We start from the raw sequence: 106,699 nt of genomic DNA, 5'->3' as shown, positions 1-106,699 counted from the left end.
GTTTCTATTTTTACTCTTTTCTATATACATACATATGTATACCTTAGCATATATAAATATAACCCTATAATTTTCCCTATTGAGTTGAAATTGCCCATTTACTTGTTAGCCTCCCCAACTACATACATTCCCTGAGTATGGACGATGGCCCCTTCACCACAGTGCCCAGATAGTATTTGATACAAAGCACTACTGTCATAATCTGTAAATTGCTAGATAAACAGTTGCTCACACCATCTAAATACTTTTATATCTTGATTTTTTTTTCCTATTAAAACATAAACATGTTCTATAGAGTTAAGACTTTTGAGCTGAGTTGAATGAAACAGAAAAAACTAAGAACCAGCTTGTGGGGATTCCCCGGTGGTCCAGTAGTTAAGCATCCTTCTTGCTAATGCAGGGGATGTGGGTTGGATTTCTGATAAGGGAACTAAGATTATGCATGCCAACTCAGCCCAAGTGCCACAACTACTGAGCCTGTGTACTCTAGAGCCCATGCTCTGCAACAAGAGAAGCCCAAGAAAAGTCAGGAAAGGAAATAAGAAGATGACGTCCCCCCAAAGTAAGCAGGTTTTCAGTTCAGTTCAGTTCAGTTGCTCAGTTGTGTCCGACTCCCTGCGACCCCATGAATCGCAGCACGCCAGGCCTCCCTGTCCATCACCAACTCCCGGAGTTCACTCAGACTCACGTCCATCGAGTCAGTCATGCCATCCAGCCATCTCATCCTCTGTCGTCCCCTTCTCCTCCTGCCCCCAATCCCTCCCAGCATCAGAGTCTTTTCCAATGACTCAACTCTTCCCATGAGGTGGCCAAAGCACTGGAGTTTCAGCTTTAGCATCATTCCTTCCAAAGAACACCCAGGACTGATCTCCTTTAGGATGGACTGGTTGGATCTCCTTGCAGTCCAAGGGACTCTCAAGAGTCTTCTCCAGCACCACAGTTCAAAAGCATCAATTCTTCGGTGCTCAGCTTTCTTCACAGTCCAACTCTAGATAATAAAACCTAGTGTGAATAAGTGCAAATCATCCTACATGCCTGAAAAATAACCTATGATTTTGATACAGCAAAAACATCAATCCTTTCTATATTCATTTGGAGTTTTTTCTTTGTTTCCTTTTTTTTTGGTTATGCTGCTTGCAAGATCTTAGTTCCCTGAGCAGGGATTGAATGCAGGTAGTGAAAGTACTAAGTCCCAAGTGCTACACAATCAGAGAATCCCCTTCATTTGAGGTTTTAAAAGTGATTTCAATCCAATCAAAATGCCCAGTAAAACTTCTTGGAAACTGGGCAAAATTATTTTAGAGATCATCTGGGAGAATAAAAAAATCAAAGTAAGAAACTCGACAAATTAAAAAGAGTAAAGAGGAGAATTTTCACTGCCAAACATTAGCAATTATAAGGATATGGTAATTATGTGGTGTAGAGCATAGCTGGGCCTTTTTTTTTTTTTTTTTTAAATTTGGCTGTGCCAAATTAAAACAGTTGTGGTATGCAGTGGTATACCTAGTTGTGGTATGCAGCGATCTTCAGTGCAGTGCACGGGCTTCTCCTACTTGTGGGCTCAGTAGTTGTGGCAGTCTGGCTTAGCCGCCCACGGCATGTGGGATCTTAGTTCCTCCACCAGGGTTTGAACCAGCATCCCCTGCATTGGAAGGCAGATTCTTAACCACTGGACCACCAAGGAAGTCACTAGCCAGACAGTAAAAAGGAACAAGATGTACTAGCAGCCTTCACATGTATAATTTAAACCATGATAAATCAATTGGGGGGAGGTAATTAATTAATTAATGGTGTAAGATTATTGTTTAGTTATTTAGGAAAAAAATCCATTTAGATATCTGTTGCAAACCCCACACAGAATAAACCCCAGATAAACAGTGCCATTGAAGAAATGGACTTCCCTATAGCTCAGAGGGAAAAGAATCTGCCTGCAATGCAGGAGACCCTGTTTCAATCCCTGGGTCAGGAAGATCCCTGGAGAAGGAAATGGCAATCCACTCCAGTATTCTTGCCTGGAGAATCCCATGGACAGAGGAGCCTGGTAGGCTACAGTCCATGGGATCATAAAGAGTCAGACACGACTAAGTGACTAACACACATATTGAAGAAAATGAAACCGATAAATTGGTTTCTGGGTGAGATAGTGTGAAGAAATCACCAAATAAAAGCACAATCGATTTGACAATATTGAAACATAATAATAATAAAGATATTTATGATAAGATGTAAATATCAATAGCTGTTGGCTGCCAGGACCAACCCAAGCCCAGACTCAGAAATAGGAGGGCAGCTGGTGGATCTGTCAAATTAATATCGAAACATGAAGGCATTCCAGGAAAAATGGATAATAAGATCCTGTGTGTGTTTGGAGTAGGGATGGAGGGTGGTAGAAGGCAGCCCAGAGTGACAGGAACCATGAACTGTGGATAGGAGGTAAAGTAGGACAGAGTTTTCAAATCTGCAACTCTTTCCCTCAGCATTACCTGGGCCAGTCCATTGAGATCCCCTATCTATGGGTACAGGCAGATAGGGCTTCCCTGCTGGCTCAGTGTTAAAAGAATCCACCTGCAAATCAGTAGATATGGAGTTTGATTCCTGGCTCAGAAAGATCTTATGGAGAAGGAAATGACAACCCACTCCAGTATTCTTGCCTGGGAAATCCTATGGACAGAGGAACCTGGCCGAGCTACAGTCCATGGGGCTGCAAGAGTCAGACACAACTTAGTGACTTAGCAACAGGCAGACTAGCTGGATCCTAGCCACTCCAGTACTCTTGCCTGGCAAATCCCATGGACGGAGGAGCCTGGTAGGCTGCAGTCCATGGGGTCGCTAGGAGTCGGATGGGGGAGCTGCTGCTGCTGCTAAGTCATGTCAGTCGTGTCCGACTCTGTGCGATCCCAGAGACGGCAGCCCACCAGGCTCCCCCGTCCCTGGGATTCTCCAGGCAAGAACACTGGAGTGGGTCGCCATTTCTTTCTCCAATGCATGAAAGTGAAAAATGAAAGTGAAGTTGCTCCGTCGTATCTGACTCTTAGCGACCCCATGGACTGCAACCTACCAGGCTCCTCCATCCATGGGATTTGCCAAGCAAGAGTACTGGAGTGGGGTGCCATTGCCTTCTCCAGCAGCAGCAGCATTTAATTCACCACCTCAAAATCTGAATAACAAAATGATTCTAAGTGAGGAAAAGAACTCATCAAAAGGCAGTTGTACTGCCCTGGATAATTTTAACGTCCCTCCTGCACATCTCATACCCTCCTCCAAATACTGCCTGCTTCACCGGGAGGGGCCTGTGCTGGCAACCAGAATGCTTGCCCTTTCTCACAAGTCACGCACCAAAGTAGCAAATGTCCCTAGGGGAATATGAGTTCAAGGGGGCAAAGTCTAGGGAAGAAACCACTATAAGAATAAATTATTTTCTTTTAATTTAGGTAAAACAGGGCCTCCCTGGTGGCTCAGTGGTAAAGAATCTGCCTGTCAAAGCAGGAGACGCAAGTTCAATCCCTGATCTAGGAAGACCCCACATGCTGTGGAGCACCTAAGCCCGTGTGCCACGATTGTTGAGCCTGTGCTCTGGAGCCTGTGCTCTGCAACAAGAAGCAGCACAATGAGAAGCCCACACACTGCAACCAGGGAGTAGCACCCCCTTACTGAAACTAGAGAAAAGCCTGTGCAGCAATGAAGACCTAGCACAGCCAAAAATAAATAAATCAATACAAAAACATAGATAAAGTAAATTGAGGAACTTTCCTGGTAGACCAGTGGTTAAGACTTTCCTTTCCAATACGGGTGGAACGGACGGGTGTGGGTTGGATCCCTGGTTGGGGAGCCAAGATCCCACATGCCTCCCGGCCAAAAAAATAAACCATAAAACAGAAGCAATATTGTAACAAATTCAATAAAGACTTAAAACATAAATAAGATAAAACAAATTGAACAGCCTATAAGAGACAACCCATTCCAGTATTATTGTCTGGAGAATCCCATGGACAGAGGAGCCTGGTGGGCTACAGTCCACGGGATCACAAAGAGCCGACATGACTGAAGCAACTTAGCACGCACATAAGAGACAAGGCAGACTGGTGGGCCAAGAAGCTAAAATCAACATATTAAATATTCTAAAAAAGATAAAGCAGACTCATGAAAGTATGAGGAAAAGCAAGAAGTCATCAAGGATGTTTTGCTTTGAGTAATGTCAGACTAGCTTATTTCAGACCAATCTTCCCACCAATAACAAGTAGAAAAGCTGGTCAAAATATAAAATATTAATAGGTGTTTGAAGGTGTCAGAGAGCTACCAAAGGGGCAAGGTATCAATTAGCTTTTGCAGTTAGCTATTATTATAGAACAAAATCACCCCAAAACTTAGTTGTTTAAAACAATAATAATTTTATTATGGCTCACAAGTCCATGGGGTAATTGGACATCTGGACAGTTCTGCTGATCCAGGTCAGGCTCAGCGGACATGTCAGGAGGTGACTTGGCTGGTGTCTGGTTGATTTAAGGTGGACTCAGGTGAGACAGTCTCTTTCTATTCCACGTGGTCTTGCATATCCCAGCAAAGTAGCTTTGGTTTGTTCTCATGGCAATTCTTGCAGCAGGGGTCTGAGGCTGAACTGAAGCATGCCAGCCTCTTAAGGAGGCTTAGTTCCAGAAATGGCACAATATTGTTTCTGTCATCTTCTGTTGGCCAAAGCAGACAATAGTTCAGTTCAGTTCAGTTCAGTCGCTCAATCGTGTCCAACTCTTTGCGACCCCATGAACTGCAGCACTCCAGGCCTCCCGGTCCATCACCAACTCCCGGAGTTCACCCAGACTTACGTCCATCGAGTTAGTGATGCCATCCAGCCATCTCATCCTCTGCCGTCCCCTTCTCCTCCTGCCCTCAATCCCTCCCAGCATCACAGTCTTTTCCAATGACTCAACTCTTCCCATGAGGTGGCCAAAGCACTGGAGTTTCAGCTTTAGCATCATTCCTTCCAAAGAAATCCCAGGGCTGATCTCCTTCAGAATGGACTGGTTGGATCTCCTTGCAGTCCAAGGGACTCTCAAGAGTCTTCTCCAAGCATCTTCTTCAAAAGCATCAATTCTTTGGCACTCAGCCTTCTTCACAGTCCAACTCTCACATCCATACATGACCACAGGAAAAACTATAGCCTTGACTAGATGGACCTTTGTTGGCAAAGTAATGTCTCTGCTTTTGAATATGCTATCTAGGTTGGTCATAACTTTCCTTCCAAGGAGTAAGCGTCTTTTAATTTCATGGCTGCAGTCACCATCTGCAGTGATTTTCAAGCCCCCAAAAATAAAGTCTGACACTGTTTCCACTGCTTCCCCATCTATTTCCCAGGAAATGATGGGACCGGATACCATGATCTTCGTTTTCTGAATGTTGAGCTTTACGCCAACTTTTTCACTCTCCTCTTTCACTTTCATCAAGAGGCTTTTGAGTTCCTCTTCACTTTCTGCCATAAGGGTGGTGTCATCTGCATATCTGAGGTTATTTATATTTCTCCCAGCAATCTTGATTCCAGCTTCTGCTTCTTCCAGTCCAGCATTTCTCATGATGTACTCTGCATATAAGTTAAATAAGCAGGGTGACAATATACAGGCTTGACATACTCCTTTTCCTATTTGGAACCAGTCTGTTGTTCCATGTCCAGTTCTAACTGTTGCTTCCTGACTTGCATACACATTTCTCAAGAGGCAGGTCAGGTGCTCTGATATTCCCATCTCTTTAAGAATTTCCCACAGTTTATTGTGATCCACACAGTCAAAGGCTTGGACATAGTCAATAAAGCAGAAATAGATGTTTTTCTGGAACTCTCTTGCTTTTTCGATGATCCAGCAGATGTTGGCAATTTGATCTCTGGTTCCTCTGCCTTTTCTAAAACCAGCTTGAACATCAGGAAGTTCACGGTTCACATATTGCTGAAGCCTGGCTTGGAGAATTTTGAGCATTACTTTACTAGCATGTGAGATGAGTGCAATTGTGCGGTAGTTTGAGCATTCTTTGGCATTGCCTTTCTTTGGGATTGGAATGAAAACTGACCTTTTCCAGTCCTGTGCCACTGCTGAGTTTTCCAAATGTGCTGGCATATTGAGTGTAGCACTTTCACAGCATCATCTTTCAGGATTTGAAAGAGCTCAACTGGAATTCCATCACCTCCACTAGCTTTGTTTGTAGTGATGCTTTCTAAGGCCCACTTGACTTCACATTCCAGGATGTCTGGCTCTAGGTCAGCGATCACACCATCGTGATTATCTGGGTCGTGAAGATCTTTTTTGTACAGTTCTTCTGTGTATTCTTGCCATCTCTTCTTAATATCTTCTGCTTCTATTAGGTCCATACCATTTCTGTCCTTTATCGAGCCCATCTTTGCATGAAATGTTCCCTTGGTATCTCCAATTTTCTTGAAGAGATCTCTAGTCTTTCCCATTCTGTTGTTTTCCTCTATTTCTTTGCATTGATCTCTGAAGAACGCTTTCTTATCTCTTCTTGCTATTCTTTGGAGACATTCAGATGCCTGAAAGTCTGCACCTCTTGATGAAAGGAGTTGCAAAATCACATTGCGAAAGTTGTAGATAGGGACTTCCTTAGTGCTCCAGTGGTTAAGAATCCGCCTCGAAGGGCAGGGGACCAGAGTTTGATCCCCTGGTCAGAGAACTAAGATCCCACATGCCTCGAAGCTACTGAACCCGCCTGCTCTGGAGCCCCTGTGCCACCACTAGAGAGTCCGTGCACCGAGACCAAAGATGCCACGTGAAGCAACGAAGATCCCATATGCCACAACTAAATACCCGGTGCAGCCAAATAAATAAACGAAAAGTTGTAGATGAAGAACTAGAGTCATTTCTTCTAATCGATCTGCCACAGAGGTCAAGATCCCAGAGTGAAGAGAAGCCCAAAGAAGTGAACCCAACATTTGGTGCTGTTTGTCTAACAAAGGCTTTTGCAATCCAAGAGAAACTGTGGAGCGGGAGGGAAGCTCATTCCTGCTCTTGAAAGTCGAGGACCTGGGGGACAAGAATTGAAGTTCAAGGCCATCAAGGAGAAAGCAGCCTGAAAACCTGCCCAGGCATTAACCTGGGGCATCTGATGGATTGCATTCTGGGAATAAGGGTCAACATGAAATACCACAACCTTCACAAAGACAACAGTATAACTGGGGGTTCCCTGGTGGCCCAGTGGTTAGGATTCCGGGCTTTCACGGCTATGGCCAAGGTTCAGTCCTGGTCACGGAAGCTGATATCCTGCAAGCCACCTGCCATGGCCAAATTAAAAATTAAATTATTAATTTAATAAAAATAAATTAAAAATTAAAGTCCTGTCAAATCAGCTCAAATCCTGGTTGGACTAAGACAGTGTTTTTTAAAGTATTACCTTTGGACACTTCAAGGTCTTTTGGGGTAGGGAGGTCAAAACTATCTTTATAATAATAATGAGATGTAATTTGCCCTTTTTTACCATATTAATATCTGCATTGATGGTACAAAAGCAATGGAAAATTAAGCTGCTGCCCCCTTGGCATGAATCAGGCAGTGACATCAAACCACACTAGTAATCATTGTTTTCTCACCACTGCACAAAGTTAAAAAAAAGAAAAGAGACAAAAGTCAGTTTCACTTCAGACTGTCCTTGATGAAGCAGGGAAACTCATTAATTTTATTAATTTTGAACTCCTGAATACACATCTTTTTAATGTTTTGTGTGATGAAACGTGAAGTATGCCTAAAACACTTCTGCTGGCTCTGGAAGTACCATGGTTGTCCAAGGATGCATTTCCTTGGTGCATTTCTTTGCAGTTGTTTGAGATGTGAGCTGAATTAGCCTCTTATTTAAAGAAACATGCTTTTTACCTGAAAGAACAAGCGAGAGAGGAGCTATGGCTATCTAGACTTCAGGCATTTGGCAGACATTTTCTCAAAAATGAACAAAGTAACCCTGTCACTGAGAGAGTCAATTCTTAGGCAGGTTGATAAGAAGTCCTGGGGTCCCTGAGAAGAGGGGAGTCTGGGGTTCTCAAGGAGGAGGAAAGGACAAACTCTTTTTTTTTTCCCTCTACATTCCTTAGTCTTAGTCACAAAAAACACTTTTTTTCTTTAAGCCCAGAACTGATTACACAACAAAAAACTCAGTTTAAACTGTACTAGAGTATTATTGCTGTATTATATAACAGCAATGTATTCTGCTTGAGGACAGTTTCTCCTTCCTGAAAAGCTTCTGACTAAGCCTGATATTTTCCACTGTTTCCGCTGTTGAAAACAGCGGAAACAGTGTCAAACTTTATTTTTTTGGGCTCCAAAATCACTGCAGATGGTGATTGCAGCCATGAAATTAAAAGATGCTTACTCCTTGGAAGGAAAGTTATGACCAACCTAGATAGCATATTCAAAAGCAGAGACATTACTTTGCCAACAAAGGTCCGTCTAGTCAAGGCTATGGTTTTTCCTGTGGTCATGTATGGATGTGAGAGTTGGACTGTGAAGAAAGCTGAGCACCAAAGAATTGATGCTTTTGAACTGTGGTGTTGGAGAAGACTCTTGAGAGTCCCTTGGACTGCAAGGAGATCCAACCAGTCCATTCTGAAGGAGATCAGCCCTGGGATTTCTTTGGAAGGAATGATGCTAAAGTTGAAACTCCGTTACTTTGGCCACTTCATGCGAAGAGTTGACTCATTGGAAAAGACTGTGATGCTGGGAGGGATTGGGGGCAGGAGGAGAAGGGGACGACAGAAGATGAGATGGCTAGATGGCATCACCGACTCGATGGACGTGAGTTTGGGTGAACTCCTGGAGTTGGTGATGGACAGGGAGGCCTGGCATGCTGTGATTCATGGGGTCGCAAAGAGTTGGACACAACTGAGCGACTGAACTGAACTGAACTGAATCCTGATATTTTAGAATGTACATTATGGGAGTGGGTCTGATAGGATCTTTCTATTTTTAAATTCTAATTCTGTTATCCTAAAATGTAAATCGTGGGAGTGGGTCTAGTAAAATTTTTACAACCTTGAGACATTCTTTTGATTTATTGTAATAACTAATTTAAAAAATGTATAATTCCCTTGCTAAAGACTAGCAGGGGAGCAACCTCTGTTCCCCTTCTGATGTCTATGTCAGAAGCTTTCTCCCTTTTTATACTTTAATAAAACTTTGCTACACAAAAGCTCTTGAGTGATCAAGCCTGGTCCTTAGTCCCAAAGCTAAATCTTCTCCAGGAGATCACGAATCTGACGTTGTTCACTGTAAGCTATCATCACTTCAAGGAAAACAACTGATTGTGTTTGTGGCCAACAATAAAGTTTGAGCTTGACAACTTCCCACCATCTTAGCATGTTTCTGATAAGGTCGGTGGTGTAGTATCAGAATCATTTTTTGGTATGAAAAAAAGTGTCATGAAATGCGCTAACATTTGAAGATCTGTGTAATTCAGTGAACCAACACTTTCCAAATTACCAATGCATGATATTTAAAAAAAAAATCATGCAGGGGTAAAAAAAAGTCCCTTCAAAGTGCAAAATAGGTCAGTAGGTTTTTAACTGGATAAGGTATGAAAAGTTCCTGAGTTGGTTTCTGATTCCACATTGCAACTAATCTTTAAGAAACTCCCACTTGTCTAATTTAGTGTAGACCAAAAAAAAGAATATTCACAACTGTCTGAAAAGGCTATTATTAAACAACTTCTCCTTTTCCAACTGCATATCTGTATGAGGCTGAAGGTTCTTCCTATATTTCAACCAAAATAGCAGGAGTGGCAGCTGAATGCTGAAGCGGGTGTGAGGATGCAGTGGTCTTGTTTCAAACCACACATCAAAGAGATTCACAAACATGGTGCAATACAACCCTGCTGTTCTCAAAATTCTTTCTTCCTTTTTTTTTTTAGTTTCCCAACTACGAGTTGAACCTCGGGTCCTCAGCAGTGAAAGCACAATTTTCTAACCACTGGTTCACCAGGGAATTCCCTCACAATTCTGAAAATATAATTGTTTTTCATAAGAACATGTTATTTACATTGACCTGTGGTAGTAGGTTTACTAGTGTTATTTTAACATTTATTTAAATTTATATAACATTTATTGTTTAATAATATTTACGTATTATTGACTGTGCTGGGTCGTCACTGGGGCTCATGGGCTTTCTCTGGTTGTGGCTAGCGGGGCCAGCTCTCCAGTTGCGGTGCCTGGTGCCTAGGCTTCTCACTGTGGCGGCTTATCTTGTGGGGGAGCCCTGGCTCTAGAGCACACCGACTTCAGCATTTGTGGTGCCCGGGCTTAGTTGCCCTGCAACATGTGGGATCCTCCTGGACCAGGAATGGAACCCGTGTCCCCTGCAAGGCGGGTTCCTAATCTCCGGACCACCAGGAAAGCCCTACTGTTATTTAAAATGTATTCATAAGTAAATAGTCATTAAATTGTCTCTGTTTTAATCTTGTAATATGACAAATACAGAAAGAGATAATCCACATACATAACAGCTTTTTGGAGTCCCTTGATGGGTTTTTACTTTTTATTTGGGGAGCAACTCCCCCTCCTACTCCCTGTGTCCTTGCTAGTACTTTCTCTGACAGCAGTTTAGAAAATGCCTGAACGGAGCACTGGGCACACCTGGACCTCCAGCCCTGCTCTGTGGGACACTGGGGGTGGGTTTCCAATCACTGGGCTCAGCGCTAAATCTTGGCAGGAGCGGGGCAGCTGGCGTGGGTTGGGGCGGCTGCAGAAGGGCAGCCTGGCTGTCCTCTAGTAGAACTCCTGTCTGTGCAGTGCATGGCACTGTCCAACCCCCAGCACTTTGCCCTAGCTCTCTCTGCAGAAGGTAAGGATATCCTGGTATGGCGAGTGCTTTTTTTTTCTGTTCCAGATTTAACTTATTTTAAAATCTCTTTTATTTATTTATTTTTAGTTGAAGGATACTTACAATATTGTGTTGGTTTCTGCTATACATCAACGTGGATCAGCCATAGGTGTACATATGTCTCCTACCTTTTGAGCCTCCCTCGCACCTCCCACCCCACCCCACCCCTCTAGGTTGTCACAGAGCCCAGGTTCCAGTTTCCCGAGTCATACAGCAAATTCCCACTGGCTATCTATTTTACATATGTTACTGTAAAGTCTTTCGACTAAGATCAAGAGTAGTATCTGTTCTTATCAGTTTTTTGGATCATTTCTAAGAAGGCAAAGGAGCAAGCCATTTCCTCAGTTAACCTTAGTTTTGTGGCTGTGATATTTCTTGGCCTCACCACATTTGGGTTGCTACTATATTTAGAGACAATTTATTTTAGCTTTGACAGCTGAACTTATCATTATTTTCATAGGAATTTTATTGGCTCGAAAGGATAATTTGTGTTATTTTCTACTTGTCTTTGGCATGTAGAAAGAAATAAAAACCTGATGTTTACATCACATATTTTTACTCAGTCTGTCTCACATGTGAGAGTGAAATACATGCTTAAAAAAATAGAAAAAGAAAAGAAGGTAAAATGGTCCTGAGATCACTGCATTACGATCTTCCCCTACCCTTAAAATTATCTGTTTTCAAGTGACATGATTTTATATAAAGAAAACTCTAAAGACTCCACCAAAAAACCCAAAAAACCTCAAATCTGTTATCTCAATGAATTCTGTAAAGTTGCAGGATACGAAATTAATACTCAAAGCCAGTTTCTATACACTAACAATAATTATCTGGAAAGAGGTTTTATTTTCTTCAAAAAGCTTTATTGTTTCCATTTGGTGGGCTCCAGTGTGGTTAAACGGAGAAGGCAATGGCACCCCACTCCAGTACTCTTGCCTGGGAAATCCCATGGACAGAGGCGCCTGGTGGGCTGCAGTCTATGGGGTCGCTAAGAGTCGGACATGACTGAGTGACTTCCCTTTCACTTTTCACTTTCATGCATTGGAGAAGGAAATGGCAACCCACTCCAGTGTTCTTGCCTGGAGAATCCCAGGGACGAGGGAGCCTGGTGAGCTGCCGTCTATGGGGTCGCACAGGGTCGCACAGAGTCGGACACGACTGAAGCAACTTAGCAGCAGCAGCAGCAGCAGTGTGGTTAAAAACCTGTCTGGAGGTTGCAGGGAGAGGTTCAGGCAGAAGCCCTTATACCAGGGAGATGCAGAGGGGCCCCTCAAAGGCTACTGAGCTTTGGGGGGCTACTCATAGGACCTTTGGAAAGGATTCTCTGCCCATCTCAGCCCGGGGGCTGTCAGCCAGCCTTACTGAGATTAGTCATGTGGTCACCGTCTTCCTGATGACTTTCACCTCTTTCTCTGTTACAGACCAGAGTTCGTGAACTCTTTAATCAGTAGAAATTGATAAAAGGCCAGGAAAAAAATTCAGCAAGGCTTTACTGGGACTACAGCAGGAGGGAGTGAGAACAAGTAACCAGTACCCTTGCTCACTCCCTGCGGTGGGGTCCGGGTTGGGGTGGGGGGGGCGGAGGCGGGCAGGAGGTATAAGCTGATCCCTTAAATGGGGGAGGGGAGGGCTTCCCTGGTGGCTCAGTGGTAAAGAATCCACCTGTCGGTGAAGGAGACACGGGTTCGATCCCTGGTCTGGGACGATCCCACATGCTGCTGAGCAACTAGGCTCATGCACCACAACTATTGAGCCCACGTGCTGCAGCTACTGAAACCCGAGTGCCCTAGATCTGGTACTCCAAAACAAGAGAAGCCACTGCAGTGAGAACCTGCACACCACAACTAGAGAAAATTCTGAGAAGCGATGAAGATCCAACACAGCCAAAAATAAATAAATAAATAAAATTAAAAGAAAAAATCTGAAACCAAGATCCAATGCATTTGCCATTTGGCCATTAAAAAAAAATATGGGGGAGGGGAGGGATGGGTCCCCTGGGTAAAGGTGGAGGGGTGGCTTGGGTGATCTGCCCAACCCCTTGGTTATGCTATGTGCAGGGCCTGACATCTCAGAAGTGGCAGTTGGGTTTTGATCTTTTCGTGTCTTGTTCCTGATTTGCCCAGCTGTGCATGTATGGAGTTGCTTTTAGCCCCTTATAGTTTCCTTGTTTTCTGTTGCTGCAGAGATATATTCAGTTGTCCGGGTGCAAGCACTGCACTCAAGGGTCCCAGTCCTGAGTCCCAGCCTGTCTCACCTCTAGGAAGCTGTCGTCCAGGTATGTGTGGGCAGAACCCAGGGCACGCAAATGCAGAAGAGCCTGGTTCAGGGTCTTCTCCAGGGCCATGGTGGTTTCCATAGCCTCCAGGTCCCGCCTCACCCCTACTGGGCCAGCTTCTCTGAGTCCTGGAAGAGGGTGGAGCAGGTGAACTGGTTTTGGTCTTCTAAAGATGCTTGGAGCCCTCACAGTTCTTGACCAACTGGCAGAAAGAAGCAGCCCACACCCTCCAGAGCCACGTTGTTGCAGTTGAAGTAGAAGCCCAGAGAGGTAAGTGTAGAAGGCCAGAGACTCCCAGACGCTGGTCGACTGTATAGTGGGCTGCAGTTTCCATGTTAGTGGAATAAGTCTGACAAATCTGGGAGCTCATGGTTGATGACAGTAAGGAGCCACCACACAAAACCCTGTTGGCTGGTCCTAGAGGTAGGGGGTGGCCGAGAAGATAGTCCTGGAGGTGGTGACTGGAGAGTAGGTTACAGGATGGTCAGAGGCTGGAAGGAAAGCCACTGCTCTGTTCTGACCAACTACTGTGAAGCAGAGGCAGATCTGCCTGACTGCTGGATGGGCTCCAAAAAAGAAATTAAGGACCTCCCCTAGTGGCTTAGAGGGTAAAGAATCAAACTCATGTCTCCTGCATTGGCAGGTGGATTCTTTACTACTGAGCCATCAGGGAAGCCCTAAGATTGTTTTTAAATAAAATAAATCCAAAGAAAATAAAAGGAATCAGCAATGACAGCAGAAATTAATGAAACAAAAAACAAACTATAATACAATGTCTTAAAGCTAGACTCTTTGAAAAACTAAAAACAGAATACTCTGAAGATACTGATCAAGAAAAAATAGAAATAAGTCACTACTTTGCCCTACAAAATTTTCTCTCTTTATACCCCTTTTATAATATGGCTGCTAACATAGAGCAAATTTAAAAAATAATAACACTAATTACACATATTTTAAAAATTCAGATATAGTTCATATAGCACAAAATTCACTGTTTTATTTTTTAATGTGTATTTATTTATTTGGCTGCACCAGCTCTTATTTGCAGCATGTAGGATATAGTTCCCCGACCTTGGACCCACTGCATTAGGGGCACAGAGTCTTAGCCACTGGACCAGCAGGGAAGTCCTGTAATGTCTATTTTTGTTTAATTTTATTTTTACTATTTATTTATTTGGCTGCATCTGGTCTTAGTTGGGGCACAGGGCATCTCCTCTGCATTATGTGCGGTCTCTCATGGTCGTACAGGGTCTCTCCAGTTGTGGCACACGGGCTTAGTTTCTCTGCTGGCACACAGGCTCTTTCTGGATCAGGGATGGAACTCACATCCCCTGCACTGCAAGGCAGATTCTTTGTACTGGACCACCAGGGAAGTCCCCTTTAATGTCTGTTTTAAAGTTTAAATTGGTATTTAATAATAATAATAAATAATAATAAAATAATCCAGCTCTCTTTTGGTTACTATTTGCATGAAATATAATTTTCTGTATTTTCATTTTCAACCTGTTTGTCTCTTTAAAGTGAGTCTTTTGTAAGCATATCATCAATTATTAAGATCCATAGTCATGCTGATTTTTCCATCAGCGCCTTAAGCTGTTCAAAATTGATATCATCCTCTTAACAAAACAAATTCCTTCTTCTTAATTCCTCTGCTTACCATCCCCATGTTGTTTTCACCTGTATTTTTGTTTCAGAATTCTTAGTAACTGGCTAATGTTTCTTATATGCCAGTAATGTACAGGTTTAATTATTGTAGGTTTTAAAAAAACATTTCTGTATTTATTTATTTGGCTGCACCGGCTCTTAGTTGCAGCACCCAGGATCTCTAGCTGTGGCATGTGGGATCTAGTTTCCTGACCAGGGATCAAAGCCAGGACCCCTGCATTGGAAGGGCAGTCTTAGCCACTGGATCACCAGGGAAGTCATTACATTTACAAGTGGTGGACAAGGGATTGATTTTTAATACATAGAGAATTCTTAAAAATCATTAAGACCAACAACCTAGTGGGAAAATGCACAAATGTTAGAGAACAAATGTCACTAAGAAGAGGAATATAAATGGTTCTTCAATTAGATGCTCAACCTCAATCATGAAATAAAATTGATGCCACTTTTCATCTATCAGGTTGGCAAAATTATAGTATTAATGCGGTGTTTGCCAAATTCAGACTGAAATTGAAGAAAGTGGAGAAAACCACTAGACCATTCAGGTATGACCTAAATCAAATCCCTTATGACTATACAGTGGAAGTGAGAAATAGATTTAAGGGACTAGATCTGATAGACAGAGTGCCTGATGAACTATGAATGGAGGTTCGTGACATTGTACAGGAGACGGGAATCAAGACCATCCCCAAGAAAAAGAAATGCAAAAAAGTAAAATGGCTGTCTGAGGAGGCCTTACAAACAGCTGTGAAAATAAGAGAAGTGAAAAGCAAAGGAGAAAAGGAAAGATATACCCATTTGAATGCAGAATTCCAAAGAACAGCAAGGAGAGATAAGAAAGCCTTCCTCAGAGATCAATGCAAAGAACTAGAGGAAAACAATAGAATGCGAAAGACTAGAGATCTCTTCAAGAAAATTAGAGATACCAAGGGAACATTTCATGCAAAGATGGGCTCGATAAAGGACAGAAATGGTATGGACCTAACAGAAGCAGAAGATAGTAAGAAGAGGTGGCAAGAATACACAGAAGAACTGTACAAAAAAGATCTTCATGACCCAGATAATCACGATGGTGTGATCACTGACCTAGAACCAGACATCCTGGAATGTGAAGTCAAGTGGGCCTTAGAAAGCATCACTACAAACAAAGCTAGTGGAGGTGATGGAATTCCAGTTGAGCTATTTCAAATCCTAAAAGATGATGCTGTGAAAGTGCTGCATTCAATATGCCAGTAAATATGGAAAACTCAGCAGTGGCACAGGACTGGAAAAGGTCAGTTTTCATTCCAATCCCAAAGAAAGGCAATGCCAAAGAATGCTCAAACTACAGCACAATTGCACTCATCTCACACGCTAGGAAAGTAATGCTCAAAATTGTCCAAGGCAGGCTTCAGCAATATGTGAACCGTGAACTTCCTGATGTTCAAGCTGGTTTTAGAAAAGGCAGAGGAACCAGAGATCAAATTGCCAACATCTGCTGGATCATCGAAAAAGCAAGAGAGTTCCAGAAAAACATCTATTTCTGCTTTATTGACTATGCCAAAGCCTTTGACTGTGTGGATCACAATAAACTGTGGAAAATTCTTAAAGAGATGGGAATACCAGACCACCTGACCTGCCTCTTGAGAAATCTGTATGCAGGTCAGGAAGCAACAGTTAGAACTGGACATGGAACAACAGACTGGTTCCAAATAGGAAAAGGAGTATGTCAAGGCTGTATATTGTCACCCTGTTTATTTAACTTCTATGCAGAGTACATCATGAGAAACGCTGGGCTGGAAGAAACAAGCTGGAATCAAGACTGCCAGGAGAAATATCAATAACCTCAGATATGCAGATGACACCACCCTTATGGCAGAAAGTGAAGAGGAACTCAAAAGCCTCTTGATGAAAGTGAAAGAGGAGAGTGAAAAAGTTGGCTTAAAGCTCAACATTCAGAAAACGAAGATCATGGCATCCGGTCCCACCACTTCATGGGAAATAGATGGGGAAGCAGTGGAAACAGTGTCAGACTTTATTTTTCTGGGCTCCAAAATCACTACAGATGGTGACTGCAGCCATGAAATTAAAAGACGCTTACTCCTTGGAAGGAAAGTTATGACCAACCTAGATAGCATATTCAAAAGCAGAGACATTATTTTGCCAACAAAGGTTCGTCTAGTCAAGGGTATAGTTTTTCCCGTGGTCATGTATGGATGTGAGAGTTGGACTGTGAAGAAAGCTGAGCACCAAAGAATTGATGCTTTGGAACTGTGATGTTGGAGAAGACTCTTGAGAGTCCCTTGGACTGCAAGGAGATCCAACCAGTCCATTCTGAAGGAGATCAGCCCTGGGATTTCTTTGGAAGCAATGATGCTAAAGCTGAAACTCCAGTACTTTGGCCACCTCATACGAAGAGTTCACTCATTGGAAAAGACTCTGATGCTGGGAGGCATTGGGGGCAGGAGGAGAAGGGGACAACAGAGGATGAGATGGCTGGATGGCATCACTGACTCGATGGATGTGAGTCTGGGTGAACTCCGGGAGTTGGTGATGGACAGGGAGGCCTGGTGTGCTGCGATTCATGGGGTTGCAAAGAGTCGGACACGGCTGAGCGACTGATCTGATCTGACTCCTTGGAATGAAAGTTATGACCAACCTAGACAGCATATTAAAAAGCAGGGACATTACTTTGCCAACAAAGGTCTGTCTAGTCAAGGCTATGGTTTTTCCAGTAGTCATGTATGGATGTGAGAGTTGGACTGTGAAGAAAGCTAAGCGCCGAAGAGTTGATGCTTTTGAACTGTGGTGTTGGAGAAGACTCTTGAGAGTCCCTTGGACTGCAAGGAAATCCAACCAGTCCATCCTAAAGGAGACCAATCCTGGGTGTTCATTGGAAGGACTGATGTTGAGGCTGAAACTGCAATACTTTGGCCACCTGATGGGAAGAGCTGACTCATTGGAAAAGACCCTGATGCTGGGAAAGATTGAGGGCAGGAGGAGAAGGGGACGACAGAGGATAAGATGGTTGGATGGCATCATCGACTCGATGGACATGGGTTTGGGTGGACTCCAGGGGTTGGTTATGGACAGGGAGGCCTGGCGTGCTGTGGTTCATAGAGTCGCAAAAAGCCGGACATGACTCAGCAACTGAACTGAACTGAACTGAATGCGGTATTGGTTTTAGAAATCATTCAAGCTTGGGTCTGATCTTCCTTTAAAAAGGTAAGAAATACCCAACCCAAAAGATTTGTCTCAGGAATCGCTAGGAGCCCAGTTCCAAGAACCCATTTTCTTAATCAGTGAACAGTGCTGCTTCCCACACACATTAGAAAAGAATTGAAAGCAAATACTATGAGAATCTACATCAGGGCTGTCAATGTCAGCACTATTGACATTTGCCTGCATGTGCGCTCAGTTACTCAGACATGTCTCACTTTTTGCGAACCCATGGACTATAGCCCACTAGGCTCCTCTGTCCATGGGATTCTCCAGGCAAGAATACTGGAGTGGATTGCCATCTTCTCCTCCAGGGGATCTTCCCAATCCAGGGATTGAACCTGCGTCTTCTGCATTGGCAAGCTGATTCTTTACCACTGAGCTACCTGGGAAGCCCCTATTGACTTTTAGAGCTGGGTAATTCTTTCTTTTCTGTTTAGTTATTTGGCTGCATCTGGTCTTAGTTTCAGCACTTGGGGGTCTTTCCACAAAGGGCACAGACTCTGTACCTGCGGTGTACAGGCTTAGTTGCTCTGAGGTCTGTGAGATTTTAGTTCCCTGACCAGGGATGTGTCCCCTGCATTGCACAGTGGATTCTTTACCACTGGACCACCAGAGAATTCCCAGGGCTGATAATTCTTTGTACCGGGGGCCTGTTCTGTGCATTGCAGGATGTTTTAGCAGCATCCTTGACATCTTTTCATTAGAAATCCTCGCTCCTCTCCCAAGTTACAACAGCCCAAAGTACCTTCAGACATTACCAACTGCCCCCTGGCAAAACTCCTGATAATTTCCTTAAATATTCCTGCCTTTTAATGTAACCTAAGAGATCATGAATACAACCTTATGTCTGAATCCTGTTGTCTATAATCCTGAAAAGCAGAAGCACTCTAGGTATGCAATAATAGAGGAAAAGATTACATAGACCATAGTATATCTAGTCAGTGGACTGCAAAGTTGTTATTGATGCCCACCTGATGATGGAAACTAGAGGAAAAAAATCAACCCTGTAGAAAAATGGCTATTTAAAAACTGAGAACTGGACTTGCCTGGTGGCACAGAGGATAAGAATCCACCTGGCAACGAGAGGGACACGTTTCATCCCTGGTCCAAGATTTCACATGCCGCAGAGCAACTAAGCCTGTTTGCGACAACTACTGAGCCCACGTACAGCGACTACTGAAACCCACATACGAGAGCCTGTGCTCCATGAGAGAAGCCGCCGCAAGGGGAAGCGTGCGCACTGCAGCAGAGTAGGCCCCGCTTGCTGCAGCGCCACAAAGTCCACACAGAGCAACCAAAACCCAGTGCAGCCAAAAATAAGTAAATAAAAGTATTAAAAAAAAGAATATATTAAAAATTTCTAATAACATGGTTATGATGTTAACTTTAAATATATACATAATTACATACTCAAATGAATAGAAAACTTAAAACCTGAACATAGATGTTTAAAGCAGCTTTATTCATAATTGCTACAATTTGAAAAAGCAACCCAGATGTCCGTTAGTAGGTGAATGGTTAAATTATGATACATCTGGACAATGCAATACTAGTCAGTGCTAAAAAGACACTATCGAGCCACAAAAAGACAATGAGGAACCTTAAATGCATATTACTAAGTGAAAGGAACCAACCTGAAAACAGCACTGCATACTGCAGGACTCCCAGCTACGTGACATTTTGGAAAGGGCAAAACGATGGAAACAGTAAAAAGGTCTGTGGTTGCCAGGAGTTATAAAGGGGAGGGAGGGATGAATCTGCAGGGCAGAGGATTTTTAGGACGGTGAGTACTCTGTATGCTACGTGATAGATCACAGATCGTAATAGTTACAACAGTTCATAGATTGTAACAAACCACCTGCTCCGGTGTGGGATGTTGATACTGGGGTTGGCTGTGCATGTATGGGGCCAGAGGGTATATGGGAACTCTGTGTACTTTCTGCTTAATTTTGCTGTGAACCTAACCGCCCTTACAAAGTCTGTTGGGGAAAAAAAAGCAGCTTCAGGCTCAAAACTTGTCTGACTTGTTCAAGTGTTATAGAAAAACACAAGCTTCATGGTCATTTCTTATTCAACTGCTTAGACACGTAAATAATTTACTACAGTGACTTTCCTTTGGTGAAACATGGCTTCATCACAACCAATGAACCACCAAATGAACTGTTCTACATATGATGAAACAGTAGCAACACGTTCCTGTGTCAGGATAACATTCAAACTTAGCTGAGCCTCTCAATACCTCTGATTCCTTGGACCTCTCAACCTCTTTGCTGCTATTTATTTGTAAAATGAGACTTACGTTAAAAATGATTATTATCTAAAAATACCTCAAATATTATCTAAAAATACCTGGTCCAAATGATGTCAGAGGAAAAATAAAACAATTTTGTTTTCATGAAGAAAAATTACATGCATGAATCTCAACTAAGTTCAAAATGTTACCGATGTTTTGGTGGTAGTATTATAGGTAATTTTGTTATTCAAGTTTTACCTTCTAAATTTGCCATAATAAACATGCATTATTTATATTCAAGGAATAAACATACTTTCTTTTGGCCATCCCATGTGGCATGTGGAACTTGCCCAACTAGACACTGAACCCGTGCCCCCTGCGCGGGAAGCACAGAATCTTAACCACTGGACTACCAGGGAAGTCCTAGAAATAAACACATTAAAAAAAAAAAAATCACAGCACAAAAACTATAGAAAAGAATATTTTATTGAAACAGTTTCTCAATTAACAATGGAGCAAAGTACAATTTGACTCAAATCTGTCCAACCAGCCTCAACTGCTAGTGAAACAATTCAAACATATAGGACAGGATAGGAACCTTAGGGCACATTTCTGCCAATGTGGCAAAAAAAAAAAGAGAAAAAGAAAAAAAAGACAAGAGACAGATACAACCAGGCTCCCCTATGCCCTGGGAGTGGGGGTGGCAGCCCTGGCTCCTGCTACAGATAGGACCCTGGGGGGTGGGCTGCCCGACATCCACGTGGTGGGTCAAGGGCCCCCATCACAGCAGAGCAATGCACTACAGAAAGGCCGGCCTGTACCCTCTTCCTTTGCCCACAAGGCCTGCCTCCAAGACAGCGAGATGGCAGTTCTACATTCATGCCAGTCTCTCCTGCCCCCAGGGTCTTGGGACAAGGGGCTCACAGTAGAAAGCACATTTTGGTCAGCCCAGGGGGCCAGGGAGTGAGGGAAAGGCTCTGTCTGAGAGGGCAGAACAACAGGGAGAGAAGGGGGGCAGAAGTCCAAGGGCCATGGAGTACCAGGCAACTGGGAAGAGGCAGATTTCAGCAGCTGCTTGCAGCATGCTGGCACCCTGCGCCAGCTACTCACACGCCTTTCCTGGCCCAGAGTCCACAGGTGGGGAGCTACAGTGCTCTCACACATCTCACTCCCTCGAGAGGCAGCTGGATTCTCTTCACTTTCTCCCTGCCTACTCTGGCCACTGGGGTTGTACGTGTGGGTGGGGGTCGATCTCGAGTGACTTAGGCAGTCCAAATGGATGGGGTCTGGCCAAGAGGCAGAGGACTGTCCAACTTGCAAGAGAAAGGCAAGGAGACCCACAGTGGGGAGGCATGAGAATGGGGATTTTTAGGGGAAAAAACCTTGGAGGAGGCAAAAGTACAGACAGGAGCTCAGAAACCAAACCTGGAAAGCAAGGTTCTGCAGACACTGGCCTGTGTGGCATAGATCTCATGGTGGAAAAGGGAGGGAAGGACAACCAGAAGAGCCTGGAGACCCTCTAACAACCCAGGACACCCTTACCACTACCAGGCCTGTCAGCCAACCACTGATGGCCGCACTCTCACCTACCCACAGGCGAAGAATGAAGACAGAATAGTGATTTTTCCCAAACTAGGACCTGGATGGTAGGGAATCAGCAGGTGGGGTTGGGGAACAAAACGATTTCAGTTTGAACCACAGAACTATTCCAGAAGGAACCAGTAAGCCGTCCCTTCCTTCCCCTTCTCCGCACCTCCAGTCGCAGGTGAGAGAAGAGGAACTGAAGCCTCTGGGGAGGCGGGGAACCAACCCTCCCCCAGTCCTTGGTGCTTAATAAATAGAGGTGGTGAGAGAAGGGGGCAGGGACGAGTGGGGAACTGGGAGGTTATAGTTCATCATTCTTCAAAGTTCGCTTCTGTCCTGTCGGCTGTTCCGGATGTTCCTTCTGTTCAGATTCTGGGAGGAATTGGGGGAAGAGAACAGGATGGAGGAAGGTGAGACAGAGGGAATAGGCCCAGCTCAGGGAAGGCACTGCCCTCCAGCACAGCCCGCCACCTCCAACCTCACCTGCTGCGGGACCCCCTAATTCCAGAGGCTCAGAGTCTGCTGCTTCAGGTCCTGCTTTGTGGAAAGAACAGGTTAGTGTCTGCAAGGAGGAGGAAGGGGCTAACGCAGGGGTTAGCAAACTTTTCCCAACAAGAGCCAGACAGTAAATGTCAGTATTTTAGGATCTATGGGCCACACTTGGTCTATTCTGTTTTTGGAAATAACCATCTACAAGATGTAAAGGCCATTCAAAGCTCCAGGGCTGTCCAGAGAGAGGCTGTCCTGCTAGTCTGCTGACCCCTCGGGGCTAAGTGATGTCCATGTTCCCCATCCGCTTCCCCAGCTCACCAGTCTCTTTCTCAGGTTCTGGGATGGGCTTCGTGTCTTCAGTCTGGCCTGGAGGGAAACCAGGAGGAAAAGGTAGTCCCCGGAGGGAAGAGAAAGCTTCCTCCTGCCCAGTGATGCCTGAACCAGTCCCCTGGCCTCACCTGGTGGAGGGATGACCTTCTCACTCTGGTCACTGGTGCTGGCATTGAGGGGAGCCTCTGCCCGGGTCCCGTTCTTGTCCCGGGGCCGGGGCCGGGGCTTGGCGAACTTGGCCTTATTGAGCAGATACTGCACCTCGCGGTCCAGGGCCGCCATCTTGGCCTCGATGTCTTTCGAGAGCAACACGGGCTTCTCTGTGGCGGGAAGCTTGGCCTGCTCGGCCACGGTTGTGTTCTTCCAGGCCTGTGGGCGAGGTCAGGACAGGCTTGGAGCCAGCAGATGCCTCTGTCCCGGATGAAACACATCCCAACCAACCTCTGGCTCTTCCCCTCAGACCTCAAATCACTGCCCGTCACTGTCAGCCCCCGAAGCAAACAGATACCTCAGGATGGCATTTGAGGCTCTCCACAAGGGAGTGCCAAACTGCCTATTTCTGGTTTCCATCCTATTTCTATGGACTAACCACAGTTGAACCTCTTATTTTTCTCCTTATTTCAACCGCTTTGGTGCTCTGGTTCAAAAAACAGCCCCCACATCCAGAACAGCTTCTGCATCTCACGACAGGTCATTCTGAGCTCCCCAAACCCTGCCCCAATTTCTGCATGCAGTTCAAGCCCCAGCTCCTCAGAGCAGCTCTCTCTGATCCTGCAGGGATGGGCTCCACTACCCCTCTAATCGACGACTCATGCCTATGACCCTGGTCTGGGACTGATCAGATGTGATCCCAAATGCAGCCATCTTTTGCCTTTCCAATGAGCTGCCAAGCCAGGAGGCAATGACTGCTGAGTCTCCATTTCTCCGCATCTCCCCTGCTGCCAAGGATGGCCCACCTTGCCAGGTAAGTCTCCAATTAAGTATTTATATGGGGATTACCCAGGTCTCATTGATGATTTTCTCTAACGTTGTCATCTCCACTTCAGTGAAGATCTGGTCCATCTCTGGGATGAGCCGGGCCCCCCTGCAGTCAGAGAGGAGACAGTCAGCCCATGAGGGACAGGGGTAGGACTGAGTGGGGAAGAAGAGCAGAGGGGCTGCTCACTTGAGGAACATGCTGGAATGATTGAGGAGATTATCCAGGGCAGACAGCCGTTCGGGCCACTTCTTGCGCTCTTCCACCCGAAAAAACAGCCCGTGGCACAGCTTCCGTAGTTCAGCCAACTTCTCCTTCAACATCTGATGGACGTGGGGGTGGGAGAGGGCAGAGGGGTTAGGGGACGACAGCCTTGCATCCTTCTTTATGACCTCACACCCCAGCTCTCTTTCCTTTCCCCATCCTGCCCACCACGTCCTGGGAGCCCTCTCACCGCTGTGGTGGCCCCAAAGCCCTCATCCTCCAGCCAAGTGGACGTGGCACTGAGCTTCCCAGAGATGTCCTCACGCTGCTCCTCGGTCGACACTTCCTGGTACTCGGGCTGGTACAGCTTGTCCTGGGGAGGTGCACCAGAGCGCGAGTGTGCAGCAGGCCCTTGGGGCAAGGCTCTTGGGGCAGAACCCTCCTCCCCCACCCTGTCCCTTGTCCTGAGGCAGGCCTGTGTCCCAGCCCACCAACCTGGGTCTCAAAGATGAAGGCTTCCAAGCTGTTGGCTGCTTTCTCCCGTTCCTGCTTCTGCAGGTCCCGGAGTGTCAGGTCCTGGAGTCTGTGGCCGAGGGGCAGCACGAGTGAGGGGTGCTGCTCCATAGCCTGCGCCCACCCTCCGCACGCTTGCAGCCTTTACTCACTTCTGGGCCGAGCGGGCCAGCTGGTCCTCGGGCAAGTCAGGCAGGTCCAGGACGACCAGCTCCACTCCGATCTCCTCCACCATCCTCTGCTTCCGGGCTGGTTTCTGCTTCTTTTCTTCCTCTGGGGCGGGAGGGGCACCCTCAGACCCCGCCTCCCTCTTCTCACTTGGCTTCTGTGGGGAAGAGACGAGGGTGTGAGGGAAAGCATGACCAGCCCTCCTGTCCTCCACAGGTGGGGATGGCTCTGGGGACAGGAAGCACGGCAGGTGCCTGTCCCGTCAGCCTCGGGGTCCAGGCCGACTTCACTCTGCCGAGAGCTCACCTGGGCCTCAGGCTTGTCCCCGCCGTCTTTCTCTGCGGCCTTTTCTCCTTCAGGGGCTGCAGCCCCCTTAGCCTCAGGGGGTGGGGGCGAAGAGGTGTCCTCCGCTGGGGCCTCAGCTTCCTCCTTGAGCTCTGCTTGCTCTCCAGGCTCGTCCTTGCTCCCCTCAGCAGGCCCTTCCTCCTCCTCCTGGAAACAAACAGACACACCCTCTGAGGAGTCACCAGCAGGGCCCATGGATCAGGACTGGCTCTGCTTTGAAGGGCTCACTGCCTATGACATAGCTTGAGGGAGACAGAGGACCACTGTGTGGAAATGGGCAATGGGCGTCTGGACTGAGGCAGTCTAGCTGGACAAAGGAAAAGTGTCTGGAGGTGACGGTGAGCCTTGGGATGGCTTAGAGTCCAGATAAGGGTTTGGTGAACCCAGCTCGGGCTAAGGGGAAAGAAAGAAAGAAAGTTTCAGTCGTGTCCAACTCTTTGCGACCCCATGGACTGTAGAAACCAGGCTCCTCTGTCCATGTAATTCTTCAGGCAAGAATACTAGAGTGGGTTGCCATTCCCTTCTCCACAGGCTAAGAGGAGGCGGGGCCTATCATATCCTGAGAAGCTGGGATCAACACCCCAACCCCCAGTCTCTGCTGCTGCCGCCTGGTCCCATGTACCGTCCTCCACGCTCCCCTGGCTCCACCCTGGCCTTACCTGGACTGTGTCAGTACCATTTTCTTTAGTATCTGGTGTGCTGCCACCTCCAAACAGGCTGGAGATGGTGTTGCCAAGTTCTAGAAAGAGGAAAACCCAAAGACTTAAAGAGCGCCACAGAAGTGACTCCACCCCCAACCCTAAGGGGAAGGCCTGCCCACCTCCCTGGAAGGCACACAAGGACACTCTCTCACACACGTGCACACACTCATCTTACTGGTCAGAGTAGATTCCTCTTCTGGGCTGTCCTCCACCAGCGTCTCAAACACAGACTCCACCTGACAACATGGATCCGAGGTGAAGACAAGCACATGCTAACCCACCTTTTCTCCACAAACATCCTGCCTGGCGGGTCACTGTTTAGGCACAATCATGTGACTTCCAGCTGTGCTAGCCTGTCTTCTCCCCTGCCTCCTCCAAGGGCTTCTGGATGGAGTCTCCTCCACCCCTGGTTGATTACAAGCCCTTTGAGAGGGGACTGGAGCTTCCCCCTCCTCACCCTCACACTCCTCCACTCAACAGAATGGGCCATGGTTGTCCACAGTATGTTCTAAAAGATACAAATCCCATGAACTGTTGTTAATAAGCAGGTTTCTCAGCCATCCTAGACCCTGAAAATTACGTCAGTGAGCATTCACAGGCTCTGAGATGGCCCACACCAGATCCCTTGTTTAGCTCAAGATTTATCCAACTCCCAGACCCACTTTATTGACCAGTTTGAACACTACAAGGAACCGCTGTGGAAGAGGCTGGTGGTGCCTGGGCCCCGCCTGGCACAGGGGGGCTCCTGCTCTCACCCTGTCCAGGCTGAGCACACCACTCTCGTCCAGGTTGAAGTGAGCCTTGATGCCCTTGGACTCATAGTCGGGATACTTCTTGAAGCTCTCTCCCACACCTTTTAGCTTCACTGTGGTCAGATTCTGGGAGCCAAATACCCTGGGTGGGGAGGAGAAACCCATTCAGGGGAGCCTGCAAGCCTGCCTCCAAGCTCTAGTCTACACAGCCTCTGGGTATGAGACATGGGGCCCTCCCCGAGGACACCCTCAAGATGGAAGCACCTCCCAGAGGAGAAGCTCAGCCCAAACCCAAGCCCAAGCTCACAGGCTGCTTCCCCTGTGTCACCCGCAGACCCCATCCCTCCCTCCCTGGAGTCCCCATCTGGCCCCACCCCCTCACCGAAGATCCTCAGGCCCCAGGAAGCCCAGGTCACCATAGTTGATGTGGAAGTTGAAGTCATGGCTGTAGCGATTAAAGGTGATGACTTTGCGTTGAGGGTAGGGTCCCATGCGGGAGAAGAGGACGCGCTTATTGTGCTTCAGGCTGCGGACCCCAGTCTCCTCCTCCACCTCCCTAGTGAACTCCACCTATATGGCAGGAGAAGGGAGGCCCGGTGGAGAAGCACAGCAGGGTCTGGGGTGGGGAATGCCGATGGCAGGAAGACAGAGGGATAGGCTTGAGCAGACAGTGGAGATGACCCTGGGAGAGGTATGGGGAGCCTTCCACCCAGCACACAGGCTTACTCACCAGGATGGGGTAGATCACTGCATCCCGGATGACGAAAGGCTTCACCTTGAAGGCTTTGCTGAGCGCGGCCGCCTGGTACACAGCCCCCATAGCGGCGGCTTCATCGGCATTGATGTTCTTCCCCAGCTCCTCCCTGTGAACATCCCAAGGCTCAGGACCATCCATCTGCAGCCTGGCCTGGCCCCCCTCCCCTCAGCCCTCCTGCTGCTCAGGCCCCACACTCACTTGCCCACAGCCTTCAGCAGCACCTCTTGCACTTTGGGGACACGAGTGGCCCCGCCCACCAGGATCACCTGCTCAATCTCATCCTGTAGGGGGAGAAAGCGGGGGATGGGGTCGGCTCCGAGGTCACCCTCCTCCTCAGCACAGACTCTTCTCTGACTTATTCCCTCCTCCCTGCCACCTCTTCACTTTCCATCCCGTCTGCCTCTCCGCCACACCCACCCCGATGACCCTGCCTCACCAGTTTCATCTCTGCACTCTGCAGCGCCTGCTGCACGGGCCCAGGGACCCGCTCAAACAAGTCTGCACACAACTCTTCAAACTCCGCTCGAGTCACCTTTGCCTTGAAATCCACATCGTCCATCAGGCCCTCGATCTGGGAAAGGAACAGGAAGGTCAGAGCACTCACCCAGGTCCTGCTCTCTGGGTTGGTGGGTCAGATACCAAGGGGACAGGATACTGGGAGGCAGGCAGGAAGCATGGGAACAAGTGATGGGCCACCCCGAAATCGAGCTCAGGGTGGTGGGGTCCTCCATCCTCTGGTGGGGGGCGGGAAATCTTTGCCCTCAAGCAGCCACGTGTGAGCACCTGGGCCATGTGATCAGCATTGGCGCTCAGAACGGTCTTCAGTCGATTGGCCTCACGCAGCAGCTTGGCCATGGCACGAGGGTTCTCTCGCACGTCCTTTGCTCTCTGACCCTTGCGCTGCTCATTGAAAAGCCTGGCCAGGTGCTCACGCAGGCGGAGCTCCATCTCCAGGCCCCCCAGGGTACGGTCAAACCTGTGCAGGAAAGGGAAGAGGGACAAGTGTGAGGAACACACGGGGTCGCTTCATCCACACAGGAACCTGGCTCTCACCCACACGGCTAACACCTCTCAGCCATAGTCCATCTGGCCATTTATTCAACTGTAACTACTATGCATCAAATTATGTATTTATCTCTGGAAATACAATTGTAAGAAGGAAAAAAAAAAGACAGGGTCCCTGCTATCAAACAGTTTATAATCGAGCAATTAACCACACTGTGAAATTTTAGCAATCCTCTGTGTTATAACAGAGAGACAGATAATGCCACTAGAACATAGATAAGTGAAATTTCAGCTATTTAGAGATGTCTGGGAAAGTTCTGTGGAGAAGTGATGCTGGAGCTGAAACTTGAAGATGAGCTGGAGTTAATGAGGTGAAGAAGAGAGGAAAGAACATTCTAGGCAAAGGGTGAGGTGTGAGAGAACAAGAGTGTATAAGTTCAATGGAGGGCAAAGATGGCTGGAGTTCAGGGTCAGAGCCAAGCTGGAGTTGTCATACAGGTGGCTTTATAAGCCAAGACAAAGGTGTGGAGCCACTGAAGGGTTTCTAAAGAAATGAGATACAGACAGGTTTGAAAAGAACCCTCTAGCTGAATGTGGAGAAAGAACTGGAGGGAGGCCACACTGGCAGCAGTGAGATATGCTATTCTGCAGGTGAGAGGTGACAGCAGTTCAGACTAATACGGAAGCCGTAAAGGTGGACAGAAAAGAATGGGTTCATGAAATAACATAACATCAGCAACAAGGAAAGCAAAGATGCCAAGAACAAAGAAATAGTTGAAGCTAACACTCCTCATAGGGCCTATGGCCTTATGGATTTCCTCAGAAGCAGCTTGGGACATTCATTGCCCTCAACTTTCCCAAACTGTCTCCCCGCATCTCCATCTACCTCGTGCTCTTTGGGAGAGGTATCCTACAAAGACTGATGCTTTAGCCAGGAGAGTATTCCTGCAGGGAGCAGGAAAGAGAGGCAGCTGACCCTCCAAGAAGAAACCCGGACCCAACGGCAGCTCAGCAAGCAGCCCTCCTCGCAGCACCCACTTACCCCACACCCCGGATCTGCAGCTGCGGCTGGATCCCCGCATCCTTAGTCTTCACTGTCTGGTAGGTCACGATGGTGCACACAGTGCTGCCTGAGCCCATGTCATAGAACATGATATTCTGCAGAGACATCGAGGCCACTGTCACAGGAACCTAACACAACTCCAGGGTGCCTGCCTGCCTCCAAAGGGCTGCACCGACTCGAATGAAAGCCAAACAGCTCAGCAAAAGGAGCTGAGAGGGGGCTGTTGCCGCATTTGTCAAGAGCCAGCATGCAAATAAGATGCAAAACAAGCCAAGTGACTTCCATCATCAGACTCAGCCACCCTGCCAGGCCGGTCGGCAGCTCCCCCCCGGCTCACCTGGGCAGTGCTGTTGATATCTTTCCTGCGGAAGACACCGTAGCTGAGGGCTGTGGCGGTGTTGTCATTGATGAGCTGCAGCACCTTGAGGCCAGCCATTCGCGCAGCCTGCAGCACAGCTCGGCGCTCAGCCTGGTTGAAGAAGGCTGGCACAGTGATCACTGCATCCTTGATGGGCTGCTCTACAGAGGAAAACAGAACAGGGTTCCTACCAGCTCCACACCTTAGATGGGGGTTTCTCAGTTTCAGCACAGCTGACATTCTGGGCTAGATAGTACTTTTTTTTTTTCTTGGCCACGCCACATGGCACATGGGATCTTCATTCCCCAACCAGGGATTGAATCTGTGCGCCTGCAGTGGAAGCTCAGGGTCTTAACCACTAAACCACCAGGAAAGTCCCTGGGCCAGATAATTCTTTGTTTTGGGCGGCAGAGGTGTGCAGTCTAGGACGTCTGGCAGCACCCGTGGCTTCTACTCAGTAGATGGCAGTGGCTGCAGCTCCCCAGTTGTGACAACCAAAAATGTCATCAGATGTTACTAAATGTTCCTGGGGACTCAGACCTGCCTTCATTTGAGTCTCCAGGGAAGGTGGCTTCCACTGGCCCCACCTTGGCCACCCACCTGCAAAATCTTCAGCCAGAGACCGGGAGTAGTTGAGAAGCATGCTGAGGACCTCCTCTGGCGAGAACTGCAGCTGCCTGGGGGAGGGGAGATGGTTAGCGGCGAGGAAAGCCCGGCATCCACACAAGGACAGTGGTGAACACATGTTGACGGGGATCCCACCAGGCCCCGTGAGCCCACCTTCCCCAGCAGGGCACTCACGGGCTGATTTGGAAGTACACAGTCTGCCTCTGCGGGTCGAAGCCCAGCTCATGCTCGGGGAAACGAGCTTTGTAAAGGGCTACATGGGGGTTATTCTCCTGCTTCCCCAGGAGGTGCTGGAAGTAACGCAGCGTTGCCTTTGGGTTCTTGATGGCCTGAGAAGAGGTAAAGAAAGAGCAGAGTGTTAAGACTCCCAAACCTGCCTTCACCTACCTACCTTGGAGATCGATCAGGGAGCAGACTCTGGAGTCTGCCATCGCCTCTCCTCTGCCCACTGCTTTGGGAAGGGGTGGGCTGTGAGCTCACCATGCTGGCTGCACTGTCGCCAAAGAATCGTTCATTTTCTTTCAGGGTCACAGTCACTGGGGTTTTCCTCCGGGACTCCCTGAGGAAAAGACACACTGGGGCCATGTGCCTATGGCACGGCGTGTTCTCAGGAGCCTTAACACCCCCACGTACATACAACACCCCACAATCATGCAGACACAAAGTGTGTTGAGGCCACTACCAAGAACACACTTGGGCCTGGGGTGCGGACCCTCTTTTCCCCACCCGACCCTGGGGCCGCCCTCACTTGTTCAAGACAATCTCCATGGGTACTCCAGGTTTGACGATGGCCACCTTCATAGACTCGCTGCCCAGGTCCACAGACATCACTGCCAGTGTGTCTGAAGGGGAAACAGATCTGTCAATTAGCCCCTCTTTCCCCACCTTCTACCGCTTTCCATGGAGAAGGTAAGACAGCAGCAGACAAAACAAAAACTTCTGGGTCTGGCAACCTAAGAGCGGAAAGGTTTCCCATTCACCAGTCTCATTACCCCTGCCCGCCACATATCATCCATCATTCACTCATTTCTTTTGACGCCTCTGCTGGGGTACATACCACTCAGTGCCAACAGGTCTGCCAAGAGCACAGTCATCAAGGCCCAACAGGCTAGCCTCCTCGGCCTCTGCCTTCTGACTGTGGCTGCCATTGTGTCCCTAGGAGAGGAGAAAAACAACACTTGTAACTGGATGCCCTGAGTGAAGGAGGCAGAACCTCATCCAGAACACAGAAGCTTTAAAATTCATACCTACTCCATCCTCATCCACGGCAGGACAGGGTACATCCCCCCCCTTCCCTTCTAATGAGAACCAAGCACTCTCACCATCTTCAGAAGTGACCATGGGAAGGCCCAGGTGAACCACCGGGGATCCAAGCCTTTGGCCACCACATCCCGAAACAGTGATGGTAACAGGCCAGGAGGAAGGAGACCAAGGCCTTCCGCCCACTGTACAGGCAGCTCGACGGGCGCACCCCAGCACTGTCCCTGCTGTCACACACCTGGGGTGCCACCAGGGATCCCCGCTCAGGACTAGACTACCTCCCTACACCTGGAGCTCCCCCACTGGCGGGGAAAGCCTGGCCGGGCCTGAACGGGAACCGAGAGAGGGTGACGCTGGAGGAGGCAGGGATGGAAGAAGGGCACGTCTCGTCCTCAGCATCCCTTCGGGTTGTCCCGCCCGCTCCCCTTCTCCATCCCATCCCGGCCCCGCTCTCTACACACAGCCACTGTGCCTGGAACGATAAGGTTCCGCGCCGAGAAGGCAGCCAGTATTCCGAATTCACCTAAGCCTTACCGGCCAAAGGCGGCGGCTCCTACTCCCGGAAACGGGTCCCAGCCCACCTCTAAGGCATGAGAGCACCCCAGGGACCGAGCTGCGGGGCCAAGCGTACCGGCGTCCGCGCGGCCCTCACTCCCGCTACTGACCCGCCCCCGGAGCTAGCACGTTGCCTCCTCTTAGGGGTGGCCGGTTCCCATCGCCATCCCCACCCCTGCTACCTCTTGCCTCCGCTCCCGTGGCCCCAGCTCTGGGACAAACGCAGCTCCGAACAAACCCACGAGGCCAGCAGCGCGCCCCCCAAATCCGCGCCCTCCACAACTCCCCTCTGCTTGCAAACTGCTACATTAGCCACCAACCTCTCCGCGGCGTCTCGCGCACCAGCCGGCCCCGGACGCGGCGTGCGCTCATTGGAGCCTCCGCTGCCCGGCCCTGCGCCGCGGGCCTGGCCCCGCCCCCCACCGCCGCGGCGCGCGTCCCCATTGGGCCACGTTCTAAGCCCACCCCCTCCTCCGTCTCCGGCCGCCGCCGCGAAGGCGAAGGAGAGGCCAGTCCATCAGTTGGAGGAAAACCGCCGATGCCCGCCTCCGATTGGTCCACGTCACGCGCGGCCCAGCGTCCATCCCGGTGCGCTCACGGGACCTTTCCGGCCGCGGCGCTGAAGGTCTGATTCGGTGCCTGGAGCGAGTCGGCAAACGGGCGGCCCAGCACTCGGGCCTCTTCTGGTCATCTGGGATCCCCGTCCGAGGAGCAGGCATCCTCGCATCCCCGAGGCAGCCACGCGGAAGAGGTGCTAGCTTGCTGGTCGGTATTGAACTGCCCTAGGCTTTGGCTGGAAATCAGAGAATGACTTCTTAGTCCACCTCAACCCCCGCTTTCTTTCTTTGCGGAAACTAAAGCCACCAAGAGAGATGTTCGCTGATGAGTCGGAGATAACGCTTGTATTAGTGGCAGAAGTTGGCCTGGACTCTTTACTCCAGTTTGAGAAAGAACATGCCGAACTGCAAATCCCTGACACAAAAGCCGCTTTTGTGAGGCTCTAATTGGTTAAGCACAGATGCACCACCTCCTGTTTCTCTTCCATTATGCCTGTTTACTTTCTGAATTAAAGCACCTCGGAAAGGTTTCTGGTGCTCTTAACTCCCCTCTCTGTACTTCACAAGCCCATAGAAATCTGCATGGTCGTGAGAGCACACTTTCTTTTTCCAGTTTTACTGACATCAGCGCACTTTTCTTAAATATGGTATCACTGCTTCCTCTCATGAAATCGTTGCCTAGCCTCCCTTTACAGAAGGTTCTTGTGAAGGCCCTGGCTATGATAGCCCAGGAAATCTTATCTGGTCCTTTCCCTACAGTTTTTTATAATGCTTAGGGCTGTTACAGAATCCAAGCTTTGTCTACTAGCCAATAGTTGGACGACAAACTGATTCAGGCAAACACTAGGCTTTATTCGGAAAACCTGGCTACCAAGAAGATGGCAGGCTTGCATCCTAGAGTACCATCTGATTGGGGTCTGAATGTCAGTTTCTTTTATAGAACAGAGAGGAGGAGGTGGTGTGGAAGTAAAGTAAAAAGGCCATAAATCCTGCAAAATAGGCATCAGGGAAGGGATGTGTTAATTTTTTCTTTCCTGTAACCATTCACAGGTGGGCAGGGTCAGATGTATCAGTAGGAACTGAATAAAGGCACTTTAACATTCAGGCAGGGGGGCAGGTTCCCCTAGCCAGGTCATTATATATTTGTACAGTTGTAGACAGCATCCTTTTAGTGACTAAGTGACGAAACGCAAAGGTTAAAGTAAACAGATCCAGCTGGGTTCAGATTTGAGTCTGGTGTCTATGCTTAGAAGATCAACCTACTGGCAGTATCAAGGAGAGGTCTGTTTTCCTTCCTTTTAAGAATAGTTCAGTCTTCAGGTAGTAGAGAAATTGGTAGAAATAGAAATTCGCTTGAAACTAACACAGTTTAATTACACAAATAATATACAAATGTAATCTTGTAAAAAGTTCTAATATGCCAGATAAAGTTAAATCTCTTTGATAATATCCACAATCTCTAGAGTTATCTGCTGTTATTAGATGTGTAACATTCTAGGCCTTTTCCTCTATTTACATACATGTATGCATCTTGAAACATGTAGCTGCTGTCTTTTTTAAATGGTAAAATGTTATACAATTAGCTTGTTTGCAACTTGCTTTTTTTTTTCCTTGGGTTAAAATAAATTATGGTGTATTTTCCATACCAGCGTACAGATTCACCTTGTTTACTGCTATTGAACATTCCATAGCATGGGAGTTGTTTAATCATACTGATGAACATAGAAGTTGTCATTTCAATGCCACAGAGAAAGATTTTGCTTATTTTCTAAGCCCATTGTGGTGCGCAGGCTTAGTTGCCCAGTGGCACGTGAGATTTAGTTCCCCAACCAGGGACTGAACCTGTGTCCCCTGCACTGGAAGGCAGATTCCTAACCACTGGGCCACCAGCAAAGTCCCCAAGATTTTGTTTCTCAATAACTGACTCTACTTTTGACCACCTATTCAGTGGGGTGAAAGTGAAGTCGCTCAGTTGTGTCTGACTCTTTGTGACCCCATGGACTGCAGCCTACCAGGCTCCTCCGTCCATGGGATTTTCCAGGCAACAGTACTGGAATGGGCTGCCATTTCCTTCTCCAATTCAGTAGGGTAGATTCTTTCAAACAGAATATGCACTTTAACATTTATTGGCCCTATGCTGCATGCAAGCATTGTGCTAGGTGTTGGGATTCCAGAGATGGGGATGACGTTTCCTTCAAAGGTCAATCTGTTGGGAAACAAGTATGTTCACAGTTTTGCACACTTGTTAAAAACCTATTAAATGATTTTCAGTTCAGTTGCTCAGTCGTGTCCAACTCTTTGCAATCCCATGGACTGCAGCACGCCAGGCTTCTCTGTCCATCACCAATTCCCGGAGCTTGCTCAAACTCATGTCCATTGAGTCGGTGATGCCATCCATCTCATCCTCTGTTGTCCCCTTCTCCTGTCTTCAAAGTTTCCCAGCATCAGGGTCTTTTCCAATGAGTCAGTTCTTCGCATCATGTGGCCAAAGTGTTGGAGCTTCAGCTGGAGCATCAGTCTTTCCAGTGAATATTCAGAACAAACTTCCCATAGGATTGACTGGTTGGATCTCTTTGCAGTCCAAGGGACTCTCAAGAGTCTTCTCCAACACCACAGTTCAAAAGCATCAATTCTTCAGCGGTCAGCTTTCTTTTATAGTCCAACTCTCATATCTATCAGAAGAACCGTAGCTTTGACTAGACGGACCTTTGTTGGCAGAGTAATGTCTCTGTTTTTTAGTATGCTATCTAGGTTGGCCATAACTTTCCTTCCAAGGAGTAAGCGTCTTTTAATTTCATGGCTGCAGTCACCATCTGCAGTGATTTTGGAGCCCCCCAAAATAAAGTCTTATCACTGTTTCCCCATCTATTTGCCATGAAGTAATGAGACCCGATGCCATGATCTTAAGTTTTTTGAATGCTGAGTTTTAAGCCAGTTTTTTCACCCTCATAAAGAGGCTCTTTAGTTCTTTGCTTTCTGCCATAAGGGTGGTGTCATCTGCATATCTGAGTTTATTGATATCTCTCTGGGTGGGCTTCCCTTGTAGCTCAGCTGGTAAAGAATCGACCTACAATGCAGGAGACCTAGGTTCGATCCCTGGGTTGGGAAGATACCCTGGAGAAGGGAAAAGCTGCCCACTTCAGTATTCTAGCCTGGAGAATTCCATGGACTATGTAGATCATGGGGTTGCAAAGAGTCCGACATGACTGAGCAACTTTCACTTTACTTCTTTCTCCTAACAACCTTGATTCCATCTTGTGCTTCATCCAGCCCAGCATTTCGCATGATGTGCTCTGCATATAAGTTAAACAAGCAAAGTGACAATATACAGCCTTGACGTACTCCTTTCCCAATTTGGAACCAATCCATTGTTCCATATCTGGTTCTAACTGTTGCTTCTTAACCTGCATACAGATTTCTCAGAAGGCAGGTAAGGTGGTCTGGTATTCCCATCTGTTTAAGAATTTTCCACAGACTTTTGTGATCACTGGATGGCTTTACTGGGAGAGTAAGAAAGTCTGCCCTGCTCCTTATGTGAGCTCCCACTCCCAGAATATCCTTGGTGGGAGCACAGTCTGCAGCAGCTGTGCTTCTCAACCTGGGTGTCTGTCCCCCCCCCCCCGGGAGGGGCAGCAGGTGCAATTGCTCTGGGGAGTCACCTGTTTTGTTCTCTGACCAGATTGAAGTTTCACAAGAGCAAGGTGTAAAACAGTAGGAAAATTTTAATGTAGAACATCTGACTTAGATGAAACAGGACAGCTGCTTCCCTGGTGGCTCAGACCATAAAGCATCCACCTGCAATGCAGGAGACCTAGGTTCGATCCCTGAGTTGGGAAGATCCCCTGGAGGAGGGCATGGCAACCCACTCCAGTATTCTTGCCTGGAGAATCCCCATGGACAGAGGAGCCTGGCGGGCTACAGTCCATTGGGTCGCAAAGAGTCGGGTACGACTGACTGATTAAGCACAGCACAGCACAAGACAGCTGAATCTACTAGTTCTGCTCCAGAACAACCTGTAATAACGTTTGAGGACTACCTCCCCTCCCCTACACTATGCAGAAGCCCAAGGGAGAAAGTTGCCATCTCACAGAACATGAGTAAAATGAACACCTAAGTCAGAGCACATGCATACATTATAAACCATGCATACATTATATAACCATGTCACGGGCCGAGGCCAATGTCAATTATGGTGAACATCCTGGTCCAGAATTTAAAATGTGTTGTCACCCAGTTACCCCATTCTTAGGTATATATCTATTTGAACATATTCATGAGGAGACTTTGTTCACTGAGACTTTGTAATAGCTTAATTCAAAATGCACTAAAATGGAATACTGCTCCAATGCCCAGCAATAACTGTATAGATAGGGAATTCCCTGGCAGTCCAGTGGTTAGGCCTTGGTGCTGTCACTGGTGGGGCCACAAGTTCGATCCCTTGGGGGAACTAAGATCCTGAGTGCCATGTGAAGTTGTTAAAAAAAAAAAAAGTTGGATCAAATAAATAGTGGTAGATTCACACAATGGAATTCTATAGAGCAACTGGTCTCTTACATTCAACTGCTTAAATAAATCCCACACAGTATTCAGTGAAAGCAGACAGAAACCAGAGAGCACACAGTTTATGACTTCACTTGGATAAAGTTTAAAAACAGGCAAAATTAAATTCTAGTCATAGAAGTTGGGATGGTACTTACCCTTTCACAGTAAGGAGAGGGCATAAGGCTGGCTTTGGGGATGGTAGTTGCAATGGCTTTGTGAAAATTGAGTGGATTGTAGTATGTACATTTAATCTGTTTGCATGTTACACTTCAATAATAATTTCAGAAATTATTTTGTATGTGTCACACAAAAGACTAGATGGTTTATTTACTGTAACTTTAGGCAGGAGAAGCACCAGGGTAAGTTTTTTTTCCTACTTTTATAGCAATATTTTTAGAACTACAGAAGAAGTGTCTGTTGTGTAGCTCTCCTAGCCCTCAGTTTCAACATCTTTCAAAGAGGCATGCAGGTACATGCCTCACAGGTCATATCAAAAAGTGCCTGTGGGGCTCCTGGGTACAAGGGCTCTGTGTCCCCATTTCTTTGATTGTAGGAAACAGCCTTCATTCAGCCTCCATCACTTCCCCCGAGTTCCAGTAGGCAGATTCAAGCAGTTGTTAACTAGGGAAGGGATGGGATGTGAGACCAGGGAGAAACAAACAAGTCAAGAGCAGTCTTGGGGCAAGGTCCTGTTTCCCCATCAATGGATACACACAACAATATCTTTGAGTTATTTTTGCAGATACTGAAACCCCTTCCAGGTGACAGAAGTTGACATGGTTAATGATGGTATACTGCCCACAAGCTTGTAGACCTCAGATTAGTTGACCTGAAGGTTAATTATGCTAATTTCTCTCTGCATCACCATGAACCCATCAGAAGAATGTCAACAAGCTGATCACGCCCTCTTTGAACAATTACTATAAAACTCACTGTCCAAGTGGAGACATACAACTTTGAGGGTATTAGCCCACTGTGGCCCCCTTTGCTTGGCAAACTAATAAAGCTATCCTTTTCCACTTCACTCAAACTCTGAGATTTGATTCAGCACCTGTGTACAGAGAAGCTGAACTTTCGGCATCACAGGGTTGGTGTCAAAATTAAAGAAGGGGGTAAAGTGCTTCACACAGTGCTAGGGAATCCTAAGCACTAAATATACATTAGTTAGCTTTTTTTCTTTTCAGTCTAGAGAAATAAAACTAAAAGATATGCAGTATTGCAGTGCTAAAAGCTTGGTTAAGTGCTTTACCAAATTCATGACGAAGGTTCCTCTTGCAGGCCAGATTTTCACAATCAATAATCAGCTAATTGCTCCTTTCTCCTGTTTTATGGTTGCCTTAAAGCCCTGCGCTCTCTTATACTGTAAGACCTCTGAGTTTTATTAGGTTGACCTTTTTGTTCCTAAAGTGGAAACTGCTGCTAGCCTTTATAGGGGCTAAGAGGAAAAAAAACAGACTTTACAGTAGTTAAGAAAATAGTTTCTACCCAGAGAGCCAGATGTGGGGGCGGGGTGGGGGGGGAATGATAGAAAATAAAAATTTGCAGCTGAAACAATAAGTTTTCCTATTTTGCTGTAGAGGATATGACTGTTGTACATGATAGGCAGCAGTTTGCTGAAGGGCAAAAGAGAGGGCATTGCTAGGTAATTCTTGATTCTGAGTCATGATCTCTTTAATTTCAAGCTAAAGACTCAAGTTGCTTCTTTACCTTTAGTCCCTTCAGAACTCCAGTTCTCAGAGTTTTTCAGAACTGGAAGTGACTTTGTACACACAATCACTTTCTGTGTAGTCTGCCTTCTTACATCCTCACTACACTGAAGTGCCTGGATTCAGACAAGCATACCTAAAAGACAAATCCTGGTGTATGTTCTGACAAGTGTAGCCTAGCTTCACACCCCCAGCAAGTTATTTAATTAAGGGTTAGGGAACTGAAGAATTTATTTCCAAAAGACTTTGATGTTTTTGCTCAGGGAGAATCACCTGAACCTCTTTGAGACTCTGTTTCTCATCAGAGATAATGATACTCCTGCAGGTGGTTGCTACAAAGAGTCAATGAAGAGTGAAAGCACCTCATTAGGTATAATTCACTACATGAAATTGAGGGCTGGTATCTGGAAAAGATGAAAACTCTAATTTGAAAAGACACATGTACCCCAATATTCATAGCAGTACAATTCACAATAGCAAGACATGGAAGCAACCTAAATGTCCATTGACAGATGAATGGATAAAGATGTGGTATAAAAAGATGTGATATACATATTAATATATCACATTAATTAATTAATATTAATATATATTAATAATATAAATTAATAAATTAATAAAAAGAATGAAATAATGCCCTTTGCAGAAACATGGATGGATGTAGAGATTATCATGATAAATGAAGTAAGTTAAAGATAAGTATCATATGACGTCACATATGTGAAATCTCAAAAAGTACAAACAAATGAACTTATTTAGAAAGCAGGAATAGACTACAGACATAGAAAACAAACTTATGGTTCAGATCAGAGATCAGATCAGTCGCTCAGTCGTGTCCGACTCTTTGCGACTCCATGAATTGCAGCACGCCAGGCCTCCCTGTCCATCACCAACTCCCGGAGTTCACTGAGACTCAGGTCCATCGAGTCAGTGATGCCATCCAGCCATCTCATCCTCTGCCGTCCCCTTCTCCTCCTGCCCCCAATCCCTCCCAGCATCAGAGTCTTTTCCAATGAGTCAACTCTTCGCACGAGGTGGCCAAAGTACTGGAGTTTCAGCTTCAGCATCATTCCTTCCAAAGAAATCCCAGGGCTGATGTCCTTCAGAATGGACTGGTTGGATCTCCTTGCAGTCCAAGGGACTCTCAAGAGTCTTCTCCAACACCACAGTTCAAAAACATCAATTCTTCAGTGCTCAGCCTTCTTCACAGTCCAACTCTCATATCCATACATGACCACAGGAAAAACTATAGGCTTTACTAGACGAACCTTTGTTGGCAAAGTAATGTCTCTGCTTTTGAATATGCTATCTAGGTTGGTCATAACTTTCCTTCCGAGGAGTAAGCGTCTTTTAATTTCATGGCTGTAGTCACCATCTGTAGTGATTTTGGAGCCCAGAAAAATAAAGTCGGACACTGCTTTCACTGCTTCCCCATCTATTTCCCATGAAGTGGTGGGACTGGATGCCATAATCTTCATTTTCTGAATGCTGAGCTTTAAGCCAACTTTTTCACTCTCCACTTTCACTTTCATCAAGAGGCTTTTGAGTTCCTCTTCACTTTCCGCCATAAGGGTGGTGTCATCTGCATATCTGAGGTTATTGATATTTCTCCAGGCAATCTTGATTCCAGCTTGTGCTTCTTCCAGTCCAGCGTTTCTCATGATGTACTCTGCATATAAGTTAAATCAACAGGGTGACAATATACAGCCTTGACGAACTCCTTTTCCTATTTGGAACCAGTCTGTTGTTCCATGTCCAGTTCTAACTGTTGCTTCCTGACCTGCATACAGATTTCTCAAGAGGCAGATCAGGTGGTCTGGTATTCCCATCTCTTTCAGAATTTTCCACAGTTTATTGTGATCCACACAGTCAAAGGCTTTGGCATAGTCAATAAAGCAGAAATAGATGTTTTTCTGGAACTCTCTTGCTTTTTCTATGATACAGTGGATGTTGGCAATTTGATCTCTGGTTCCTCTGCCTTTTCTAAAACCAGCTTGAACATCAGGAAGTTCACGGTTCACGTATTGCTGAAGCCTGGCTTGGAGAATTTTGAGCATTACTTTACTAGCGTGTGAGATGAATGCAATTGTGCAGTAGTTTGAGCATTCTTTGGCATTGCCTTTCTTTGGGATTGTACCAAACAGCAAAGGAAGGGAGGGATAAATTGGGAATTTGGAGTTAACAGATACACACTACTATATAAAATAGATAAACAGCAAGAACCTACTGTATAGCACAGGGAACCATACTCAATACCTTGTAATAACCTATAATGGAAAATAATCTGAAAAAGAATATTTATATGTGTGTGTATGTGTGTGTGTATATATATATATATATATGTATATATATGTGTGACTGAATCACCTTGATGTACACCTGAAACAATGTAAGTCAACTTACTTCAATGTATTTATTTATTTTTAAATGAACTTACTTCAATTTAAGAAAAAAGAAATTAAAAGCTCATTACTGTCAGGCTTTTTTATGTCTGTTTCCTATCATGGTGGTCAAGCTCCCTGAAGAGCAGGCACCATGTCTATTTCATGTATATATGCTGGGCATTTAGTACAATTTCAGGAATACTAAAGACATATTTGTCAAAAAGAGGGAAGGAAGGAAGGCAGCAAGTCTGAAGAGGTGCATGGGTCCTCTGGAGGGCCTGTCTCTGCTTATGTACCCTCACCAACAGAAGATCCAGTGGCTTCGACATCAGAGCCTCTACCACTGGACAGTAGGGGGAGCAAACGCATCAACAACAAAGATGTCATTCTGCTGCTCACATCTCTCTTTGCGTTCACTTTGCTTCCTTTAACAAGTATTATCCATAGCCTTAATAACTCATAGGTGAAATCGGACATAGGACATAACTCAAAGGTGAAATCGGGTCCCATCTAGACCCTATTTGTGCTTCTGCTCAGAGACTGAGATTCAAAATGGTACTAATACCTGCGTGACAAAGAAGAAAGAAATCTGGGCTATAAATCAGGAAATCTGTGTGCCCTACCCTCATTTATTTCTTTAGACAAATAGACATAACTTTTTCCATCAACTAGATCAAGGAGAGGGTAAGAGGAAAAGCATCTGCATCCATTGCTTCAATCCACTTGGAGCATCTACTAGGCTGTTAGACCTGGTTCTTGGTAAGCAACACACAGGCCCTGCTTGCTGAGAATCCGGGGAGGGAATAAAGCCTAACATGTTCTGAAAATAGGCTGTGGGGGACAGGAATGCAAAAATAAACTCCACAAATACTAATCATATGGCCACTTTTTCATATTGCATACTGTCTCAAATGACTGTGTCACTCCCATTTGTAGCTTCTAGTGGCGCAAAAACAGTAAGTACACTTGCAGTTTTTCACACAGACAGCTGGTTTAGCCCAAGTTGGGACCCGTAGGTACCATGAAGTGTCTTTGACCCTTGTCACCTGTAATATCACACAGCGGTCAGTGCCACGACTTCAAGGCTCTTTGCTATACTCTGCTTACACCCTGTCATTATGGCAAGGAGAGAAAGGCCAGGTTCTTGGAATTTGTGCCCCAGAAATATTTCCCAGCCTCCTTAAGAGACATGTTTTAGGTGCCCAATAAACGCCATGCCTCTGACAGAGGGACACAAAAACACACTGACTATAGTTACAATCTGTACCTGGTGGCAGACACAAACCTCTAATGTTACTTCTCCTTTCCTACAGCCGAAAAACCAGTTTCATATACACCCACTCACTTAGGCCTCAAAACAGTCCTGTGATGCAGAAGGTAATTCACCTAGCTAGGCACAGGGGGTTACAATTCACAAACCGCGTGTCATCCCTCATCTTGATCCCCCACTGCCAGCCAATTTAATTAAAGAGGAAACTGATGCCCAGAGAGGTGAAGGTCTAGCTCTTAAGAAGCATTTCAGTCAAGGCACTTACAGAGCCGGCAAAACCGAAAACTGCGGAGTGAGCTGCGGGTGGTGAACCCTGCCTCAAGCGGCCGCGCCTACTGTCCAAGCAGCGGGAAACCGTCACTTCGAGAGGAGAGCGCAGGTGCACCAGACTCCAGGACGTCAACGGGTCATGTGATACGCCGGCTCCTGTCATGTGACCTCTTCCCCGGAGGAGGGGACCTTCGGCCAAGATGGCGACCTACCTGCAGTGGCGGCGCTTCGTTTTCTTCGACAAGGAGCTGGTGAAGGAGCCACAGGGCAATGATGGGGCTGCTCCCGGGGCCGCGCCTGCCTCTGGACCCGCTGCTTCCAAGTTCCTTTGCCTCCCTCCTGGCATCACAGTCTGCGACTCAGGCCGAGGGAGCCTAGTCTTTGGAGATATCCTTCTTCTGGAGCTGTTCCTTCCCTCCTCGAATCCCTGAAGAGATCCAGCTGAGATGAAATCTGTCCGTCAGAAGGGTTCGTGTTACGGGCCAGTTTCCTTTAGATGGGCGCTCGGTGTTCCTTCTGTGGTCTGAGGGAAGAAAGGAGGAAATCCGTTCTCTTTAACTTGTTGCCAAATGAGCGAATATCCTGGGCAAGTCGTTTAACCTCTCTGGACTTCAATTTCCTTATCTGCAAAAGGGGCGTAAAATAACAGTTGGGCAAGGTTTTTGTTTTTAAGGTCGATCAAAAGAACAGATGCAAGTTGATTTTAAAAGATGAATATGTAAGGTGTCATTATCTCCCCAGCCCATATTGTGGGTGCTGCCCCTGAATTCTGGCCTTTCTACTGTTTTTAAAATGGGGAGTTTCCAGAGATGATATATGGAAAAACCCTTGAAAAATTTAAACACTTGTATAGATTTTGTTTTTTATTGTGCATGTGTGCTTAGTCATGCCCAGTTCTTTGCAACTCCATGAGCTGTAGCCAGTGCAGGCTTCTCTGTCCATGGAATTTCCCAGGCAAGAATACTGGAGCGGGTTGCCATTTCCTTCTCCAGGGCACCTTCCTGACCCAGGGTTTAAACCCCTATCTCTTGTGTCTCCTGCATTGGCAGGTGGGTTGTTTACTAGCTGAGCCACTGGGGTGCTGTGCTGTGCTTAGTCATGTCCGACTCTTTGGGACCCCATTTACTGTAGCCCGCCAGGCTCCTCTGTCCATGGGGATTCTCCAGGCAAGTATGCTGGAGTGGGTTGCCATGCCCTCCTCCAGGGGATCTTCCCAACCCAGAGATCGAACCCAGGTCTCCCGAATTGCAGGTGGATTCTTCACCATCTGAGCCACCAGGGAAGCCCTGGGGGTAGTTATTTGCATTCTGGCCTAAATGTAAGAATCTCCCCTTGGAAAGGAGGCTCCTTGACTGCTCTGCACATATGGAAGGCCAGATCTGGTTCTTGCCCCGCTCCCTACAGCTTACGGGTTTCCAGGCCTACAAACTACGGGTGACACACCTGTACCAGCTGAAGCAGCACAATATTCTGGCCTCTGTTGGTGAGGACGAAGAGGGCATCAACCCCCTGGTGAGTCCTAGAAAAGAAACAGGAAAGACCCACAGGCCTGGGAATGAGTATTTGCTGGAGAGTGACTATCATTCACACATCTGAGATCTGTCCCCAGGTAAAGATCTGGAACCTGGAGAAGAGAGATGGTGGTAATCCACTCTGCACTCGAATCTTCCCTGCCATCCCGGGGACAGAACCGACTGTTGTATCTTGTTTGACTGTCCATGAAAATCTCAACTTTATGGCCATTGGTAAGAAGAAAGAAGGCAAAGCTAACACCCGATGATTCTTTATAGATTTTCTTCAGAGTTGCTTCTATAGCTCATTTTCAGGAGACCGTTTTGTACTGAAGTGAGGCCTTTTGAGATTTTAAAGTTTGGGATGGGATAGCATTTAGTTTTGCTCTTTGAAAATGAGTCCGTGAGTCCTAATCCTCATGGTAACCACTGGAGAAGTTGGGTATGAGGAGAAAGATGGTCACTTCTAAAAAGTGCCTCTAAAGGTCTTTTTCTGCTTCCGTGCCTTTTCAGCCTCAATAAAATACTGTTCCCTGCTCTCCTGCAGGTTTCACAGATGGCAGTGTTACACTGAACAAAGGGGACATCACTCGGGACCGACATAGCAAGACCCAGATTTTGCACAAGGGCAGCTATCCTGTTACTGGACTGGCCTTTCGCCAAGCGGGAAAGACCACTCACTTGTTTGTTGTGACAACTGAGAATGTTCAGGTATGACCAGCGCCTCCTGGTATGACTGTTGGGGCAAGTAGGAAAGGCTCTTTTATTGCTCAGGGGGCTAGGGTAAGGAACTGACAAAAGAGGTTCTTATATTTTTAATCATACAGCCTTGAGTCATTTGCCTAACTTAATATTTTATTTCTTTACTTAGGAGACTGGGAAGAGTTAGAGCTAGGAAGAGAACTCTTGGGCTTGTAGCAGAAGACATAAGTTTTTCTTCTAATAGGCTTGTTAAGTGACACTGGACAAGTTACTTCTTTGGTTCTTGTGCTTCTAAGATAACAGTTTACTCACACCAATAGTTTTGTTTTCTTTTCAGCCAGAGTTTTCTGATAAAGCAGTAAAATTCTCTTACTTGCCGAATATCTGTAGTAAGTAGTGATAGTGTATACAGAGGAAGAAAATGTGGGTTCTGCTTATATATTTAGTAGATGGCTGATGGTAATGGCCCATTTAATGGAGAAGGCAAGCATCCAGGTAAAGTCTTAAGGTGCTAAGAATTAAGAGAGCCAGTATGGAGGTGGGGATACCTTTGGGAACATTTAGATGCCACCTCCTCAGAGGGAGCCGGTTAACCCCTGTCTTACTTCTCACAGTCCTACATAGTTTCTGGAAAGGACTATCCTCGTGTGGAATTGGACACCCATGGCTGTGGCCTGCGCTGCTCAGCCCTCAGCGACCCTTCTCAGGACCTGCAGTTCATAGTGGCAGGGGATGAATGTGTCTATCTGTACCAGCCTGATGAACGTGGGCCCTGCTTTGCCTTTGAAGGCCATAAACTCATCGCTCACTGGTTTAGAGGCTATCTTGTCATTGTCTCCCGTGACCGGAAGGTTTCTCCCAAGTAAGGATTCTATGGAGAAGCAAAAGGGAGTGGGCTGGGCTTGTTCCTTAGAATTAACCTGATTTCAAATTCCTAATGCCTACATCCTGTCAACTTCCTACTTTGTACTTTTTGTAGACGTGTTTACACCTAGACTCGGTTATAACATTTTTTTTTTCGGCTGAAAAGTGTGCTTTTGCTGCAGACATTTGCTGAGCAGTCCTTTTGCACTAGAATGCTCCAGGGAATTTGGGACCTGGCATTGGGTTTTTTAATTACTTGGGCGAATTGAATTGGGTAGAGGAATAAGGGATTGAGTAGTGGAGAGATTGGAAAGTGCTGGGAGATGCAACACGGGGTGTTTTTTTTTTTTTTCTGAGTCATCAGAAAGTGGGACAGAATCTTCAGCGTGATGCAGGTGATCCTTGTCAGATATTAGTTTTCATTCAGTACTAAGCCTAGTGGACTACATATACCAGGCACTAATTATTTGTTAAATCTTAGGTGTTGGAATGTACTTCAGTTTTCAGTCTGTTGCCTGTATTAATTATAGGATCCTTAAAGGTGACTCCAGGTCTACACATACTCTTCCCACAACTGCCAGCACCATGCTGCGTATCGCAGGATGAGCTGCTAGCAGTGACTTGTTCTGGGAGGAATAGGTAGCACCAGAGTTGTCAGGGGAAAGGAAATAGAGGGGAGCTGAGACTGAGGTGGTACAGATAAATATCTGGTGCTTTTTCTTTCCCACACAGGTCAGAGTTTACCAGCCGGGACTCCCAGAGCTCTGACAAACAGATTCTCAACATCTATGACCTGTGCAACAAGTTCATAGCCTATAGCGCTGTCTTTGAGGATGTAGTGGATGTGCTTGCTGAGTGGGGCTCCCTGTACGTGCTGACGCGGGATGGGCGGGTCCACGCACTGCAGGAGAAGGACACACAGACCAAACTGGAGGCAAGGCCACCAGGTTCCCAGAGCTGGCTATGGGCACCCAGACACGGCTCTAGGAACAGACTCCCCAAGTCGCCTTGGCCAGGGTGTTTCCTTCCCTTTGGGTCATAGCCTTACTTAGCCTCTTTAGGGTAAGATTCCATGGTCATTGGCCTGGGATGTGGCCTTAGAGGGAAGCAGTGGGTGGGGGTCCACTCTGCCTGACTGCAGAGAACTTAGTGAGGTGAGCTGATGTTAGTCTTGGGGGTGTCTGGGGGTCTCACCCTAAGATCTAGGCTGATTGGAACTTCATAACCGTCTGGCTTGTGTGTTGTGGATGCATTCTGGGAAGGTGTCTTCTCAGGCCTGCTTCTTCCAGTTTTCTAATCTCTATTCCTTTCCAGATGCTGTTTAAGAAGAACCTGTTTGAGATGGCAATTAACCTGGCCAAGAGCCAGCATCTGGACAGCGATGGGTTGGCCCAGATCTTCATGCAGTATGGGGACCATCTCTACAGCAAGGGCAACCATGATGGTGCTGTCCAGCAGTATATCCGGTCAGTCTGGAGGCGCTTTAGGATATACCTGTGGATGCGGGAACAGAGAGCCAGCTAGACTGAAACCTGCACTTGGAGACTGGGGTGGGCGGTGGACTCCATCATGAATTGTCCTTTTTCCTACATAAATTGCGATGCCTCAAATGAGGAGACAGTATACCTTATTGGAAAGGGAGTATTTAGGGTCAGATGCTAGCTACATGACCAGTGTGCAGTTGAGCTGATGATACGTGTAAGTGCTAGTCACTAATTGTGTTTGATTCTTTTCGACCCCATGGACTGTAGCCCACCAGGCTCCTCTGTCCGTGGAATTCTTCAGGCAAGAATACTGAAGTGGGTAGCCTTCTCCAGGAGGTCCTTGCGACCCAGAGACTGAAACCAGATCTCCTGCATTGCAGGTGGATTCTTTACTGTCTGAGCTATCAGGAAAGCTCTCAAGGAAGTTGAGCTGAAAAGTACCTGTTATTTTAAATGTTAGCTTGGCCTTTGTTAATACTCATTTTGATCAAATTCTTTAAAGGGGAAAGGGTATTCATCTCTTGTTTCCACAGTTTTTTTCCTTGGTACTAATTAGTTTTTTGACCTAGTGAAGAGTTCTAAGACCCTGTCTAGGTTCTTTGCCAACCTCTCTACAATTCCTGTTTTCAGTCAAGTCTAAAAACCAGTGTTCTGGAGCTTTGCTGCTCATGTGGTCCCCAGTCTAGTAGCATCGATACTACCTGGGATTTTGTGAGAATTGCAGGGTCTCATGCCTCACCCCAGACCTGCTGAAACAGAATTTGCATTTTGAGACCTGCAAGTGATTCCTACGCACGTGAAAGTTTGAGAAGTATGATGATCCTGATGCTGTTTGACACCTGTGTCTCCCTAGAACCATTGGAAAGTTGGAGCCATCGTACGTGATCCGCAAGTTTCTCGATGCCCAGCGCATCCATAACCTGACAGCCTACCTGCAGACCCTACATCGGCAGTCCTTGGCCAACGCCGACCACACCACCCTGCTGCTCAACTGCTACACCAAGCTCAAGGACAGCTCCAAGCTGGAGGAATTCATCAAGGTGCAGGGTGGTGCTGGCAGAGGGTTCCTTGAGGGGCTTCACCAGGACTGCAGGGAGAGGGAAGAGCTGCCTGTATTTAGGGACCAGAATCCTCTGGTCCTCTGGTCTGTAGGCAAGGAAGAGAAATAGTCTTTTCTGTGAGTTCTGTCCTGTCTCTCCTCTTTTTTTTTTTTTTTGCTGTACTGTACGGCTTGTGGGATCTTCATTCCCCCACCAGGGATTGAACCTGGGCCCCCAACAGTGAAGGCGTAGAGTCCTAACCACCAGACCTCCAGGGAATTCCCCCACTTTTGTTTCTTGATGCCAGAACTTCTCTTGGTATCTAAGCCCCAGGAAGCCCAGTGTCCCCAGAGGCATCCCTCTAACAGTAGAGGCAGAGGAACACTTACGGAGAGGCAGGATAACTATGTTTTAAAAGCATCATTTTGGGGACTTCCCTGGCAGTCCAGTGATTAAGACTTTGCTTCCACTGCAGGCGGCATGGGTTCGCTCCCTGGTGTGGGACAACTAAGTTTCCACATGCTACTTGGTGTGGCCAAAAAAAAAAAAAAAAATCCACCTTACTATTACCTTAAGAATCTGGTCTTAGAATGAGATGCATGTTTCCTTTCCAGCCACAACCTCTCTGTGAATGGTTTTGTCTTGTGTCTTCCTGACAGACAAAGAGTGAGAGTGAAGTCCACTTTGATGTGGAGACAGCCATCAAGGTCCTCCGGCAGGCTGGCTACTACTCTCACGCCCTCTATTTGGCTGAGAACCATGCTCATCATGAGTGGTACTTGAAGATCCAGCTAGAGGACATCAAGGTAGGTGAGCTTCCTGACTCAGGCAGGTCGTGTTCTTTTTCTGGTATATCCCTGGGATGGTGAAAGTGTCTCCTGGGACTTCCCTGGGGGTCCAGTGGTTAAAGAGTGTGCCTTCCAATGCAGTGAACATGGGTTCAGTCCTTGGTCAGGGAACTAAGATCCCACATGCTGTGGGGCCACTGAGCTCACATGCACCACAAGTGGAGAATCCACGCAGGGAGCCCCAAAAAGAAAATAGTAATAAAAATAAAGTGTGTTTTGATGGGTGAGGCAGGAGCATGCAATTCTGCTGCCCTTTCTGTCCCCACAGAATTATCAGGAAGCCCTCCGGTATATTGGCAAGCTGCCTTTTGAGCAGGCTGAGAGCAACATGAAACGCTATGGCAAGATCCTCATGCACCATATACCAGAGCAGACGACCCAGCTGCTGAAGGGACTCTGTACCGACTATCGGCCTAGCCTTGAAGGCCGAGGTGATAGGGAGGCTCCAGGCTGCAGGGTGAGGCCTCGGGGAGAATGGCTTTTGAACATATGGGGGTCATCTCAGGGGCATGGGTAGGCCCACTCACTTGGCCTCCTCTCTCATCCCTTGCCATCGTAGGCCAACTCGGAGGAGTTCATCCCCATCTTTGCCAACAACCCTCGAGAGCTGAAAGCGTTCCTAGAGCACATGAGTGAGGTGCAGCCTGACTCCCCGCAGGGCATCTATGACACGCTGCTTGAGCTGCGACTCCAGAACTGGGCCCACGAGGAGGATCCGCAGGTGAGGCCTGGCAGAGCCACCAGAGGTGTTGAGAAAAAGACAGCACTTCCATTTCTTCCCTGGTTGCCACTTGCTGCTCGCTTTAGATCAATAACACCTCACCCTGAGGGGCTAAATGGTTCCCCATGAAAAGGAAATTGAAGACTTTCTTGCAAGGAGTCAGACACCACTGAGTGACTTTCACTGCTGGTCTAAAACCAGAGTTTTAGGCAGGCTAAGACTCTTCACTCCCAATGTGGGGGGCCTGGGTTCAAACCCTAGTCAGGGAACTAGATCCCACATGCCTTCCCTGGCAACTAAGAGCCAGCACAGCCTAAATAAATACTGGAGAGAAAAAAGAGGAAATTGGAGTGAGGGGAAGAGTAGTTGACTTGCTGAGGGGTCACTTTTCCCCTAAAGTCCGGCAGCTCCACCCTCCTCTTCTAGGTCAAAGAGAAGCTTCACGCAGAGGCCATCTCCCTACTGAAGAGTGGCCGCTTCTGTGATGTCTTTGACAAGGCCCTGGTCCTCTGCCAGATGCACGACTTCCAGGATGGAGTCCTTTACCTCTATGAGCAGGGCAAACTGTAAGAGTCAGGGGGTCCTCAGGGGAGGGGGCAGAGCTGAGCCACTCGCCCGAGGGAGGGCCGGCTGCTGACGCACACCCCGCCTGGCGCAGGTTCCAGCAGATCATGCACTACCACATGCAGCACGAGCAGTACCGGCAGGTGGTGGCCGTGTGCGAGCGCCACGGGGAGCAGGAGCCCTCCCTGTGGGAGCAGGCGCTCAGCTACTTTGCCCGCAAGGAGGAGGACTGCAAGGAGTACGTGGCGGCTGTGCTCAAGCACATCGAGAGCAAGAACCTCATGCCGCCCCTTCTAGGTACTCTGCGGGGTGGGCTGGGTGGCTAGGTGGGTGCAGGCTGCTGGCGGTCGGGCTCTGGGGCAGGGGTTCTTCAGCTCTGTCCAGAAAGCTGCATGCTTCATGGTTTTGCTTCCTCCCACCTCAGTGGTGCAGACCCTGGCCCATAACTCCACAGCCACCCTGTCTGTCATCCGGGACTACCTGGTCCAAAAACTGCAGAAACAGAGCCAGCAGATCGCCCAGGATGAGCTCCGGGTGCGGCGCTACCGAGAGGAGACCACCCGCATCCGCCAGGAGATCCAGGAGCTGAAGGCAAGGTACTTGGCATCCAGGAGTGTAGAGGTATCCAGGGATAAGCTTGTTCTTCACAGGGTGTCATTTTTTACACACAAAGGTTATATGGAGTGAGTTTCAACATTTCATTCTTGAAGATCTGTTTTAATGGGGGAATTCCAAAGAATGATTTATTACATAGAAGATGATTTATTGGGTTTTGTTATCTTGTAGCAGGTACTTTTCTCTCTAGATATGCCTGTATTTTACCTTTCCTAAACACACGTCTAAGTTGTGGTGGGAAGCCCTTGGAAGTAAAAAACGTTGACAAAAAAGTGGATAGTTTACAAGTATTTATAGTAGATATTAACCCTTAACTTTGCCATTAGCTTTATAAAATATTTGTTATTGTTCTTTAGTCACTAAGTCCTGTCCAGTTTCTTCATTCCATCAATATTTACTGAGTCCGTTTTGTCTTAAGCCCCATTCTTAACACATAGAAAAATCCCTGCCTTCACAGAGCTTATGTTGTGGAGGTAGAGACAGACAGTAAACGTGTTAAATAAGCAAACTATTGTAGTGTGTTCCATGGTGCTAAGTTCTAAGGAGAAAATTGAGGAAGAGGAATAGGGTGAGGGGTTTAGGTGTGTTGTAATTGATAAAGTGGCCAGGAAAGGTCTCATTGAAAGGGAAAGGGTCACATGCGATTAAGACCTGAAAGACAATTTAGTGGCAGTAGGGGAAATTGAAAGAGAGATAGCAGTCCCCCCATGGATTGGATGGACATGCTGGGAGCATGCTGAGACTCCCTGAAGGCCCAGCATGGGGTCCTCCTGTGACCTCCTTTAGGTGGTAGGAAGAACAGGGCCTCATAGTTCCTATTCATCATTCATTCATGGCTGCTCTGGGTCTTTGTTGCTGCACACAGACTTTCTCTAGTTGTGGTGAGCAGGGGCTATTCCAGTTGCAGTGCTTGAGCCTCTCATTGTGGTGGCATCTCTTGTTGATGAGAATGGACTTTAGGGTGTGTGGGCTTCTGTAGTTGGCGGCTTGTGGGCTCTAGAGCATGGGCTCAGTAATTGGAGGGCACAGGGTAAGTTGCCCCAGACTATGGATTGAACCCGTATCCCCTGCATTAGCAAGCAGATTCTTAACCACTGGACCTTCAAGGGAGTCCTTGTCGTTCCTTAATGGAGACGTCTCTCTTCTTGTTTCGTCGAGCTGTCTCCTCTTTCCACATGGCTCCTGGCCCTGCCCTCATTCTTTGCCACTCTTCTGGTCTCCCTTGCCTGTAGTCCAAAGATTTTCCAGAAGACCAAGTGCAGCATCTGTAACAGTGCCTTGGAGCTGCCCTCAGTCCACTTTCTCTGCGGCCACTCCTTCCACCAACACTGCTTTGAGAGTTACTCGGAAAGTGACGCTGACTGCCCCACCTGCCTCCCTGAAAACCGCAAGGTCATGGATATGATCCGGGCCCAGGAACAGAAGCGAGATCTCCACGATCAGTTTCAGCATCAGGTGGGGAGGGAGGCGTGGCCACATGACTGCCCCACCCACTGGGAGGCGGGGAGTGCTGGAGGGCTACTGTTTTTTTTTTTCCTCCGCCTCTGAGTTCTGACTCCGACCTTTTCTCTTTCCTCAGCTCAAGTGCTCCAACGACAGCTTCTCTGTGATTGCTGACTACTTTGGCCGAGGTGTTTTCAACAAATTGACTCTGCTGACCGACCCGCCCACAGCCCGACTGACTGCGAGCCTGGAGGCCGGGCTGCAGCGGGACTTGCTCATGCACGCCAGGAGGGGCACTTAAGCGGCTAGTGGGAAGGGGTGTGATGGTAGAGGCCCAGCAGCAGGGACACAGGGGTACAGAGACAGAGCTGTTGCATAGGAGTCGGGGAGACCTGCCCAGGACCCCCCTCTCATCTGATGCCATTGCCCTCAGGACTTAAGGGGACTTTCTTTTCCTGCCTCCTCCTTTGGCTGGCCAATCCGCCATTCCTCCTGTTGCTTTTCTGAGCAGTGTAGATCATTCCAGACCAGTGGGGGAGGGTACCTCAGTAACCTCAGAGTCTGGACAATAGCTGCTTTATTCTCTATCCAAGAGCACCAGGCTGTGCTTGGGTCCTGGCTCCCAGAGTCTATAAATAAAAGCATATAATGATTTCATGGTTGAAAGATTTATTGTGGAGACTTCCTGGTGATTCTTAACTGCAAAATGTACTTCTTTCCCTCTGCTCTCCTAGAGCGTCCTTTCCCTTCCTATAGAGTTCCTTAAAGATGATGTTAAGGAGACTTCATGCCAGTAACGAGTCGGGCCTCTGGCATTTAGCACAGTTCAGTTTACTGAAGAATGTCTGCAAAGGCTAAGGCCTGAGACCCAAGAGCAGCCTGGACTAAGGCTGCTCTGTAGTGTGGCTGGTCTCTGTGGTTCTTATGTGGACTAGGTATTCAGGCAGGAGGCAGATTCTGGTGAGGGGCCTTGGACTGAAGCTTCATAATGGGTGGGTTGGTGTCTTGCTGTATTCAGTACCAGATGATAAGCAGGATAAAAAGGGCCTTTATGAAACATTTTTTTCTCTCTCAAAAGTTGTCAGCTGAAGTTTGTATTGTTACAGGTGTCTGTATGTCATTTGGGTTACACTGCCCATTGGAAAATTGCTCCTATGGGTCCGTTTGATTAAAAGAAGTAACTTGGACATTGTGGTTTAGACAGTATTTAGAAAAGGTGGAGTGCACTACATTGGTAGCAGCTGAGAATACAGACTTTGGATCAGCTGTCCAGAGCTTGAATCCTAGTTTCACTTAGGGCAATTCTGAACCTTCTCTGAACCTCAGGTCTTCGTCTATGCATAAGGAATTACAACATCTTTCTGGTATGGCTGTTATGAAGCTTTAAGGAGCCAATCAATGGGTGTGTTATTGGTCCCCAGCAGGTTGGTAACTCCTCAATGGATCCTTTGCTTGAAGTTGCAAATGCCAGTAGAAATCAAGTTTGGTATAGCAGAGCAGAAACTTTATTCACTGATGAAGGAATGGAGAAGAGAGAGCATGTGCTCTAAAGACACCTCCCTGCAAGGAGGGGAGTAAGGGAATTCAAAAGATAGGAGGCAGACAGGTCAGGCTAGGAAAGGGGCAGAGATTTTGGGGGGCAGCCTGGGCATGAGTCTTCCATGCTTCTTTGCACACAGCAGGAATTGTGCCTAGTAGTGTATAGATAGCCCCCCTTGGGCAGGGATCTTGGCAAGGTGCTGAAGAAAAGGTAGCTTTGGACACCACCAGGTCTCATCTGTTTTGGGGCTGGTTTGGGGCTCTTGATCACCCCATATCAGCTGCAAAACATCTCTGTCAAATACTAGGTGCTTTTGAAACACACACAGGTAAGTCAAGTTTACAGACACTTTTAGCCCTCGGGCTGGTATGGATGACAGGTGTCCAGATTTGTGGAAGTGGTTAATACACGGTTAGCGCTGTTAATGGTAAAGCGTTACTAACTAGCCCTTTCTTGGCTAACACTAATAATGTATTGGCACTCCCTTTTCACAGTTATTTGTCTTTAGGCATGACCTTTGATCTCTGAGCCAGTTTTGACTCATTTTAAAAATAGAAATGCCCTGGCTCACTGCAACTAGATAAAAGCCCACATAGCAATGAAGACCCAGCCCTGCCAAAAATAAAACATTTTAAAATAAAAATGTTGCCTACTTCAGGTTTGTAGCAGAAGCACTGCATAAGCTGCACTAATTGCTTGTGGCACAACTAAGGAGATAAAGCTGTAGAATTCTGGATGATTAACTTTCAAGAGCAGGCCCTTTTCATTTGTAGGTTTTGAATCCAGCCTGGGGGCATGGTAAATTGCTCAAGTAGCCTTACTTCCAACCCTCCATACACGTATGGGTGCTCAGTCATGTTGGACTCTTTGAGACGCCCTGGACTATAGCCTACCCTGGACTATAGCCTACCGGCCTCCTCTGTCCATGGGATTCTCCAGGCAAGACTACTGGAGTAGGTTGCCATTTCCTCCTCCAGGAGATCTTCTGGACCCAGGGCTCCAACCCGCACCTCCTGTGTCTCCTGTACTGGCAGGCGGGTTCTCTACCACTGCACCACCTGGGAAGTCCACAGCCCTGCACAGTAGGGCTTAATATCCTTTTCCTCTTGGGGCCTCCCACTTTGGCTTATTGACTTAACTTTTGGGGGGCAGCAGGGACGACAACTTATTTTGTGGCTAAATCTGGGGAGCGTATTTTAGCCACAGGACATCAGTACTCCTGGCTAGGTAAAAATAAAATGAACAGTTGGGCCTGGGTCTCAAACAATGAAGACCAGAGCCAGCCTTGGGGAGTAGGGGTGCTCAGTTCAGTCACTCAGTCATGTCCGATTCTCTGCAACCCCATGGAGTACAGCACACCAGGCTTCCCTGTCCATCACCAAATCCCAGAGCTTGCTCAAACTCATGTCTATCTAGTCGGTGATGTCATCCAACCATCTCATTCTCTGTCGTCCCCTTCTCCTTCCTTCAATCTTCCTGAGCATCAGGGTCTTTCCCAATGACTCAGTTCTTTGCATTAGGTGGTCAAAGTATTGGAGCCTCAGCTTCAGCATCAGTCCTAGCAATGAATATTCAGTTCCTTTAGAATGGACTGGTTGGATCTCCTTGAAGTCCAAGGGACTCTCAAGAGTCTTCTCCAACACCACCACAGTTCAAAAGCATCAATTCTTTGGCGCTCAGCTTTCTTTATGGTTCCACTCTCATGTCTTTAGATGACTACTGGAAAAACCATACCTTTGACTAGAAAGACCTCTGTCAGTAAAGTAATGTCTCTGCTTTTTAATATGCTGTCTAGGTCTGTCATAGCTTTTCTTCCAAGGAGCAAGCATCTTTTAATTTCATGGCTGCAGTCACCATATGCAGTGATTTGGAGCCCAAGAAAATAAAGTCTGTCACTGTTTCCATTGTTTCCCCATTTATTTGCCATGAAGTGATGGGACTGGATGCCATGATCTTAGTTTTTTGAATATTGAATTTTAATCCAGCTTTTTCACTCTCCTCTTTCACTTTCATCAAGAGGCTCTTTAAGTTCTTTGCTTTCTGCCACAAGGGTGGTGTTATCTGCATATCTGAGGTTATTGATCATTCTCCCGGCCATCTTGATTCCAGCTTGTGCTTCATCCAGTCCGGGATTTCGCAAGATATACTCTGCATTTAAGTTAAATAAGCAAGGTTGCAATATCAATAGCGGTGGTAACCCAAGGTAAGGTCTTCGCTGTCGCAATCGTTCTAATTCCCGCCCAGGGGAAGTCCCGCCCTGTCTGGCGGCGCCGGAAGTGACGCAGTCCCTTAGCGGAGCCGGGAGTGTGTGGCTGCTGGAGAAGCTGGAGACCTGCGCGAGCCCAGTGTCCGGCCGGCAGGGGCCTTCGGCTTCCCCGACACCGGAGGACATTGGCGGCAGCCCCGGGCCTAGCTGCCGAGCACAGCCATGTCTGGTAATGGCAACGCGGCCGCAATAGCGGTGAGTCCAGAGCCGGTGACCCTTTCAACCTCAGTCTTCCGCACTAGCGGTGCAACGATTGGCCCCAAGTTGCCACTCTCCGTCGCCCATTGGTCGGGAGGGTTATCTGTCCCCCCCCCTCCCCGCCCCCCCGCTTTGGCCCGAATAGTTTTTAAAGGGCCAGTAGCTGCTGCTGCTGCTGGGTTGCCCTTAAAATCCGTATTGCCCTGGGGGAATCTGTGAACAGTGGGGACAGACTTAAGAGCAGAAGATTTGTCTCGAACGGGAACCTCGTTGCTGTGGGGATCTGAATGGCATCATGAGGCCTGGAGTCCACGGCTCTAGATTTAGTGACCCAACCCAGGAAAATTCATGTACACGAGACAGGGTGCTATTCCATGGGATCCTTTCACTCGAGACAGGTCCGAGGCAATTAGGATCGAGAGAGGAGAGCGTACCTCCAAGTCTCCGCACTACACTCAAACGTTTTGGAAGTGCACCTTCTCCCCTTTTTTCCTGTTAACGGCCACCTAGCCCCAACCTACACTCAAAATTCCCCAGCTGAGGCACCGTTCGTTGAGTTACTACCTTTGTGGGTGGGGAGTGCCCTCGAGCCTCCCTATTCTTAGCCTGGGGTCCTAGCTTTGGGCTTGTGCAGATGCAAAGTGCAGAGCTGGTGAGGCCAAAGTCAGCCTGAGATAAGAAAGGAGGAGGGCAGCAGTTTATCTCTTCCTGAACTACCTGCTGGTAAGGAATAGGATTCTTTGCCATTGTTGACATACCTGAGCGCTGGAATAGGAGTAACAAGATGTGATTCCAGCTCTCAGCGGTAAAGAATTCTTTACCCAGTGGTAAAGAATCTGCCTGCTAGTGCAGGAGACACAGGAGACAAAGGTTCGGTCCCTGGGTCGGGAAGATCCCCTAGAGTAGGAAATGGCAACCTACTCCAGCATTCTTGCTGGGAAAATTTCATGGACAGAGGAACCTGGTGGGCTACAATCCATGGGGTAACAAAGAGACACGACTGAGCCTGCACATGCATGCACCCATGATTTAACCTGTGGCCCTGGTCAAGTTGCTTGGCTCTTCACAGCCAGCCTTTGCTTCTGTAACATGGTTCCTCTCTGCCTGTTAAGTTGTTATGAAGCTTAATAGCAATAGCTCTAGTATATACGTACTTGATAAGGATCTTTTTACTGGAAGAGTTTGACTTGAATATGCTGTGCAGAATCAGTAAAATTAAGGGATTGTTTGAACATAGCAGTTTCTGGGATGTTTCTCTGGGCTCCTTGTGACCCAGAATTTTAGTGGCCATGTTTGGCATTTCGAGCTTAGTCTAATTTGCTCAGGGTACCCTAGGGTTTATTTATTGGAGAAGTGATAGCTGTGGAGCAGACTAAAGTCTGAGAGCAACCAGTTGTTACCTCCTCTATGACAGAGGCCCCAGATACCTGGCTGCAGAAGAACTCCATAGGATGAAGATTCCAGAATAGGGAAAGTTGATAGTGTCTGTAGGGGCTATTGTCTGATCTGGAAAGAAATAGGACCTCAGACTGGAGAACTCTGTTCTCCCTGGTTGGCACTGAATACGTTTGTCCAAGATATGCTGACAAGAGGAAGAGGTGTGTCCCACTGAGTTCTTGGCTTGGTCTATGACATCCTAATATTTCCTTCTTGGTGAAATCAGAGGCCACATTCTAGGTGAAGGGACATTAGACAGCTTATCCTCTTAGTCTTACAGAATATCAAAAGCAGAAGATACTTGAGTGCAAACTTCATTTTATAGATGAACAAATAACTTTATAGATGAAAAACAAGATGGTGAATTTAAGGTCACCCTGCCAAGAAGCTGAGCAGGACTATATGTCAGATCTATTGGCCCCAGACCTTTACATGTGCATGCCAACCAGATTACAGGATCCATAGTGTGGCAGCTATGGGGTAGGTCTTATAGTATCTAGGTAGCACTGAAGCTTTCTTGAAGCTGTTCTGTTGGGGATGCTGAACTTGTCCTCAGTGACTCAGCGCAAGTTCCCCTGTGTGGCCCCAGCTGCCCTGCCCCTGCCTGCTGCAGGCCCACCCTCTCTGGGGCCAGGCTGATGGGCCTTATCTCTCTATCCACCTGGTTGAGTGCAGCATTCCTGATGCCTTTGCTTAGATGAGCTTCAGGGCTTAGTGTCCTTGTCATTACAGCAACAGCGGGTCCTACTATCGCTTCTCTCTGGTCTCTGCTTCTCTGGATCTGTGAGGAGGCAGAAGGTATTAGGGAAGGTAAAGGGACTGTCTTGGAGAGTCTTTCCCCACTCTGAGGCTCACGTGGCCACAGGGAAGGGGCTGAGGTTCCTTTATTCCAAGCCAGTGAGTCTGATTCTTGGACAAGGTTTTGAGGACCTTGAACAGCAGCGGGGACTGTAACCTGGGGACTTTTTTTGCAGGAAGAAGACACCCCAAAGATGAGAGTGATTCGAGTGGGTACCCGCAAGAGCCAGGTTAGTGCAGGTACCAGGGTGGAGGAGGTTTGTCAGAAGAGTTCTGTGTTCATAGTATTATAAATTGGGGGGCCCAGAGGGTTCTCAGCAGCCTGGGGATGGAGGAAATGGGGTGACTGAGCATTAAATCCCATGCAGAATGACAGATGGCATTCTGTGAAGAGATAGTCCCTAAGCTGGGGAAGTTATTGGGGTACAGAGGACTCCCAGTCCAGAATCCTCCCCTTCCTAGGTAGCCATTCAATGCCCTCTCTGAATTCCAATCCCTTCAGGATCTCTATGACCCTGTGAGGATTTGAGCCTAGGGCAGTGGCCAGACTACAGGGCTAACCTAAATTTCTCCCCCCACAGCTGGCTCGCATACAGACGGACAGTGTGGTGGCAACGCTGAAAGCTTTATACCCAGGCCTGCAGTTTGAAATAAGTGAGTTTTCTGGACAGGAATGGAAGCTGTTTGGAAGCTTGTATCCCCCTGGAGGGGGCTTTCTTTGACCAGAACCTGGTCCCATTGCCTCTGAGAGTTCTTGGCTATCCCCAGTTTGGAGGGCCCATTCCTCCTTTGAACACCTCCAGCTTTGCGCTTACCTAGGCTAGCCTAGCATTTTAATATCTTCTGCTTTGTGTCTTTTTATGATTGTGTCTGGTCTTCCTCTTAGATTGTACTTTCTCAGGGATCTGGTGCTTTTCTGCCTCTGTATCCACTGCCAATCTTAGCACAAGTGCTGGGCTTAGCAGGGGCTCAATAAATGCTGTTCCATGAGCATCTAATTGGTTGACTTTCTCTTCAGTTGCTATGTCCACCACGGGGGACAAGATTCTTGATACCGCGCTCTCTAAGGTAGCACCATTTTTCATCCAACCCTTTCCTCCCTCGTCCTCTTTCCTTTCCCCCAAAGATTCACCTTGAAGTTCTTTCTTGCCTGGCAGATTGGAGAGAAGAGCCTGTTTACCAAGGAGCTGGAGCATGCTTTGGAGAGGAATGAGTAAGTGAAATCGGGAGCATGACGCCCTCCCAAGCTCTCACTAGGACCCCAGTGCACATCACATCTGGGTGTCAGCTAGACTGTTAGGCTTAAAAGCTTGGATAGGCTAGAGCGGGGCTCATATGTCAGTTTTTCAGGCCTCAGAAAAGGAGAGAGTCCTGGATCTGAGCCTTCTGGCTGCCTGGGGTGCTGGACTGGCTGGGGGAGGGGTGTGAGAGGGAAGAGAAGAGGGGGAGCAAGTCTCAGGGACCCAAGGTCTCAGAAATGCCTGCTTCCTGAACTGCTCTGGGCTCCACCAGTGACATACAAGCAGGAGTGAGTGGAGAAGGGCTAGGGCCTGCTGCTCAGACCCCTTCTTCTTGCCTCTCTCCCATCTCCCTAGAGTGGACCTAGTTGTTCATTCGCTGAAGGACCTGCCCACGGTGCTTCCTCCTGGCTTCACCATTGGAGCTGTCTGCAAGTAAGAGCTCTGCCCTTTAGGACTTGGCTTTCTGTCTCTAGGCTGTCTCCCCTAACCTGAGGAATGTCATGCATGGCAGAAAACTCAGAAAATGCTAGTTAGTTGACTATTGAGAAAGACTGGAAGTGACCTGAACTGAGATCTCTCCCTCATTCTATGACCTCTCCATCTCCAGGCGGGAGAGCCCCTATGATGCTGTTGTCTTTCACCCAAAATTTGTTGGGAAGACTCTAGAAACCTTGCCAGAGAAGAGGTAAGTGGACAGGCATCTTGGGATATGTACAGCAGATGGAGGGGTGGAAGGAGGAGATTTCAGAACAGTTCCTGCTTAGAGTTAAATCTCATTTTAAACCATCTCTCTGCACAGTGTGGTAGGAACTAGCTCCCTGCGGAGAGCAGCCCAGCTGCAGAGAAAGTTCCCACATCTGGAGTTCAAGAGTATTGTATCCTTCCAGAGAAGGGAGGAGGCAGCAGCCAAGGAGGAAGACAAAGTCCAGAGGGCCCTGGGAGTTGTGAGGGGGAAGGACTTCCAGAGGAAGTGGACTGTGAACGCAGTGGACTGCATGTCATCCCATTCATCCACCCACCCATCTATCCATCCATCCATTCATAATCCTTTCATGTTTTCTTAGCCCCAAGCAAGTGCCTGGCACTGGGGATATGGTGAGCAAGATCAGCATTGTCCATCCTAACATAGTTTACATTTTAGTTCTGGAGACAGACAACCAGGCATTGACAATACAGAATGATGCTGAATATTGATTACATGGAGGCAGTGGGATTGGCAGTTGCTTCCATTTTAATTAAATTTTTTAATTGAGGTATAGTTGATGTACAATGTTGTGTTAATTTTTGGTGATTTGGTGATTCAGTTATACATATATATATATGTTATACATATATATACGTATTCTTTTTCATATTATTTTCCATTGTGGTTTATTACAAGATATTGGACATAGTTCCCTGTGCTATACCATGGGACCTTGTTGTTTATCTGTTTTGTATGTAGTAGTTTGTATCAGCTTATCTCAAACTCCTGATTTATCCCTACCCCACTACTTTCCCCTTTGGTAATCATAAATCCATTTTTATTTTATATTCCACCGTATTGTTTTGATTTTTACAGTTATGTTTGTAAAGCTGATTTTCAAAGTAATATTTGCTAAGTCCTTCAATGTAGAAAGTAGAGAATTCTCTGGAGGCTTCTAGCTGGAACATCTAAACACAGACTTGAGGGTCAAGGAAGGCTTCTTAGAGGTGTTGTAACCTTGGGTAAGGTTAAATATAATAACTTAAAACCTCTATCATTTCATCATCTGTAAAATGAAGATGTAATACTACTGCCTATTCTTTCACCCTTGGGCTGTGGTGAAAATGCAATGAATTGATGTATATAAAGCACTTCAGAACAGTGTGTGGCATATAGCAAGTATGAGTAAGTGTTAGCAGTTGTCACCAAGCTGAGAACTCAAAAGGTGAGAAGTTAGCAGCTAGAGGGACTCAGACAGAGGAAACAGCATCAGGCTCCAGCCTGCCCAAAGCTTGTGGTCCTTAGTGTCTCTCCACAGCGGGGAAACCTCAACACGCGACTGCGGAAGCTGGATGAGCTGCAGGAGTTCAGTGCCATCATCCTGGCCACAGCTGGCCTGCAGCGCATGGGCTGGCAGAACCGGGTGGGGCAGGTAGGTTTCCTCTCTCCTCTCCAGTTGCCTTCATCTCCTTCCTGCCTATATTCTTTTTGAATACCCATTTCTAGCCAGTGCAAGCTGGAAATGAGACCCAGGTTAGCAAGGTTGGGGCTCAGAGGCTGGACTCCCACTTTTGCTTACCCAGGCTTTCTATAGGTAGGGAAACCCCAACTCAGTGCTGTGTGCTTCTGGGCACCCCTACCTCCACCCTTCTGACTGCCTCTTCTGCCCCCACAGATCCTGCACCCTGAGGAGTGCATGTATGCTGTGGGTCAGGTATGCTTGACCACGGAAGCCATGTATTGTTGTCTCCTCCTTTTGTTTTCAACCAAGTTCTGTCCCTTAGCTCCATTGGCTGGGGAAAGATTGGTACTGGTATCTTAGGCTATTTTCCCATCAGGGGGCTCTGGGTGTGGAAGTTCGAGCCAAAGACCAGGACATCTTGGATCTGGTGGGTGTGTTGCATGATCCTGAGACTCTACTTCGCTGCATTGCTGAACGATCCTTCCTAAGGCACCTGGTAGGACCTGTGCTCCTGTGGAGGGGTGGATATTAGGAAGGGTAATGGGGAGATTTCTCCTGCTGTGTATTTAGTCATAACTCATTAAGAATGGACAGGACCCAGGTCTGGGCCCCTGCCTCATTTTCCGTTATGTCCTTGGCGGGAGTCTGTTTCTGGGCTCTGGTTGCAGGGTGGTGATAAGGATCTTAAGCTAACAGGGAGAACTTGTTGCAGGAAGGAGGTTGCAGTGTGCCAGTGGCAGTGCATACAGCTATTAAGGATGGGCAAGTAAGCAGGGGAAGATGGGTGGCAGGGCAGGGAAGGAACTGGCATTTCCCCTGTGTATCCACCACCATGAAGAGCACAGGTTTCTAAGTAGTTCTCTCTTACAATTTACTGAGGCAGCCATTTTCTTTCCCAGCTGTACCTGACTGGAGGAGTCTGGAGTCTGAATGGTGCAGAGACCATGCAAGACACCATGCAAACCACCATCCATGTCCCTGTCCAGGTGCCAAGGCTGCAAGGGGAGGGAAACACATCTTTATGTTACCTCCCCTTTCCTTCTCACCAAATCCAACCCTTCTTCCTTCGCCCAGCATGAAGATGGCCCTGAAGATGATCCACAGCTGGTGGGCATCACTGCCCGGAACATTCCACGACAACCCCAGCTGGCTGCTGAGAACCTGGGCATCAGCCTGGCCACCTTGTTGCTGAACAAAGGAGCCAAGAACATCTTGGATGTTGCACGGCAGCTCAATGAAGCCCACTAATTGGTCTGTGGGGCACAGGTGCCTGCCTTGCTGGTCACCCAGTGCCTACATCCCAGCCCTCTGCTACCTGAGAAGTGACTACCCCCACAGGATTGAACTGCAGGGCAGAGACTTCCAGAGACTTGTCTCACCGAGGGGCCTTGCCTCCCCAGGTGGGGGCTTCCTCTCTAGAGAAAAAAAAAAATCTTAGTAATAAGCCACAGCCTTTGAATGTAACCAGTTGTACTAATAAACCAAATTTAAAGGTGGTTTTTGTTTTTGGTGGGGCTGCAGAAAAGGAAGGACAAACTCAAAACTGTTTATGCCTGATCTCTGAGGCTAGGACCCTTTCAAAGTTCTGAAAAACGCCTTCTGTCAGTAGTTCCCATTTTCTAACAGAATCGAGTGTCTCCCAGGGAACGCCAAGAAAGCCATCATCTTAATAATCTACAATTTGTCGCTCTAGTTAACAGTAAAGCCTTATATCGGTTCCCCTCCCCCACTACCTTTAGGTATCTACAGAGTCGACTCTACAACCCTTTCGCAAAATGAAGACACCTCACTTTTCTTTAGGAAAAAACCCTTTAATAAAATTAGTCCATCTGAAACTTCCCCCCAATACCTAAAGTACTAGTTTTGGATGGGTTAGCTGCAAAATTCCAGTTCCGAAGCCAAAGGCGGCTCAGTCCAGACGGGGATTAACGGACTTGTGCTGGTATCTAGGTGCTTGGCAGGCGGAGTGGACCCGCCGGGAAGGGAGCGGGGAGGAGGGGCGGACGCGGGGGCAGGGCTCCCACAGACCCCACGCCGCCAGGACCCGCTACCGTTGGCGACGCTCACGCCGCGAAGGGTTTCTTCCACACAGGCCAGCGAATGAAGATGGAGGGAACGCGGCCGTGCGAGGCCCGAGATCCGGCAGCAAAAGGGGTCCCAGGACGAAATGAAGCAACCGATTGACTCCGCCGCCGGCGGCAATCGAGTCCCGTTCTAAGCACCGAGCTGTAGCAGAGCGCACGGCCTCACCGGCGACCGTCCGCACCGACTCACCTTCCTCCCCGGCCCTGCGTCAGCTCGGCCGGCCCAGCTTTCCGGAAGGTGCCGCGGCCTCCCCGCAGCCCATCGGCATTCTGGGGCCAACCCGGCCGAGTCACGAGCTCGCTCCCGGGGCCGAGCGGCGTTCGAACGCACGCCCTCCGCCGAGCTTCGGCGGGAGCGAGCCGCGGGGGGAGGGGCGGGCCGGGAAGGGGCGAGCGCGCAGCCGCCCGGCCCGGAGCCCGAAGTGGTCCAGCTCTTTCCGTGAGTGCTGTGGTGGCCCTTAAAAGGGCCTTTGTGGTGTAGAGGGGAGGGCTGGGCGGTGGCGGTACGGGCGCCCTCAGTACTCCTGAGAGGCCTGGGTGGCCTTCTTGCCGCCCGCTGGCGCCTTCGGCCCCACGGTGGCGCTGGTCTTCTTAGGCAGCAGCACGGCCTGGATGTTGGGCAGGACGCCTCCCTGGGCGATCGTCACGCCGCCCAGCAGCTTGTTGAGCTCCTCGTCGTTGCGGATGGCCAGCTGCAGGTGGCGGGGGATTATCCGCGTCTTCTTGTTGTCGCGGGCCGCATTGCCCGCCAGCTCCAGGATCTCAGCGGTGAGGTACTCGAGTACCGCCGCCAGGTAGACCGGCGCGCCGGCGCCCACCCTCTCGGCGTAGTGGCCCTTCCGCAGCAGCCGGTGCACGCGGCCCACGGGAAACTGAAGGCCTGCTCGCGAAGAGCGCGACTTGGCCTTGGCGCGGGCCTTGCCGCCGGTCTTGCCGCGGCCAGACATGCTGTATGAGGTAGAGGAGCGGTGAGAAGGACGGCTGACAAAACACAGGAACAGCCACCCGCCGCAGTCTAACGCTTCCGCGCGCGCCCCGGGGCTACCCTTATAAGCTCCTCAGGGCACACCCCCGCGCCCTCCTGATTGGCTCTTTTCTCAAATACCCGCCTCTGGTTGGCTGAGGTTAACTCTTCGGTGACGCGCCTCAGCTGAGGGAACGCGTCCGCCGATTGGTCGAATTTGAAAACCCTTTGCCCGGGGAACAGGAGAGGAGGTGCAGAGACTACCCGACAGCCAGCCAGTCTCGGCTGTAGCCAATCCAAGTGAAGCGCGCCAGATTTAAACGCTACAGCCCGAGACCAGAACCGGAAGACAAGAAGAGTAGAATCGGAAGCCACCTCAAGAGCGTCTGGGAAGTCTGCGCAAGGCAGGCCTAGGATTTTTAAAGGAAAAGAGTCAACACCACAACTATCTCTGCCTCCCGTCCTAGGTCTGGTCACTCCCTCCTCCTACCTGGCAAAAGAAGAGTGAAAAAGGGAAGGAATGAGACCCCCCTGAAAGTCCAACTCTACCCCAGAGAACAGATAACGCCAATCTTATGGCCCCTTATGCTACCCGAGCAGCAGGATTTCACATTTATTCAACATGTTCTGTCTGGTCTGTTCTTTCTGATCACTTCTTGCTAGGAGGCGCCTGATGTGCTTAAAAAGAAAGAAAGAAAAAAGGATGGGACAGAGATAGGCATCCTGTCCAAGGAAATACTTCCTTCAACCTTCCCCATCCACCCTACAATGCCCACATAGGAAATATACCTATAGGAACAACAAGAAAAAGACAATACTTTATTGTCACCACTGGGAGCACCTGGCCCCCGGTCTGCTCTTAATCATCAGAATACTTAATTTATAGTCAAATGTCAAGTCACCTTTGAACCTGTGTCCCTATCCCCAGCCAGAGTTCTGTCCCAAGTCCAGCATTTTCCTTGAGTGTCAGAGTTGTGGGCAATTGCATAAAAGCTACAGTACCCCAACTTAGGAGGCAGCAAAGATGGGATGGAGAGGGAGAGTGGCAAGCTGAAGAAAGCCATAGGCAAAGTCCAATCACCAGTTATTAGAGAGCAAGACAGGCCCAAGTGTCAATAATCACAGGGGAAAGGAAATGCTGAGAACAAAATCTGGAGGAAAATGAAGGGTGGGAGAGGCCTGGGCCAGTTGGCAGTCTTGGTCCAGGAAATGTTGGCCTGAGTCAGGAACCCCGGAGGCTGTGAAGCAAAGAGCAATGGATCAGGGGACTCAGACATCATAGAAGAGTCGGACAAGCTGGTACCGAATGGAGAAGGTGACAGCACTACCGACGACCTGCAAGGAGAAATGAACTATAGTAAGAACCCTGGAGAAAGAGAGACAAGGAGGTGTAAACCACACCCCCAATAGCATTGCACCTGTAGCAACAGCAGGAGGAGGGTGAGGTTTCTCTCATGCATGGGCCCAAAGACTTTAAGTAGCAAGTTGATGAGGGTCATGTTGTTACATTCCGTGAAGGCACCATCCTCATCCTCACTGTGGCGCACCGTCAGTAGCCCAAGGTTCTCTGCTACCTGGAGAGGCCAAAAGTGGAGAGAACTTTTGCTAATACTTATGCTTCAGGAATGGGATCTGCTGAATGCTTGCAAACTCCCCTCGGGTCTGATGTAGGCCTAGGTTTTCCCATTCCCTGAATTCAGAATGGCAGCCTAGAGCCTTACCTCCTTGTTACCCTGTTACCTTTAGAATAAAGGTGCCCAAGAAAGAGAGGCTCTTGGTCTTGAACTTGGAATAGCTCATCTCCAGTTTGCCTGTCTTGGTATTGAGTCTGCAGGGGAAGAGAGCTTCATGTGACTGGGCCACTACACAAAGAACTCTCCTCACTGTGGTTAATCCATAGAAAGAGCACTGAATGTAGGGTCAAACACCCTGAGATCTATTTCTGGTTCTGCTGCATACTTCTGTGTGATCAGTGCTGCTGTGAACATTAAATGAGATCATGTAACTAAATGTGCTCTGTAATGTATAAAGGGCTAACTGTGTGGAGAAAGCCCTTCTTTGGGTCCACTCCCTTTGCACAGCAAATGTCTAAGGCATCCCGAGTGACAAAGCTATGATGTCCCTTTCAAGCCCCAAAGCTACCTGGGCATACGGTGGCGAGGACAGGGGATGATATGCAGGAGCTGAGGCAGTGAGTAGAGGAAGTTGAACACCTGGGGCATGAAGAAGAGGAGCATGGTCTTGCTGAAGTGTCCCAAGATGCCCACCACGGCAAAGGTCATGCCAGCAAAGTAACAGAAGGTATCTCCCACAAACACCCGTGATGGGTACCTGCGTAGGGGAGAGGATCTGAGCCATCAGCAAGAGGTGTTAGCAATTCTTTATCTCACATTACACATCCTGGGCACTGGGCTAGCCCTAGCTAGATCTGGCTCAGAGAGGGTTCGCGCTCTCCCAGCAACTCTCCAGGAACCAAGGCCCTGATTCCTTCTATTCCTGGGGGCTCCACAGCATCTGCCTCAGTGACTGATTTATGAATTGCGTGCATGCTAAGTCCCTCAGTCATGTCTGACTCTTTGTGACCGCATGAACTGTAGCCTCCCGTGGAATTTCCCAGGGAAGAATACTGGGGTGGGGTGCCATGTCCTGCTTCAGGGAATCTTCCTGTCCCAGGGATTGAACCAGGTCTCCTATATTGCAGGTGGATTCTTTAGCACTGAGCCACTGGGGAAGCCCAAGACTTAAGAATATAACCAACTAAAGACCCAGAGAACAATACAGAGATGTGCAGGTTTAGCCTCTGTATCAGGAGATGGGTCACAATCAGGACAATACCTGCCACATGTCCAAAGAGCTGTCCCCCCATCCACAGGCCTACTTACCAGTTATGGTAGAGCAGTCCCAAGGTGGTGAAAAAAAAGGGTATCATGAAGTAGAGAGAAAAGATGTGATCATCTCGATAATCACCTTTGGAAGAAGGGGAAAAAGAAAGAAGGAAAAGTTGATGTCCACTTCCCCTGCACATCATGGTCCTATTTTCCTCTGTCTCTTAAGTTCTTTCCCAAGCTATACAGTCCACCTCTCTAAAGTCTCAAGGACTCACTACCCCTTTTATATCACCCAGGCAATTTCCAATACTTCACCTCTTTCATGAACCCCTCCTAAACTAGTTACTGTCTTACATTTGGTTCAGACCATTCACACTCTTGTTTGAATATCAGCTTTACTTCCTGAGTGACCATGATCATGACACATTTAACCTAACATGACACGTTTAACCTCTCTGAGTCTCAGTTTCTTATCTGTGAAAGAAGTTGATAAAAAATACCTGCCACATAGAGCTGCTACAGAATTTAAAGTGAGATTACATTTTCAAAGTGCTTAACTTTAATAAGCACTTATGGAGGTCCTTCAGCCAAAGACCACTAAAAACATGCCTGGAGTCAAAGCTAGGTTTACTGAGGTGTAACAAAGGACACTTTGGAACCCACACACTGTGGGGAACCTTAGGATGCCTCAGTAAGGAGGTGTTAGGAGGACTTGTTATAGGATTTGTTTTAAGTAATTCTGCGGAGGATACAAGGAAACAGAGTTTTGCCCTGGACTGGGTGCTGTCAGCAGGGTTAGTGCCATGATTGAGAAGCTTAATAATTTTTATCCAAGAAGTGAGAACTGAGCTGTTATCAGAAGGAAGCAGCAACCATTCATTTTAGCCAGCACGGGATCTTGGTCATTGTGAGATGTACTGTGTTCCTGTGGTTTTGTCTATTCTCAGACTGTTATAGAGGGGGTCTGGTTTTGGTCACAGTTACCCTATCTGATTTGGGGTTTTATAAAATTGTTTATGCTCAATAGGAGAAGGCTATGGCCTACCTATTAGTGACAATCCCTTTATAAATGCTAGGGCTTTCTTTCTCACATTTAACAAATCTTAGTTACTATTTGTAACTTACTATTAATAAGTAAATAGCTCCCCTTATTTTCCATAATTATTCACATATCACATTTTTTCTGAATTCCCCAAAGCCAAAGATCAGGCCGCTTCCTTAACACTCAAGACTTCTCTCCCTATTCCAATCCCACCTACCATCCAGCTCCACCAAGTTGAAGACAATGATGGAAGCAGAAATGACGAGTGACTGGCCAGCCTCAAGGCCATTAATTCCTGCTAGAATATTAATGGCATTGGTACAGAACACTGCCAGCAGCCCCATGTAGACATAGTACAGGATCCCTGCGGGAAGAAGACAGTAAGAAAAGTAATGCCGCCTGTGGAACGAGGATTTAAGGATATTCTGACAAAAGTGGTGAGGACCAAGTGTGGGATGAAAGGTCAACAGAAGGATCTAAGAAGACACGGCGGGGACAAAACAGGAAGGAGAATGTGGAGCACCAGGAAGGATGCTCGGCCGGATATCTCACAGGGGGCAAGGGTGCCCTGAAGTAGGGGTCATAGGGGCAGAAGTGGCCGTGCTACTCACCCAAGTCCAGATGCAGGCCAAGGATCGGGCGTAAGGGCTTGGGTACCACAATGGTCGTGTTGCCAAAGTTGGTGAAATAGACCATGAGGAGAGGTAGTGAGGCAGCTGTGGGCAGCAGCAGCTTATGGCGCCAGCGCAAATTCAGTACATCATCCGCGAAGCCCAGGAAAATCATGCAGCAGATGGCAAGGAGTGCACCTATCAGGGCCACAAACTGGGGGAGGCTCGGGCATGTCATGGCTCCAGCCTACTCCCACTTCACCGTTCCTTTCAAGAAGACCCGTCTTTTCGTTCGTTCTCAGCTCCTCCCCGCAAACCCAAATAACCCCAACTCTCTTCACTAACTCCTAGCCCTAGCCCCAGGCAGCCGCCCACACTAACCCACTTACTTCATGGTGGGGGAAGGCTTTACACTGCTGCTCCACAAAGCAGTTCAGGAAAGGGAAAGGGATGAAGCAGAAGAGTATGATAAGGAAAACAGCACCGCTGATCACTCCCTGGGACTCTGGGCTGTGGCCCGGCAGCAAGTCAGGTGAAGGGGGGGGGGGGGGAGGAAAGGGGGCGTGGTCACTCACTAATGCAAGCAGTACCGTCACCTAACTTGGCGGGGAAGGGCACCACCACTGGAATCCCAGATACACTCAAGGGTCCCACCTTTCCGCCTCCATCCCTTCCCCAATACTAACCAGATCTGCCCTCCACCTCCCAGAATCCCGGGCTGGCTGCTAGGTTAGCGCTCTGTCTAGCGCGCAGTCAAGCATTCCAGTCCCCGCCTTTGCCCACCCCTTCCCCCCGCCTGCCCTGCCCCTCACATTTGCTCCCGGCTGGATTTGTTGAGGTCCTGGCCACAGAGGCGCGCGGCGATGAAGTGGCCTCGGAAAGCAGGGATAAGGGTCACTGTGGCCACAAATCCCATCAGCGAGCCGATCAAATTCACCAACAGCGGCATAGGCAACTCCGGGAAGGCCCACATGGTGACCTGCCAGGCGGCCCACTCGGCCGCCTTCTTAGCTAATGGGCAAGCTCCAGCAGTAACGTGTAGCCGCTCCCCACAGGCTGGTTCTTCTACAGCAGCCTGAGCAAAACCCAACAACTCTGACCTGAGCCGCCTTCGGGACTCCCGCGAGCCTCTATGAAGCAACCTTGGCTCTGCCTCTCTGCCTCTGCTTACCCACTGTTTCCGCCCGGATCTAGTTCGCAGAGCAACTATCACTGGAAGGAGGCGGCCATTTTTAATACGGGCATAACAGTGGGGACAGAAGTGTGATTTTAAACCAAACCCTTTATTCGAGAGATGAATCATCACCAGGGATCTGGAAAAGCAATTAAAGAAGGACAAACAAAAGCAGATTCTTTCCCAACATCATATTAAAGATGTACAGCCCAAAGCGGAAAAACTCCTTGCCCGGTTCCAAGATGAGCGCCTCCTTGTACCACGTGTCTGACGCGGCTTATTTTTGATTCCACGTCAGGTTTAGCTCCGTCGGCCTCCGCTGGTCACGCTAAAAGAGCCAATGCCTGGCGTTTACTATGGGACGCCTCTGGAACCGGGAAGATGGCTACAGGAAGCAGGGGGGGCAGGGGGAGGGCAGGCGGGATAAGGATGTGGAGCAGCACCTGCTCCTTGTAGAAAAACCTGTTGCCAAGGTAGTCAACGTTGAGAAGGAAGCCAAGGTAAACACAACTCAGTTCCCCGAAACTCAGCTACGGCTTGGAAGATGATGTAAATTTTAAGCGCTGACACTTGAAAAGCCCCTCCCACTTCATGTTTTCCGGCGTCCTTGATTCAGGTACTTTTCCTACATCATCCCACCCACCTTCTACCCCCGCAGTAGCAGTTAGTTGCCGGGCAACACAGCGGCGCACTTCAGAACTGATGGGGCTGGGAGTGCTCTCAGGTTTGGATTTAACCCAGTACTTGACTTTCCTTCGTATGGGATCATTAGACTGTGGCAGCCTTCCAATCCGAGGAGGTGAGGCCGAGGCTTTGGAAAGAACTAAGTAGGAGAACTCGGAGAAGGCAATGGCACCCCACTCCAGTACTTTTGCCTGGAAAATCCCATGGATGGAGGAGCCTGGTAGGCTGCAGTCCATGGGGTCGCTAGAGTCGGACACGACTGAGCGACTTCACTTTCACTTTTCACTTTCATGCATTGGAGAAGGAAATGGCAACCCACTCCAGTGTTCTTGCCTGGAGAATCCCAGGGACGGGGAAGCCTGGTGGGCTGCGGTCTATGGGGTCGCACAGAGTCGGACACGACTGAAGCGACTTAGCAGCAGCAGCAGCAAGTAGGAGAACCAAACCCCAAAGTGGCTGGCTTCTGGTAAACTTGAGGAATTCCCAGGCAGGTTTCTCCCTCCAGGTCAGGTGCCTTTTGCTTGGCACCTGTTTCCCTTGATCACACATTCACAGGCTCTTAGGTGGCAAATGATTCCAGTCCTCAGGGAAGAAATCATCACGAGGAAGTTGAGAGAACTCAAGTATGCTGATAGTTTCTTCATTCTTTTGAATAAGAGTCAGAGTCAGGTTGACTCTTTTTAGGCCAAAGGTAGTCCCTCTTGTCTCTCAAATGTCCTTTCTACTTGAAGGTGGCTCTAATTAACAACATAAAGCCATATATACGGCATGTATATATATATATATATATATATATATATATATATATATATATATATAAAGCCAGTAATTACTTGATAGTTGTATTCCACCAGTTTTTCAGTACTTATTATCCCACTGGTATTGTTTTTCTGTGTGTGAGTGTGCAGCTGCACATGGGTACATGAGTGTGCATCTGTAATTCCCTAGAGGCACAGTGTTTTCTGTTCCACAGGGTGTCCCCCTGGGGCTAAGCACACAGATATCTGTATCGAAGGCATCAACACATATAATGAGTCTCTATCTGAAAGAGGTACAGAGGGCAATAGGAAAGAACAATTAGTTGTGACCAGGGGAAGTGAGAGGAGCTTGAGGAAGAGTAATATCTCCAAAGATTTCAGTATGTGACAAGATTGGAAGGGCCTTTCAAAGAGGGAAAGTGAGACACCAGGAGCAGGTGAAAAGGAGGAGCTTGTGAGAGCCCCAGAGGAGGCAGCATTCAGATATCTGGTTGATCAGGAGCAGGCTGAGACTCCCTGGAGGTCTGAGGAATAGTCTGTATCTATTTCCTGTTTTATTAGGAGGCCAGTCCTAATAAATCTTCCCATCTTGGCATTGGGAACCTTTGTCTCTTTCTTCTCCAGAGATCGTTAGCCCTCCCCCACAACCCCCACTGGAAGAGGGTAGGGGACTTGTTCAAAAATAAGACACTGGGGATTCATGGATAGTAACATGCATACATGTTACTATCAGAACATGGTTACTTGGATACTTGTTATATAATCGGAATATTTTTGTTCCCATGATGGTAAATGCCCAATTGATTATCAGACTCACAAGGAGAAACAAACACATGATTGTTTGGGCACACTTGAAATTTTGTGCCTGTCCTGATACAAGTTCAAAGCATCTGCCTATATGCTGATGCTCATCCTAGGATCCATGGATTAGGTGGGTTGTCAATGGTTTCAGCTGGTTTCTTGGGCTGAGCAGGCAAGGTCTGAGATGCACATCTCCTGCTAGGAAGCCCTGAGTGCCTTCCAGTAAGCAAAGCCAATGCATTATTAAGTCCGATTGCCTGAAAAGACTGTCCTAGAAATGTTTCACAGTGCTGAACAAGTCATTATGAGACAGCTTTGGAGGGTTTGGATCTATGACACTTTCAGGACCATATCTGTGGCTTTTTCCAGGCAGCTGAGTTACTTTTTTCCATTTCTTCCTGCCTCTCCTTTATCAGCAAGCCCCAAGATCTCCCATTCCACTTGGGTGATACAAATAGATTTTCAAAAGATGGAAACAGCATAGAAAATCTCAGTGTTTACATGTATATTGGAATATTTTCTGTTAGGCTTCTTTATATTTATTTATTTGGCTGTGCTGGGTCCCAGCCACATCACTCAGGACCTTCGATCTTTGTTGTGACATGCAAATTCCTAGTTGTGGCACGTGGGATCCAATTCTCTGACCAGGTGCCAAACTCGGGGCTCCTGCATTGGGAGCACAGAGAGTCCCAGCCACTGGACCACCAGGGAAGTCCCTCTGTTAGACTTCTTAAAATTACAAAGAATTTGTGCTTGGGAAACTTTTAAGTACTGTAGGGACACAAACTGAAATAAACATGATTGTTTTCCTGAAGGAGTTGACTTCCTTATATTAAAGTATCTTGACTGAATATGAGGGAAGAGAGATGAGTTAAGACAGGGTCTCCACCTTTTTTGTCCTCTAAAATCCACACTCTAGGACTTCTGTAGTTTGTGGTTTTGTTGCTAAGTCACATCTGACTCTTGGGATCTGATCGCCAGGCTCCTCTGTCCATGGGATTCTCCAAGCAAGAATATTGGAATGGGTTGCAATTTCCTTCTCCAGGGGATCTTCCCGACCCACGAATCGAACCCCGGTCTCCTCCATTGCAGGCACGTTCTTTACCAACTGAGCTACAAGGGAAACCTATAGTTTGAGGGAGCCAATGATGATGCATGGGCAGGGCCACAGCAAGGTCACCCACACCCCATTCCTTAGAGTGAAATCTGGGGATGCCCCAGGCTTTCCTACACCTCCCATGGCTCAGGCACCCTGTCGCTAACCTGGCAGGTTCTGCTTAGCTCTGCAGCCCGACACTTTAAGAGGACATTGTTTACTTCCATGTGCTCATTGCTCAGACTAATGACTGGATTTGGGAGAGAGATACTTAACACCTTCCTGTTTACCTCTCTAAGGAAGGCCTGCCATATATATGTGGAGAAAAAGGGCCTCTTGGGGAATGGAGATTCCTCTGAATCTTTTTGTAGAATTTTCCTTCCCCTGCCTCCAGAAAGCAATGACAAGCCTCTGTCCTATAGGAATGGAATCCATCCCCTTACACCTAGGAAAAGGGATGGATTCTGAGGCCAGAGTGTACCTATAACATTTTTGGATGCGTGCTGAGATATCACATATTTCAGTCCTCTGGCTGAATCTATTGATAGTCCAGTGCTGCAGTGCCAGCTCCCTTCTCATTACCAACCCCTCTACACGTGCTCCTTAGGCAGAAGCTGTTACTATGGAAATACATTATTTTTAAAAACAGAAGCAGCCCCAGGCTTGGGAAGTATCTCCAGAACAAACCCACACGAGCAAGGAGGTTAATAGGGTGTCTCTTAGTCCTGGCTCCAAAGGATGGGAGTAGATTACGGGGGTCAATATTCCATGTTCTCAACCTCTCTCGGGTGGGTATCAGCTGGACCTCTGCCAGGCACTACTGTCTAGGAGGGATGCTCTGCATCTACACACCCAGAGCCTAGCTTCGGCCAGGAACCAAGAAGCTGCGGAACCTGGGTGTTTGGGGATAAGGGGTTGATGCTATCCACAGGGAGTACCTCCTTTTTAACCACACAGGCGTCCAAACTATGGAAAGCTAAGGAGCGTAGGGGAAAGCAGAGGCGGCATCTCTGTGAGTGCAGTTACTCTTGCTTACTCTTACCTTGAGCTCAGGGGAGCAGGAGTACCCCCGATTCCAGAATGGGGCGGGGTAGTTAAAGATCCCGCCTATTTCCCACCCAGGAACCTCCTCCCGGTTCCGCTCTTCCTCCCACCGTCTTACAGAGCTGGAGTTCCCGGCTCCCTAAACCCCTCCCCCGCGGGTGCGGCTCCTTTAAGGCAGGGTGGGGGCGGGGGGGCCGGCCGTGTTGTCAGTGTCAGCTCTGCGCACGCAGCCCTCCGGGAGCCGGTGCCGGCCCGTGAGCCACAGCGTCTCCGCAGACTAGTCTCCGCCCGGGTCCGGCGGGGCCCCCGCCGTGGGAGGAGTCGGGCGCTGGCCGGCGACTAACCCGGGTCGCACTGGCGGATCAACCGAGGAGGGCCCCGGACTACGGAGAGAGGGACCCCGGCGTCGCGACTCCCCAGGAACCTCCTCTCCTCGATCTGTGGCACCCCCTAGTCCCGGGCACCCAGCCCCGGAGAGCCCCCAATCCCGCGCGCCCAGCCCCGGGGGAGCCCGCCCCCGCCCCGCGGCCCGCCCGGGCCATGCTCCCCCGGGGCAGCGGCTGAGCCTGAGCTGGAACCGGGACCGGAGCCCGCGCGGAGCATGGATCCGGGTTGGGGGCAGCGGGACGTGGGCTGGGCAGCCCTGCTGATCCTCTTCGCCGCCTCACTGCTCACGGTGTTGGGCTGGCTGCTGCAGTATGCCCGGGGCTTGTGGCTGGCGCGGGCCCGCGGGGGCCGGGGCCAGGGACCCGCCTTCGCTGCCGAGCCCGCCGTCTCCCTGCGGGAGCTGGGCGTGTGGCGCTCGCTGCTGAGGCTAAGGGCGACTCGGGCCGGCGCACCCGAGGAGCCAGGCGTCCGGGGCCTTCTGGCATCTCTCTTCGCCTTCAAGTCTTTCCGGGAGAACTGGCAGCGGGCTTGGGTGCGAGCGCTGAACGAGCAGGCCTGCAGGGATGGGGTGAGTAGGACAGGACCTAGATGGTCCCCCCCACTCTGCCTTTTTTTTTTTTAAGAGGAAGGACTGCTCAGGCCAGGAGGACCGTATGGGGGTGGGGATCAACTGAGGAACCCCGTGGCATCTCCTCCCCTCTGGGGTCAGAGAGAAGGGTGCAGGTGTGCCTGGGCGTTGTGGAAATCCAGCTATATCCCAATTTTCTATTCCTGTGGTCTAGGTACTCTCTGGCTCCAAACCGGTGCACAACTTGCTGTTCTCATAGCAACACTAATCCCTGTGCCCCAGGGCACTTCCGCCTAGCCTGGGTGCTGGTTGTGTGTGGGGGGGGGGGGCAGTGGGGGGAGAGCAGGGCTGGCAGGAGTAGAAAAGAGGTGCACCTGTGAAAGAATCTGCTTGGTCCTCTTGCCACCACACCCAGTCAGCACTTCATGCCCCAGATCCCTGGTGTGACCAGGCAGGTCCCCGAGAAGCCTGAATCCCACCCACCCCCCATCCCTCAGTAATTTCATTGCTCCAGTCTAACACATCCTTCTTCATGCTCCCTGCCATGTCTGTGTGGAAGGAAAGGTGTTCAGGTGGAAAGGAGACTGACAATTCATGGCCCTCCCAGCACATAAGCCTAGAGCAGTCCCTTGAGGGTCAGTCACAAACCAGCCCAGCCTACTTCCTCCCATTGCACCACCAGCAGCTGGCCTCCTAGGAAGTGGGGCAGGAAGCACGGTCATAAGACTGAGGTGGGAGTGGGAAGTGAGACCTCCTTGTCTTGGGATCCCCACTCATCTTGGCCTTCACAGCCTATGAACCGCCTCGCTCAGAGGGTTCTCCATTTCCAGCCACCACTAGTTGGAGGGCTTCACTCAACTAGCTACCCAGATGCCTGGAAACAGTAGACACACAAGAAATTGCTCTTCCTCCTTCACTCAGCTGACCAGAAAGCCAGATGGCATCTGTCAGTCTGCACCATGAACTCAGTCTTCCACCCAGCTCTCCCTGTACCTTGTTCCTCTGTCAGGACTGACTCCCCAAGACGACTGACTCCCCAAGACAGCTGACTCAGCTGGACATTAGCCTCCCTTGGAGGGGGTGGGGAGATTGGGGTTCTAACCATCCATCTTCCTTGGCCTGACCTTCGGACAAGACTGCTACAGTAGCAGAGAAGTTGGCTTTCCCCGGTTTGCCAGGGAAATGAGACCTGTGGATTTGTTTCTGTCTGTGCCCAGTCTGTGCCCCCTCCTCAGTTCTTCCCATTCTGCTCCCTGGATGGGGCTGCAGCAGTTTGCTTCAACTGCCGTGGAAGAATTAGGAAGCTCTTACAACACCTAAGCTAAGCAGCTTTCTGCTCCCTAATGCCACCTTGCTCTCTGCCTTGAGGAATTAGCCAGGTCCCTGGCCGCTGAGCCTTCTGAGCTTGCTTTTCTTCCCAGTTCCTCTGGTAAAGTTCCCCAAGGCCATGCTGAGCTAACCTTCATCTCCAAGAATATGGGTAGAGTCATACTCCTGTGCCTCCACATCCCATTTAGCTGGAAGAAGGCTTAGTTCTTATCTTGAATAAGTGGCTCTACCGCTTTCACCCTTGGCTCAGCCGTGTCTCTCCCTGCCCAGCTAGGATATATAGGTGGCACCAACACCTTTATTATTATTTTTTTCTATGCACATCTTTCTTCAAGGGTAGGGAAGAAGGTAGGGGGAGGAGGAAGGCTCCTGGCATTCAAGGAGGAATCTAGGGTCTTCAGCTCAAGGTGATCTGGTCTCTGAGGTGGTCTAGCTCCAGGTCTGCCTCACACCTGCAGACCCCTGAAAAGGTGGGATTCAAAAGAAACACTTCCTGTCCTAAAGCTCTGAGCCAAGGAGGGGCCAGAAGGCAGCCTGCAGCTGAGGCCTCTGCAGTGCCAGGGCCTAGCCAGCAACTGAGTAGGTCAGCCCTGCGGGGGCAGCTCCAGAGACCTGACCCTATGCCCACATTACTCCCCCCAGAGCTCCATCCAAATCGCCTTTGAGGAGGTGCCCCAACTCCCACCCAAAGCCAGCATCAGTCATGTGACCTGCATAGGCCAATCAGAGCGCACCATGGTAAGGGTCTGATGGGTTCTGCCTTCTTTAGGACTGGGGTGGGGGCTGATCCTGAGTTCCCTTTACTCTGAGGGTTCTAACCTGAAGTCTGTGAATGCCTTAGGAATCCCAGAATTGGCTTCAGGAGGTTGGAGAATCCCATTGAAGTTACAGGCAAAATGTAGTACTTGTGTGCATATCTGCATTTTTCTGGAGGAGTCTGAATTTTATCATTCTTTTATGGATTTATGACCACTCCAAGGGCTTCCCTGGTGGCTCAGTGATAAAGAATATGCCTGTAATGCAGGAGACTCAGGTTTGATCCCTGGGTTGGGAAGATCCCCTTGGAGAAAGAAATGGCAACCCATTCTAGTATTCTTGCCTGGGAAATGCTATGGACAGAGGGGCCTTGCAGGTTACAGTCCTTGGGGTCACTAAAGAGTCGCAAAAGAGTTGGACCCCCCAAAAGGTGATTCCCGAGGGAAACTGGAGAGGGGTGTGCTGACCCACTCTCAGGCAGGACAGGGCAGGGCCGAGGTGAGCATCTTCCTCTATGCCTGACCCTCCTTGCCTCTGTGCCTTGGCTGTCTCAGGTGCTGCACTGCCAGCTCTCTGCTGAGGAGGTGATGTTCCCAGTCTCTGTGACCCAGCAGTCCCCCGCTGCCGTCTCCATGGAGACCTACCACGTCACTCTGACACTGCCACCAACACAGGTGGAGGGGGTGTGGGAAATGGAGTTGGGCAGGGGGTGGGAGGTTCAGCTGCCTCTGCCTTTTCTGTTTGGTTCCTCTCTAAGATGGAATTTGGGAAGAGAGGGTCCTAGGGGGTTGGAGGAGTCAGGCAAGTCAACCCAGTCCCTTTGTCCCTTGTACACAGTTGGAAGTCAACCTGGAGGAAATCCTTGGCGAAGGCCTGCTTGTATCCTGGGCCTTCACTGATCGCCCAGATCTCAGCCTGACGGTGCTTCCCAAGCTGCAGGCCAGGGAGGTAAGGGGGAAGGGCTGGAGAGAAGAGACAGAACAGGGAGAGGGAGGCAGAGCTGAGGGCCTCACCTCCTTGTTCCCCTCCCCGCAGAGAGGTGAGGAGCAAGTAGAGCTCTCTACTATTGAGGAGCTGATTGAGGATGCCATAGTCAGCACCCAGCCAGCTATGATGGTCAACCTCAGGGCTTGCTCTGCCCCTGGGGGCCTGGTGAGTAGGCACTCAAAGCAAATAGTTTGCGTTCATGTTGTCTTCAGGGTACTGTGTTGGGATTCTTACAGCTCTTTTTACCTCCTCCTGCTCTTAGGTTCCCAGTGAGAAGCCACCCATGGCACCCCAGGCCCAGCCATCCATCCCCAGACCTATCCGGTTATTCCTAAGGCAGCTTCGAGCATCTCATCTGGGAGGTGAGCTGGAAGGTGAGAGTCAGAAGCTTCTGGTGGGCTACCAAGGCTGTGGCTGCAGGCATTCCTGGCCCCTCTGCCCAGGGTATGACCTCTCTACTACTCAATGGCCTCTCAACTTGGATATGAGCATTTTTATGTTTCTGGTTCCTCACAGGCACTGGGGAAGTGTGCTGTGTAGCTGAGCTTGACAACCCCATGCAACAGAAGTGGACCAAGCCCACGAGGGCTGGGCCTGAGGTGGAGTGGAGCGAAGACTTGACATTGTAAGGAGTGACTCCCCAGCCCCCACCCCTGCTTCCACGGATGGACTGAGATCAAGTCCTTCCAGCAGAGCCCTGACATGAATCAGCTGTTTTCAGCTCTTAATTTTTGCTGTGAGCCTCTATTGTATGCCAGGCCCTGGCGTAGTCCCAAGAGCTACAGACATGACCAAGATGCACCTACCTCAACCCTGAGTTGATCACCAGCTCAAAGCAGAGACAGATGTACGTCAAGGAGATGGTATAAGTGCTCCAGTCCAGGTTTATAAAAAGTGCCATGGGCGTGCTTAGGTTAGGGAGCTTAATTCCACAAAAATAAAGATAAGAGTAGGCTTCATGGAGGAAGTGGCATTTAAACCACACCTTTGAACAAAAGTAGGATTTCAACAGAGTGTGAGAGACCAAGGGTTCATGGCAGACGGAACAACTTGAGTAAAAGAAAAAGAGGGTGATTCAACATAGAGACTGGAAAGGCAGGAACCGGGAATATCTGAATGCCCAGCTGAGGAGCATGGTCCCTGCTCAGCCCCATCCCATTTTCTAAGGAAGAGTCTGTATTTGGAAACATATTGGAGCACTTGTTCCATCTTATTTACATCCATCTCTCTCTGCCTCTGGGCTTCCCAGGTGGCTCAGTGGTAAAGAATCTGCCTGCCAATGCAGGAGATGCAGGTTTGATCCCTAGGTTTCGAAGCTCCCTGGAGGAGGGAATGGCAACTCACTGGTTTTCTTGCCTGGGAAATCCCATGGACAGACGAGCCTGGAGGGCTTTACTCCATGGGGTCGCAAAGAGTCAAACACAACTGAGCATACATGCACGCACTCTGCCTCTGGCCTGAGATCAATTCAAGGGTGGATTCAGTTTGCTAATCTTCCCCCTCCCTGCCCCACCTCTCGTTGGCCACAGGGATCTGGGCCCCCAGAGCCGGGAGCTGACCCTCAAAGTGCTGAGGAGTAGCAGCTGTGGAGACAGTGAGTATGGGGCAGGAAGGAGCACCTCTGGGTGGGTGCTGAGTGGGGCTGCCTGGTCATGGACCCAACTCACAGTGCCACCCCTTTCCCCAGCTGAACTCTTGGGCCAGGCCACACTGTCTGTGGCCTCCCCTTCCAGACCACTGTCCCGAAGACAGGTGTGCCCACTCACCCCTGGGCCCGGGAAAGCCCTGGGGCAGGCAGCCACCATGGCAATAGAGGTGAGAAGCTGCCCCCGGTGGGGAGATGGGAAGACCCAGCGAAGGCCAGTCCTGAGGCCCTGCCTCTTTCCTCTTTCCCCCTTGGCAGCTTCAATATGAGGAGGGTTCCCCCCAGAACCTGGGCACTTCCACCCCCTCGACTCCACGCCCCAGCATCACACCTACCAAGAAGATTGAGCTGGACCGGACCATCATGCCAGATGGCACCATTGTCACCACAGTCACCACCGTCCAGTCCCGGCCCCGGGTAGATGGCAAATTAGGTAAAGAGGAGGAGCCTGGGAGTCCAGCTCTAGCCAGGGGCCCTGGACTGCAGATCCGTGGCAGGACAGGGAGGGGGCAAAGAAAGCCCTAATTCCAACTCCTCCTGTTTTCTGACCACATCTTCCATATCGCCTATGCCTCTCTCAAACTTTCCCTTGAAAGTAAACGTTAAGTTGCTTACTTGTGTCTGACTCTTTGCCACCCCATGGACTGTAGCCTACCAGGCTCCTCAGTCCATGGAATTTTCCAGGCAAGAATACTGGAGTGGGTTGCCATTTCCTTCTCCAGGGGATCTTCCTGACCCAAGGATAGAACCCGGGTCTCCCGCATTGCAGGCAGATGCTTTACCATCTGAGCCACCAGGGAAGCCCTAAACTTTTCTGTACATCTGTCCATTTCCCTAACTAGCCCTCTCCCCTTTAAGTCTGGACCTACCAGCCCCCATGACAGTACTCATACTTCCACCTCCCCAAGTTCCCCTCTGTCTTTTCACACGTTTGTCTTCTTCCCTTTTCCCAGCCCCAGCTGCCTAATTGCCCCTCCCTCACCCCTCAACCTCTAGCACCCATGGGACCCTCCAACAAACCCAGTGACCTCAGTGGCAATCCTCCTACTCCAGGGCCTCTCCATGACATTTCTCCCAGCTCTACAGGTCCCATGGCATTTCCCCTACTTCCACTGGACCCCTATGCCATCTCTGCACACTCTCAGTATTTTCATGCCCTTGGTGGGGCCCCTGCCTCTTTCCCACACTCCTATTGGTTCCTGTGGTATCTTTTTGTCCCCATGGCATCTTCTTAGTCACCCCTGTGATTAATCATGCCTTAGTCATGAGTCAGCCAAAGTCTGCCTCTCAATAAAGACAGTAGCGGGTGGGGGCCACTCTAAAGCACCTCCCAGCTCACTGACCCTCCCCCACCCACCAGACTCCCCCTCCCGCTCCCCGTCCAAGGTGGAGGTGACCGAGAAGACGACGACAGTGCTGAGTGAGAGTGGTGGCCCCAGCAGCACATCCCACAGCAGCAGCCGTGAGTAGGGAATTGGGAAGTGTGAGTGGTGGTTGACACCGGAGTCCCGGAGTCAAAAACCACTTTGGGTGAGGCACAGGAGTTCAAGTCCAAGAAGGAGCTAGGGAGGAGTCAGGTTGCCCGTCTTCTGTATCCATCATCCAGCAGGGGAGAGCCACCTTTCCAACGGCCTGGACCCTGTAGCAGAGACAGCCATTCGCCAGCTGACTGAACCCAGTGGGCGGGCAGCCAAGAAGACACCCACCAAGCGTAGCACACTTATCATCTCGGGTGTTTCCAAGGTAACAGGGCTCTGGGGAAAGGAGGTGGGCTCGGGAAAAAGCCCTCATGGGTCACCGTTGCCCATTAAAACTTGTCCTTCCTGCCAGGTGCCCATCGCTCAGGATGAGTTGGCACTCTCCCTGGGCTATGCGGCATCCTTGGACGCCTCAATACAGGATGATGCAGGGCCCAGTGGAGGTCCCTCCTCACCTCCCTCAGACCCCCCAGCCATGTCCCCAGGACCCGTAGATGCCCTCTCCAGTCCCACGAGTGTCCAGGAAGCAGATGAGACAACACGTTCGGACATTTCTGAGAGGCCCTCCGTGGATGATGTTGAGTCGGAAACAGGGTCTACTGGTGCCCTGGAAACCCGCAGTCTCAAAGATCACAAAGGTGGGGTGATATTGGCAGCCCCTCCTTTTTAAAAAAATGTACTTATTTATTGTGGGGTTATGCTGGGTCTTTGTTGCTGCGCGCATGCTTTCTCTAGTTTCAGAGAGTGGAGGCTACTCTTTGTTGCAGTGTGTGGCCTTCTCATTGCGCTGGCTTCTCTTATTGTGGAGCACAGGCTCTAGGCGTGCAGGCTTCAGTAGCTGCGGCTCCCAGGTGCTAGAGCTCCAGCTCAGTGGTTGTGGTCCACAGGCTTAGCTGCTCCAAGGCATGTGGAATCTTCCTTGACCAGGGATCAAACTCATGTCCCTTGCATTGGCAGGCGAACTCTTAACTATTGTGCTACCGTTGTCCCACCCCTACCCCTCTTTGATGCCCAGTTTCATCACCTGGGTCCCACTGGACACTTAGGGACATGGGAGCCTCGGGCCAGTCTCCTCGTTCCTCCTCCAAGGGATCATCAGAGTTCCCAGCCTGTTTCAGCCACGCCAGAGTAGAGACTGGGGACTTGCTGCCTTGGGTCTTGGCTTGGATCTAACAGGCGTGGGTAATAAGAAGAGACTCAAAAGTATTTCCCTTTTTTAAAAAACCTCTGTTTTTCTCTCTTCCCGGATCTAAGAGCATATTTTCCTTCCCTTATTCTTTTCTTCTCCCTTTCCTTTCATTCTGAACTCTCTCCGCTATAAGAAATCCTTCCCTAGGCCAACCCTAGGAGTGTCCCTGTAACAGTGACATAGTCGGTACATACCTGTGGTATTTCTAATTTATAAGGTTGTAGGACTTGCCCCAAATATCCTCCTCCCTCTGCCAGCACGTCTTTAACTATTTTAACTATTTATGACTTATGTCTTTAACTATTTATGATTTAAGCCTGCATCACTTCTTGGGATATTAAGGGTCCTAAGTCCAAAGCCTGCTGTGTAAGCACCTTTCTCATTATATTGGTCTTGAATTTACCCCTTTAAAGTGTTCCAGACACACCGCTCTTTGCTCACATCCTGGAATCTAGTCAACAATCAAGGTCAACCCATTTTGTCACTTTGTGATTTTATAGGCTTTTAGGAACACCTCTGTTCAGCCTTTTTCTTTCTTTAGTAAAGAGGCCCAACTGTCAGTCTGTCCTCACAGAGTAGCCAGCCCTGGGACATTCCTCCTCAGGAGTGCACATAGAATCCCATGAGCGCCGCCATGTTTTTCGCAGGAAGGGCATGTCTTTTCTGTTCCATGCCTTGGACCCCTTCATGCTCTTCCATGCTCTGCTCCCCACCTCGCCCCTCAGCCTCCCCTCTCCCCCCAACAGTGAGCTTCCTGCGCAGCGGCACGAAGCTCATCTTCCGCCGGAGGCCACGTCAGAAGGAAGCTGGTCTGAGCCAATCTCACGATGACCTCTCCAACACGGCGACCACACCCAGCGTCCGAAAGAAGGCTGGCAGCTTTTCTCGGCGTCTTATCAAGCGCTTTTCCTTCAAATCTAAACCCAAGGCCAATGGCAACCCCAGCCCTCAGCTCTGAGGGCCCTGTTCACCCTCTGAGCTAGGAGAGAGCCGGAGTCCTCTCAGCCCTTTCCCCACATTCCCTTCCATTCCCCTCCCTGGATTCCCAACAGCCTGGGCCAGGGAAGCCCCGCGAGTTCCAGGAAGGCCTGTCAACCCTGGGCTGTGGGGCCAGCTGGAAGGGTACTTGCAACGGGAAGCGTGTGAGAAGTGGACACCCGTTGCCAAGGACGTAGAAGAGGGAATGGGTGGCTGGGAGAAAGAGGAGGCTCTGTCCTGACACCTGTGGGCATTCCTCAGACCCATTTGCCTGCTGTTGACACCCACCCCCTCAGAGGAGTCCCAGGGTGCTCAGCAACTCAGATGATCCTTTCTCCCTTATTTATTCTCTTTTCTATTTATATGTGTGGTCCCAGCCCCTCAGTGAACAGTGGATAGAGGGCATCTCTCCCAGGTGATCCTTCTCTCCTGTCCCAGGAGGGTTGGCAATTCCCTTTGGGATGGGGCTCCCACACTTCCCTCAGGTCCCCACCCCGACCAGCACCAGTGTCTGCCTCTGAGGACATTGGCAGCTCATAGAATGCCGGGCCGGTGCCCGGGATGGGGGGCAGGTACTCCCCACTCCCTGCCTCCCCTTCTGCTCCTCATCCCTCCCTCCCCCTTTATTACCGTTTTTTGTACTTGATGCCTTCTCTGTGAGCAGTGGCTCTGTTGGAAGGAGGGAGCCAGGAGCCTGCTGGGAAGCCTTCCCCAGAGAGATGGCTTTAGGAGTTTTATTTACAGACTGTGTGATGATGGAGCAAGAGCAGGGTTGCCCCTCTGTATAGTGGGAGATGATGATGTCCATTGCTGTGTGATGGCTTGGAATTTAATTTATTAAAGTCAAACTGGAGTTTATAAACTGAATAAATGGTCATCCTTTGAAAGGCAAATGGGTAGTGAGGCTGTGGTGTCGAGTGGGAGGATCAGAGACAGGGACCCATGTCGGGTAGGTGACACGTACATTGGGTCTGTGAAGTTCTTGCACAGAGGGAGGGACATGTGAGAGAGAATGGGAGCACAGTGTCTTTGAAAGGTCAAGTTGTAGTGGTAATTTTAGTCAGGAAGAAAAAAAGCTTCAGCTAGTACAGGCATCTTCATTCCCCTTCCTTGAACAGGCTGCTCCTCCTAGAATATAGGAGAGTCTGGAGTAGAGGCTCTGGATCTAGCCTGGATCTGAGTCCCAGTTCCACACATAATTATCTGCATGACCTTGGGCAAATTATGTCACCTCAGAGTGCCTCAGTTCTCTCATCTGTAGAGTGGGGACTATGATTAATAGTAGCTATCGTTTGGTGTGGGTGAGAAGGAAATGAGTACAGTGCTTAGAACTCAGCTGGCATACAGTCAGCACTGAATAAGGGTGAGCTGTTGCCTCCGAAGAGACAGATTGGAAGGGGGAAGTCTCGTAAGGGTTTCATCACAATAAAAAGTCTTTCACTCCTAAATGAGGGCAAGTTTCAGGCAATTACGACACTAGTAAATTCAAGGATCCTGGTTCCTGTTCTCCCAGACCTTACTCAGGACTTGAAGCAAATAAGCTGCTGCAGGGTGTCAGACAGAGCACTGAACCAGGGACAGAAAACCTGGGTGTACCACAGACCCTGCAAGTGACCTTGAGAAGTCCACTTCTCCTTTCTGGACCTCAACTTCCTCATCTCTAAAATGAAGAGTGGCCGAGATAATCTTCCAGGTCACTCTAGCCTTAACATTCTGACTAACCTATATCACAGAGGCTTTAAGGGTACCTGCCTTTGGGGAGTCAGCTTGGAGTTGTTAATACTCCCCCATGTTTCTGTCCATACTAGCCAGAGAATATGGAACATTTTGAAAGGGTGGCAGAATATGGATATTTGGTTCATTTACAGAGTGAAAGTGAAAGTTGCTCAGTCGTGTCCAGCTCTTTGTGACCCCGTGGACTATACTATACTTTATTTTCTTGGGCTCTAACATAACTGAAGGTAGTGCCCGCAACCATGAAATCAAAAGACACTTGCTCCTTGGAAGAAAAGTTGTGACCAACCTAGAAAGCATATTAAAAAGCAGAGGCATTACTTTGCCGACAAAGGTCCATCTAGTCAAAGCTATGGATTTTCCAGGAGTCATGTATGGATGTGAGAGTTGGACTATAAAGAAAGCTGAGCATGGAAGAATTGATGCTTTTGAACTGTGGTGTTGGAGAAGACTCTTGAGAGTCCCTTGGACTGCAAGGAGATCCAACCAGTCCATCCTGAAGGAAATCAGTCCTGAATATTCATTGGAAGGACTGATGCTGAAACTGGAACTCCAATACTTTGGCCACTGACTCATTGGAAAAGAACTGACTCATTGGAAAAGACCCTGATGCTGGGAAAGATTGAAGGCAGGAGGAGAGGGGATAACAGAGGATGAGATGGTTGAATGGCATCACCAACTCGATGGACATGAGTTTGAATAAGCTCCGGGAGTTGGTGATGGACAGGGAAGCCTGGCATGGTGCAGTCCATGGGGTTGCAAAGAGTTGGATATGACTGAGCGACTGAACTGACTGACTGGACTATACAGTCTGTGGAATTTTCCAGGCCAGAATACTGTGTAGCTGTTCCCTTCTTCAGGGGATCTTTCCAAACCAGGGATCAAACCCAAGTTTCCCCTATTGCAGGTGGATTCTTTACCAGCTGAACCACCAGGGAAGTCCCAGAACACTGGAGTGGGTAGCCTATCTCTCTCCAGTGGATCTTCCCGACCCAGGAATCAAACCAAGGTTTCCTGCATTTCAGGCAGATTCTTTACCAGCTGAGCTACCAGGGAAGCCCAATTTGTATGAGAGATATGCCAAATTCTAGTCATCAAAACTCAAAGAGATTTATCAAGCTCCTTCCCCTGATCTAAGAAATGAAACTCTTATTTGTTCACAGAGGAGCAGTTTGTTTACCAACATGACCAGACAGCCAACACACTGAACTCAGAATTTCACGAGAAATTTTTTTTTGATGAGAGGGCAGGTATTCAGGTTCCAACTGGATCTGTGGATTGAGTTGTTGATGACTGGAAAAGTTAGTTTCCAGTGCTGAGCTGCCCAGTGCAGTCACCTATTTTGTAGTGAAGAAGAGTCTCATCACTTTTCAAAAATAGAGATTTAAAAAACGAACTCAGAGGAAACACAAAACATAATTCAGCTTATCCATTTTCTACTTTCAGGAGAGATCCAGAGTTTTGGATGAGTATGAATTATGCTTCAAGGTCTTGCGGCAGCTTTTAAAGAACAAATCTCAGGATGTGTCTTGAATTATCCAGCCAAAATTGTGGCCTGTTTTCAAGAGAAGCAGATTGAGTGGAAGTAAACTATGCTAGACAGCAAAGTACTGTCTCAAATTTTGGAAACGTGTGCATTTCAGAGATATCCTGAAATTTTTTCTCTGTAAAAACTGAGTCTACGCAGATCCGTGAATGAGTTTTTCTTCAGGAATTGCTAAATTAAAGCTAAAAGCCATCTATGGTGGTTTAATCCTGAATTAAAATATGGTTGGCAATTTGTGAAGTATTACTAAAGCTATGTGCTTTTGAATGGATAAAGTTGATAAAACATTTTTGTTACTAGAATTATATTTTAAAACCCTTATTTTAAAATAGGGACAAAATTTAATCACTGTTAGTAAAAAATTTCATGCACAAATTTCTGATTTTCTTGTGACTGCTATTTTTAATGGCATCTTTAAGTTCATTTTATTTATATTGAACATTTAACGGGTTTTCTGATTTTGTAAACTATATAGGCTTATATTTAGGCTAGAAAATATAACATAATATCAGTCCTAATGAAGAAATGGCAATCCACTCCAGTTTCTTGCCTGGAGAATCCCAGGGACGGGGGAGCCTGGTGGGCTGCCGTCTCTGGGGTCACACAGAGTCGGACACGACTGAACCGAGTTAGTAGCAGCAGACTTAGCAGCAGCAAGGTACATAATTTTTAAACAAATATGTCTTGGATGCTTACTGAGTTTCAGTTACTAGGCTAAGCAGTGGGGTTATAGAAAGACACACACACACACACACACACTCCCTGTCCTCCCTCACTGAACTGAGTCAGTGCAGAATGCAGACAAGTTGAACAGGCAAATACAATATAATGTGTGCTCAGTCATGTCTGACTCTTTGTGGCTCCATGAACTGTAGCCTGCCAGGCTCCTCTGTCCAGGGAATTTTTTCAGGCAAGAATACTGGAGTGTGTTGCCACATTCTCCTCCAGGGGATCTCCCCCATCCAGGGATCCAACCCTCCTCTCTGGCCTCTCCTGCATTGGCAGGAGGACTCTTTACCAGTAGCGCCACCTGGGAAGTGCGATAGAGCTGTAATAGGGAAACACAGAAAAGGGATGTCCAGGAAGATTTCCAGGAAAAAAAAAAAGCTGCTTCTTTGAGACCAGAAGAATGAGTAGGAATCAGTTCCCATCAGTTTCAGAAGATTGTTCCAGGCAGAGCAAACAGTAAGTACAAGGCAGCAGAGGAAAGGCGGCTAGGTGTGGTGGGGAAGCTGAAAGAAATCCAGGGCTGGGGAGCAGAGAGGAGCTCGAGAAGCACTCAAGATACGATGGGGAGAAGTATGCAGGACCCAGATGCTGAAGGGTCCAGAGAGCCTCAGTATGGTTTGGGGCTTTGAGCGTTTAAAGCAGCGTGGTGGTTTGATCAGATTTGCTCTCTGCAAAGATCACTTTGAGAGCTCCGTCGAGAATGGTTCGGAGGGAAGCAGGAGTGGCCGCAGGGAGCCAGTTGGGTCAGTGTAGACATCCGGGATGGACGTAGCTAATGGCCAAGAGATGGGACTGCGAAGCTCAAGAAAGGGTGTGTGTGTGTGTGTTGGGGTGGGGAACTTGAGAGATCCTGTGTTAAGGGGGCAGAATTTATAGGACTTGGCAATGGAATGGATATGACGTGTGAGGGAGGAATCAGACATGACTGCCAGGTTTCAGGAGTCGTTCACTGAGACTGGTAACAAAGAAGGCAGAGTTGTGGGAGGAAGAGAAGATGGCATAAGGAATACTGATATTTAAGAAACAAGAAGATTAAGAAGGTGAAGGACCCCCAGTTTGGGCCGAGCGGGGTTCGTTGTTCTGGGCACCGAGCCTCCGACGCCTTTTCCTCCGCCTCTTCCTCTGTCTTAACTCCCACGCGGCCAGCTGGAGCTGTAACCAACAAGAGGGGGGAGACCCCTCTCGGCTCACAGCCCGAGCTCGGCGCATGCCTAGTGGGTGCCGTGCGCCGAGCCTGCGCAGTCGGGGAAATTCGGGCCCTAGGGAAGCCTGCCTGCACTTAGCCTGCAGACCTGCGGCGTCCGCAGCGCTACCTTCCCGCGCGGCCCGCTGCCGCTCACTCCCGCCCCTTCCGTGTTTTGGTCGCGCACGGGTTTCGTCAGTCGCAGCGGCGATTGGCTGTTAGAGGGATTTGAGAGCGACGATTGGCTGTCGTTGGCCGTCACTCAAGTGCCCTCCCGGAGACGGTGCGAGGTGGGAGGGGAGCTGGAGAGACCTGGGAGCTGACTGACGGGAGGTAAGCAGGGGATGCCGGGGATGGCGGGGCAGCATCGGTTTGTCCTTTGGGCCGGCTGCCGAAGCCAGGCACTTTTCCGGTCGCTTCGGCGAGGCGCTCTCTTGCTGCTCGGCCACGCTGTTCTGCCAGGCGCCTGCAGCGCCCCCAGCCCCCAACCCCGACTTATTTTCCAGTCTGGGGCTTCGTTGCAGCTGAAGCACGATCGCCGCCACGCCTTAGGGGGAAGCCAGCTGGGCTGAGAGGGGGAGGTTTCCTCGCTCGAATGGTCTCCTTCCTTTTCTCCGAATTCTACCTGTGCTCCAGGGGCCCAGTCCCCACCGCTAAGGGCAACCTTTCCTGCTTAGCCTGCCGCCGCGGTTTCTCCCTGTCCAGCTCCCCTCACCGGGCGCTTTGTTTTGGTCGTTGTTTAAACACGTCAGAATCTTATTTCTTCGGCCAAATTGTGAGTCCTTAGAAGGTTCCAGACCTTGGTCCCTCTTTTCTTGCGTACCATTCAGGGTTCATTCTCGGTGCCTTGCGTTGCAATTTATACTCAAGTATTTGCTCGTTGCTTCTTTCTATGATTCCCTATGAAAGGAAGGGTTAGGAATCCTTCGTGTTTTCCTTTTGTTGATCTTTTTGTAGCATTGGTTCTTAGATCATCTAATTTTTAGAAGCAAGGATACGAAGAACCAACACTTGTTGAGTTAGGCTAAGCATTTTAATATCCATTATGTGTTTTAATCCATAAATCAATTCAGTGAAATAGGCATGATTATTCCCGTGTTAATAATACATGGGAAACCCGGGCTTAAGTAACTTGCCTAAGATCACAGGGCTAGTAAATGTTGGAGCTTTCTAATCATATCAGTCGATTCCCTCATCCACTGCTGTGATATTAATATCCTGTTTTACATTTAAGGAAACAGGTTCAGAGAAGCTAGGTGATTTGTGCAAAAGTAAAGTAATGTTATAGATTTACTTGAACAGTAAAAGAGCTCATAGTAGGTGTGTGCTGGCTCTGCAGTTAGAATGAAGAGATCACACACCAGGCTTTCTAGGAGCTCACAGCTTATTGGAGGAAACTTACAAAATAGCTACTCAATAAAGCATGCTTTGGGTATTGTGTATATGAATATGATGTCTTTGGTGAGGAGGGAATCAAACATAAAAAGGTAAGACAGGCAGATGGAGGAGGAGAATGGAGTCATGCTCCCTGGCTTTGAATTCTGTTTCCATCACTTCCTAGCTTTGTGATCTTGGGTAAATTACTTAACCTATCTGGGCCATTTCCTCATCTGTAAAGTGGGATAATCAGGCTGTCTACTTCAATAGGATTGTTGTACTAATGAGTTTTTATAAATATAAGACACTTAGAACAGTGCTTGGCATATGCTTGCATGCATGCTTAGTTGTGTCTGACTCTTTGCCACCTCATGGACTGTAGCTTTCCAGTCTCTTCTGTCCATGGAATTTTCTAGGCAAGAATACTGAAGTGGGTTGCCATTTCCTTTTCCGGGGGATCATCCCAACCTGGAGATCAAACTTTCATCTCCTGCATTGGTAGGTGGATTCTGTACCACTGAGCCACCAGAGAAGCCCAGGTTTCTTATACCCTCTGTGCGGCTATGTGCTGTGCTTAGTTGCTTAGTCATGTCCAATTCTCTGAGATCCCATGGACTGTAGCCTACCAGGCTGCTCTGTCTGTGGAATTTTCCAGGCAAGAATACTGGAATATGTTGCCATTTCCTTAAGGCTTCCTTAAAAAGGGGTTTTTGGTCCTTCCCTGGTTGTCCAGTGGTTAAGACTCCATACTTCCAAGGCAGGGATTACCTTTTTGGTCCCTAGTCAGAGAACTAAGATCCCACATGCCATGAGGTGTGGACAAAAAAACGGGAGGGGTTCCTTTGGTAACCAGTTAGATATAGTAGGTTCTTATACTTGTAAGTATGAAAGATTTTATGCATTTTGTATTTTCTGGGGTTTTCCCCTTTCATTGTGTACTAAAGTTCTTTTTCAGAGTTCCCACCTCTCTCTGAAAGGCCAGGAAGAGCAATACCGCACTCCCTTCCTGGGTACCACAGTGAGAGTTGGTGAGAGTCCTCAAGGAGGTGATGCTCAGGGGACAGAGTCAGGGCCTCTTAGTGTCTTTTCTTCCCCCAGAGATTTTTGTGTGCAGTGTCACCTGTCATTCTGTGTTTTGTTTTAATGAGGGAAACTATCCTTTTATTGTTCCTCAGACTCTGCTTCTGGAGGCCCCATCACAACTGGGCTGCTGAGTTAAAGGGCAGATTTCTAGGCCTAACCCCAGCCTTCCCAGATCTGAATCTCTAGGGCAGGAGTTGGAAACCTCTGCATTTGTGTGCATATTAAAGGTTGAGAACTTTTTGTTTTTTATTCAGCTTTCTTCAACGAATGTTTATTACCCACCAAAGTGTGCCTAACACTGTGTATACCCAGTATAAACTGGACAGACACTGCCTCTTATGTGAAATAGAATTGACATTTTTGTTCAGAGGATATTAGGGCAGTGGTGAAGTAAAGCACCAGATAGGTTAGGCAAAAGGAGTATGTGTGGCCCTTCGTAAGTCTGATGGAGTACTTACGATGTGATCCAGTGAGAAATAAGGAGCTTCTAGGCTCATCTGTGTGCATAGGAAAAATGTGGACTTTGGAGTCAGCCTGACCTGACCCTACCCCTGGTGTGTGATCTTGAGCAAACCAGTTAACCTCTCCAGGCCTTATGCCCTTATCTACAAATGAAATTAAAAACAGTACTTCCCTCATAGGATGGTGTTGGTAATTAGATGACACAATGTGCTTAGTAGGTCCTTGGCATATAGCAGATTAAAAGCAGAAGGGTTTGTTATCCCCATTCTGAAAATAAGGGTGTTCAGGAATAGAAGGGTTAAGCTTACTTGTTCAAGGTCACACAGCTAAGTAGGTGGTGAACAAAGGAGTCTGAATCTGAGCTCTGGGTCTTCAAAGTCATCTTTTTGAACCTGAGCATTGTTCTGCCTTTTGTAGGAGTAATTCCTTCTTGATGGGTTGCTCTGAAGCTCCTTGAAAAAGTGTCTGTTAAAGTTCTTAGCTCAGAGCCTGGTACGTGCTCAATAATGTCAGTTTGTATTCTCCATTCCCAAGAACACCAAACAGCTTCCAGGGGTTTGAAGAACTGCTACTCTGTCCTTACTGAAAAAGCACAGCGTTTCTCGAGGGTCACTGAAAAACATCTCTTGGCTCCAGGCTGGCTGGCTGTCCCGTGTTAACCCCCAGCAGCACTTGGGTGGAATCTGTACAGGTGCTGATTTCTTCCTCCTCTAGGGTGAAGGCCATGCCGCCACCTGGGAAAGTTCCCCGGAAGGAGAACCTGGGGCTGCAGTGTGAGTGGGGGTCCTGTTCCTTTGTGTGCTCGGCCATGGAGGAATTCTGCGAGCATGTCACTCAGCACCTGCAGCAGCACCTGCAGGGCTCCGGGGAGGAAGAAGAGGAGGAGGAGGACCTGCTTGGTAAGGAAGCAGGACACAGGAAGGGGAAAGAGCCCAAGGGATGGTGGAAAATCTGACTCTCCTTGCCACAGAGGGAGAAGGCAGCCAGTGAGAGTGGTGGTTTATTTTCTTAATTGTGCTTTTTTTATTTGTTTATAAAAACATTGTAGACTCATTCTGGAAAACTCATTCAGCAAGGATATATGGAATGAACCTTTCCTCTTGCCATTAAAAGTCAATTAACTGACAGTACTTTAGTGAACATTCTTTTTGACCTCTCTCTGCATGTATATATATAAATTAGATTTTACTTTTTTTAAAGGATCATATTGTACAAGCTGTTGGCAGTCTGCTTTTTTCACTCTGGCAGTGTTTTTATTTATTTATTTATTTTTTACTGTGAAATGCAGTAAAATTTAGCAATGCATTTTATGTCACAACCCTGTATAGAGAAGTTAAGAAATACTAAAAACAATCCTTGCCTTGATTAAATTCTCTCTGAATTGTTCTATTTTATTCTCTTTAATGAAAAAGAAATTGTTATTTGCAGTCCTCTAAATTGATCTCACTAGCCACTAATAGGTCATAACACAGTTTGAAAAAAACTTTTCTACAGAAGGTATAGAGACAGCAGTCCTTCCCCACCTCAAATTCCATTTGAATCTAGTGACTGTAACCTATGACTAAGAGCTTCGGAAGCAAGTGATATTTATACAGAAGGGAAATTAGGTGATTATTATATTTTTAAAAGTAGCTACTTTTCAAAACAAGTAAACCTATATAGAGCACTGAAAATTTGGTGCTTAGAGAGATAGGAAGTAGACTGGAATAGCTGATAGGCCTTCCTAGAGATCTTGGGCAGAATATGGGGGAAAGAAAGACCTATGGTTTGACAGGAAGGAGTGGGAGGCATCCCGGGTTCCTCAGGGAACAGCAGAAACGCCAAGCCACAGTAGCAAGCGCCAGCCGCACCTGCTGTGTCTGAGTCACTGGCACTGGGCTGTGCACACAGTCTCCCTGCCTAGACCGTGCTTCCTCTCCACCTGGTTGTAGCTTTATATTTATGCTTGTGATTATTTTGATGTGTTTTTCTTCCTGACTGAAAGCTGTGCAAGGGTAAGGACTGGGACTCTTTTTGTCCTCGTTGTTGTATTCCCGGTGCCTGGCACACAGTTAGTAGTCGTTAAATGCTAGCATTTGCTGGATGAACTCCTGGTATACCAGGTCATCCCAGCCTGGTCCCTTGCTGCTAAGTGGGAGGAGAGCTTTGGAAAGTCATCAGTCGCTTCCTTCTAAACCCCTTTTTGCAGAGGAAGAATTCTCCTGCTTGTGGCGGGAGTGTGGCTTCTGTTCTCCGGACAATTCTGCTGATCTCATCCGCCATGTCTACTTCCACTGCTACCACACCAAGCTGAAACAGTGGGGACTGCAGGCCCTGCAGAGCCAGGCTGACCTCAGCCCCTGCATCCTGGACTTCCAGAGCCGCAACCTCATCCCTGACATCCCCGACCACTTCCTGTGCCTGTGGGAGCACTGTGAGGTCAGCAGACAGAGCCAGGAGTAGGGATGGAGAGGGGTTGGGGATCTTATCTCAAGACTCCTTAATCCTTTCTGGGATACGCTATGTTCCTGAAGTTCCTGCTAGTAGCTTTCCTTCATTTCTGGGTAGCCCCTTGCTCAAACTTTGCTATCCCCACCAATTAATTTGGGAGAGAACCAAGAAGCCCCCCTCTGGACACCTGAGAGTAGGAGTCCCTCCACCCATCCTCAGTCCTTACCCCAAGTTGCTCCTGGCACAGAACTCCTTCGACAACCCCGAGTGGTTCTACCGGCACGTGGAAGCGCACAGCCTGTGTTGTGAATACCAAGTAGTTGGCAAGGACAACAATGTGGTGCTCTGTGGCTGGAAAGGTAGGGCCACTCCTTAATTTATGGCTTCTAAAGAAACTCTGGGGTTGCTAAGGGACCAGAGCAGCTAGGGGTAGGACCAGTCCTGCAGGGCAGGGTTGGGTGCTGGCTGGAGAGACTTGGGGGTGCAGACCCTACTCTGGGGGTTTGTGGCTGGACCTGACCGGGCCTTCCTTCCCAGGCTGTACCTGCACCTTCAAGGACCGCTTTAAGCTTCGAGAGCACCTCCGCAGCCATACCCAGGAGAAGGTGGTGGCCTGTCCCACCTGTGGGGGCATGTTTGCCAACAACACCAAGTTCTTAGATCATATCCGTCGCCAGTCCTCGTTGGATCGTAAGCGATTGAAGAAGGGGCATAGGTGCAGGCTGTCCTACTTGGGGTGGTGGCTGGGGGCACGTTCTCAGGAGAGGGGGCCCCTGAAGGTATCTGCAGCTTAGCTATATCTGTCTTGAGGGCTCAGTCACCTGGCACAGTGTCTGCTGATGGGCACCCATTAGAGGTTGTCACTCCATGCTTACGCTGTGCCACGGCTCTTGTCTCAGTGAATCCTCGCAGCGGCCCTGTGAGGTAGGCTTCTTATCCCCCGTTTTTGCAGATGAGAAAACTGAGGCTCAGATTAAATCACTTACCTGAGATCACACTGCTAGTAAGCGGGCAAGCCAGAATTCTAATTCAGGTTCTCTACTCCAGGTCCCACGCTCCTTCCATGATACTGGGTCCATCCATAGTTCCCCAAGCTCCCCTCTTCTTGGGTGGTTTCCCTCTGCCTGGGGGGGTTCCCCTCTCCCAGCGTGCTCTCCTCCTCTCTGCCACCGGCCGTGCTCCACCTGTCTTCTGCCTGACCCCCTGCAGAGCAGCACTTCCAGTGCTCTCACTGTTCCAAGAGATTTGCCACAGAGCGGCTGCTGCGGGACCACATGCGCAACCATGGTGAGTAGCCGGCCAGCGCTGTCCTCCGGGCCTGCCCTCCAGGCTTCCGCGAGCTTTGCGGCCACAGCCTCCTCTCTGCCCCTCAGTGAACCACTACAAGTGCCCTCTGTGTGACATGACCTGCCCGCTGCCCTCCTCCCTCCGAAACCACATGCGCTTCCGCCACAGCGAGGCCCGTCCCTTTAAATGTGACTGTTGCGACTACAGGTAAGAGGAAACGGGGTGGGAAATCACAAAACCTGGGTTCCAGGATTCCCCCATGCTTTCTGATCCCTCATGATCTTTCTTGGCAGCTGCAAGAATCTGATCGACCTCCGGAAGCACCTCGATACCCATAGCAAGGAGCCAGCCTACAGCTGTGATTTCGAGAACTGCACCTTTAGCGCCCGGTCGCTCTACTCTATCAAGTCGCATTACCGAAAAGTGCATGAAGTGAGTGGGGCTGATGGTAGGGAGGAGCCAGCAGAAGTGTGGGGGGTGCCTGGGGTGGGGGAAGCTGGCCTCACTCTCCCCTCCCCACCAGGGGGACTCAGAGCCGAGGTACAGATGCCACGTGTGTGACAAGTGCTTCACAAGGGGCAACAACCTCACCGTGCACCTTCGCAAGAAGCACCAGTTCAAGTGGCCCTCAGGGCACCCCCGCTTTAGGTATGTCTCTCAGCCTCCCCCCATACCTGGATTTCTGCATTTTTTTCTTCATACTTTTCAGCAGTTTAAAATCCTTGAATTTGATGGTGCTCTGATGTCCACTGTCTCCATTTAGGCTCAAGGAACCTCCAAAATATTGGTGGGGCAAAGAATATTTTTCTAATTTCTGAATCCAGGGAACAATACCAAACCCAATAAATGATCCCCAAAGCCCTGCAGCCAGAACCAGAGCCCAGAGCGTGAACCCAAGGGTCCTAATGAGTAGCTTCATGGCCTTCTCATAAATCCTTTGACAGTCCTACTGTCCAACACAGACAGTTCCTCTCTCCTCTCCCCTCCCTTTCCTATTTTTAAAAAAAAAATATTTATTGGCTGCATCAGGTCTTGGTTGCAGCACACGTGATCTTCATTGCAGCCCTACTGTGAAGCCTTCTAGAGAGAAGTGCAGGCTTCTCTCTAGTTGCGATGTGTGGGCTCTCTAGTTGAGGCGCATAGGCTTAGTTGCCCTGTGGCATATGGGTTCTTGGTTCCCCCACCAGGGATTGAACCCCCATCCCCTGCATTGGAAGGTAGGTTCTTAACCACTAGACCACCAAGGAAGTCCCTCCCTTTGCTTTCTGAGTAATGAGCTTTCTTGCCTTTTCTTCTAAATCTTATACAATAAAGACTTTTTTTTTTGTCTTTAATACCCATCACTTAGAATCCCAGGGCTTCTTCCCTCCTATTGTCCCTTACCTCGCCAGTCTACAGCCTGTGTCTGCCCCCCGTGCCCGCCGTGCCCCCTGCCCCTGCTTGCTATACCCTCCGTGCTCCTCCTTCACCAGGTACAAGGAGCATGAGGACGGCTACATGAGGCTGCAGCTGGTTCGCTATGAGAGTGTAGAGCTGACCCAGCAACTGCTGCGGCAGCCACAAGAGGGCTCGGGCCTGGGAGCATCCCTGAATGAGAGCAGCCTGCAGGACATCATTCTGGAAACAGTGCCCGGGGAGCCAGGACCCCAGGAGGAGGCTGAAGAGGAAGGTGGGGGCGGTGAGGGCATAGCCCTCCCGGCCTCTCAGGGCACGTCGAGCCCTATCATCCACGTGGTGAACCAGACCAACGCCCAGGGCGAGCGGGAGGTCGTCTATTACGTGCTGTTCGAAGCCCCGGGAGAGCCCCCACCCGCCTCTGAGCCCCCCTCGGGGGGCGTCATGGGAGAGCTTCAGGGAGCAGCGGAAGAGCCAGAAGTCCAGATGGTGTGAAGGCTGCAGGCCCCCACCCTTGCTACCTCCAGGCCCTGGAGTCTGAGCCAGGCTGGTGGCAGCGCCCCTAGTGGGCAGCCCTTGTCAACGGATGCCTTTAGGAGTGATGCTGAGAGTAGCGTGGTCCACTCTTGAGCCAGCTTGCGTCACTCAGCAGGCTGAGGGACGTCCTTTTTCTGCCAGTCCACATTCTTTGGTGGTCCTGAAAAGTTTTGATTCTTTGAGGGGGGGCACCCTGGTTGTGTGTGTGTTCCTGTAGAGAGGGCTAGTGTCAGGCTTAAAACCCTAATCCCCTAGACATGCTAGAACAGGGATGGAAATCCATAGTCAGCTCACATCCATTCCTGTCTGTAGGGGTCCTTGGGCCCAGGGGTGCCAAGGAACTGATCCCTCCAAGGGCCCTTTCCTCAAAATCAGCCAAGGCATTTCCCTCTGAATGGTTCCTCTTATAGCCCCAAGGACTTTCATGGTTATCCTCAGGGATGGGATTAGAGGCACTGAGTTTGTGCATAACAATTGTTTTTGGTAATAAAAGAAATGTGTGGGCTGTGACTCATTTCTTCTTCCTTATGTTTGGTTGATTAACTAGGCAATGAGGAGATGCTGCTGCCCAGAAGTGGAGCAGAATAATTAGGCTTGTTTCCCTTTTCAGTGACTGGGGTTTGTTTTGTTTTTAACTGTCCTCTTGTTCCCTGCCTCTCTCCCCCTCACCCCACCTTTGGTGAAACTTCTCCATTTCCTCTCGGAACATCTACCAAGATGGAGGTCCCAGGCATAGGCCAGCAGTGGGCAGTAGAACACTGGAATGGACGAGTGGAGCGCACCAGGGAGACGGAGCACCCGACCACGACCGTTCTGAGTGCTGGTTAGGGCCCAGTGCTTCTGGGGCAGGGGTTCTACAGAGGTGGCTCTGGGGGTGGGGTGGGGGGTGGGTGTGAAAGGCCCTAGGGAAGAACAGGTACTTGGAGTCCCAGAACCAAGTTAGAAAGGTATGTGTCTGAAGGTGTGTTTTCCTGAAGAAAAGGGTATGTTTTTTCAGTAGATTCGTAAAGGGGTTGGAAAATTTCAAAATATGAACCATTTTTTTAGGCCTGTCTAGTCACATCTTCCAGAGAAGGCAATGGCACCCCACTCCAGTACTCTTGCCTGGAAAATCCCATGGATGGAGGAGCCTGGTAGGCTGCAGTCCATGGGGTCGATAAGAGTTGGACACGACCGAGCGACTTCACTTTCACTTTTCACTTTCATGCATTGGAGAAGGAAAGGGCAACCCACTCCAGTGTTCTTGCCTGGAGAATCCCAGGGACAGGGGAGCCTGGTGGGCTGCCGTCTACAGGATCACTCAGAGTCAGACACAACTGAAGTGACTTCACAGCAGCAGCAGCAGTCACATCTTCAGAGAAGGCAATGGCACCCTACTCCAGTACTCTTGCCTGGAAAATCCCATGGACGGAGGAGCCTGGTAGGCTGCAGTCCATGGGGTCCCTAGGAGTCGGACACGACTGAGCGACTTCACTTTCACTTTTCACTTTCATGCACACGACTGAGGGACTTCACTTTCACTTTTCACTTTCATGCACTGGAGAAGGAAATGGCAACCCACTCCAGTGTTCTTGTCTGGAGAATCCCAGGGACGGGGGAGCCTGGTGGGCTGCTGTCTATGGGGTCGCACAGAGTCGGACACGACTGAAGCAACTTAGCAGCAGCAGCAGGAGAAGTCACATCTTAGCACTCTGAGTCCATTCCTAGAGTCTCTGCCACTCTCAAGAGATCAAGGAAATACTCTCAGGCGTCTTGGATGGGCAGGAAGCTATCCCCCCTTCAAAATTAAATGTAATTCTTACTACAAAAATGTACTTTTTTGTGTGCCTGTTGCTGAAAGAATTCAGGAAGAAAAGTCAGTTAATTCCATCAGCCATTTACTGAGTTCCTCTGTGAGTTCAGGCACTGTGACAGGTGCTAAGGATACAAAGATGGATAAACGCAGGCAGGACCTGCCCTGGAGGGACTTGCGTACAGAGGTGAGGAAAGACCTAAGTGAGTGGCTGGTCAGGGTCCATTGAGGAGACTCAAACAAGGAGCTGACAGTATTACTTGGGCAAGGGCTCAGGAAGGGCTTCGGCAAAGAAACGAGTAGTGCTACCATCTACAAAGGGGTGGCAGGTTATTCCAGGCATAAGAGACTAGGTCTGGAATTTGAAGAGGGACTTTGTGGTCTCAAGCACTGAGGGCTGTAGGTTGTAGAGAGGAAGAAGACTGGGAAAGAACGCAGAGCCACCCAGAAGGACTGCATCAGGATTTAGAATGGTGATTCTGGCCACGATGGGAAATGAGAGAGCAGGCCCTCGGAAGTTAAGGGGTTGCTGCAGGAATTCAGGCGGAAATCTTGAGGGCTTTAAGGTCGAGTTAATGTAGGTGTTCATTTGCCTTTGCAAGAGCCCCTTCAGGAAACACCAATGTGTTCACCATATACAAAAATAAACTCAAAATGGGTTAAAGACCTAAATGTAAGACCAGAAATCATAATATTCCTACAGGAAAACAGGCAGAACACTTTGACGTAAATTGTGGCAACGTATTTTTGGATCTGTCTCCTAAAGTATAGGAAACAAAAGTAAACAAATGGGACCCAATTTTAAAAAGCTTCTGCATAGCAAAACTAAACAAAATGAAAAGACAACCTACAGAGGGAGAGAAAATATTTGCAAGTGATACTCAAAGAGTATCCAAAATATATAAAGCAACTCATGCAACTCAACATCAAAAAGAAAAAATTAGAAATTGGGCAGAAGTGAATAGATATTTTTCCAAAGAGGACATGCAGATAACTGTTAGGGAAATTAAGGTGGAGGAAGTCTTATTCAGGTTTCAAAGACAAGAAAGCAGAGCAGGCCTCTGACCTTGCTTATGACCTGCCTTAACACTGCCTTGACCTTCCCTTGCCTGTGACGTTCCTGCTTATGAATACACTGATTGGTACCAGTAAGGTGCATGACACTGTAGATAAGACAGAGATTGAATCTTGTAATTCTCTTGAGCCCTGAGAATCTGGCCAACTCCCCAGGACCTGAAAATTTTCATAATTCACAAGATAAAAATAGCTTTGTAGAAAGGTTAAAAACTTGAGCTGCATTTTTCTTGTAAACATGATGTCAGTTTGAAACGTGGGATTATAACAGGGAGTCCCCAGAATTGCAATTTGAAGTCTTGCCCATGGGTGGATGCACTACCTGGGACCCTTTCTCAGTTGGGACTCCAGATTGGGGTCACACAGGACATCACAGTGCTGTTTGGATGTCAGTCCAGTTCAGTGGTGTATGTGCTGTTACTCTCCTCTACTGTTTCTATTCTCTTTTCTTTTAATGGTTGTATATTGAAAGTAAGTTACTTCTCTATTAAATATTAAAATTATTTGTGTATAATGAGTGGTTACTTTTGTTAAGGAATCCTTTGAACCTGAAATGAAACTTAACAACTTTCAGCAAAACAATAGCCAACAGGCATATGAAAAGATGCTCAACATTGCTAATCATCAGAGAAATGCAAATCAAAACCACAATGAGATATCATCTCACACCTATCAGAAAGGCTATTATCAAAAAAGAACACAGATTACATATTGGTGAGGATGTGGAGAAACAGTTCACTGTTGGTGGGAATGTAAATCAGTGCAGGCACTGTGGAAAGCAGTATGGAGGTTTCTCAAAACACTATAACTAGACCCACCATACCATCCAGCAGTCCTGCTGCTGCTGCTGCTAAGTCGCTTCAGTCGTGTCCGACTCTGCGACCCCAGAGATGGCAGCCCACCAGGCTCCCCCATCCCTGGGATTCTCCAGGCAAGAGTACTGGAGTGGGTTGCCATTTCCTTCTCCAATGGTGATAGTGAAAGTGAAAGCGAAGCCACTCAGTCGTGTCCAACTCGCAGCACCAGGCCCCTCGTCCATGGGATTTTCCAGGCAAGAGTACTGGAGTGGGGTGCCATTGCCTTCTCTGATCCAGCAATTCTACCTGAGTGTATATCTGAAAAAAACCAAAAACACGAATTCAAAAAAATACACGCACCCCAATGGTCATAGCAGCACTATTTACCATTGCCAATATATGGAAGCAACCTAAATGTCCATCAATAGATGAATGAATAAAGATGATGTAGTATGTATGCAAATATATACATATATATATGGGAATACTACTCAGTCGTAAAAAAAGAATGAAATTTTGCCATTTGCAACAATATGGATAGAGTTGAAGGATATTGTACCAAGTGAAGTAAATCAGAGAAAGATAAATACTGTATGATATCACTTATTTGTAGAATCTTAAAAAAAGTAACAAGCTAGTGAAAAGAAGCAGATTCACAGATACAGAGAATAAACGAGTGGTTACTAGTTGGGAGAGGAAAGTGCGAAGGGGCAAGATAGGGATAGAGGATTAAGAAGAGACTTCCCTGGAGGTCCAGTGGTTAAGAATCTGCCTTCCAATGGAGGGGACGTGGATTTGATCTCTGGTCTGAGAACTAGGATCTCATATGCCACAGAGCAACCAAGTTCCACGTGTGGCAACTACAGAGCCTGCCAGCTACAATGACAGATGACGCATGCTGCAAGGAAGATCCCACCTGCCCCAATTAAGACTGGACTCAGCCAAAAACAAATACAAATATTTTAAGAAAAGAAATACAAACTATAATATATGAAATAAGCCATGAGAAGAAATTCTCTGGTGGTCCTGTGGTTAGGATTCTGTGCTTCCACTGCTGAGGGCTTGGGTTCAATCCCTGACCGGGGAACTAAGATCCCACAAGTGGCACAGCCTAGGAAAAATAAGCTACAAGGATACACTGTATAACACAGGGAATATAGCCAATATTTTATACTAACTACAAATGGAGTATAACTTTAAAAATTGTGAATTACTATATTTTATACCTATAACATATTATTCTGCACATTGACTATAGTTCAATAAAAAAATAACTTTATAAAGAAGGCATTGAAAAGATAATTTTTAAAACTGACAACCCAGAGGAGAGAGGAAAAGCGGGTGAAGGCTCCATAAGCAAAGCTACTGCATCCCCAGGCTCACTCCTCGAGGATCCTGTGTTAATCTGGCTACCCCACACCCTGTCCCTCCACTAAACAAGTGTAATTCTGGTTCCCCCATTAGGCCTTCAGATAGCTGAAGCAACAGAAGCTCTTTGTGCTAAGCACCCTCAGCTGCTTCTAAACTTCCTAGTGTTATGCGGTTTGGGGTCCCCGTTCTATCCCCATGTCCTCGGGGCCTATGGCTTTGGTAGTTATACCACGTTCTCAGTTTATTATGAAGCCACTACCCTCTGACATCCCTAAGCCTTTGTATGTGTTGTTACTGCCCAAACCATGCTTCTTCACTTTGGATGTCTGCAGTGGTGATCTTGGGCCTAACAGCAGGCCCTCGTGTTTATCCTCTTTAAATTTTGATTTGTTAGACTCAGTTGACAACTGTCTCAAAGTGGCAGGTTAACAGGGCCAAAGGCAAACCCTCAAACAAAGGTCAGTTAGAGATCTTTCTCCTAATCAAGACCAGATAAAGACGGGGACTGGCTAAGACTCTGTGCTCCTGATACGGTGGACCTGCGTTTCATCCCTCCTCACAGTACTAGATGCCACATACCTCAACTAAGTGTTCAGATGCTGCAACTAAAAATTCCGTATGCTGCAATCAAAGATCCCAAGTGCCACAAGTAAGACCTGGCACAGCCAAATAAATAAATAATTAATTTAAAAAATTATTTTAAAAAAGACCTGCTGCTGTTGCTGCTAAGTCGCTTCAGTCGCATCCGACTCTGTGACCCCATAGACGGCAGTCCACCAGGCTCCGCAGTCCCTGGGATTCTCCAGGCAAGAACACTGCAGTGGGTTGCCGTTTCCTTCTCCAATGCATGAAGGTGAAAAGTGAAAGTGAAGTCGCTCAGTCGTGTCCGACTCTGAGCAACCCCATGGGCTGTAGCCCACCAGGCTCCTCCATCCATGGGATTTTCCAGGCAAGAGTACTGGAGTGGGGTGCCATTGCCTTCTATTAAAAAAAAAAAAAAAAAGACCAGATGAAGACTAAAACCTCTGAGCCCTGATAAGAGTGTGGCACCCCAGGAGCCTCATTCTTGTGTATAATTCAAAATGAAAATATTAAACTGGGAAGCAAATATAAGGAAGAACAGTATGATTTTGCTTTCACAAACATATATTTATAACCTATCAAATTCTAGCATTTATTTTTTTTCTTTCATTTTTTTGGTGCCTATGTTTTGCTGGTGTTCTAAGCAATGGCGTGGGCTGCCCCTTGAGTGGTTACTCCAGCATTTACTGATGCCATTCATTGCTCAGCTGAGCAAAGCTTTCAGGGCCAGGACAGCATCCCAGGAAAAAGGCCTTGCCTACCAGTCCTATGGGTCACACCCACACCAAATCCCATTGCTCTGTTTGGACCATGGGGGCAGCAGAAGACATTTTGACCTGATACTGTATGATTCTAGCTCTCCAGGAGGAGGGGATCCAGAGCTCTGTGTGCCTGGGTTGCTGCTGCTGCTGAGTCACTTCAGTCATGTCCAACTCTGTGCGACCCCATAGACGGCAGCCTACCAGCCTCCCCCGTCCCTAGGATTCTCCAGGAAAGAACACTGGAGTGGTTGCCATTTCCTACTCCAATGCATGAAAGTGAAAAGTGAAAGTGAAGTCGCTCAGTCGTGTCCGACTCTTAGCGACCCCATGGACTGCAGCCTACCTGGCTCCTCCATCCATGGGATTTTCCAGACAAGAGTACTGGAGTGGGATGCCATTGCCTTCTGGGTTAGAAAGTGCTAAACTGGAGAGACAGAGTATTGAGTCTAAGCAGTCAGATGCCTGTGGAAGATATTAGAGGCTGGGGGTGGAGCCTCCAGCCTGGGGTGGAGAGCAGATCCCTGGATGGAGGAGGCTGCCAATACTAATTTGATTAGAGTTTCATCTAGAGTCAGATCGTGGTGCTTGAAGATTAAGGAGACACCTGTCTTACTCTTCACAAAGGGGTGAAGGTAGGAAGAGAGGGCAGGTGGTCCGGGAGGGTGGAAGCTAATGCTTCTTTTCTCTTCTTTGGAGCAAGTCCCTAACCTCAGACAAGAGCAAGGAAGAACTGAGCCAGTAGAAAAGAGAAATATTTCTCCAAAATGAGAAGGAGGAATAGTCATGGGGGACAGAGTCATTTCTGTCAGATTATGATGTAAGGGATATAGACTTTCAGTGAATGAATGAATGTGGGCAAGACCAGGAATCAGTTCAGTTCAGTTCAGTCCCTCAGTCGTGTCCAACTCTTTGCGACCCCATGAATCGAAGCACGCCAGGCCTCCCTGTCCATCACCAACTCCCGGAGTTCACTCAGACTCACATCCATCAAGTCAGTGATGCCATCCAGCCATCTCATCAACTGTCGTCCCCTTCTCCTCCTGCCCCCAATCCCTCCCAGCATCAGAGTCTTTTCCAATGAATCAACTCTTCGCATGAGGTGGCCAAAGTACTGGAGTTTAAGCTTCAGCATCATTCCTTCCAAAGAAATCCCAGGGCTGATGTCCTTCAGAATGGACTGGTGGGATCTCCTTGCAGTCCAAGGGACTCTCAAGAGTCTTCCCAACACCACAGTTCAAAAGCATCAATTCTTCAGCACTCAGCCTTCTTCACAGTCCAACTCTCACATCCATACATGACCACAGGAAAAACCATAGCCTTGACTAGACGGACCTTTGTTGGCAAAGTAATGTCTCTGCTTTTGAATATGCTATCTAGGTTGGTCATAACTTTCCTTCCAAGGAGTAAGCGTCTTTTAATTTCATGGCTGCAGTCACCATCTGCAGTGATTTTGGAGCCCAGAAAAATAAAGTCTGACGCTGTTTCCACTGTTTCCCCATCTATTTCCCGTGAAGTGATGGGACCGGATGCCATGATCTTCGTTTTCTGAATGTTGAGCTTTACGCCAACTTTTTCACTCTCCACTTTCACTTTCTTTGAGAGGCTTTTGAGTTCCTCTTCACTTTCTGCCATAAGGGTGGTGTCATCTGCATATCTGAGGTTATTGATATTTCTCCTGGCAGTCTTGATTCCAGCTTGTGCTTCTGCCAGCCCAGCGTTTCTCATGATGTACTCTGCATAGAAGTTAAATAAGCAGGGTGACAATATACAGCCTTGACGTACTCCTTTTCCTATTTGGAACCAGTCTGTTGTTCCATGTCCAGTTCTAACTGTTGCTTCCTGACCTGCGTATAGGTTTCTCAAGAGACAGGTCAGGTGGTCTGGTATTCCCATCTCTTTCAGAATTTTCCACAGTTTGTTGTGATCCACACAGTCAAAGGCTTTGGCCTAGTCAATAAAGCAGAAATAGATGTTTTTCTGGAACTCTCTTGCTTTTTCGATGATCCAGCGGATGTTGGCAATTTGATCTCTGGTTCCTCTGCCTTTTCGAAAACCAGCTTGAACATCTGGAACATTTGCCTTGATTCATGG

The 106,699-nt window shown here is 48.5% G+C and overlaps 7 protein-coding genes across 20 annotated transcripts; 4 read left to right on the top strand and 3 right to left on the bottom strand.

Moving 5' to 3' along the window:
* Nucleotides 1-20,695: 20,695 nt before the first annotated feature.
* Nucleotides 20,696-42,729, bottom strand: HYOU1 (hypoxia up-regulated 1). Of its 6 annotated transcripts, none has more exons than XM_027563526.1 (26): nucleotides 42,642-42,729; nucleotides 31,160-31,257; nucleotides 30,851-30,944; nucleotides 30,583-30,661; nucleotides 30,277-30,431; nucleotides 30,076-30,152; nucleotides 29,455-29,636; nucleotides 29,097-29,212; nucleotides 27,833-28,025; nucleotides 27,486-27,620; nucleotides 27,248-27,330; nucleotides 27,023-27,155; nucleotides 26,675-26,862; nucleotides 26,296-26,434; nucleotides 25,716-25,776; nucleotides 25,499-25,578; nucleotides 24,801-24,986; nucleotides 24,479-24,651; nucleotides 24,309-24,396; nucleotides 24,064-24,186; nucleotides 23,799-23,932; nucleotides 23,633-23,717; nucleotides 22,762-23,002; nucleotides 22,622-22,669; nucleotides 22,295-22,348; nucleotides 20,696-22,183 (listed from the first exon to the last, which is right to left on the bottom strand). In XM_027563526.1, exons 2-26 carry the CDS (start codon nucleotides 31,248-31,250, stop codon nucleotides 22,113-22,115), a joined length of 3,009 nt encoding a protein of 1,002 aa, XP_027419327.1. In that variant the 5' UTR covers nucleotides 31,251-31,257; nucleotides 42,642-42,729; the 3' UTR covers nucleotides 20,696-22,112. The 6 variants fall into 6 exon arrangements, with proteins under 6 accessions (XP_027419327.1, XP_027419326.1, XP_027419325.1 ...); XM_027563525.1 differs by lacking the exon at nucleotides 42,642-42,729 and adding an exon at nucleotides 32,238-32,339; XM_027563524.1 differs by lacking the exon at nucleotides 42,642-42,729 and adding an exon at nucleotides 32,100-32,231.
* Nucleotides 42,730-42,806: 77 nt separating this feature from the next.
* On the top strand, nucleotides 42,807-53,104 carry VPS11 (VPS11, CORVET/HOPS core subunit). Of its 2 annotated transcripts, none has more exons than XM_027563532.1 (16): nucleotides 42,807-43,033; nucleotides 44,010-44,158; nucleotides 44,256-44,391; nucleotides 44,705-44,868; nucleotides 45,474-45,721; nucleotides 46,456-46,657; nucleotides 47,038-47,189; nucleotides 48,061-48,247; nucleotides 48,907-49,053; nucleotides 49,364-49,552; nucleotides 49,655-49,816; nucleotides 50,243-50,382; nucleotides 50,475-50,677; nucleotides 50,805-50,976; nucleotides 52,228-52,450; nucleotides 52,575-53,104. In XM_027563532.1, exons 1-16 carry the CDS (start codon nucleotides 42,847-42,849, stop codon nucleotides 52,737-52,739), a joined length of 2,826 nt encoding a protein of 941 aa, XP_027419333.1. In that variant the 5' UTR covers nucleotides 42,807-42,846; the 3' UTR covers nucleotides 52,740-53,104. The 2 variants fall into 2 exon arrangements, with proteins under 2 accessions (XP_027419333.1, XP_027419332.1); XM_027563531.1 differs by having other exon boundaries at nucleotides 44,244-44,391.
* A 3,144-nt stretch (nucleotides 53,105-56,248) lies between these two features.
* Nucleotides 56,249-63,561, top strand: HMBS (hydroxymethylbilane synthase). 3 transcript variants are annotated; one of them, XM_027563520.1, is made up of 14 exons: nucleotides 56,249-56,439; nucleotides 58,854-58,907; nucleotides 59,259-59,331; nucleotides 59,696-59,745; nucleotides 59,835-59,890; nucleotides 60,273-60,350; nucleotides 60,526-60,603; nucleotides 60,718-60,793; nucleotides 61,922-62,035; nucleotides 62,279-62,317; nucleotides 62,442-62,561; nucleotides 62,778-62,831; nucleotides 62,965-63,051; nucleotides 63,140-63,561. In XM_027563520.1, the coding sequence occupies exons 1-14, from the start codon at nucleotides 56,407-56,409 to the stop codon at nucleotides 63,311-63,313; spliced, it is 1,086 nt and encodes a 361-aa protein (XP_027419321.1). In that variant the 5' UTR covers nucleotides 56,249-56,406; the 3' UTR covers nucleotides 63,314-63,561. The 3 variants fall into 3 exon arrangements, with proteins under 3 accessions (XP_027419321.1, XP_027419322.1, XP_027419323.1); XM_027563521.1 differs by lacking the exon at nucleotides 56,249-56,439 and adding an exon at nucleotides 58,573-58,677; XM_027563522.1 differs by lacking the exon at nucleotides 56,249-56,439 and adding an exon at nucleotides 58,601-58,689.
* Nucleotides 63,562-63,855: 294 nt separating this feature from the next.
* Nucleotides 63,856-65,874, bottom strand: LOC113905768 (histone H2AX). Its single transcript, XM_027563523.1, has one exon. The coding sequence runs from the start codon at nucleotides 65,094-65,096 to the stop codon at nucleotides 64,665-64,667; it is 432 nt and encodes a 143-aa protein (XP_027419324.1). The 5' UTR covers nucleotides 65,097-65,874; the 3' UTR covers nucleotides 63,856-64,664.
* Nucleotides 65,875-65,912: 38 nt separating this feature from the next.
* DPAGT1 (dolichyl-phosphate N-acetylglucosaminephosphotransferase 1) lies at nucleotides 65,913-71,054 on the bottom strand. 2 transcript variants are annotated; one of them, XM_027563517.1, is made up of 9 exons: nucleotides 70,407-70,903; nucleotides 69,984-70,104; nucleotides 69,595-69,808; nucleotides 69,201-69,347; nucleotides 67,996-68,080; nucleotides 67,256-67,444; nucleotides 66,854-66,941; nucleotides 66,532-66,687; nucleotides 65,913-66,448 (listed from the first exon to the last, which is right to left on the bottom strand). In XM_027563517.1, exons 1-9 carry the CDS (start codon nucleotides 70,895-70,897, stop codon nucleotides 66,383-66,385), a joined length of 1,557 nt encoding a protein of 518 aa, XP_027419318.1. In that variant the 5' UTR covers nucleotides 70,898-70,903; the 3' UTR covers nucleotides 65,913-66,382. The 2 variants fall into 2 exon arrangements, with proteins under 2 accessions (XP_027419318.1, XP_027419320.1); XM_027563519.1 differs by lacking the exons at nucleotides 65,913-66,448; nucleotides 66,854-66,941 and having other exon boundaries at nucleotides 66,601-66,687; nucleotides 70,407-71,054.
* Nucleotides 71,055-75,327: 4,273 nt separating this feature from the next.
* C2CD2L (C2CD2 like) lies at nucleotides 75,328-85,361 on the top strand. Of its 3 annotated transcripts, none has more exons than XM_027563514.1 (14): nucleotides 75,328-76,106; nucleotides 78,078-78,173; nucleotides 78,746-78,865; nucleotides 79,029-79,139; nucleotides 79,227-79,343; nucleotides 79,441-79,552; nucleotides 79,695-79,803; nucleotides 80,708-80,772; nucleotides 80,866-80,993; nucleotides 81,082-81,256; nucleotides 82,184-82,285; nucleotides 82,430-82,566; nucleotides 82,654-82,939; nucleotides 84,237-85,361. In XM_027563514.1, exons 1-14 carry the CDS (start codon nucleotides 75,753-75,755, stop codon nucleotides 84,446-84,448), a joined length of 2,124 nt encoding a protein of 707 aa, XP_027419315.1. In that variant the 5' UTR covers nucleotides 75,328-75,752; the 3' UTR covers nucleotides 84,449-85,361. The 3 variants fall into 3 exon arrangements, with proteins under 3 accessions (XP_027419315.1, XP_027419317.1, XP_027419316.1); XM_027563516.1 differs by having other exon boundaries at nucleotides 75,350-76,106; nucleotides 79,441-79,540; nucleotides 84,237-85,355; XM_027563515.1 differs by having other exon boundaries at nucleotides 75,351-76,106; nucleotides 82,433-82,566; nucleotides 84,237-85,355.
* A 3,390-nt stretch (nucleotides 85,362-88,751) lies between these two features.
* HINFP (histone H4 transcription factor) lies at nucleotides 88,752-98,745 on the top strand. Of its 3 annotated transcripts, none has more exons than XM_027563511.1 (10): nucleotides 88,752-88,933; nucleotides 93,297-93,481; nucleotides 94,771-95,000; nucleotides 95,260-95,371; nucleotides 95,550-95,702; nucleotides 96,222-96,299; nucleotides 96,386-96,506; nucleotides 96,593-96,731; nucleotides 96,823-96,947; nucleotides 97,772-98,745. In XM_027563511.1, the coding sequence occupies exons 1-10, from the start codon at nucleotides 88,878-88,880 to the stop codon at nucleotides 98,187-98,189; spliced, it is 1,617 nt and encodes a 538-aa protein (XP_027419312.1). In that variant the 5' UTR covers nucleotides 88,752-88,877; the 3' UTR covers nucleotides 98,190-98,745. The 3 variants fall into 3 exon arrangements, with proteins under 3 accessions (XP_027419312.1, XP_027419313.1, XP_027419314.1); XM_027563512.1 differs by lacking the exon at nucleotides 88,752-88,933 and adding an exon at nucleotides 89,887-89,993; XM_027563513.1 differs by lacking the exon at nucleotides 88,752-88,933 and adding an exon at nucleotides 90,022-90,435.
* Nucleotides 98,746-106,699: the final 7,954 nt, after the last annotated feature.

The sequence above is a fragment of the Bos indicus x Bos taurus genome, chromosome 15 (genome assembly GCF_003369695.1).
Source record: "Bos indicus x Bos taurus breed Angus x Brahman F1 hybrid chromosome 15, Bos_hybrid_MaternalHap_v2.0, whole genome shotgun sequence".
NCBI lineage: Eukaryota > Metazoa > Chordata > Mammalia > Artiodactyla > Bovidae > Bos > Bos indicus x Bos taurus.
Note: the sequence above shows the minus strand (reverse complement) of the source record. Positions and strands in the feature narration are given on the sequence as shown.

Coding starts and splice junctions, on each gene's coding strand:
- VPS11 (XM_027563531.1), top strand. CDS start 42,847: ATGGCGACCTACCTGCAGTGGCGGCGCTTCGTTTTCTTCGACAAGGAG. Junction 45,722..46,455: donor GACCGGAAGGTTTCTCCCAA/GTAAGGATTCTA, acceptor TTTCCCACACAG/GTCAGAGTTTACCAGCCGGG. Junction 50,678..50,804: donor CCTCATGCCGCCCCTTCTAG/GTACTCTGCGGG, acceptor CTCCCACCTCAG/TGGTGCAGACCCTGGCCCAT.
- HYOU1 (XM_027563526.1), bottom strand. CDS start 31,250: ATGGCAGCCACAGTCAGAAGGCAGAGGCCGAGGAGGCTAGCCTGTTGG. Junction 30,153..30,276: donor GTGTACTTCCAAATCAGCCC/GTGAGTGCCCTG, acceptor CCCCTCCCCCAG/GCAGCTGCAGTTCTCGCCAG. Junction 25,777..26,295: donor GTGTGCTCAGCCTGGACAGG/GTGAGAGCAGGA, acceptor CCATGTTGTCAG/GTGGAGTCTGTGTTTGAGAC.
- HINFP (XM_027563511.1), top strand. CDS start 88,878: ATGAGTAGGAATCAGTTCCCATCAGTTTCAGAAGATTGTTCCAGGCAG. Junction 93,482..94,770: donor GGAGGAGGAGGACCTGCTTG/GTAAGGAAGCAG, acceptor CCCTTTTTGCAG/AGGAAGAATTCTCCTGCTTG. Junction 96,948..97,771: donor TCAGGGCACCCCCGCTTTAG/GTATGTCTCTCA, acceptor CTCCTTCACCAG/GTACAAGGAGCATGAGGACG.
- HMBS (XM_027563520.1), top strand. CDS start 56,407: ATGTCTGGTAATGGCAACGCGGCCGCAATAGCG. Junction 58,908..59,258: donor TGGGTACCCGCAAGAGCCAG/GTTAGTGCAGGT, acceptor CTCCCCCCACAG/CTGGCTCGCATACAGACGGA. Junction 59,746..59,834: donor TTGATACCGCGCTCTCTAAG/GTAGCACCATTT, acceptor CTTGCCTGGCAG/ATTGGAGAGAAGAGCCTGTT.
- DPAGT1 (XM_027563517.1), bottom strand. CDS start 70,897: ATGATTCATCTCTCGAATAAAGGGTTTGGTTTAAAATCACACTTCTGT. Junction 70,105..70,406: donor AAATCCAGCCGGGAGCAAAT/GTGAGGGGCAGG, acceptor GCCGGGCCACAG/CCCAGAGTCCCAGGGAGTGA. Junction 69,348..69,594: donor TGGCCTGCATCTGGACTTGG/GTGAGTAGCACG, acceptor TTCTTCCCGCAG/GGATCCTGTACTATGTCTAC.
- C2CD2L (XM_027563514.1), top strand. CDS start 75,753: ATGGATCCGGGTTGGGGGCAGCGGGACGTGGGCTGGGCAGCCCTGCTG. Junction 78,174..78,745: donor GCCAATCAGAGCGCACCATG/GTAAGGGTCTGA, acceptor TGGCTGTCTCAG/GTGCTGCACTGCCAGCTCTC. Junction 79,553..79,694: donor TCTGGGAGGTGAGCTGGAAG/GTGAGAGTCAGA, acceptor GGTTCCTCACAG/GCACTGGGGAAGTGTGCTGT.
- LOC113905768 (XM_027563523.1), bottom strand. CDS start 65,096: ATGTCTGGCCGCGGCAAGACCGGCGGCAAGGCCCGCGCCAAGGCCAAG.